The 130,394-nt window shown below is 39.6% G+C and overlaps 2 protein-coding genes across 3 annotated transcripts; both read right to left on the bottom strand.

The window, feature by feature from the left end:
• Positions 1-22,250: 22,250 nt before the first annotated feature.
• Positions 22,251-76,763, bottom strand: slc43a2.L (solute carrier family 43 (amino acid system L transporter), member 2 L homeolog). 2 transcript variants are annotated; one of them, XM_018245010.2, is made up of 15 exons: positions 76,591-76,763; positions 72,560-72,761; positions 53,997-54,201; positions 53,845-53,900; positions 52,564-52,640; positions 44,335-44,427; positions 37,812-37,945; positions 37,509-37,711; positions 32,416-32,562; positions 29,384-29,395; positions 27,797-27,935; positions 26,798-26,930; positions 26,541-26,614; positions 26,292-26,415; positions 22,251-24,439 (listed from the first exon to the last, which is right to left on the bottom strand). In XM_018245010.2, exons 2-15 carry the CDS (start codon positions 72,717-72,719, stop codon positions 24,278-24,280), a joined length of 1,719 nt encoding a protein of 572 aa, XP_018100499.1. In that variant the 5' UTR covers positions 72,720-72,761; positions 76,591-76,763; the 3' UTR covers positions 22,251-24,277.
• An 18,765-nt stretch (positions 76,764-95,528) lies between these two features.
• scarf1.L (scavenger receptor class F member 1 L homeolog) lies at positions 95,529-126,284 on the bottom strand. Its single transcript, XM_018246277.2, has 11 exons — positions 125,993-126,284; positions 119,118-119,179; positions 114,834-114,935; positions 112,058-112,583; positions 109,287-109,505; positions 107,304-107,432; positions 105,129-105,232; positions 99,681-99,795; positions 98,912-99,033; positions 98,092-98,229; positions 95,529-96,798 (listed from the first exon to the last, which is right to left on the bottom strand). The coding sequence occupies exons 1-11, from the start codon at positions 126,112-126,114 to the stop codon at positions 95,768-95,770; spliced, it is 2,670 nt and encodes an 889-aa protein (XP_018101766.1). The 5' UTR covers positions 126,115-126,284; the 3' UTR covers positions 95,529-95,767.
• Between the last annotated feature and the right edge of the window lie 4,110 nt (positions 126,285-130,394).

Here is a 130,394-nt window from a genome sequence, read left to right as displayed (position 1 = left end):
AACAGTAAAAATACTGCAGGCCACAAGTGAGTTGCCATAAGAATATCCAGACTGTGGCATTCTCTGCTCCCACTTGTACCTACCAGGGTGTATGTATCACAGTCTGGAAAAATCCCCTCTGCATTTAAAGGAATTGTATTATGATGTAGAGACTTTTTTTTAATATTTGTGTTTTTTGATTTATTTCACTTTTTATTCAGCACCTCTGAATAGGAGAGGGCTGAACAGAAAGATTAATAACATAAAGTAGCAATTGCAATCAATGTGTGTAGCCTAACAGAGCATTTGTTTTTTAGATGGGGTCAGGGACCCCCATTTGAAAACTAGAAACAGTTATAAACATTAAAAAAAATGATTGTTGCTTAGAATCAGCCATTCTATAACATACTAAAAGTTAACTGAAAGGTGAACCACCCCTTTAAAAGAACACAATGATATAATCTTCTGTATTTCAGTCAGTATTGCTTGTTTATTGGTAGCACTGCGGATATGTTAGAGGTCTCAGTGTTTAATAATAGATTTTCCAAACTAATATAAATATGAAATGGTTTGTGGTTACTACAGTAAATCTAGAGGAATGCAGAAAGGCCTGGAAAGTTACATCATAGTGCAGAAGGATAAACCCTCTAGTGCAGAGAGGATTTTTGGTGATGGATTTGGTGATGGATTATAAAGGGCAAGAGTTCAGAGTGATTATCTCATCTAATTTATAAGCAATTAACCAGTACAACCAGACAGGCAGTGGGACGTATCCAGGGTATTGAGCTGTATATGTACAGCCATCAGCATTAGAAGCACTGATCTTTTCATTCCACTCTGCAAATCTAGATTTAGACCCATTTAGAATATTGCACTAAATGCTGAAAGATAAATAAATAGTAGTGTTCAGAACATTTCTTATTGTTACAGGACAGTAGGAAAGGGAACCTATAGTTGATGTTAATGTTATCTATCATAAATAGAAAAATAGCCCAGCATTCCATTACTGTATGAAAAGGATATGTATGTGACAGCAGCAGAGAACATCATGTCCCTTCTTAAAGGAATTGTTTAGTGTTAAAAAAAATCTGGATACATTTTCAATATAGTTAGTGAGCCAAAAATGTCATCTATAAAGGCTGGAGTGACTGGATGTCTAACATAATAGCCAGAACACTACTTCCTGCTTTGCAGTACAGGTATGGGATCCATTATCCGCAAACCCATTATCTGGAAAGCTCCGAATTATGGAAAGGCTGTCTCTCATAGACTCTATTTTATCCAAATAATGCAAATTTTTTTTTAAAAAAAAAATCCTTTTTCTTTGTATTAATAAAACAGTACATTGTACTTGATCCCAACTAAGATATAATTAATCATTATTGGCACCAGAACCAGCCTATTGGGTTTATTTAATGCTCTTGTTATTTGGAAAGCCCTAGGTCCTGAGCATTCTGGATAACAGGTCCCATACCTGTATACAACTTTTTACGTAATTAAAATATTATTATTATTATATAATGTTCTGTACTGGTAAAACTGCCCCCATGACTGCACAGCAGCTTATTTATATAAACTATAGCAGTGATTCTGAATCAAACTCACAGCTTTTACTAGTGCATTTTAACAGTATATTATGTGTTAATTACTTTCAAACGCTTTAATTTTTTTGGTGTTACTGTTCCTTTAATACACCCCATTATTTTCCATGTTGATTGAAAGAAGTTAAGTACACCGCATACAAGGCATTTTATCACTGCCAAAGTTTATAAAATTAAACCACATCCTTTGCTAACTCTAAACCAAAATCAAAGTTAAACAACATAAACCAAAAACAATTGGAAAAGCTAAAACAACGTATATATTAATGGAACCTGGCATATAGCTGTTAAATATTGTTCTTAGAAACAGAATCACTTCTGCCATAACCTCCTTCATAGAAGCTCTTAATTCTGATTTGATTATTTTCACCTGCCCAAATGTGGGTGGCTAAACGTAGTATTCTTAATGACACTACTGCATTGTACATACCCCAGGTATAGGTACATGCCCAATTTCCTTGGTGCTAATGTAGATTGAGTTTCTCCATTTTTTTAGAACTAATAATTGCTCAAAACCAAAACATCCTGGTTTAAGTCTCCTATATGATAGCAAAAGGGTCTCCTGCTATCCTCTAACAGTATTAAGATTTTGTTAATAAAGGCCAATGAGGGATGATCTGTATGGATAATTGGTATCCTTAAATTATCTTTTGTATTTTCTTTCAGCAACTCTTGCTATCCTTCTGTCTTACCTCATTGACTTACTTGTATAATAGTTCTAAAGGGAAACCCCTCTCTACAAATTTACTGGTCATCTCCTGCAGCCTATTTTCTTTTTTCATGTTTTTCCACCATGACCATGTCATGTTTGTCCAACCATGGCATAGAGCTCTTTACACGTGAAGGAAGATGAACAATGCAAATCAATAACCAGATGTGCGTTTGTTGTCCTTTGTTTGTTGTTACGATCCCGAACCTAGAACAAACCCCTAGGTGCCAGTCACAGCTCAGTCTTCTGCATGTAGCAGCCACTTTTGGCTTTGGGAAGAGTTCTAGGCAAGCAAGGGAACCGCATGTTAAACTGACAGGGAGAACTAGAAATGTGTTGGGGTCACTGGCTGGGTCAATACACCAGATGATCTAAGCAGAACAATAGCAGTAAACGGTAGCGTAATTGGGGTCACAAGCCAAGTCAGGTACGAAACGGGCAGCACAATAAAAAACAGGAGTCAGAAGCGTAATCGGGTCACTGGCTGGGTCAAAACACCACAGGGGTTTCAGGATGGTTAGAATACAGGCAGGGGTCAACGACAGGCAGCAGACAGGACTTGGTCATAAACAGGCATGGTCAAACACCAATAGGAACACAGAGAATTGCACCCAGGAACTAATAAATAAAACTTTACATTTGGCAAAGAAAACTATACAGAGAGCCCTTTAAATATTTTGATTTTGTGCCGCCAATGCCCGAAAATATGTGCATTAAAGAAGATCGCGCCAACGAAGACAGACGAGCTGGGCGTCCCCGCCAAGGTTGCGACAGTCGTCCCCGTCGCACCCCCACTAGACCAACAGGGTGAGTCCTCACAAACTGATCCAGAAGTGTTTTTGATATGTTTGTGTGTTTTTGTTTTGCATGAGAATGCAAATCATACATGCTGGACTCCTAGTATTGCTGCCCCTTTTTTTCAGATGACTTCATTTACAGCATACCATCTAAAGTTCTGTTACTGAATAATGGATATTACTCAGTAAGATCCCTGCATTAGTTACAGTACAGCAGATGAACTGGAGGGATGCCGGAAGCTTCAAACTGGGAAGGTAAAGCTACTCCATGGTTGGTCTGTACGAGGTAGGTAATAGAATTCATTTCGGTTGAAAAAAGACAACATCCATCAAGTTTAATTCTGCCTCCACAGCACAAACACACATGTAGAAACCCTGAGGTTTTAGCTGTATTTCCCTCAGCCACTTTTCCCCTATAGTTTGGACACCTAAGGTGGTCTTCAGTAAGCCCTGGTTGATATTTTCCCTTTCCAGGGTCAAAGGGATGTAACTGCAATTCAGAGTTTTCCCAGTAGATGGTAGTGTGTAAGTAAATTAAAAAGGAAAGAACACATGCTCAGGACTGGATCCCACCTAGCAAGGAAGTGGGTACAAGATTGGGTCTGGGCAGGTTCCAGGTCTGAATAGGGAAAGTTAGCTCGGTTATAGTCACTCCAGGAGTGAATCACAGGCAGGATTCAGCTAGCCGAGCAGCTGACAAGGAGGAAAGTGGGGTTAGTACCTTCTGGTGATCAGACCTCCAGAATAGGGACCCAAATGCTTGATTTTCAGGGACACAGTGAGCAAGGGACCACGGTGGGACCAGACTACATTGGGGACTGGCACTAAGGCAGGCACCTACAGAGAGGACAGAACACAAGTGTGAGGCTAATTGTGAATTTATAAGCTGATTGAGAAAAAAGATACCTATGTTGTATTCATGTGCTACTCATTTATGAGCAAAGCTTTGATGTCACCAGAAGTAACATGCCTGGCATAAATAAAAAAGTTTGTTGGTTTACAAGAAAGATCTAGTCATCTACTTATTTGCCTATCAAATGGTAATCCATCAGAGTGAGAAGAACCACAGGTAATATATATATAATACACAAAAGCTATGAATATCTTGTAAATTATAGCCTTATAAACGGTGAGTTCTGATGTCATCAGTTATAAACTGTGAGTTCTGATGTCATTTCTGTCACATGACTCACTAAAACTTGTGTATTATATGGCCTTCGGCCTCGTGTTTTTATATGGTCATGAAACTCCTTGGTAACTTATAATATCCTTATAATTTACAAAAGGGGGTACTTTATTCACTATATATTGCTGGGAGTTGTCTCTTAATTACTGGGCTCATACGGGCACACAGTAAGCATCTTACACCTGTAATCACACTGTTACCACACTTCTATAGCACACCCGAGGGTGGGCAACACACATATATATATATATATATATATATATATATATGTTCACTTGGCTTTGTTACAGAGTATCACACAAAGATTTGTGAACGCCCACACTTCTCTGTTATTAATGACCACACGTATTTTAACACCTGCCCTAAGGAGAATAAGGACAGATGTGAAAACTTGTGTCGATGGAAGTTATTTTTAGTTAGAAAAGAGTGCAAGAAGTAAGAAGAGGTTGTTGCTAATGGTACTTTTGGCACCATCTGCAGCTGAAATTGTGTAATGCATCTGAAAAGAAGGTTACACATTACAGCAAAGACAGTTTTGCTGGGAGGCCAAAATGCTGAGCACCCAGAAAGGAGTTCTTTTTTAATCTGAAGTTTTAATGTTTATTATTTGCAAAACTGGTCATCCTCCCCATGGCTGCCTAAAAAGATTTTGCTGTGGTACCCTATAACTTCTAGTTATACAATTGCATGTAAATTATGCATAGATTTCAGTTTTACACAGAAGAATTGCAGCTACAGAGGGAGATCTTGCTGCAATTGTTCCAAATGAATGTAATTGCACACGTTTAAGGTAGTAAATATGATGAATGTGCACTGACATTTTTAGAGTGCTCTGTGTTAAAATGAGATTTGCATGTGATTCTTTTGGTGCAAACCTTCTGCACTGTTGATGCAACCTGCTGTGGAAACCCTATTACTAATGCCAGGTTTAGGGTGTAAAAAAAAAAGTAAAAGGTACATATTTGGACGCAAAAAATGGTGCCAATAAGCGCTGCATTTCCCATCATTTATGCACTACCGCATTTGCAGTTTCAAGATTTCGATTTTAAACTTATTTGGGCAGGGTCCTCTTTACCTCTTGGTTATTGTTTGTTTTTGTATGTAAATCTGTATCTTCAGTGTATTTACCCATTTATTGTACAGCCCTGCAGAATATGTTGGCGCTTAATAAATGTGTTGATACCCTGGCCTCTCCCATCAAAATCAAATACACTGGAACAGCTGGAATGTATTTGTGGCTCTTCTGTTTAGAACTAGCAGTACCATATACCATTTATTGTAAGCTCTTACACTTGCAAGTGAGACTGACATGTGAGGTGGGCCTTACAGTGTGACAAAAGCTGTTCTAATCTGAGTTTTTAGCAAATAATTTTAATTTTCAAAAATTATTTCCTTTTTCTGTAATAATAATTTTTCTGTGCATTTTAATTGATCCTAGCTAAAGGCGGCCATATACGAGCTAAGAAAAACTGCCGATGGTCAGATCAAGCAGGGCGAGGACAATCCTATTGGGTTTATTTAGTGTTTAAATTATCTTCAAATTATGGAAAGATCCCTTATCCTGAAAAGCCCAGGTCCCAAGCATTCCGGATAATAGATTTTATACCCACTTTTTTGGTTGATGGTGAATGATTTAGAGAACTACCACCAAAAACTTTGAAGCACACACTTGGAAATTCCCCTGGCACACTCTGTCGTAATATATATCACACAAGTGACACCAGAATAGGGAGATAATGCTTTTACTGTACAGTTATAGTTTACCATATTCCACACTTACTTTCCATTTTGGAATATCAAAAGTGTATTCACAGCAATTGCCATTGGCTAGGGGAGAAATAAGGTTTTTTGTGGACAGTAGAAAGGACATTTTCCCAGTGGGAATAATGCAGTCCTAAAAGCAGTGGGAGAAGAGTATTTAGCAATGGGGCAGAGCTAGTGATATCAAAAAGCTCTGGTATTGCAGATCCTTAAAGAGATACTGACAGAAAATAACCTTTTTTAATATCTATCATAACATAGTCTTTGAATGCTATTTATAATTTTGCCATAAAAATATGTTCCTGATGCTTTTACATTACCTTTCTTACCCCATTGTTCCTTTATGAGGGGACTGCCATATTTGTACAGCAGTTGTCCATTAGCATTAGAAATTCTAACTGACAGGGTAAGGATGGACAGTCAGGTTTAGGGACTTCAAGTAACAATTACTTACACAAGCAAAACTATCAATGAAAAATGATCAACATGACATATAGGTAACTTTTAATGTAAATTGATATTTTGAAAATGTTTTTTAGTGTTAGGGCTCTTACACAAGAGCGTTTTTACCTGCGCTCCCCTGCGTTCCGTTTTTCGGCGTTCAGCCGCAGGGGAGCGCAGGAATAGACGCATTTAATTATTTCAAATGGGGCTGTACTCACACAGGCGCATGTAGGCGTTGAACGCAGGAAAAATGCAGCATGTTGCGTCTCAACCTGCGTTCGGCGCCTACATGCGCCTGTGTGAGTACAGCCCCATTTGAAATAATTAAATGCGTCTATTCCTGCGCTCCCCTGCGGCTGAACGCCGAAAAACGGAATGCAGGGGAGCGCAGGTAAAAACGCTCATGTGTAAGAGCCCAAAGTATCACTGCCTCTCCTATTAATAGAAGACCTTTCACTAGCAGTAGACATTGTGTCTGAGCTCAGATCACCTACATAGCTTTCAACATATCCCTGTCTTCTCACCAACATGACACTCTTTTTGAGCTGTTCCCAAATCAATATTAACCCACCTACATGCTTCCAAGATATCCAGGCGGGGCAAAGGTAGCTCAGTTAAAATCACATGTTCCTCTACTATGATTCTTAAAAAGGCGATAGTAACCAAATTAATTAAAATCAGCAATAATAATAATTGTGATGGTATGTGGAGATTTGGGAGCTAACAATACAGACACTATTTTTTCCCTGTATGTTATTGGCCCATAGGCCAGGAATGTGGTGATAGGGTCTCAGACCGCTTCCTGTGACTGTGATAGGTTTACTATTTTACAATAGGTTTTAGAGCTTGCTGTTGAAGGGATGTTTGAGGTTTTCAGCACCTAATCTTGCAAGGTGGTCAAAAATGAATTCTTCTTTAATGAGGTCTTTAATGGTGGATGTGCCTTTAGCAAGACAGAATTTATTTACATAAAGTAGGATTGTCTGACCTATGGGCCTTTAGCTGAGAATAAGTCTTTAGGGCTCATTTATGTTATGCAGGAACACTAAAGGTGGCCATACACTATAAAAGATGCTTGATGGTGAGGTTGCCAAAAAAGCGGACCTTTCCCCAATATGCCCACCAAAGGCAGGGCCAAACGATTGCATTAGAACAATGGCAATGGAAACCGACAAGACAAGGAACAAATCAACTAGCCCTTGCGGCTCTCGATTGCAAGGGAAAATCAAACCTGCCTGATCGATATCTTGCCAATTTTTGGCCAGAATTGGTCTAAAGGACCAATATCGGCATCTTAAATCTGCCCGTGTATGGCAACCTTTAGGGGGGCACTTCACAACCAACTTGCAGTAGGGGCTGCACTATTCACCTCATACTGGAAAAAAAATACAGCGTAAAATTCAGAGCACTATGTTGCCTGCATTTGCCGCACTCTATTAACTGGGGCAATTGCAGGGCTCTGTCTCCTAAAACAGAGCTCAGACACTTGAGGCAATTCATCAAGAGAGAAAGGCAGGGTGCAAAGTTCATAAAATGGCAGATTGCACTCTATTTTTGCCCTTTGCTCCCTGCTGTCCAGTTCATAAAGGAACCCACCTTGGTTGGTTGGGAGTTTAACCTCAAAAGTAGCTGAAGGGTTGCTATTTGGGTGACGCTGATCTAAACTATTTTTTATGTTGTTGTCTAGCTCTACAGTTATTCCGATCTACAATTGCTGCTCTGCCGAACCCACTTTTATGTAGTGTAGCTGTTCCTATGTGCCCCCCTAAAGACAGTCCAAACCCCATGAAGTTGATAATCATGACTTTGTATATGAACTACTCAGAAATAAGCAGATTCTTTTGTCATTGCTCATTAATACTTGTACAAAAACCCAAACTGGTTAAATCACCGCCAAGATGCTGTTATGCACCAAGCAAACTGTGGCTTAGGGTTTCCCATTAATGAGAACTAATTACTGCTATTTCCTTGTAATTTAGTTTAAGGTTTAGGAAAACAAGATCCTCTAAACAAATGTGTTTTCTGTAGAAAACAATTTTCAAAATCTCTTTAGAAAGGTAAATCCGGAGCTTAAACACAAAGAAAACACAGTGCAGCCCTAAACTTTGGCTTGGAACTCACAGTACATGGTTGTTCCTTAAAGAGCTTAGTCTGGCCCCAAAAAAAGGAGAATATCATTTATAAATCTAATAATGATAATCGTTCTTATTTTGCTGAAAGATAATTGTTTTTCTTCGTGTTTGCATATCAGAGGCAAACAAATAACAATATTAAAGGTCCAATGTATTTTCTTATTACAGTGATATCAACTTGAAAGGTTTCACTTGCTAGGGATTATTTAATTCAGCGCTTTTTTCTGATTAACATTATTATTTCCTGGGTGTATTGAGACCCACCAGTGGTTGGGAAATTGTGAAAGGCTGTAGCTAATTCTGATCGATTTTATGGGACGCACTCCTGACCCTCAGGGGAGGTGGTTCCAGACTTATCAAGTTCAAGGATCCCTTGTCCTTTGTGAGGAACAACTTGGTGGATTTCGCTTATCTTGTAGCAAGATTTAAGATATATATATGAAAACTGTGGATGGCGGGTACCTGGGTCCACAGAACTCGGTAATGAGTTCCCGAATCCACAATTTATGCTTACGGTGCACCTAAAGGAACACGTAGAGCCCTAAACATAACTTCTAACTTCCTTGCAGTGGCGGATTAATGGCATATGGGGCCCTCAGATACATCCACACAGGCCGCCCTTCTAGGCTACTGCTAGGTCCAGATGTGTACAGATCCAGGCACATGTGCATTTGAACACTCTATATTCTGGATCTGCACATATCTGGGTGCAAGCATGCTGGGTTGGACTGGGGGGCCCGGGGCCCACCAGGGCCACTGCCCCAGGGCCCCCTCTGCCCCCCCTGCCACGCCGGTGATGTGCATCGCGCCTTTATGCATGCGCACAGCGCCGTGGCTCTGTGCACGCGCACACATAGTGCGCACAATTTTTTATTGCCGCAACCTCCGACAAAGGGGGTCGCAGAATTAAGAAGAAGATGTGGATGCGGACCTGGGCCAGCGGGGCCCACAAGAGTCAGGGCCCACCAGGTTTTTCCCCCGGTGCCCCGCCAGCCCAATCCGACCCTGCAAGCATGCACCTTTTTCTCCTAGCAGGTGTCTTTGGATCTTGCAGGGCAAAAAAAAAAAACTCTAGATCGCCCCCTGATCACACTGGGTCCCCTATAGTCTTGGGTTACCTGTGCATTAATCCACACCTTGTGATCAGTAGCAAGTCATCTAATTGCAGCCAATGGTGGTGCAGTGCAGTGACTTAAACACTTATGAGAGACAGCAGTGTAATGGCTATACCACTTTCATAAATGAGCCACAGCCTTTATAAGGACAACATTGTAAAGTAAAACTGAATATGTCTAAAAATGCCATTTTTTTTATATTCTGAACTTATTGCACCAGCCTGAAGTTTCAGCTTCTTAATAGCAGCAATGATCCAGGACTTCAAACTTGTCACAGGGGGTCACCATCTTGAAAGTGTCTGTGACACTCACATGCTCAGTGGGCTCCGAGCAGCTGAGCTTAACGTCGTAGCAAATCATCAAGTTGTCCTGTAATAGAAGCTGATGCTACAAAGCTGATTATTAAATTATGATGCTAGTTGAGCTGGTTTCTGTGCTGCCATTTAGTAAATTTCTGTATTAATTACTAATCAGCCTTATATTGTGACATTTCTATTCAGTGTACTGTATATTGTGAGTGGATACTAACTGACAGCAGCACAGATCATGTGCAGTGAATCAGCAGAAAAGAAGATGGGGAGCTACTGGGGAATCTCTGGAGACACAGATCTTCCCTGCTAAAGGGCTGTGGTTGCCTTGGGCTGGTACAGAATCCCAAAACATAATGTTCAACATTTCTAGCTACTTCTTTATTTAAGTTTAGTTCTCGTTTAATACTTGTTTGTGTGATGCAGTAGTGTGCATATATTTGTTTTAGTTGTGAAACCAGAGGATGTCAGCAATTTTAAATTCAGGATTTAAATGGTTTTCACTGGCATTGACACACTAAAACTGCTATATCATATAAAGTTACTTTTATAATGCAGAATATATACCATATTTTAAACACAAGGTCTCTCTCATCAAAATACATACGCCTATAATATTCACATTTAATTGTATTGATCATTATAATTTGATTTTACCTATTCACCAGGCCGAGAGGTTTTCTACAAAAAGGCTAAAAAAAAAAGACTCTGAGTTTAAAAAAAATGGTTGAAACCATTTTAATAACAAACTCAAAGAACAAACACAATAGCAATTCACATAGAAGACTATCCTATTGGCATTTATTATATTTTTAATGTGAAATTAAATTGTCATTTAAAGAATGCTATGTGTGCAAATAATGGCCTCTTGTTGCCATTAGAAAACTGTGTGTGTGCAGAAGTCTTAAAGTCAAAGCAGTTGCAAACGTTCTCTGTATATTATTATGCTGCACCATAAATTGTGTGCATGTCCATGATGATCACACAGTTTTAAGTATACATTAGTGGTGGTAGTGAAACTGGATGAAGGGGAAATGAGAGAAGCATAGAAAGAAAATAAGCAGGATAAATACATATCAGTGGTTTAAACTAGAGCAGAATGATACAAGAGGTTGTCATACCTCCCAACATTTTGGAAATAGGAATAGAAACAAAAAGATTTTCCGTGCTCCACGCTGCGTCATTTTTTGACCACACTCCATTCGTGGCCACACCCCTAATTACCATGTACATTTTACAAAATGTGCCAGGTTATGAAAGTTTGAACTTTGTGGTTTTTGTGTTATTACAGTTTTGCTAATGAAGGTGAATTGCCCTTTAATATGCAAGTCACCGTTTCCCCAACAGACCTGCTTATCTTAAATTGTTGCTTCTTTGCTTATCTTAAATCGTTACAAATGTATCTAAGTGCACCTGCTGCTTATTCTGGGCTCTCTGCCAAAAGCCAATTAAGTTAGAAATGTATCTTTTTCTGGCTGTTCAGTGCAAGAGATAAAAGAGAAAGTCAGGGCATTTCAGTAACAATCCGGGACTGCGGGTTGAGCTGTCAAGATCAGGACTGTCCCGCGAGAAACAGGACAGTTGGGAGGTATGGGTTGTTATTCATACTTCTGTTCTTCTGTAGTGGGGATGTTGCTATTTTTGTCATATGTTAAAATACAGTTAACTGGGCTTGGATTTACATATTTTTTGGTTATAAACACAAGTTTAGTGCACTGGATAGTAAGGATGCAGGAAAGATGTCAGGTAAACACAGATTGATGAAAGACAGAAATGTCAACAGGAAACCTTTACATGATCACAGTGTAAAATGTAGGGAAGTTGAAAATCAGAGTCAGTGGTGTAACTACCGGGGGAGCAGGGGGTGCGATTGGGCCAGGGCCCGCACCCCCTCAGGGCCCCCCCCCAGGCAGCTCACGCGCCACGATTCCGGCAGTTTCCGGGTGTACGGAGGGGGGCGGGGGGCCCGGCAGCGCGTCCCGCCCCCCTCTAGTTACGTCACTGATCAGAGTGAACTTTCAGGGACAAAGGAATGAAATAAGGAGCACGGTTTGGAGATAAAGTAAAAAAGGGCAACCCGCAGCATCTCTTGGTCTGCTATTCTGTGGGTATGGCTGGAGGGTACGTCACTACAGGAAAATGCTATGAGGGAAAATTGAGAGCACTGTCTCTTTGAGGATTAAAAGTGGTATAAATACATACTTTCTGCATCTGTGAACTTATTCCATAATGAGTGTGTTCTCTAGTAGAAAGAAAATGGAGTGAGCTGAAATTGAGACAAGATTTACTCAGCCATTACAGCTTTGGTAGCTATATTTATTTTTGGGTATGTATTCTGAACAGGGAAACTGTAACCCTGCTCAAAAAGCCTGTACTGATTACTCTCACTTTATGTCGTTCTTACAGTATATAATGTTTCCACTAAGGCAGTCCTAATCATTATCAGGGCCTCAGTCCTTGACTCTCTTCATATAACTTCATCATTTTACGACTTTGCACTGGGTCCTCCTCACAAAAATCTTCAAATTGCTGCAAGGAACCCACCCACCTTCCAGACCCCCCCCCCTGCTTCCATCTGTGTCTGTCCACAGAAAGCAGGCAGCATGTTTTCCTTAGATAGGGTGTCTATTGACAAAGCTGACCCTACGATCTGGGCCCCCCTGTCCTCTGCCCCCCTCCCCCACAAACACAGGGTCTGCTTCCTCTATAGTTACACCATTCCATTTTAGAGATGGAAACCAAAGAGATCTTCCCTCCCAACGGTCCCGTTTTTAGAGTGACAGTCCCTCTTTTAACAGCTCAACCCACAGTCCCTCATTTATACTGGAAAGTCCAGTTTTTCTCTGCACTGAACAGCCAGAAAAAGAAACACAGTTTCTAACTTAATTGGCTTTTGGCAGAGAGCCCAGAACAGCCAGAGCAGCTGATAACAATTTTTGTAACAATTTCTAGATAAGCAAATAAATAATTGTAAAAATATAAGATAACAGGTCCCTTTGGAAAAGTTAGACTCACAGCTTAAATGGCAATTCACCTTCATTAGCAAAACTGTGATAACATGGTAAGTAGGGGGTGTGGTCACAAAAACAGGCATGGTCTAAAATTGCCATGGTATGCCCGTCAGCTTTTTGGTCCCTCTTATATTTCCACAATGTTGGGAGGTATTCTTCCTTATCCTTATACAAAGAATGCACTTTATCGTGGGGTTATCCTAAATCTATTTACTTATAGGCAGTGGTGTAACTATAGAGAAAGCAGACCCTGCAGCCGCGGGGGGGCCTGGTGAACAAGGACAGCCAGAATCATGGGCTTCACTTTCTCTATAGTTCTGAAGAATCCCACCAGCTTGCATGCCTTGGAGCGGGGACTCTGAGGAGGAAGGCCCAGAGAGGTATCAGAATTGACAGGTGGGGGTGGGAGAGGGCTGATGGTCGCCAGGGAGTAGGTGGGCAGGGGTGGGAAGTTAGCAGACAGGGTGTGTAGGCATTGAGGAAGGGTTGCCACCTGGCCAGTATTTTACCGGCCTGACCAGTAAAAATTATGCTTGACCGCAATGTTATTAATAGGGAAAAAAATCTATATATACAGGAAGGCCGGTATTTTTTTTAAAAAAGGTGACAACCCTACATTGAGGTGTGCCGGGCCCCACCAATTACTTTTTTTACGGGGTAGTTGGGGCACACCAGGTACACCAATACTTACAGGCAAGCGCTAAATACAGGACTTCACTGTATCTTGTACCTGAATGTACCTTATACAGCAACCTAGGGAGCATCAAAAGGGACATCCATATCCCCCCATTCAACCCCTCATACAGAGGTGCTTAATCCAGGCAGTGGTGCTTAATCCATGGCAAACCAGTTGCTTTTTATGTTCAACTACAATGGCAATTGGCAAACACACAGAAAGATTATATATATTACGGGTCTAGTTTGCTTCTGCTCACTGTTCCATATCTCACCCCATTCTCTTACATACACAAACTTTATACTGTTTGGTGCAGGGATGTCTTCCTCATATTTTCTTACGAACTTCTAATAATTTTCTCCTAAAATTGTGTTTTACAGTAATGAAGGCAGCAATCTTTTCCCTTGTACTCTGAGGCAATCAAGTGACTTTTTCACACTGCAATTTTAATTTTGGCCTCCATAATGGAAATGATGGGCTTATTTAAAAAAAAAAGAAATTATCTAATAGTAATCTAAAAACCAATTTACTCAGTATTTCTTTGAGAATAAAGAAATGAATTATTCCTACATTCTCTGATTTTAAAAATAGTTTACTTCCAGTCAAGAGTATAAGGGCATAATTTAAAAATGATGTTCCCTAATTATGGGAAGGCCATACTCTATTTAATCAAATAATTCAGTTTTTTTTAAAAATAATTTCCTTTTTCTCTGTAATAATAAAACAGTACCTTGTACTTGATCTAAACTGAGATATAATGAATCCTTATTGGAAGCAAAACCGCCCTATTGGGTTTATTTAATGTTTGAGTAATTTTTTAATAGACAATGTTTGGAGATCCAAATTAAGAAAAGATCCCTTATCTGGAAAACCCCAGCCCCAGCATTCTGGATAACAGGTCCTTTACCTGTATATGTAAATATGCTAAAAATATATTTTGTGGAGGGGGGGGAATCCAAGTTGTAAACATAGTTATAAAGATTTTAGCAAACTGGAATCACAGTTTCCTTGAAATACCAAGGTCAGACCCTTGCCTGGTCCATGTAAACACTGCAGTGTATTATGCGCAGGGCAATCTAACCTCTTGTTTTTCCTTGTTTCAATTTAAATTTGTATCTCTACAAAGTTCCCATTCAAAGTGGTCGTGGCTGAAGAAAGGAAAACAAAAAAAATCCCTGAGCCATAGTGATATAGCTACTGGCATGTTTCCTCCAGTAGATGGCAGTAGAGAGCTACAGAGAACATTTATAGCAGGGGTTAGAAAAGATTTATGAGGTCATAGCTTTTGGCAGGGGCCAGACAATTTGCTGTTCTGTCCACAGTTAATGCTGTGATCAGCTTTTCTCGATGCTGAGACATAAAAATATGAAGGAAGCAGGAATTTATGGTCCATAAGAATTGCTATATCAAGTGTTACATCCCCTTTGCTCCATGACCTGACAATTGTAACTGCTGCGTATGTGTGAGTTGCAGTAATAGCAAACAAGGCTCATTCCTGGGGGCAGCTGTAACAAGTATCTTAAAAATGAGAATGCTTTCAGTTTAGAAGAGTTATGTAATGAGTAGGGATGCACCAAATCTACTATTTTGGATTTGGCCGAACCCCCGAATCCTTGGCGAAAGATTAGGTCGAATACAAAACCGAATCCGAATCCTAATTTGCATATTGCATATGCAAAAAATTGACTTCTTTTGCAAAAAGTCACGCGATTTCCCTCCGGTTCAGCCTGACAGAAGGATTTGGCCGAATCCTGCTGAAAAAGGCAGAGTCCTGGCCGAATCCCGAACTGAATCCTGGATTCGGTGCATCCCTAGTAGTGAGTGCCACATTCAGGCAGCTCTTGGCATGAGTGCAGTGCCCCGGCAAACAGAGCTTGCCAAAATACAATACTATTCCTTGCATCCAAATGAATATTAAGGATGTTCTGACCCACAATATGGCACGTACTGTGCTATTGCTTGTGTTCTAATAATACAGATTTCGCAATCTAGTGTTGTTTTATGTGCTAATAAGTAATGCAACATATCTCTGTGACACTGACCCTAAAAATCAATAGTATCAAGGCTGACTGTACCATTACACTTAGTCCTTTTTGTACTTACCACAACTCATCATTGCAGCAGATTTTGGGAAAGGAAAAGTACAGCTAAATCTCAATTATGTTGGTGTTATAAATGCAGTTTTCTATCATCCACTATATGACATCAGAGATGGGTGAGTCAGGTGTGGGACCAGTGTTGGACTGGGGGGTCTGGGCGCACTGGGGCTGCCACATCAGGGGCCTACACACCCCCTCTGCCAAGTTCAAGGCCCCCCTCACCAGCCATAACCCTCCTCCTTTTGCCAACACCGCCCCCCCATCTCCGAACAGCACGTACCTGCTTTTCTTCTTTCAATGTGGGCAGGAAGAGGTCAAGGAGCACAGAGTTTTAAGCAGGGTTTTTTCCCGGTGTCCCGCTGGCCCAGGCCGAACCTGCGGGGGTCTATAAATGGAGGTGCCGTCCAGGTTCAAGTCGGGTGTGGGTTGGGAGTGGGCAGGTTAGGGTTAGGTGTGGGTTGAATTTTTATCGACCTGCAAATCACTACAGGGATACCCTGTAAGTTAAGGAACCCAGCACTGAAACATATAACGACTTTGTTGTGTGGTCCTATAGTGGATACTGAAACCATTTCACGTCACTATACGGATAAACCTATCTTACAAATGAGGAAATGAATTGGTATAACTATATAGTGAGTTTTCTTTAAATTTAGTAGATAGTTTGTTATATCGGAAAGTTGCCAGGGATCTCTTGAAAGGGAAACTATACCCCCCATTTTGACACAATCTGGTTCAGCTGGGCTTAAGTAGAAAAGGGGAATAAACACAATCTGAACAGTCAAAAATAAATATAAATGTATTTTTTTTTATAAAGACATACCTCATTCCAGAGACTGAAAAGAAACTATGAGTGTCTATTCGCTTACTTGACAGAGTAATGCAACTCCTCCCTCACCTTGTTCTGTAGTAAAGTGGTGGATTCCGATACGAGACAACGTGAAGGAGGGGATTACTCTGTTAGCCTAAAGCAGGGATCCCCAACAAGTGGCTCAGGAGCAACATATTGCTCTCAAAGCTGGTGCTTATTTTTGAATTCCTGGTTTGGGGGCAAGTTTTGATTGTATAAAAACCAGGTGTCCACATAGGGGTTATCAAATAGCAAATCACCCCAAGGAGCATATTACATATTGCTCTCTTTTTACATCTGAATGTGGCTTACAGGTAAAAAAAAGATTGGGGACTCCTGGCCTAAGGGATATTGGGAAATTATTTATTGGAATATCTGTGAAATAAGTCATATTTGTGTACAAAAATACATTTAGGTAAATCATTTGACTAAAGTCAAGCTGATGCATAAAAGAGGTTGTTCACCTTTACATTAACTTTTAGTATGATGTAGAGACTGAGAGTGATATTCTGAGACAATTTACAATTGGTTTTCATTTTTTATTATTTGTGGTTTTTGAGTTATTTCAATTTTTATTTCAACAATCGGTTGCTAGGTTCAAAATGATGGCCAATTAAAGAGTAGATTACAATTTGCCATTTTATGACATACTTAAAGTTAACCTAAAGGTGAACCATCCATTTGAAACATAGCTATCGCACCCCAGAGTTTTGGTCCCTCACTACATGTTACTGGGGAGAGACCAAACATCCCACAGTGGAGATCTAAAAGACTCCTTGTATGGTCTGTATAGTCTAGATTTAACATTATGCCCAACCCTAAAACTTGGATGCTTGATTCCTCAATATACAGAAAAGAAAAATGTGTTTTTCTCCATTGAACATAGCTGTAATATCATCTTTCAGTGATTTTTCCAAAGTGACTTTGCCCTTGAGAGATAGTTTTCAATGGCAATGACATATTATTAGCAGAAAGCTTTATCTGGTCTTCTTATGTTTCCAGTTAAATGGATAATGACATGTGGATATCTCATGAGGTCATACAGCCTGTTCAAGGGGAGTACGGGACGTTAAGATTTGCTCTGTGTATTACGCCCAAAGTAAGAAATCTTGAAGGTCATGGCTGGTTGCAACATGGCAGCTGCTCTAATTCAAAACTACATGTGGTTAAATTGGACTTAAACTTGAAAGCAGAAGAGCTAGCAATTTCATGCCACTCACGGGATGCAAAGGTTATATCTGTAAAGTGCCCTAAAATGATGTAGTAGACAAAATTTACTGACAAATGAGACATCCTGGGTACAATGCTCAGTATACTTTGTATCAGTGGAACTGAAAGGCTTGTGATATTAAATGGAAGGCTGTTTTTTTTCTTTTCTAGGCCTGTGTTGCACTCAACAAAGTGTATTTGCTTTGCTCTGAAGACTAGGTGACAAAGCCATTTGAGGCTGTTGACAGAACAGTAACCCACTCATCAAAAGAGACATGGTATGTGGTCACTCAAGCAACAAGAACTACAACAAACTCTCTTCTAATTAGACTCTATGAACTCTGTTATAGAGACATATTCTAGGTACAGTGAAACATGTAATTACTTGCACCCTGTTTCCTTCTTTTGTTTAACAATACATTTGCTGTTTTGTGTTGAACATTCTAATGTGTGAGTCTTATTAACCCAAAACCACTCAGCATTCTTACAGCATTTTCAAAAAGACTTTTGAACTCATAGGCTGTGCCTGGCCCTTTAAAGAGACACTGAAACCAGAAAATAAACCTTTTTTTTTACATCTATCACAATATTGTCTTCACATGCTATTTATAATTTTGCCAAAAAAGTATTTACTGATGATTTTACGTTCTGATCCATCTGATCCCCCATGTTCCTTTCTGAGGGGGCTGCCATATTTGAGCTTCAGCAGTCCGTTAGCCTTAGAAACTGTAACTGACTGAGATGGGACAGTCAGGTTGGCAAAACAGTCAGGTTTTGGAATTTCAAGTAACAATTACTTTCAAAAGCAGCCCTATGAGTGAAAAATGATCAACATGAGCTATAAGTAACTTTTGATGTACATTAATATTTTGAATATTTTTAGTGTCAGTGCTGTTGTCCTTACTACTGTTGTTTCAGACAGAGGACCAGGTTATTTGCCTCGGAGACTAGTTTTATGGTAGGCCACAGTTGTAGTTAACACAAAAGAAGGGTAAGAGGCTGAACATCATTGATTTATGTTGAGTTTCTTCCTCTTCTCTGACTGAACCTTGGGCCATAGGATGTTCAGATGAGATTGTCCCACACCACCTACCATAGGAGGTCAGAGTGCTGTAGTGGACACATATGTAAGGTGGTATTATTCAGAGGCTGCCAGTAAATATTCCTTCTAATTGTAAAGTGCCAAGTGAGGCATTCAGCACAAAGAGGGGGATGAGGTACATTGTAATGAGATATAATGGACAGTAAGCTTTGCCCCCAACTTGAAGCCACTCAAGCCATGTTGCAGCCCTAAAAACCCTATTATAACTGACTGTGTATACTGCCCAGTGCCTGCCTCCAGCCTCATGACCTCCAACTGAATTTTCAGACTATGGATTTTCCCACAGGGGCAGCTGTAAAAAAAGGGTGGGTTAAAAACAAGTTAGAAAGAGGGATTGAGGCTGGTGCTGGTTATATGCCTGTGCCTCTTTCTTCACAGGCTCTATGCTATTTTATCTACCCCTTTGTCCACCAAATTCCAAGGCTAATTGGAGACAGCTTCCTCTGGGCCAACAAGAAACTATGGTGAAATGTTGAACTTGATTGATGTGTGTCTTTTCAAGCTCAACAACTATGCAAGTAATAAAACATCCGCATTCAGAGGCAACAACTTCATCACAAGTGGGGTAACTAATAGCTACCAGGACCCCATCCCTCCCATAAGGAGCTTTCAGAGCTTTGAGGTAATTCAGAGCTTTCAGGATAATGGGTTTCTGGATAACGGATCCTTTACCTGTATATATGTATATATATAAAATAAAGTGCCCCCTATTGTAAAATATAAGGATGACTTTGACGTAGCTTGAATATATTGTAATATATGGACAAACAATCCCTGTTTTGTTTAAAGGGTAATGCATTTTTAGTATCTTTAAGGGGTGGTTCACCTTTAAGTTAATTTTTAGTATGTTATAGAATGGCTAATTTTAAGCAACTTTTCAATTGGTCTTCATTATTTATTTATTTTTATAGTTTTTGTCTTTATTTGCCTTCTTCTGACATTTTTTTATTTATTTATTTATTTTTTAAACACCACTGGGCTCCTATACCCCTGGGCCCCCAGCAGCTGCTGGATCTGCTGTTATCCTGCTCTTGAAATTTATGTTTTTTAGACCTGAAGAGTTCTCTGCTGCTAGGTGATGCCTGCTTTGTGACAAAATGTTGTTTGAACAGCTCTGTTTGATGTGAAAGCCTTGTGAGATGCCAAGCTAATGCTGCAACTAGCCACGGGCATGTTATTAAAAGAATCCTCATCAGTACAGCCAAGTTTCTTATGCAGTCCAATGTTGATATGCTGTGTCTGCACAAACCTCAGAATTATTCCTTTCAAATGAAAAACCAACATCTTATTATAGGAAGGATTATGGTTTAATTTTCCTTTAAAGGGGATACAAGCCCAAAACAAAAAAAAATCATGTAAAAAGTCAGATTTTTTTTTTCTAACACTTTTGAAATTAAAATTCATTTTTTTTAAAATATATTACTTGTTCTACACTGCTAATATCATGCATTTGTCACAGCAGCTCTGATCTCCAATACTGGGCCAGCTGATCAGCAGAGGGTTAAATGACAGGTACAAGCAGTGTCTCCACACAATTCTCATCCTTTTTGGAGTTTAATTGCTTTAAAATCCAAACAAGAGGAAGGGAAGTGCACAGTGGCCTCTGGAGATGGTGCCTGTAGCTGGTTTTTAACCCTCTAGTGGTCCACCTGAAAAAAGCGGTTCAGAGCTGCTGTGACAAAAGCATTATATCTAGCAAACTTTTTTCAGTTTAGTCACCTTTGGAGTTCCAACTATTGGCCATTGTGCAACAGTCATTCAGATATAGTTCCATGAATATCTAGGATAACAAAATGAGTTATTACCCTTAATCTCACCTTAATTGTCCTTTAAAGGGGTTGTTCACCTTTAAATGTTTTTTAATACGATCAAGAGAGTGATATTCTGAGCCAATTTGCAATTGGTTTTAATTTTTTTATTATTTGTGGTTTTTGAGTTAATTAGCTTTTTATTCAGCAGCTTTCCAGTTTGCAATTTCAGCAATCTGGTTGCTAGGGTCCAAATTACCCTAGCAACTATTCATTGATTTGAATAAGAGACTGGAATATAAATAGGAGAGGCCCTGAATAGAAATATGAGTAATAAAAAGTAGCATTAACAATACATTTGTAGCCTTAGAGAGCATTTGTTTTTAGTTTGGGTTCATGACCCCCTTCTGAAAGCTGAAGGCAAATAATTTAAAAAAACTATAACAAAGAAAAAATAAAGATCAAAACATCATAATCAGGTTTACCTAGAATAGCAAATAAGCATTGTCTCCAAATCTCACTGTGATTGGCTTTCAGGCTGGCATTAGTGAGGCAGCCACACAGTTTGGGGAGCACTGTGCTGCACACATATTCTATGCTATGCAATCTGTACAGGTATGGGATCCATTATCCAGAAAGCTCAGAATTAAAGTTATAAAATATTTTGTTCTGGAGCAATTCATATCCAGTTTTATTCCAGATATCAACTTATGCATAAATTATTTTATTTCTCTCATTTCGTTTTTTATGGTTTTAGAACTGTTGCTTCTCTTTAGGCTTTATTTGTCCTTTAAAACAGTCACCTGAGTGCAAAACGTACGGAAGTGCCAGGGAGATATCCAGTCTGGAACACAAGAGAATCTATCAGTTGCTGAGCAGTGCAAATACTCGTGACCTCCAGTGAGGATATCCTGACAACAAGCTCAAGCATGTGTGGTTGGGGTTAATGGGTGCATTACTGGTTTCCAGCAAATGTGTTTTACTTCCTGTTTATGTGTAAAAGTAGAAATACATCACTTTATATTTTTATCAGAAAGTCTATTTTCTTACATATATTTTATATAATCTTTCCATAATTTGGATCTTCATACCATAAGTCTACTAGAAAATCATGTAAAGATTAAATAAACCCAATAGACTGAGTTTGCTTCGTATAAGGATTAATTATATCTTAGTTGGGATCAAGTACAATGTACTGTTTTACTAATACAGACAATAAGGAAATCCGTTTCCAAAAAGGGGATTATTTGGATAAAATGGAGTCTATGGGAGACAGTGCTAACAGTGGCTATATTTTCAAATTATTACCTTTAAAGAAAGCTTGTTTTAGAGGTGGGAGTGCCCTTGTTTTATTTAACAAGGAATCAAATATTTCTTATTCACACAATCCAGGTCAGCCCACATTTGAATTGGACATATTTTTTTCAACACATATAATCTTTGTTTCCCATCTCTTATAAGTGGAACAATAGTGGATAAGAACGAAAATCTACAAAAACATATCCATATCACAGTACAGATGGTAGTTTATGTAAAAAGGATTTATTCTCAGAAGTACCAACAATCACTGTATGAAGAATGTACAGGCAGACATTAAATTTCAACTCCAAAGAGCTTACAATCTGTTTGTACCTGAGGCACTGTGAAATACAGTGATGTGCTCAAGATTACACCGAGCTGGCACTACTCTTTATCACGGATACCTTATTCTGGTTATTCTTCCAAGCCAACGTCCCGTTAGACAAAACAAAGGAAACATTTATAATATATTTCTTTTTTTATATTGCTTTTGTGCTATAGATTTCCTCTTAATGCCTATTACCAGCAGAAGCTGCATTCTGCCATCACATAACCTGGGTTTACATGAAAACTGATCTCCCTCTCTCCTTTCAGCTAATATTCTGGCAGTTCCCATTCACTTCTCCGGAAGCTGCTTATTCTAGTCCCAAGGAGAATCGTGCAGAGGATTTGGCCATTTCCGAGTCAGATGATTGGTATGAAACATAAAGACAGTTACTGTTTTAAAGATAAATTGCTCCCAGCCTGGAAACAATTTTTCCAATGCGTATTTGTGGTTCTGCAGGCTGTGCCAGTGAGCGAATGCTTTTGTTATCCTGATGGCAGATGCATCTGAATGAGTTATGGAGGAAGTACACTTCCCAAAACATGTTAGATGCAATGAGGACTGATTCATGTTCCCGGATTTATCTCCAATCACACATAAGACTAACAGCAGGTCACCCAATCAGGTCACACACAGGTATGGGGCTTTGCCAGCGGTATACCTGTCTCACACCAGCAGGGCTACTAGATGGGGATGACGGGATTGAGGTATCATAAACCCCTAACTATAATAGCTTAAATAAGGGATAATATAATGAAGCAGCAGAAATGGAATATGACAGAATTAAATATAAGTGTAAAGTCACAAAAAAAGGAGAGTGAAGACTATAATGTTTGGAAAGAAAGCAAAGTGAAAAACGGCACTTGCAGAAGATGCTAAGAAAGAAAAAAATCTGAAAACTCCAAACCAAGAATGGGTGAAGGTACCTTGATGAACTTAACAGCTACCTGGTTTCACTGATTTTGTCCCAAAAAGGAGTTTCTCTGGCTCTGCCAAAAGCAAAGTCAACAGAAGAAAATAACATCCATATAAAAATACATCATCCAATCATGCAAAGAACAGAAAATATTGATGTTAGTTATATATCAAAAAACATTTCAAAACAAACTGGTATTGCTTAGAATCGCTATTTTAACATCTTGCATGGAGACTTTATGGCACAACAAGAATACGTGCACCTCACTGGGTTCTGCTGACTTACATAAAATCTATGTGGTGGTTATTCCCTTATATAGAATCAGAAATAACGGGATCTCTCAACTGTTTCATAAGAGAGCAGCATATCCCCTTCCATAAACAGGAAAGAGAGTGCTGGCACCAACTATGGTAATGAGAATATCCCTTGCTAGCTCTGCCTATTTATTACACTCCTTTCTAGCAAGAGAAGAAGAAAGTTCAGATAATTAACTGCTATGTTGGATCAAACGAAGTAAAGAGAACAAGGCCAAAGTCTGTTCATTTTATCATATGATATAACGGTGACCAAAAATCTTGACTTGCTATTTCTTTGCTTAGCACCCAGAGATATCAGCCCACACGGTTCTGTAGTAAAGTCCAGCTTTCCCACGTGATAATACAGTACAAAGCCTTTGCTTGTGTCCAAGGCTAACTGTTTCAATGTCCATCCTTTACTAAATGTCTAAAGAGAGAAAAACTTACAGGTCATGGAACCTATATATAGCATTTGGGCAGGTATCCATGACTACTGATAGTAGTCAGTGTTCGATTCCTCTGGTTCGGTGTTTCTCCCCAAGCTGAAGTGTGTTTGATTACACAGGGTAAATGACATACATTGCTAGAGAAGTATGGTGCAAGGATAGAACACTGACAGTTTGTTCTGAAATGGTGACTTGTTAAGCTGGAGCAATACCTTCCCAGAGTGCAAATGGAAAGGAGCAAAGTGATTTGGCCTTTGGTGGGTGTTATTTACACAAAGGCTTCATGATCAGGAGTGCCATTGATTTTCAAGTAAAGTTTAGAGTCTTCAATCTTCTGTTTTCTTTGCCGCTCAAGGCTTCGCTTGTAGAAGATGAGGTAGAGTGGGAGACAGAATCCAAACATGCTAACCCCCAATAAGCCAACATTTACCTATGGGAATAACAAAGGAAGAATTTGGTGTTGGAACTATTATGATACTTTCCCTTACACATATAGGATTGTGTTAACAAAAAGCAGTTTGTGCACCTTTAACAAATAAACAGAAAACCATATTAAAAGGGGACCTGACAGCCAAACATAAAAAGCTATAAAATAAAAGTCCACTTAAAATTAAACATGAAACTCAAATTCTTTTTTTTATTAAAACATCTCTACCTGTTGTATACTACCTGTTGTATACTTGTTTAAAACTCCCAGCTGTCAATCATATATTGCCTGCCCCTCCTCTAAACCTCAGACATTGAGGCGGGGCAGACAATTACTTTCACTTTGAATTCTGCACTTACTAGATGCACTGCACTCCTTACATTCCCGATCACCATCAAATTGTGTAGTTAGTGCATGGCATGGGCATCAGGTGCCCCATTCTGGTGCATAAACAAGATTTTGACATGATCTAAACCAGTGATCCCCAACCAGTAGCTTGTGAGCAACTTGTTGCTCTCCAACCCCTTGGATGTTGCTCCCAGTGGCCTCAAAGCAGGTGCTTATTTTTGAATTCCAGGCTTGGAGGCAAGTTTTAGTTGCACCAGGTGTACTACCAAACAGAGCCTCAATGTAGGTTGACAAGCCACATAGGGACTACTAAATGGCCAATCACAACCCTTATTTGGCACCCCAGGAACATTTTTCATGCTAGTGTTGCTCTCCAACTCCTTTTACTTTTGAATGTTGCTCACGGGTTCTAAAGGTTGGTGATCCCTGATCTAAAGCGTGCCTTAATAACAGTGTCCACAAAATGGCTGCTGCATGTTTCATACATTTACTTATTTTAATCACATAAAAGATGTATTTTTTTGGTTTTGTTTTTATTAAGCATAATAGGGAAAAATAACTACCAGAGCTCAGACAATCCCCCTGCACAAAAGGGGGTTTCCTTAAAGGTCATCTGTTGGGTAAAAATGTTATCCCCAACCAAAGGTGCTGGCTAATAGAGCCCACATTCCGGTTGGGGATAAAAGTAGTTTTTTTTAAAAAAAAAAAATGAGGGAGCTACCGGTACGAACATCCATGTCCAGTCACTTGCATGCACATAATGAAAAGCTGCCCCGAATCGCTCATCATGTGCTTGCGCGTGACATCACTTGCGCATTATGCTCATGCGTGTGACACAACATGGCTGCTCAGACCGTGTCGGCAGCTTATTGGCCGTGTGTGGGAATCTCCGACGTGCTTCCCTGATCGAGAGTTGGCGACATGTGGATCAAGCAGGGGTAAAAATCTCACAATTCAATTATCATTCAATTATCTTTCGATATCATTCGATTATCAAATGGTCAAATGATTTTTACTTCGAATCGTTTGAATTATTCGATTCAATCGAATTTTACCAATTCGATGGTCGAAGTACCCAAAAAATCACTTTGAAATTCGAATATTTTTGGATTCTAACTATTCACTCAAGCTTAGTAAATCTGCCCCTATGTGTATGGCCACCTTTAGCATGCATAAGTAAATCTGGCTAGTACCTAATGTGCAGTCCTGTAAGCCTTACTTGTGACACCCATTAAGTATAAGGTTCCATTAGGACACAGTGCCCTATTTTGGACAAATGTGCATTGAACAAATGGAAGACGCATGCAAAAATGATACGAATCTGGGCATAAAACCAGTAGATCTGGGTGAAAAAACATGAGCAATTTCACTTTAGTTTGGAACGTTCCACATTACTTGTTCTTAGTAAATAATGGCAAAAGTTTGATCTGTAGCAACATTAACAACAGGTTACTTAGCATGTCTAATAAGTTTACAGTCCTTGTGAATAAAATTAACCCTTTCTTACCCAAAGTGGATCTCCTTCTAAGGGTCCCATCATTGCCAAGAAGAGGGGCTGTTGTAATAATGCAAAAAGTGCGCTAATGAGAGACTGCAATCCAGTCAAACTGCCAAAATGTGTTGAAGGGTATCTGAAAAGAGAAAAGGCAGATTAAATGCTATCATATGACTTATAATTTATACTTTATTCTTTGTGTTGAACGAGCCAGAGTCAGCACTAAGACAGAGCTATGTCCTTTGTATCATGCATACTTACACAGCAGCATAGAGGCCTCCTACAGCTGAATGGATGAATCCTCTGACAATCGTATGCAAAATGAAGGACAGGATCTAAGAGAAGAGAAAAACATAATGTTTATTACTATTGCAATGGCCTTCAATTAGTTTTATTTGTGGTTAAAGAAAAAACACTATTAAAAAGAGCTGTAACTATTTCATGCATCACAAACAACATGGGTCTGCACTACAGATGTAATATGTGAAATCAAACTGCATGCATGTCTACCAACTTACCTGTAGGGGTAGGTTATTAATGAGACATGTCACTCCAAATCCCACCAGTAACACGTTTGTAAATGCAAAGGCCCTTGTGGCATTTGTAATCTTCTGGATCTGACGATCACGTTTCTTCTTTTTCTTTCCATCTCTTTAAAAAAAAGAACTTAGTTAATAACTTTGCATAAAATACAACTACATGATGCATACAATCCTATAATCAGAGGCCCATGAGAGCTGTCACTGAAACTGTATTTGGCATCCCTTGTCTTACAGCTTTACAGGTGATATTCAGTGCACAAGCTAGGGAAAAGTGGATGCCAGGCAAAGCAGGAGACTAGGGACTTGCTTTTGTTGAGAGAGAAATCCCAGCTCCCCTTCATGACCTTTGGTGCAAAATCACATCTCTTAGGGGGTTATTTATCAAAGGTCGAGTTTTAAAGGTTTGTGAGCTTTTTTTATACCTTGAAGGTGAGATATAAAATATTAGGGATACACCGAATACTGGATTCAGTCAGAATCCTACTGCCTGGCCGAACCAAATCCTAATTTGCTTATGCAGGGAAATTGTGTGACTTTTTGTCACAAAACAAGGAAGTAAAAAATGTTTTCCTCTTCCCACCCCTAATTTGCATATGCAAATTAGTATTAGATTCAGTATTCAGCCAAATCTTTGGCAAAGGATTCAGGGTTTGGCCGAATCCAAAATAGTGTATTGGGTGCATCCCTATAAAATATTTACATAAACTCCCATGTAACAATAGTGCAATAGAAATTTTGTATCCAGAATTTATGTACTAGGTGAATTCGGCATTACTTTACAAACCACATATTTATTTTTTATTCTCTGTGACTATTTGAAGCCAGTGCTAAAAATAAAAAATGCTAGATAAATGCATAACTATATCTGCAATGTGTATAATACTTCTTGTTTCAGAGTAACAGCAAGAGACTGTCAGGAACAACTTCCAAGATAAGATTTTAAAAAAAAAACAAAAAACACATAATATGACATACGGATTTGTATCCTTCTCGTCTGTGTCCTCATTTCCATCGTCACAGTCCTTCAGCTTCCAGTCCATAATGTATCCAATAACAGGAGCTGTGAGCAGGCAGAGAAGTTGCAGCACTCCAAAGATGGATGTATACAGACTGACTGTAGAGACGAAGGATAATAGGCAGAGTTATTTACGAAGTAGCATGTTTTACAGTACTACATGGGGTTAGTGCACAAGGTGAGCTCAGTATGCTAAAACAACATGATTTGGAATAAAAAACTGGTACAATGATAAATATTAACAAAAATAACATATAATGCTTACAGTGAAAGGATACTGCAAGTAAGCACGAAATAAAAAAATATGTACAGGCCAAATAAATGAAGGATATATACAGAAAGGAAACTGGAAGGCGATCACTATGGCACCAAAATTGCATGAAGGTAAAATGAAGCAGCCTATTTAGGCATAAGGCAAGTTGAGAAAATAGTAAATTTATCTTACATATAGTTTCCCTTTAATGAACTGTATATATGCTAATATAGATGCACAATACATATGAGGTGGGATGGTAATTAGTTTGAAAATTCTCTATATCCTGAAATAATGCTAGCATATGGTATAGAAGGAAAGTAGAGTTATTACATTTTCACATGGCTTATTTTGTGGCTCTGGGATATCTTGTGGTTGGCTGTATCACTTGGGACTGGCAATCCCCACAAACTCTGCATGTTTAATTAGTTATATTTCCCAAATACAGAAGTGTACTGAATGTGAAGCACATCCTATGTTCATTAGATAGTTAGTAAAATGTTTCCATATTTCATACCCACGATGTAATTTCCCCCCCCAAGGACATCAGGGTTATTGCGCATAATAAAAGTTGTGCCAAAATTTTGTGCATGCTGCTATGTGCCAGCTATGCAGCCACGCGGGCAAAATAATTGCTACTGATTTTAAATGTCTTATTTTATGGGCATCATGTGGGTGGGTCATGGGAGTATAAATTAACATGCCTCAATTAGGCTGAATTTCAAGGGCATAAAAAGGGCACACACCAGCCCAATAAGCACAGGTAACACCAGTACTTGCCTTCTGCTGATTGACTGGTTCTAAGTACAGGAATCCCTTGGGACTCTGCCAGAATAATTGGCACAATAGTTGCACTTGGTGCAAAGAACAGACACAAAAGCTTTTTGCACACATGGACTTGCACAAGATGCCTAGGGCTGAATACCCAGCAAGTATAGTATAGTAAGTATGCCCTCTGTGCAACTATAACTATACTGAAAGAAAATATCAGGAGCTGGTTTTTGGTTTTATGATCACTATTACTTTTATTGCTTGAAAGACATTTAAGTCTGGTGCCTACTGTAAGTTATGAAAACCCACCCATTGACACCCGTCAAACTAGATTCAGTGCGATTGAGCTGCACTGCTTTGTTTTACTTTTATTGGTGGCAAAAATATTTATGTATGTTTTTTTATGAGGATGTATAAATGAAACATGTAAACTATTTCCTCTTTCTAAGAAGGGAATTATTTGTCATTCTGATCAGCTGCTGTTGCAAAAAAACGCAGCAGTTACTGTATTACCCAGGCTTACCCGTGTGCATCACTGTGTTGGCCAAAAGTGGGGGCAGCATGTGATAGAGCAATACAAGAAAAGAGATTAGTTGGCATAAAACTGGCAATATAAGACAGCTCATATTCCTTGAAAATGTAGCAATGAGGATTACTCAATATAGTGAAAAGGAACTGGATAGAACTTCTTAGAGCAAGAAAGCAAGAAACAACTAGTGGACTTTTTGTCCCGTGCTTGGGTGAGCTGAATCAGCAACATTTCATAACTGGAAGTGAAACCCAATTTATATCAGCACAAATATAATGCTGGGCTGATAAGAAATTCACAGATCTGAGTATTGTTTGAAAGTGTGAAACTAAATCTGTATGCTTTGGGGCAATCAATACCATTGTTTTATTTACTAAATTAAACTTGTTCATTTTGGATACTGTTAATTGGCACAGTCCACATAATTAACAGGCACTAGAGCCAGAAGCTTTGTGGAGTTCTCTGTTCTGGAGACTGTAGGATTTTAATGTATCTTCACACATAGACCCAACGTCAATTCAGCTACAGGTTTCCCATAGACTTCAAAGGAGTTATTACTTGATATGTTCTTGTTCAACCATCGAACTGCATCAGTTTTATACTTCAAAGTGCAAAAGGACATCATTCTTATTAGACATTTTATATATTTAACTTTGCTGCAGATGTCCCATGACAGCTATCCTAAAAAAAAGACTATATTTCCATTAACTTTGCCCTTTGCAATCATCCTCTGTTTAGGTACATCTTTTATATAAAGTTCCTTTCTGCAGATTTACATAATTGGCTTAGAGTGAGGGGCACGCAACTACATAAACATATAATACAAGATCTAAACAATAGACTGATACAAATAATATTAATGCAACAGAATATTGCTTAGGACAAACATAGAGCTACATGGTGAAAACCCTGCTAATAAAACACTGTGAATGATTCTGTTTGCAGACTGTCCTAATGACTAGGCAGGGAGCTGAGGAAAAGCAAGTTAGGAGGATTCCACCTCATATTTCAGGTATGTGTAAATAAGCGTAGAGAATATACCATAAAAGCATGGAACAGTGACTCATGAAAGCAATGCTACAGAGCAGGTATTGCCTGATCCAGCAGCCACAGAGGGAAAAAAGCGGGAAAAACATACCATACAGTGTAATGATATATAACGTCATTAATAATCAGATAAAGGGCAACTATAGTAACATGCAGGTCCTGGGCTGAGATTCCAAACAGGTCCTGAAATTTCAGGTACACAGAGGCCCAAACAAACCCACGGCATCTTACAGCAACCCCTCTGGCATTTGTCAGAATCTACATTCCGGGGCTTGAACATCCATTCAACCTGTCACATAACAGCCAAGGACAAAAAAACAGTCCTGGGCCTATTTTTTTCAGTGACATGTTCCAGGTACAGGGTGTGCCTTGCCCCCTCCCCTACGCGTTCACGTGAGTTTATGAAAGTGGTTTCCTCGCTCTACGCCGCCCCCACACTTATAGTAATCAGTGAACTGAAATCTCGTAACATGCCTCTCTGCTCCCTAGTTGAACGCTCCCGATGAAGCAGGTTCAGACTGGATTATACTGATTGAACTTCTGCCACAAAGCATTTTGCAATGCAAGATGTTGGTAACTGAGGTAATCAGCATGTGAATTTTTTTTTCTACCTTGCTAAAAATAATTCCCACGTTTGGGGGCAGTGCAGACTCAAATGACAATTTGTGAAAAGATCCGCATAAACAAGTCATTCCATTCTGAGGTACAGTTAGAAAAAACGTGTTAGCTACAATCTCAGTGAAACTGTCAATGTGGTTTTTTCACATTCCTCAGTTATTAGGGGCTGTCGAAGAGGGGCCACAATGCTAGTGCAGTGAGCGATGTTGCGCTCGCTGCACTAGAAGAGCTGAATTTCCATTTTTAAAAAACAGAAATAAGGCTCATAAAGTTACCAGCGGTTGCTTTTTTGCCTCCCTTGGTAACTGGCCGATCCGTGCCGCCTGAGGCAAGATTCTCACCTTGCATCATGGCCGGAGTGGCCCTGATTAGGGTTGCCAACTGTCCGGTTTTGACCCGGACAGCCCGGTAAATTCAAGGGCTGCCCTGGTCAAAACTGCTCTACTGGTTTTCCAAATTAGGAAAAGCGGGCAGGATTTTGACATGGCGTTCGGGCAATCACCGCGTTAGTAGTCCCTACCCCAACATCATCATGGTCCGCCCCCTCCACATCACAGCCCGCCCCTCCAAGTCACAGCCCCACGCCCTCCACACCACAGCCCCGCCCCTTGCCTGGTCTCCACAAGGCTAAAAGTTGGCAACCATATATACAATTTTAATAAATATTGGGAAAAGAGGTCAACCCCTAGGCATTTTGGGGGCCTGAAAAATAATTTGCCATGGTGCCCAGTAATATCTAGTTATGCCACTGGCTGTATACTTTTTTTGCCCTAGAAAAGCCAGTTGAGGATTCTGAAATGAAATCCCTGCATCTCTGACCATGGATTCATCCTGTTATGTCAGGCTTTAGAGGATAGGCATCTGTCAGCTCTAAAGAGCAGTGAAGCAGTAGCAGCTGTGAGTATGTAGGGCAAGCGCACTAAAAGCTTTGACATAAAAAATCAACCAGAAGGGTCAATACTGCCTCCCAGAGTGACAATAACCAAAAACATGATATTTAAAATTATACATATACAGATATAGGATCTGATAGCCAGAAACCAGTTATCCAGAAGGTTCCGAATTACAGAAAGGCCATCTCTCATAGACTCCATTTTAATGAAATAATTCAGATTTGCAAAAAATAGTTTCCTGTTTCTTTGTAATAATAAAACAGTACCTTGTACTTGATCCTAACTAGGATATAATTGATCCTTATTGAAGGCAAAACAATGGGGATTTTTAATATTTCAATTATTTTTTAGTAAAGACTTAAGGTATGGAGATCCAAATTACAGAAAGACCCCTTATCCAGAAGACCCCAGGTCCCATACCTGTACTAGAAATGATCACATATCACAGCATTATGAAGAAGGACTTACCAGTGTCCATATCTCCTTCCACTAGAAACTCCAGGATATTGTTCATGGCTCCCATGTAAAAGATGAGACGGAGCTGGGTAACACACATAGTGATGAGACTGAGCAACAGGATTGGGCTGAACACACTCTTCATGAAAGGTGGAGTTGCTTTAAGGAAAAAAAAATTACTTAAATTGGTATTTTTTACAAAAGATGGCTTGACCAGATTAAAGATGGTACAATAGCATACATTATTGATCAATCGGGTGCACATAATGGCAATTACACAGGACTTGATTCAGTGAGAAAATGGTTGTGGCTAGATATGCTAGAACTAGATATACAGAGTAATGCGTTGTATTTACTGCACTCCTGCAATTCACTTCAGCTGCACTGGTGGTGCTGGTTCCAGGGCCGGATTTACATAGTGGGCGCCCCTAGGCCCACTACCGTTTTTCGCCCCTGTCCCCTCCAGGGGGACAGGAACAACGGGGATTGGCGCACTGGAAATTTAAGAAATTATTGTATCTCCAGCGCATCCCCAGTGTTTTTGAACCAATGTGGGTGTGGTTGGGCAGCATGCCGCCCCCCTAAAATCCTGCTGCCCTAGGCCCGGGCCTAGGTGGCCTTTCCACAAATCCAGGCCTGGCTGGTTCTCCGCTGATGCGGCAAGGTCCCTTAGCAACAGTGAATTTTGTATACGGATCCACACTCACTCAATTTTCTGCAGTTTTTTTATTATATTATCACCAAAAACAGTATGAACGTTTCGGGGGGTTTCACTCTCCCTTCGTCCTGATCCAAAAGCTTGGTTTTCAAACCATAAATACGTCTCTTCTAGCGCAGAGAGTGCAATTGCGCTAATCTGCGCTACCATAGTGGATCCCATTGGACTAACCCTGGACCCCCTTCCAAAAAGGTGAGTGTGTGTGTGGGAGGGGGAGGCAGCAGCAAGTCACTTCAGGCGGCAAAGGCGACAGGATCACATCCTCATACATCCATTCATTTAAAACTCTTAGTAATAGTTTACTAAGGAAAGTATCGCTCTCTGCCAGAAAAACCCAACATACTTTCAAAAGACACTGATAAGAACCAGTGGAGAGACTCGTGGTCACCTGCATTTCCCTCTGTTGAAGGTGGGAAGGCACACAAGTACACATTCCAGACATCTGATGTAAATGCCTGGCATATGAATAATCACTTCATGCTGCATCATCTATAGTTTTGCTATACTTTACATGCTTGCACATTAGTGGCGTAACAATAGAGGACCCCCCCCAACCCCCTGGTCGAAGGAAGGTCTGGACTGCGGGCTCTGCTATATAGAAATTCCCCCTCCCCAACTGCTCCTAATCCCCCCTCCCCGGCCTCCTGCAAACTAGCCACAGCGGGCAGGTGTTAGATAAGGCAAGAAATGCTGTACAGGTATCGGATCCGTTATCCAGAAACTCATTATGCAGAATGCTCAGAATTATTCAAAGGCCGTACTTGATCCAAACTAAAATATAATTAATCCTTATTGGAAGCAAAACAGCCTATTGGGTTTAGTTAATGTTTACATGATTTTTTTGTAGACAATTTACGGAAAGATCCGTTATCCGGAAAGCACCAGGTCCTGAGCATTCTGGATAACAGGTCCCACACCTGTATTTTATATTCTGAACTTTCTGTATCACCCTAGAGGTTCAGCAGCCCCATAACAGTAATAGAAAATAAGGTCTGAGGTTTGATGGTACTGGACTATTACATTTTGATGCACTGGTTTCTGAGCTGCCGCATTACGTAAGTCTGAATTAATTAGTACCTAGTCGTGCATCATGACGGTTCTATTTTATGTATAATGTATATTGTCATTCTCTCCCTACTCTCAGGTAACTGGCAACATCCCAGAACATGTGCTGTGACTCAGCAGAAAAGACGATGGTGAGGTACTTGGGGGTAGGGGGATCACTGCTAAAGGCAATGCCTAATACATAGTATGAGTCTTTTATGAACGCAAGAACAGTTGTGGTCACACTAAGTTGCTGCAGTCAGTTGCATGAAAAAAACATTTATAAAAAGTACTTGCATGAACATGCACTACTTGCACTTTATATTTAAGTTTGGTGCCTCTGCCTTCCTTCTGCCTCATGTTCTGAAATTTGTCAATTTGCACCTATTGACACACAGGAATCATGGAGTTACGGCCACCTCCGAGCTAGGTGGTAGCTCCAGGGTTCCCAAAGCTGTCTGCATCAATCTCCATAGCACAGATGTGTAGTTCCAAAACAACAGGGCTTACACATCACATGCCAAATAAAAATTACACCAACCAATTTTAAGCATAATTATGTCAAATTTGTGGTAAAACTAAATTGCATTAATTTTGCCGCAACTCCCCCTGGTGACCACACTGACAATGAAATTACGGGAACAAAAGGCTGCATTATGTGTACAAAAACATGACAAATTGCAAGTAAATTGTCCCTAATGTGTACCATTTGTAGCTTACCTTTTTGTTTAGTGTTAGTTTATATCTTGAGAGATTCTTAGCAGATGCTACTGTTTTGAAATGAAAGAGACTGCTCTCATTGGCCAATATCCTCTTTTGACATTTTGTGAATAACAGATTGGTTGTCATAAAATTACATCAAGTGGATCAATTATCTTTCAATTATACCATCATGCCATTATAAATGTATTTTAGTGTGTAGCTTTAAATGGATAATGCCCTCACACAATCCTTTCTTCCTAATTAATTTGTTATACAAATGTTATGTTTGCCATGGCACAATCACATACTAGTTCTGAATTTCATATATTTATGTATTCCTTTTTTTTGTTCAGTTTACAGTTAAATCATCTATGAGAACAGTAACATAGGACTACTACAATAAGTTTAAAGTTAAATGAACCCATCATAAATTTTGCTTCCATTTTAATACTAGAATCCACTCCCTGTGGGACGCTGGGAGTTGTGGATCAACAGCTGGAGGTCAACATACTGGACATCCCTGACTTAACAGCTCAACAAAAAAGTGTGCCCTGGAGTGCAGAAAGGATATAGACAAGAATGTCACAGATTATCACTGAACTAAAAATATAAGAAGGAAGAATGCTCCATAGAGGAAGGAAATATGTTTTTACAGAAACAGGAGGGGGTAACACAAGAGATCTAAAAGAATACTTTCAGAATACTCTTGAAATTAAAGTGCTCTAAACCTTTATTTCAGCTGTATTCATTGCTTGTTTCCTCTTTCCCACCTACTTATATAATCTTTAGAGGTTAAGCATAATATAAACGTTGGTAGACTAGGCCCTCATTGTGACTGGCCTTCCCTCACACCTACACTAGCTTTCCCTTGAATACAAGCATTAAAGCTGGCCATACATATGGATGGAATCGCTTGTTTCACGAGGTTGCCAAATGAGCAAGTCTCTCCCCAATATGCCCACCTTGAGGTGAGCCATATTGGGCTGATCTGATCGTGGGCCCTAGGGATGAATAGGGGCAGTTGGATCAAGGACTGCATCAACAAACAGATGCGGTCCTCGATCGGACAGGATTTTTAAACTTGCCCAATTGACATCTGGCCATCTGATAACGATCAAGGAAGCCCATCTCCCCATACACTGCGCAATAAGTTGCTGACTTAATCTGTCGGCAGTTTATATCTGCTTGTGTATGGGGACCTTAAAGGAGATGAATAGATTAGCCACAATAGTGCAAGCTATAACACTATATTTATTTTGAAGAATGCTTTACCATACCTGAGTAAACAGTTCTAGAAGCTCTCTGTTTGTTTAGGATAGCAACTGCCATATTAGCTTGGTGTGACACCACTTCCTGCCTGAGTCTGTCGCTGCTCACTCATAGCTCTGGGCTCAGATTACAGCAGGTAAATAGGAAAAGGGAGGGGGGAGGAGCAAACTGAGCATGCTCAAGCCCTAGCCCTGGAGGTTTAATCTGAAAACAGGAAGTCTGATACATAAGAAGGAAAGTAAGACAGTGTTTCTTTCGAAAGAGGACTCAGAGCAGCCTTACTTTGAGGGTTTACTGTTGTATTTATATAGACCTTTCTGATAAAGCTTACTTCATTTTAGCCTTTCCTTCTCCTTGAAGGGTGGTCAACTGGTAAAACGTGTGCCTGAATGTGATAGGGATCTTAGTTCCAGTTCCACTGGCGCAGGCACTGATGTGAACAATGTATTATCTTGTCTAATGTCTGTGAAATACTGACAAATATGTCAGAGCTATAAAAATAAAGGGTAATGATAATAATAATTTGAGTGCCAAGAGTATCATTGCTGACACTGCACTAAGACTATCAGTGATTTGCTGTATAGATAAGAACTGTGGTACAATTAAACTTGGGTGTGGTCAGTGTTCAGGGTTTGCCACATTTCAGGGCTGTACATTGAACAATTGTACATAATTGAACAAACTTTTCTGGCACTTGTGTTGAAGGAACAGTAACACCAAAAAATGAAAGTGTTTTAATGTAAATAAAATATCATGTAGCGTTGCCCTGCACTGGTAAAACAAATCTGTTTGTTTCAGAAATACTACTATAGTTTATATAAATAAGCTGCTGTGCAGCAATGGCAGAAACTGGAAAAAAAGGCTATATGGCACAGGTTAAATAGTGGATAACAGATAACACCATTAGACAGACAGAGCTTATCTGCTATCTGCTGTGTAACCTGAGCCTTTTCTCCTTTGAATGGCTGTCCCCGTTGCTACACAGCAGATTATTTATATAAACAATAGTATTTTTTCTGAAGCAAACACACCAGCTTTACCAGTATTTACTTGTATTAGTTTAAAACACTTTCATTGTTTGATGTTACTGCTCCATTAACTTACATAGCTGCATTGAGAGCATCAAGAAGTAAATGCAGCAAAATCAGCAGTAGCAGAGGGAACCTGCAACAGAATTAAGTCCCAGAGCACCAGTAAAGATAATTATTGGATAATGATAAAAATGTCTGTATATATTATGTACATAACATGACCAGCCTTACATACATACAGGTACATAGTTAACATATTCTAATTGTTAATTCACTGTTTGTAATGAAAAGGTGTAACTTCACACAGATCCAAAAACATGTTGAAAACAAAAAACATGTACCTGCATTGTCAGCCTGGCATTTAACCTCCAGATCCACTGTGGATAAACACAGCTTGTTTCCGTTCTGCAAGGCCGACAATTCTTTGGGATTTTTCATGGAGCCTCCAACACTAAGCCGGCGCCCCACAGTGGTTACTTGCTTGTAGAACTGTTTCCCTGTAATCTTGTGGTCAAAGCCAAGCCAGCTAAACTTAATCTTCACACTGGTAGAGATTAGGAAAGATATATAATTAGCATATTGTAGTTATTGTACCATTATTATTTCAAATGAGACTGTGTGGTTAAAAGAAATCAAGTTCTTACGTATAATCCATGTCTTCTGGTCCAGGAAATGGTTCCAGGGGCCAGTTGAAAAAGCAGTTGAAGAAAACAAGAACAGCACAAGCTGCCCAGACAATCAAGATTGTAACAAAACTCACACCAAGGTCATAAATAACCTGCAGGTGAAATAAAAAATGGAAAACAATCATGGAATTTCTGTAGGACTTATATTAGCAATTTCAGATAAAACTGAGGTTGTTTAAAATGAAAAAAAGCTGATTCCTTACTGAATATTCTTCAAATTAGTTTGACTACCATGTTTAAGAGATACTTACTGAAGCATAACCAATGCAGTTCTGTTAATTAAAGTGAAATGAATCGGTTTTGTAAATAGGGTATATAACTTTTTAAATCATGAAACTTGTAACTTTCATCCAATCCAAAAATATCTGCCTCCAATAATGCTCAGGAGGCTTTTGCAGGGGCAGGACAAAGGTACAGTATAATGCAAATATTGGAATGTCTGGAGCTCAAAGATTACTGTATATCATTCTAGTCTCAACATGTTTTTGTCAAAATGCAGCATTGTCCCCTAGAATGCCAAAATAATATTAGGCGTATGCACCAAGAAGATACAAAAAAACCCACAATTTTCTTCGTCAAACTTGCCACAATATGTCATATCCGGTACCAAGAAGTTTAGATTATCTTAGATGTCTGTAGTCCTTTCCTTTCTAGCCCCAAAAATCCATTCTCCTCCGGCTATATCTCAGCAAAAATGTTAAAAATTCAGGGAAGGATCCAGCGCTTATAGCTCAGGAAAAGACAAACAAATTAGAATATAGTGCAGTATTTCTCTTTCTAGTTATTGCTGCATTGTCTGTGGTACCATGCATATCCCCTTTAAGGGCATATTAACCCCCTTAATATACAGTGAGATATCACAGAAGGTGCAACAATAACTAGAAAGAAAAATACTGCACTATATTCCAATAGTCCTCAAGACAGGTGTTAATTTCATGGCACCTTGCCTCCATGAGCATCTTTGCACAGCACAAGTTCACAATGTCCACATGCATGTTGCATTTCATCTGCATATGGTGTTTCAGTGCACTCCTGTAGGTACAGCACCCATAGAGAAGCATGGGACACAATTGTGTTTATATTTAAACGAAATACAAGAGCTACTGGAAAAGACAGTGTGCGTATTTATACACAGCAGAAGAGCAACTGGAAACAGTTGTGTAGATTTAAATGCAAAGCAAGTGCAACTAGAAACAGTTGAGTGTATATTTAGATTTAAAAGGGCATTTGAAAACACTTGTGTACTGCACAAAAGACTAGCTTCTACTTTATGTTTAGATCAATTTAAATTCAGCTAAATAGTGTTTTTACCCAGAATAAAAAGCAGGAAAAAAAGGACCCATGTGACTTATCCCTTGGCTGAGTTTTGTTCTCTGCAGCCACAGGTTTCAGTAAAGATGTATCATCAATATTTAGATAAAAACTGCTTTCGTATAAACGTTGTAAAGTGCTGCATAATCCCCTGAGTTATATAAATAAACTTATAAGTACAGGTCCTTTTAAAACTAAGTCAAGCTAGAACACATATGCATGTTTTCAGTTTTTATCTCCAGTGTTACCAGTTGATGCAAATGTCTGCTTATCATACAAATGTATGCAGAAAAAAATCCACTTATCCAATGTGTATACACTAAACGTCCCATTAAGTGTTTATTAAAGGTATAAATTACTCTTACATAAAGGGGAAATCAAAAGGAACACAACCATTGTCTCATATTTTACAATATGTTAGGCTGCTGTGGGCTGACGGGAATTGCAATTCCTGAATTATAATTGTAAACCATGACTAGAAGTTGAACTGGACCTATGTGATTAAAGACAATGATATATGCTTCCTTCTCATATAGAAATACATGTATGGGACCTGTTATCCAGAATGCTTGGGACCCGTGGTTTCCAGAAAAGGGCCCATATTTGGATCTCCATACCTTAATTCTACTTAATTCTACTAAAACAATTTTAAAACGTTACTTAAACTGAATAGTATTGATTTATTATTACAAAAAAAAGGAAATAATTTTTAAAAACTTGAATTATTTGATTAAAATAGAGTCTATGGAAGACAACACTCCTGTAATTCAGAGCTTTCTGGATAACTGGTTTCTGGACAACTTATCCCATACCTGTATTTGCAAAAGGAGCTCTAATTAATATATATATATATATATATATATATATATATATATATATATATATATATATATATATATACACATTCAAAGTCCTAACGCACACCATCCATGAGAGACTCCAATGATTAGTCACATACCTGGGTGCTACGCTGAAAATAGCTGCATTATCCAATTTCCACTGACAAAGGTGCACACCAGGATTTTTCAGTTTAAAACTCCATATTTATTAAATAGATTTAAAACAGGAACCACCTTTGTCAGTGGAAATTATATATATATATATATATATATATATATATATATATATATATATATATATATATATATTTAGCATTATCTCATGAATGAATGTGATAAGTACAGCAGCTCTGTGGCCATGGCCTGAGTTAAATGATATCACTGTCCCACTGTCTTTACTCACTAACCCTTCCTTCAACAGCTTTGTTTCTGCCACTTGCTGAGAGCTGCATACCAACATTGGTCAAAGGAAGGGGGTTACAGATGAACAACTCCCAGGTGGTCTCAGCTATTTTTGCATCTGAGGTCCTGAGATGAAATAGCCAGGCTGACTCTTGCAGCCCCCTCAAACCTCTCCTCCATGTCACTTGTGTAAAGGGTGTCCCTTACTTCTACTCCTAACAAACAGCACGCTACCTTCCGCAAATGTATTTACTGAGTGGTGATTTGTTGTCCTCTAAGGGTAGTGGCAGAAGGGGAGATTAGTCGCACAAATACAAATCTCCCCTACTTCCGGCTACTAATCTCCCCAAATGCCTTTCCGCCGGCAAGAATACGAACCACCGGTGGGATGGCATACGTTTCCGAAGTCGCCTCTCGAGTAAACTCCGGGCGACTTTGGAAATTCGAAGCATTTGTATGCCATCCGGCCGGCGATTCATATTCTTGCCAGCGGGAAGGCACTTCAGGGAGATTAGTCGCCCGAAGAAGAGTCGCTGGGAAACTGATCTTCCCCAAATCTCTTAGGGTAGTGGCAGAGGGGAAATTAGTCGTCCTGCGACAAATCTTCTCTTCTTCGGGCGACTAATCTCCCTGGACTGCCTTCCTGCTGGCAAGAATACAAATTCGGGCAGTTCAGGGAGATTAGTCGCCCAAAGACAAAGAGTTGGCACTTTACCAGGGTAACTTAAAAGCAACATGTCGTGTTACTCGTTTAGCAATTCTACCACCCGTTACCCTGGTCTGTACGAAGGAAGTAAAAACAGCTGACCTGATGCCTCGCTACTAACCCTGTCCCAAAAGGGGACAATCAAAAGCCATACTGACTGATTGCACTATCACACCAGGAAGATATTACCCCACCCCTATGTCCCTTTAAACAGGATATAGAACCATGAATAAAAACATGGGGGGTTAATAGAGGAGCTCAGAAATAGTAAATATGCTGCCCATTTGCACCATATATATTTAATGAAAATTGATTATTACATTCCCGATATAGCGGTGCTGGACACTAGACCAGTGATTACATACACATTAATCAAAACCTTCATTCTGTATAGTTAATATTCAACAAACAGGGCCATTTCCATTACAGCATTTTCTTTTACCCTTGTTTGGTGTTCTCCACCTAAGCTCAGATACACTCTGGTTTTATTGGAATTTTTTCAGTCACCCAACTCATTTACTACTCTTTAAATAATCAGCACACCCAAATGACCCAGAAATCTTGTGACTCAGTGTTTACATATAACACGTGTATGTAGTACGTGTAAGCAGTACAAAGAGACCTTAAGGTACACATGATGCGTGAAGGGAGCTGGCTAAAGCAGGTTTGTGTTGTTTCCAGAGAAGAAGGGTCACATGAATAAGAGTAGTGTGGTCTATTACATATGAAACAACAGAATCTGTTAGTAGCTAGTTACCAGTTATTGTATACGTACAGGTTACCATGAACATAACACAAGGTACCGTAACCTGAGGTTCAACACCTTTTGCTAAATTACAACTGCTGAGAGGCAGAAGCACTGTAGCTCAGTATGAACTTGACTGTAAAGGGTATAAGACCCCAGTATATATAAATAATACAGAGACTTGTTTGGGGAAGTAGGTCTTTTATATTATGTATTATGGAAATATGGAATCTTGTATTTGTCTAACTGAAATGGAATGTATCATTGTTTTCAATTTGCTCTTCAACCCAAGCTTCTATAAAGGTATTACTGTCAAACTGAATACCTTGTCTTTGAAGTTAGCTGACCTCATGCTAACTCAACACCTCCCTTTGCCCTATAATCCTTTAATAAGAAATCAAAGAGTGGACTAGCAGCATAGGGGCATGGTCTAATATAATTAGAGGCATAGACAATAGACATAGAAAAGTGCCTGCAAACGGAATGCACTAAAGCAGAGACAATATCCTAGGTTCTCTCATAGAGCCATAAAGTGAGAGATACAGCAAACCATACACTTCTATGTTTATGTACAGTCCAACTATGTGTGGCCTTAAACTCTAGACAGAAGCAAAGACAACTGCCCACCCTCTGATCTAACAAAGGTATTTGACCAGTGAACAAAAAGTTGATATCAACAGATCACTCAGGGGCTGTGGCACATAGGTCTGTTTCAGACACTTTGAGCACAAGGTTCTAATTAGCCCAAAAACATGGCTCAAATCCACCTGAAATAACCACCAGTAAAATCACAAGACAGAACTCAGACTTGTGTCAAAGTGAGACTGGTTTAACAAGTTCTACAATATGGGCGAAACAAGCCTTGAGACACAGTTATAAATGCTTTTTTGAATAAAACTGCTGAATTTAAATCAATGTACTTTGTGTACATCATCCCCTTTGTTCTCTGCTAGGACATTTTAAAGGGGAACCAGGGGAACTATTGTGAAAATTTAATATAAGCTTCAGCATACTGAAATATGAAACTTAAATAGAAACAATTAAAAAATCTGTACCGTTTCTGAAATAATCAAGTTTATCTTCACTTCTCTCTCAGCATCTGTTTCTCTTCATTCTATCTTCACGACAGTTTGATTCAATGGGGGTTATGTAATAAAAGGGAATAATTTTGCCTAGGAGGTGAAATCCATTGAAACAAATCGGAAGGTATAATTTACTAGGCACCTGTTTTAAAGCAAAGATCCTATTGGTTCTTAAGGGAAACTGCTTCTGGGCATACTTATCACCTAAATATGGGAAATATTTTTTATAGGGGGGCTTCTTTTGCCTAGAAGATGTATTAGAGCTCACTCTTATAAAATCACAAGAAATCCTGTCTCTCTACATGTAGAATTTGTGCAAAAGGCAGTAATTTTGTTAGATTTAGTTTGTACTGAAATCAGTTATTTGAGTGAGCTCTTAATACATCAGCTATGAAAGGGATCCCCCCATAAGATATATTGGGTCTAACTGTCAATAAATATCTGACTCCTGCATGAAGACAGAATGAAGAGAAACAGATGCTTAGAGAGGGATAGTGAAGATAAACTTGATTATTAATATTATTTTAGATAATTATGCAGAATTTTTAATTGTTAGCATTTAGAAAGTTTCTTATTTCAGTATGATGAAGCTTATATTAAATTTTCATTTTCATGATAGTTGCCCTTTAAGGAAAGTGACACACAGGGAACTTGGTCTACAGATGCCATTTGGCAGAAAGGGGGATAGACAAAATTCCCCTGTTACTTCTGAAGGTATGTAAAGGTAGACCTTATCACCAAAACAGTTTGCCTGGCTCATGGATAGGCATGTTTTGTCTGCTGCTGACAGAGGCTGTTTCTGCAAGATGGTTGCAGTGGCAAAAACACCCCATGCGCCACTACTAGGGATGCACCGAATCCAGGATTCGGTTTGGGATTCGGCCTTTTTAGCAAGATTCGGATTCGTCCGAATCCTTGTGCCCGGCCGAACCTGCAAATGCAAAAAAAAAAAAATGTTTTCCCCTTCCCTCCCCTAATTTGCATATGCAAATTAGAAATCGGATTTGGTTCAGTATTTGGCCAAATCTTTCGCGAAAGATTCAGGGGTTTGGCCAAATCCAAAACAGTGGATTCGGTGCATCCCTAGCCACTACCCTAAGTAATGTTGCACAGACAGTGTTTCTGATGGCTCTCAGCAAGAATTGCAGCATTCAGAACATACTTTTTCCAGTATTTACAATGGGAGACAGTAATAGGTGAAGGAAGGCATTATATTATAACTGCTGTGGTCCTCCCTGAGGGTAACGTGGTGCTAAAAATACCATGTGTGCCATAGGCCTAGAATGCTGGAAAAAAAACTAAAAATGATCTAACAAGTATTATACAGTCAGTGGGAAGCATCTATTCAGCGGTGCTTGCTGTATAATTTAGCTTACGCCTGATAAGCAATACTCACCTTGATGAAAGGGAAGGTGACAGCAGAAGAAGCATACGATCCAATCATCAGAGCAATGAAGGTTGAACGCAGATCACCAAACATGTTGGGCAGCTACATATAAATATAAAAAAAGATGAGAATTCGAGAAGTTTAAAGAATGTACAGAAAGCAATTAATAGTGTCTTCACGCTGTTATATTATAAAAAATCCATGGTTTGGACCATAAGGGAAATGAAAAGATGTTATCCACTTCCCCATGAGAGACAGAACATTGTACTGGCAGTAGTTTACTGCTTTGTTTATTGTTCTCTGGTGTCAGGCACAGCTTGAACTAGCAACTGCTTCTAAATAGAGATTGCTAATATTTTCCTGTAAATGTGGCTGACTGCTTCTGTTCTGGCACACTGGTGTTTTCTCAGCCAGTGTATTTCAGTCAGAGGAGAAGTGTCTGGGGTGTCCGTACATACTAAAGGAAACTCATAGGGGACAGGAATACGCTGACATGTCGCCAGTGGGGAAGCCCTCACATAGTTCTCACATTATAATTTTAAGCCAGAAGCTAAATTAGAACAATATTGGTGTCTACATGAAAACAGGAAATGTAGTGCATTAAAATTAATTTAGCTAAGATGCCATTTCCAGCAAGCAGGCAGGAATGCCAGTATATCATTGTTATGCATATAATTAGATATTAGAGGACAAATTACACAGTAGAACTGTGCTATGATACACTTCATATCTCCAGTGTAGCCATGCTGAGAATCAGAGAAACAGAGCTATATGTAACTGTAACTACAGAGAAATGAAAGACATAACCCTCCAAAAGTTGTAAACACAACTGCCAGTATCTTTTTCCTGTAGTTGGTAGGATACTGAAAGGTGTAGCTCAGCAACACAAGATCCACAATTTGCCTATCTGTATTACAGCACCCTTTTAAATGGGTTGTTTACAAACACTTCTTCAGTTCAGTTGTGTTTAGAAAAGTTCACCAGAAATAAAGACTTTTTTCAGTGACTTTCTATTTTGAATTTGTGACTATTTTTCTTGTCTTTCTGAAGCAGCTCTGAGAGGGGCAAAATTGATACATTAGTTGATACATTTCTTATCTTTATTCCTGCTGAGCAGAGTCCCTGAGTTTCATTTAAAGACAGCTGTTAGAATTGATACAATAGTTGCTAATATTCCACAGATGCTGCTGAGAAATGTATAACTAAGCAATTACTGGGCTGCTCAGAGACAAAAACATTAATCTTTAAAGGGATACTGTCGCAGGAAAACGTTTTTTTTTTTAAAACGCACCAGTTCATAGTGCTGTTCCAGCAGAATTCTGCACTGAAATTTGTTTTTAAAAGAGCAAACAGATTTTCTTTTTATATTTAATTTTGGCTTAGAGCTAGACATATTGTCAGTTTCCTAGGAGCCTCAGGTCATGTGACTTGTGCTCTGATAAACTTCAGTCACTTTTTACTGCTACACTGCAAGTTGGAGTGATATTATCCTCTCCCTTAGCTCCCCAGCAGCCCATCAGCAGCCTTTGAACAGAACAATGGGCAGCTAACCAGACAGCAGCTGACACCTCTGCTGAAGGCTTTGTTTGCATTACTAAAATTGATCCCATGAGAATAGCACCAAAGCAGGAAAACACCCCACTTTTTTCCTGCTTGGGTGCTATTCTGATGTCTACCACCAGGAAACACTGCAAACATGACCCATGTTGTGGTATAATACAATATGAAGGGGAGAAACAATAGCTGTCTCAAAGCATTTTCCTCCTTCTCAAAGCTCAGGATCAGGCACATTGCACTGACATTGCTGCCTCCACACCAATATTACAACTAAAATAAAAAAACATTTGTTGCTTCAAGAATACAATTTTAAATAGTAGAATTAATTATTTGCAATGTAAACAGTATAATTTAGAAAAAAAAGTAAACCATAATAATCATGGCAGAATCCCTTTAAAACTATGAATTTGGAGAAAGAGTTAAAAATAAAATACGAAAAGCAACTGAACAGCAAAATGTTTGGAAGGTGAACAACCCCTTTAAAGGTTCCCATTAATTAATAATATAACAATTAACAATATTCTTTCACACAGGAGAAGTATGTCTTAAAATCATTAATTTGTATGGCAAGGTTAGACAAAAGGTGAAACAACAGGCTGCATTGCATGACCTTAAACACACACAGCATTCAAGAGAAAGATGTGGGCACTGTCATCGGCTGAATCCCATCCAGCAAATCACTTTGTGCTTAGAAAGCTGGTGCTGTCTGGGCAACCCTCGTGGAGGAGGGGTGTACTTGATATCCTCTGTTTTAGGACAGACAGAATGTGCTTGTTTATTATTACAAAGGGAAGGCAGAGAGATTTAGGGTCATGACTCAAAGAATGTGCCATGCAGACTAGGACAGGTCATGGACATCTGATAAAGCAGCATTGAAAGAGCAGGGGAGAGGCAGAGGTACTTGGCAGCTCAGGGATTAGGCATAGAGCCAGGCTTTCTTAAACCACTGTACCCAAGGGCGTTTAAACATGCACTTCCGTGTACCGCAGATTCTGTGGATGCAGATTCTGTGGATGTATCTCAGCATGATGAAAAATGACAGTTTTAGTTGTATAATGAAACACAATGTTCTGTCATTTATCTTTGGTTGTGTGTGCAAAAAAAAGGTTTTGGGTGCACACATTTAAACCACACACACACACCATGTACCTTTTATACTGAGATCCTTAGCATTAATTTCTTTTAGAGCAGTGATCCCCAACCAGTGATTCATGAGCAACACCCAGTGATGTTCCTCCCAGTGGCTTCAAAGCAGGCATTTATTTTTTAAATTCCAGGCAAGTTTTAGAGGCATAATCACACAAGTTTACTCCAATGGTAGCAGTCTACATGGGGCTGGAGTGTGGCTCACGTGTATAAAAGTTTGGGGACCCCTGCTTTTGAGCAATATAGGGAATTGCTGGGCAGATAAACTTCTGCTGCAGCTGCCAACATCCCTGTATCTGTTCTCTATTTTCTCACAGAGCCAGATATATTTTGTTCTGACAGCAGCTGGTTTGTGTCCATTGTCAGGCTTTTTTTATGGTGAATAGGGATGTAGCGAACGGCGGAAAAAATGTTCGTGAACATATTCGCGAACTTGCGTCAAAAATGCGAACGGTTCGCGAACGTCGCGAACCCCATAGACTTCAATGGGAAGGCGAATTTTAAAAGCTAGAAAAGATTGAAAAGATGATTTTAAAGTTGTTTAAAGGGTGCAACGACCTGGACAGTGGCATGCCAGAGGGGGATCAAGGGCAAAAATGTATCTGAAAAATACATTGTTGACACAGCGCTGCGTTTTGTGCTGTAAAGGGCAGAAATCACACTACGTCACTCAGGTGATGTTTCTGGACACGGAATGTGAAAAAGCTCACACAGCTAGGTGGCACTTGGTTAAAGACTGGGCAAACAATGCCTGCAAGGGCAACGTATACAGTAGTGGGTACAGAATATATTATTGCTGCTGTAAAACCATCACTCAGGTGATGTTTACGGACACGGAATTATTATTGTTATTTAGACAGAATGTGAAAAAGCTCACACAGCTAGGTGGCACTTGCATACCTCCCAACTGTCCCTCTTTTGACCACTCAACCCCCTGTCCCTCTTTTGTACTGGAAAGTCCCTCTTTTCTCTGAACTGAACAGCCAGAAAAAAAACAGTTTCTAACTTAATTAGCTTTTGGCAGAGAGCTCAGAACAGCTAACAGGTGCAAATAAGATACTTTGTAACAATTTTGACTCTGGTTGGTGCTGGGAGTGGTGAACTACTAGGAGGAGCAGCACACCAGTCCCTCTTTTCTCTGAACTGAACAGCCAGAAAAAAAACAGTTTCTAACTTAATTAGCTTTTGGCAGAGAGCTCAGAACAGCTAACAGGTGCAAATAAGATACTTTGTAACAATTTTGACTCTGGTTGGTGCTGGTAGTGGTGAACTACTAGGAGGAGCAGCACACCAGTCCCTCTTTTCTCTGAACTGAACAGCCAGAAAAAAAACAGTTTCTAACTTAATTAGCTTTTGGCAGAGAGCTCAGAACAGCTAACAGGTGCAAATAAGATACTTTGTAACAATTTTGACTCTGGTTGGTGCTGGTAGTGGTGAACTACTAGGAGGAGCAGCACACCAGTCCCACTCCCCAACACAGCTAGACTAATAGCACTGGGCTCTTATAGTAGCAAAGTAAAAAAACAAAAAAGAAAATAAAAGCAAGGACTATTGGGTTATTACAGCAGTCAGCAGATGAGATCAGAAGCAGTGCCCACAGCAGCTATATACAGAGCACTGCAGTAGAAGGTAGATTACTAGTCAGCAAAGCTAACTAACCTAAACTCACTGTCCCTCAAATCCCTGCAGAGTTCTGTCCCTACAATACAGAGCAGTATCAAGTAGATTACTAGCCAGCAAAGTTACTATCAACTGTCCCTCAAATCACTAAACAGCTCTCTCCCTACACTAGCTCTTCCAAGCACACACAGGCAGAATGAAAAAACGCTGCAGGGCTTCAGTTTATATATGGAAGGGGAGTGGTCCAGGGGGTGTGGGGGTGGTCCAGGAGGGAGAGCTTCCTGATTGGCTGCCATGTATCTGCTGCTCTGGGGTGAGAGGGCAAAAATAAGCGCCAGCTAAGGCGAACCCAAATTGGCGAACGTCGCGCGACGTTCGCGAACATTCGGCGGACGCGAACGGTCGATGTTCGCGCGAATTAGTTCGCGGGCGAACAGTCCGCGACATCCCTAATGGTGAATTATCATCCACGGCTTAAGTGTGCTTGAATTTAAATAAACTAGCAGGCAGGAAAACAGGGAACCTGAGCACTTCACACCTCGAAACACAAGTACATGAGTAAAAGCACCGGCAGACATACGTCAGCTCTATTCAATGTAAACAACACCTGTTCTGTTCTTTACCAAGAAAGCAATTCTATAGTCGGAATAGTAGCATTCCAAGCAATTATGTGCTTCCCTCAAACAGTCACATTGCTGGAGCTTGCTTACTGCTCTTCTTCACTAGTGATATATAATAAAATGTGGTTGCCTAGGATCATAGCTTCCCTTCTGATGACTTAGGGTCCATTGTTCAGCCTAACACGGCCAAACAACCTCATGGATCGCTCAACTTAGAGGCACGTGGGGCTGCAATGTGCAGACTGACTGTAGCTCATTTTTTAGTCCTCTTCAATTTCTTTTCTTTCAAAGTTGCAATTGTGCTTTGAAACCAACAGTTAAAGGGCAATTGAAGCCTAAACACAAGAAACTATTGGGTTTACCATATAAAGCAGCCTTATTCGACTATATTTGAACAGACTGCCATGTGAACTACAGTACCACATAAACCACAAAGGAAAGAGGGGCAGAATGAAACAAAGTCAAAAGAAGCTCCTCATCACTGATATGGCAAAATACAATTTGGTAAAAATTCAGATATCATATGTTTACTTGATTAACATATTTTAATATATATTTTGATGTATAACATCAAAATTAATATATTTTCCCTGGCATACATACTTTTTTTAAGCAGGAAAGGGTTAACCAATTTTGTGCCTTTATAAATCACTTTTACTGGGAATTCATGAGGGAACATATTTCATTTTCAGCATCTAACCCAGCGCTTGATTCTTATCCACAAATACAGATGTTTATTTCCTGCCAGTCTTTGTGAATGTGCTGCTGCTTCTTGGAAGTCCTGAAACAACTAAATGTTTCCAAGAGATCCTTGTCTAATTTCTACCCAATGTCCCAGGCTAGTGACGGTCTAAACTAAAAATTAAAATCAGAAATCTTAGTACAGAACATTAAGATATACATTAAAGGGCAGATTTATCAAGGGTCGAATTTCGAGTTCATGGGAGTTATTCAGAACTCCCATAAACTGCTATGAACTTGAAATTCAACCAATTGAAATTTATTTAAAAAAAAAAATCGAATTTTCAACAGTCAGGTGAATAGGATTGCCCCGCAAACTTGAATAGAATTCGAATTTTAAAAACTTGATTCGAGTTTTTTCTCAGAAAAAAAACTTGAATGTCAGGAAGGCTGCAAACAGCTCCAAATTGATCCCAGGACGTCTTTCATTGGTTAAAACAGCAATTCGCCAAGTTTAAGGTGGCAAATAGTTGGATTTGAGTTCTTAAAGGGCCAGTGTATGATAAATCTTGAAAATCGAATTTGAATTATTTTTTAAAAAACTCGAATCGAATTTTAATAATTCCCTACTCGAATTTGACAGTTTTGGCCATAAAAAAATTTGAAAATTCAAATTTTCACTTCAAACCTTGATAAATCTACCCTTAAGTCATTCATACATATCATGTTTCAGGGGAATATAGACATTTACAAATATGTTATAGAATATTCCAACATAAACACTTTTTATTACTATGATTCCCACCAAGAAATGCAGAGTGGTAGGTAGATGTAAACTTCAATCCAATCCCTATATTGCTCCTTCATTTGATGTACTACCATCAGAGTATAGTCACATTGGCCAGAGAATATTCATTGGACAAACAGTCATCAGCTGGAGTTTGAACAGAGTGAATGTAGCATATGTTCAGACTAAAGATGGTCTTACACTGGTCAATAAAAGGTGACAGTTCACCCCTGCAGACAGCACTGACAATTTATCAGCCCATGTACAAAGCACTTGAGTCCAAACTCCCACAATAAGACCTGATCCTTGGTCCCGGTCTCAACAAATGGATCTGCCCAATCTAGTCCAGTGCGCAGGTGGCCAAAATGGGCGGAGAACTGCTCATTTGGTGACCTAGGCTAATACTGAATAATGTTGGAAATAATTGCCTTGATTTATGGCAATTGAAAACATTAAGGTAGTCACTTATTTGTAATTATTGTCCTAAAGTGTGATTTCCATTGCTGCCATAAGAAGAAACAGAGCTATTTATTTGCAGGACTGTACCATACAAGAATCATTGAAATCGAACAAGGATAACCCTTGCCAATCACTTTCTTCTTTTGAATATGTGGAACATTCTGCTTAGGGCCTACATGTGCAGTTGTCCTCACTTTTTCAACAGTTTCTTCCATTAGCAAAACAATGGCAATAACTGTCAGTGGTTTCCCAGAGGAATAGCAGTTAAACATTCCCATGCAAAGACAGTTGATATCACTCCTATGTCCTTTTGCCTCACACATATTCCCTTTGGAAACTTTTGGACAGTAAAATTTCAGTTTTGTTGGACAATGATAGAAATAAGTCAAGCTAGTGAGCTTGAACGGAGGCTGGCCATGTCAGAGTACTTATCTTTATTACAAAAGTGCTGCCACTCGCTGCTATCCATCTGCTCTGCACATCTCCTTAAACAGTTCTAAAATTGCTTATGTTAAAACAAGAAAGGTAGTGGATTTTTAAGAGAACAAGCTGGGTTAATCCTCACTGAGGATGGGTGTACAAAGCCATATTAATCATAGATCTGCAAAAACCAACAGATGTGACCAAGCTACTGCTAGATTATGTTGTACTAGGCAGCAGCACTCTCACTCGTCACAGAAAACAGTAACAACAGCACCCCTAGTGGCCTAACACAGAAATCACAATTTCTTTCCATTAAATAAATAAAACCGCCTTATAAAAAGGACAATTTCCCTTTAACCTCTATCATGCAGTGTCAACTAACACAATTGAAGGATTAAAACAAGCCGTACAAAAAGGAAATATAAAAAAGGCAATCCTGTCCTAAAGGGATTAAGTCTGAGTGTAACATAAACATTTACTTATATTAACAAAAGACTTGCCGCATGAAAGCAAACATGGATCATACAGATGAACTGAGCCATTTATCAATTAGGGCAATGAGACAGAAGACACACTATGATAGCGCTCTGCTTTTGCACTCTAATCTGGCAAATGGGTTGAACACCCCACACTACCCAAGCACTTGCTTTCAAAAGTCTGCACAAGTTCATATTTTTAGATTCATCAGGTCGCTCGTATCCTATAAATAACTGTTAAGTGGCAACAGATTTCTTTGTTGCTTATATGCGGATGAATGAGCAGTTCAGTGACCCAAACATTCTTACTTAATTAGCTGAAGCTTACATCACACTCCAATGATTTGCTTCAAAATAAAAAAGTTATTTAATAGATAATCAGATCACATGCAACAGCATCTTCAGTGGATCAGCAAGTTTTAGTACCAGGCAGACAAAACAGAAGAGAAAGAGATCACTTCAGACTTACTGTGAGTGAAGTAAAAGTCATGCACATCCCACCAAAGCCATTTAAACACAGGGCTACAAAGATCAGCACTGACAGAGCTGCAATGAGAAGAAAAAGAAAACAGGCAGATTATAAATTTGGTCCGTGACTTGTAATCTGGGGTTAGTAACAAGATTCCCTCCTGGCTATTATTAATGGCACGTAGAAGGGGGCAAGGAAAGATTAAAGCTGCCCATATACAGACAGATTCACTTGTTCTGGGCCAAATTTGGCCACCCACATGCTGATCTGACAGATATCTGGCTGTTTTTTGACAAAATATCTGTGGGGGGCAGTCAAGGGGGGCAAATAAACTACTGACTTGGTTGGGACATATCGGCATCTTAAATCTGCCCATGAATGGGCGCTTTACTAAAGGGGTACAATTACAAAGCAAATATACTGTCTTTATCAGTAAGATTTTCATATGGTAAAATGTAAAGCTGGCTCATGCAACTGGAGGCATGTGATGTCCTTATGGTTTCCATAGACTTCTTTCTATCCAGAACATAGTGTCTGTTGGATAAACAGCCATCTACATTAATTAACTAAAGTTCTGATCAAACTAAAGCTTACAGTAATGTAATTTTTTTAAAGGAAAACACTGCCCTCCATGAAACTCTATTCACATAACTTGGCTATATTTATTGACTGACGTGCAGGATGTGATTAACCCGGGATGCCCAGGTACACACAGTTTATTGTCTGTTGATAAAACTGACAATAGTGTGCGTGTGTGTATGAATTTGATAGGGAGTGTGCTGTGAAATTTGTTGGAACAAAATAAATAAAGATAAGAATATTAATAATCCAGAAGTCAACAGAAATGAATATGAGAAGCACTATATAGCTGTTCTCTGCGCTTCTGGTTCTGATTCCTGAAACAATGCAGTAAAAGCAAGCTGATTAACAGACCAGGAGGAAAACGTACTTTGCTACATTGTTTCGAGTCAGAACCACAGACCAAAAAAAAATATATATATAAACGCTGCTTTCAGATGCAATTATAATAAAGTTTTAAAAACACTAGTTAACTGAAATGCATTAAATAGGTTACTAGGAAAGTTACTCTGAATTACATTTTCTTTTAATGCAAAAACACATATTTTGTGTGGAGATGCCCTTTAACTATGAGGCCATAGTTTATATTATGTAAAAAAAACCTTCCTTCTCTGCACATTTTAATTTATATATGTAAGATGTCATTATGCTTTGCTTGGCAGAGCTAATCTGCATGTACAGCACAGAAAAAGAGCTACTCACAGTTAGGATTACTTGCTCCATATGCTATCAATAGACAGGATACCCCAAAGCTGGCACTGTAAGAAAAATGTAATGTTACTTTTATTGAATATTCTGTCATACAGTGTTATGGAAAAGAGGCAAAAGAGGTGTAGAACAGGTAATGCACTGACCTTCCACTTAGCCTAAGCTTGCGGGGTCCATATTTGTCCATAATGATGCCCAAGGGGAGAGAAATGGCACTGAGTAGAAATGATCCAACTGTAAAGGCTAAATTTAACATTTCATCCTGTTCCTTACAAATGAGCCAGCCATTCATCTCCATAATTAGTTCCGTCTCATTTCCATAGAGAGTGCTGTTATCAATAGTTGTGTTATCTAAAATAAAACACAGGTCAAAAGACTATGTTAAAACATATTTATATAGTGAATAAAGTACCCCCTATTGTAAAATATAAGGATATTATAAGTCACAGAGGAGTTCCATGACCATATAAAAGTGCGAGGCCGAATACACACGTTTTAGTGAGTCATGTGACAAAAATGACATCACTACTCACCGTTTATAACTGATGATGTCACTAGTCACCATTTATAAGGATATATTTACAAGATATTCATGGCTTTTGTGTATTATATATAAATATATAAATATATACACACATACATACAGAGAGAGAAATGTAGAAAAAATACTATTCATCATTCCACTGGTGTCTGGGGGCTATCTTTAAAATATTTCCACAATCAAAGTGACCACAGCTGTTATTGAACTTATTGCATAACTAAAGGCAGTACTAAATCCCCTAAAGGGATGCTGGGAGTTGTACCTGTAGCAGAAGGACCACACATTGCACAGCCTGGTTTCCTTAAAGGGATCCTGTCATCGGAAAACATGTTTTTTCCAAAACGCATCAGTTAATAGTGCTACTCCAGCCGAATTCTGCACAGAAATCCATTTCTCAAAAGAGCAAACAGATTTTTTTATATTCAATTTTGAAATCTGACATGGGGCTAGACACTTTGTCAATTTCCCAGCTGCCCCCAGTCATGTGATTTGTGCCTGCACTTTAGGAGAGAAATGCTTTCTGTCAGGCTGCTGTTTTTCCTTCTCAATGTAACTGAATGTGTCTCAGTGAGACATGGGTTTTTATTATTGAGTGTTGTTCTTAGATCTACCAGGCAGCAGTTATCTTGTGTTAGGGAGCTGTTATCTGGTTACCTTCCCATTGTTCTTTTGTTTGGCTGCTGGGGGGGGGAAGGGAGGTGGGTGATATCACTCCAACTTGCAGTACAGCAGTAAAGAGTGATTGGAGTTTATCAGAGCACAAGTTACATGACTTGGGGCAGCTGGGAAATTGACAATATGTCTAGCCCCTTTGCAATCCCATGTGCAACTGAAATGATTGCTATAAGCCTAGCATTTCACATTGTGTTTAATAAGCCGGCAGAGAAGATGCAATTCACTGCCTTCAGTCCTGTCTTTATAATACACTGACAGGCGCAACATCTACCCGTCAAATGTGCATACCAGGGGTTGGATTCCGTCATGAAAACTGGAAAGTTTGCATTTTTGCAGCAAAAATCTGAGATTTCTGTTTTATTCACTGGCATATTTACAAAATGCAACATGTGACATTAGCTAAAGGCACTAGATGTAAGGAGGGATAGCAGGTAAAATTTTGCAGTATGGCCCAATAGCCTCAAGTTTTCTCACACAGAAAAAAATTCTAGAGCAAAAACATCAGTGTCTATGATGGTGATTTATTACTGTGATCGTGATCATCTGGGACATTATTTTCCCCTTTTGTTTGTTTTTATTTATATCAATCCTGTTACAGAAATATTACATATACTTTTTCACTGTTTTGTGTATGTCACAGACCCAAACTATTAACTTTGGGTATGTCACAGACCCACACTATTAACTAAATACTTCATAGCGACAGACTCTCTTTGACTAAAGTCTGCCATTTTGTGCATCAGTTACTTCCCATCCCCCTTTGGAGTGAACTCCCTTTGTGCCTTCCTTGTAGACACTGGGGAGGACTTTGGAAGAAACGGATAAGGTAACAGGAAACAGATGTGGGTGTAGGGATGTGGGTGAAGGGTCAAGAAGATAAACAAGCCTTGCTATGATTCTGGGAAACACAGGGCCAGTGTAAAATGGCTGAGCCATGCATGTATTCTGCACAAACAGCCTGCTGCTGCTGCTGCCATTATACAACTATACAAGGGGAATTATGAGTGTGAGCAAGGCAGTCCATAGAACAAATTGGTAAACAAGCTCTGTTTAAGCTCTGGAATGGAACAGTCTGTCTATATAAACAGGGCTTAGACACCATCCTCAACACTCAAGGACCTTGGCTTCATTCCCAGGGCAGAAATGGCTTGTTTGTCTTAGAGCATCTACAATTCATATTTAGAAGGACATCTTTGGGTACAAGCTGATGGATGGCTGTTTTGCTTCAGTAAATAGATGGAATCACTTACTATATATAGCATTGAAATATGTTCATTAGCACAATTAGGAGACAGAAAACACTTTCAAATCAAATGAAATCACATCTTCCATGATGAGACAAAACTGAGTATGGCATAAAGGGGATGTAACCCCCCCCCCCCCCAAAAAAGCCTAATGAATGAATTTTAAGCAACTTTCCAATATACAGTACATGAACTGCGGTCATTTTTTAAAAATGTGATGCTATAAAATCAAAATCTGTCCGTTTTTTCTAAACCTTTTTTTAACTCTGTTGAAACAAATGTAGCAGAAAGCAGCATGCAAGACTAATTTCTGCTAACACTGTTTCAAGAAACAGAAGCAGCAGTGCAGAAAGGGACAACAATATACTGCTGTCAAGTGCAATTAATAATGACTGCATATGGCAAGGTTGCTTAGCATTACATTTTCCTTAATCAGGAAAAATTGTACTTTCAGTTTACACCCCCTGATATTCAAAAGAAGTCAGTTATTGGATATTCGGTTATCAGTTCACAGGCTTGGCATTTAGGACAGATGCCTTGTAATGCAATATAGCTCATTTTGTCAGCTTCCAGATGAACTACATCTCCCAGCATCCCCAGACATTCTTCTATTGTTAGGGGACACTGGGAGTCAATACTACAAGGACAGCTGGCTTGCCACAACTGTAAAGTAAATCATTCAGCCTGCATGCTTATATGTCATTTCAGTGTTCTGCTCAAGTGGAAAGCAAAAAACTTTTAAATCGGGACTACATGCTTAGTGTAAGACGCGCCAGGAGATTTCCCTTGTCCCTTACCTCCCGTCACATCTTTTCTCGTCGCGCACTTCCGGTTTTAGGGGCAAGATGACGCTGGCACTTGACCCCGAGCGTCATAACGTCATCTTTTGCCGGCAGAATATGAATTTTTGGCGCCAAATTCTCTTTAAAAGACAAATTCTCCATTTTGACAGTGCCCAAGGTGGCTTCTGTTTACAGATCCTGCAGAAGCGTTGGAACTGTGTTTGAATTCCTGGTTTTTGACTCCTGCCTGACTTTTTGACACCGATTCCTGCTGCCTGCCTTGACATTTTCGCCTGATCTTCGACTATGTTCTTGCCTAATCCTTGCCGGTACCTTGTTTTGGACTTATTACTATTTTGCAGTATTCCTTGTAGGTTCTGCAGCAGAGAGCCCGGGGCCCCAAAAGGGCGTTGGTGAACACCGGAATCCACAGGGGTGCCCTGTGCAACTGGGTGTACCTGCTGTCTCTAGAGGTTCCAACTGACTAGTTTGTTACACTTAAGTTCTCTGCAAGTATTTTTGATCATGGCATATTACCAATATGGCCAAATGCTATTAAAGGGGTCGTTCACCTTTAAATGACATTTTAGTACAATATGGTGATAACTGGAGACAATCTGCAATTGTCCTCAGGAGAGGGCCTAAACAGAAACATGAGAAATCAAAATTAGCAATAGCAATACATTTGTAGTTTAATGGAGCATTTGTTTTTTTGGGGTCAGTGATCTCCATTTGAAGGCTGGAAAAAGTCAGAAGGAAAATAGTTTTAAAACTATAAAATAATAAATAATGAATAAATAATGAATTCGGCATTATGTAACATACTAAAAGTTTGTTTAAAGTTGGCCCACCCCTTTAAACAAAACAAATGATTGATATTGATTATATGATTATGCTGACATCAGTCAGCAATTGAGCCAGACCACTGTTAATGTGCAGTCGCCACTGTTAACAATGCTTTTAATTTAATTTAATAATGAATATTTTGCTGCAGATTAAAATTGACAGTATTGAGTGTCATTTATATGTTTTCCTGTATATTAGCTTCAAACATATATTGACTTATAGTCTATTATTAATGCAGACTCAAGAACAATGAGTGTTTTTTTAAGAAGACAGAGAATATATTCTGTGCATTTGTATGGCAGGATGACAAGCTCCAAGGCACAGTGTGCTACAAATACTACCGACATATTCCAAAATTTGAATTTCAGACTGGCAAGTGGATGGAATAGTAAAATCAGCAAAACTGATTTTGGGGCAAACTAAAATTGGTTTATATACAAGGGTACTGTCCAGCTGCTGATGAAAACTACTCCTAGACAATTGAGAGTACAGGGAGTGCTCTAGTTACATACACCTGCCTTACATACAACTCATACTTACATACAGAGGCTATTACAGTAATGTACTGTGGTTTGCTTAGTCTGTATTAGCATTTAGCTTTAATAAACTACCCGCCCCAATCCCCTCTAGCATGTGTTGTCTACTGCAGAGCACAGAAAGGTAAAATACATATGCATAGAAAGGTAAAAATAAATATTATGTAAAGACAAACATTTGTCTATGTTGCATTTAATAATTAAATGTATACTGTATGTTTCAACTTACATACAAATTCAACTTAAGAACAAACCTACAGACCCTATCTCGTACATAACCCAGGGACTGCCTGTATTTTAACAATTGAAATTACATATGTTGGGCTAACCTGTCATCATCTCACTCTGATGAACCTGCTACCCATAACCACAGTCCCTAACCAGAGGCCATATCTACCATCAATTGAAACATTTAAACATTTTATGCAACACCCCAATCTACCCATACAACACCCAGACACATCGAAAACCTTCCATTTTCTGTAACCTTGTCCACTTTGAGGTCCATCACCATCACATCCTATATTCCACTACTGTTACCTTGACTGCTACAGACAGCATCTCACAGTACTATATTTGCTATCCATTAACCCTTCCCAGAGGCTTCATTTTCTCCTGCTATACCTGCTATTCCACTGCAACAGTACCAGCCTAGAGGCTATTACCCCAACTGCTAGATATGCTATCTCATTCTGCTAAGCCTGGTGTTCCCAAGTCATTAGGTGCCATTTACTAAACCCCCTGTAGCAAGCACTAGAGCACTATTGGGGCACTTGCAACAGGGGATATCAGTGCAGCCTGTGCCTTGTGTTGAATTCAAGGTAAATCAATGAGGGTGCACAAGAGAATACTGGATCCTATTGCTTCCTTTGCCCACCAGCTCACCTCTTCCCAAAGGCTATTATCCACACTGCTACAATATTCTCACCCTTCTATACCTTCCATATAGCCAATATTTTTAGAGTAGCAGAGTAGCGGACCTAGGAGGAAGCACCAATTCAATAGTTCGAGGTACAGGCAAGGATATAGAAAGAGAGTGGTCGAAGTCCAGGCAATAAGGTCGGTTCAGGCAGCAAAGGTTCAGAATACGAAATCAGGCAAAGGTCAATACACAGGATCAGGAATGATAATCACAGGAAGCGCACCCAGGAACTCACGAGGAAGAACCTATAGTAGGGCACAGTCTGCAGTGCTTCAGCATCTTTTATAGGCCTCCTTTGGCGCCAAAACAGACGCAGTGGCGTCATGACGCTGGCGTCTTCACGCAGGCGTTTTGGCGCTGGCGTCTATTCTGACGCTGGCGCTTAGGCACCGGCGACGAATCTGATGCTGGCTGATATTCTGACGCTGGCGTGATGTCACAGAACTGCGACCAGAAGGAAGCACATGGAGAACGCCGCCATCTTGGACTCAGCCATCTTGGGACGCCAGGTAAGAACTCCTTACAGTTTTGTCCTGAGCACCGTCTACTTTCACTGCTGCTCTGTGGAGTCCCACTTTATTTGAGGCCCAGGTACTTATTTTAGACTCTCTAATGCTGATGGAACACAAGGTGTTTTCTTCACTGGCATATTTCAGATGATTAAGAAATGCCAAAACTGCCTTTGCCCCCACTCATTCACTTTAGAGGACAAAATATTATGAACTCCTTAGTGAATTCTTTGTGTTTGCTGTCTCTTCCAGGGGTTCCACAACAGTCAAGAGACTGAGAGAAAAAAAAATCAAATCAAAATACATTGGTATTAAGTTCTGCTCATCTAATAAGCTACAGTGCTTCATAATTTATTGGCACTGTATAAATACGTTAATAATAATAATAATAACCCAACAAATGCAGTATATTACTACACATTCTGACAAGTGATTGAACCAATAACCGATAAGTCTGAATCAGACTGGGAATAAGTTGGCATACTCTGTTTAGGATGCCACACCTTGCCTTAGTTATTTATTTAACCTGACTGCACACAATGAGCATTTTATTTCAACAGTCCTGCCGTCCTTTACTAGATATTCTGGATTACCTTTCTGGTAATAGTTAACAAAAAAGTAGTTTTGTTGTTTGAATGAAAAAGGCTAAACTCAATCAGGAAGTATAACCAAGATAGGCTTCCAAGCACAGAGTGCTTGCTGCTCACAGCCTAGATGGGCCTTTACTAGATGCATTGATATTGAGGCCAATGTCTGAGTAAAGAACTGAAGAGAGGTCTAATATCCTTTTTCATTCCCTATTTACTATGTTATTTCTGCTAATTAATAACAAACTCTTTCTTCTTTCCATTGTAGACTTTTCTTTAAAAATATTTCTTATCCTTTTTTCGTTTATGACTTTTAAGCGGGGCCCTCAAAGCCATGTTTTTTAGTGGGTTCCAGGTATTGAGGAACACAAAAATCACATACTAAACATGCAAAATCACATACTAAAAGTTTGCCCCAGTCCACTAACCAACAGCAAAAATAGCTACTTTCATTATTTAATCTGTCCATTAGGCTTGATTCACACGGGACTATTTGTCGCCCACGTTTTTAAAAAGTGAGTAGCGGCGACTAGTCGCTCGTTTTTTATTTACATAGAAAGTAAAGGAAATTGCCAGGTACTATTCACACAACGCTACTTAAGCGCCAGTAGCCTGAGAACAACTGAATAGCTGCTACAGGTAAAAAAAAAAAAAGTACAGGTACTAGAATCACAAAGATGATCTAAGGGCTGATCGAATTGCACCTGAGCAGGTGCAGGTGGACAGAGGTATTTTGACCACCGCTGTTTTGTGTTGGATGACGGTGGTGAAAATGTGGTATGCTATTAGATAAAAGCTTGAACTTATTTGATTTTTTTTTTTGAGATAACAAGTTTTGTGCTTACCCACAACCAGTGTTCCCTCTCAGCTGTGTGCGCAAAAAATTATTTTGTGCGCACATTTTAAACTTGTGTGCACAGTTTTTGAAAACTGTGTTCTCAGAAATAATACAACATTTTGTGTTTTCACACAAAATGCTTTGTGTAGGGATGCACCGAATCCACTATTTTGGATTCGGTCGAACCCCCGAATCCTTTGCGAAAGATTCAGCCGAATACGGACCGAATCCAACCCCTAATTTGCATATGCAAATTAGGGGTGGGAAGGGGAAAGCATTTTTTATTTCCTTGTTTTCCTGACAAAAAGTCACACAATTTCCCTCCCTGCCCCTAATTTGCATATTCAAATTAGTTTTCGGTTCGGCCGAGCAGAAAGATTCAGCCGAATCCAAATCCTGCTGAAAAAGGCAGAATCCTGAACCGAATTCTGGATTCGGCGCATCCCTAGCTTTCTGCACACCACAATTTGATGTGTGAGCTAGCACACCTTAGAGTGCACCTTAGAGGGAACATTGCCCCAACCCCCTCTCAAGCCACAGAAGGTATTCACGTTGTTCTGGGTTATTAACCTGGTATTTACTTGGAACTACATGGTGGTGTGTAGGTCATTGCAACTGTTCCATATTTTACTGCCTTTATTGTTATCTGAGTGCAAATTCCAGGAATGCTGCATACCTTGAAAGCCTTGACTCTAGCTCTGTTTGAGACACAATCAATGAGAATAATTGCATGTCTCTGTACTCTGGAAGAAAAAAAAAATATATATAGGTATGTCAATCAGGTTCTCACTGGGATTAAAACCAGTCCCCGACATTTAAAGAACACAGTGGTCCAAACAGCCCCCCCCCAAAATCCTCAATATATATTGCCTATCTATGGTAACTTACAGCAGCCCCTCTGACATTTGCCAGAATCACATATTATTTGACAATTTTTTCAAGGGAGCTTTGTCCCTGGAAACAGGCCCGGATTTGTGGAAAGGCCACCTAGGCCCCACTATGTAAATCCGGCCCTACCTGGAAATACCCCAGGCAGGGAGGTAAAGAACAAGGAAAGGATTACTGTGGGTGACCCTGCAGTAAATCTAGTAGCTTTCTTCCTATTCCCAGATAGCTGCTCTTCTCCAAAAAAAAGTACATCTGCTAAGGGTAACCGTATTTTCCGTTTCCCAGACATTTTCTGCCCCACCCTGGGCAAGAGAACATGCCAGTAATGCTCTTCTTCTCCACTTTTTGCACTGCATGTGCGCTCAGCTTCAACAATGTAGGGGATTCTTTCGACACAGGACTAAAATGCAGGGAAAGTATGCTAGGACGGAGCACAGGTGCAAGAAGAGGAGCACAGGTCCAGTGTAGAAAGTGTGCAACTAGAATCACTGAATCCGAGGGGGCAGCTGTGACTTGTCTAATCATTTAGGCTTTACAAAGGATAAATGCAATGTCCAAGATCCATAACTAGTATGTAGAGTGCAGACCACTGAAGCCTATTTTGATTTTGAAAGCCATCAACAGAAATGGCGCGCTAACACTAATGATAAAGAAAATGGAGGTGGCTTGTGAGGCAGTGATATGGCAGCACAGCTATCAATGCTATCAGTCATGCTGGAACATAAAATCCCCAGCAAGGGAGATGAATTGACAGAAGGAGATACTGAGTAATGCAAGATGGGAGGGATGGGCAATGAGATAGAAGAAACAGAGTTAGAAGCACACATACACAAACAGCACAGAGTTTTAGCCACAGTGGCTCTGAGAATATATCTGCAATATTCTTCCTTTGCCCTACAACTGACACTGCTAGCCTATTATACATTCACATATTCTCATTACACTCAGTCGGCAGTTAGCAATCATCAGCTGCTCTATTGTTACGGTCTAATTAGACTAAACACATTTTAATTTCTAATAATCTCCACTGCCTATCACAAAGATATCCAGGCACCTGCCTGTCCATCCATGTTTATTTATTTATATTTTTTGTTGCCAGTAAATAAATCTCCCGTCACGGATTTAGCACACCGCAAGTCATGCACACTGAGTGTTACTTCAGACTCACAGTAGAAGAGTAGAACAAATTTTGTTATGTTACTTTGCAGCCATCTGATCAGTATCTGATAAAAACTTCTTACTTTATAGATAGTTGTGTGAGTAGCTATTACCCCTAACCCAATCCCTTCTCATGCCATATCATGGTGGTAGCTATTGCCCCTAGAACAATCCCTTCTCTTGCCATATTATGGGGGTAGCTATTGCCCCCAGCCCAATCCATTCTCATGCCATATCATGTAGATAGCTATTGCCCCAAGCCCAATCCATTCTCTTGCCATATTATGGGGGTAGCTATTGCCCCCAGCCCAATCCTTCTCATGCCATATCATGTAGATAGCTATTGCCCCAAACCCAATCCATTCTCTTGCCATATTATGGGAGTAGCTATTGCCCCAGCCCAATCCCTTCTCATGTCATATCATGTAGATAGCTATTGCCCCAAGCCCAATCCCTTCTCTTGCCATATTATGGAGGTAGCTATTGCTCCCAGTCCAATCCCTTCTATTGACATATCATAGGGGTAGCTAGTGTCCCCCAGCCCAATCCCCTCTCTTACTTCCAGTTGCTCACCAACTCCTTGGATGTTGCTCCCATTGGCCTCAAAGCAGGTGCTTATTTTTGAATTCCTGGCAAGATGGAAGTTTTGGTTGCATAAAAACTAGATGTACTGCCAAACAGAGCCATATAGAGGCTACCAAACATCCAATCACAACCCTTTGGACTTTTTCTTGCTTGTGTTGCTCTCCAAGTCTTTTTACTTTTAAATGTGGCTGTGTGTGTGTATATATATATATATATATATATATATATATGTATATATATACACACAAACATGTATATATATTATCACCATCAGTTGCACAGAAGCATGTAAATCACTGTTTATTGCCTGTAACTTTGTGTCCAAACAGCAAGAAAATCAAACTATTGATTGTTCTTGTAGGCCTTATTTCTTCTACTTGCCTTCTAGTACAGTGTATAGGAATAAAACAAGAGAGCTGGAATATATCGGCCCAGACCCGCTCCCCACGACTGGTAGGGCCCCTTCCTAACTTCACCCCCCACACACACTGCATGAGGAAATAACGTGCATGAAGAAGTTATGTGCTGGAAGGGGGGCTGAAAGGGGAATTGTGGCATGGGGGTGGCCCAGGGGTTTGGGTGGCCCAGGGGGGTGTGCAGCCCTGGTGGGCCCAGACCCTCCCAGTCCGACACTGCCTTTGCACATTTTTAAATAGTTTATCTTTGTGGTGCTAGGATTCCCTGAACAGCTTGCTATGTATCACAATTCAACGTAATAGGAACACATCATATTTATTGATTGGACCCAGTGATGCAAAGCAAAATTTCAGGAAGAAAATCCCTCCTCTGCCACTGTTTGTCCAATAGTCAAAACTCTGCTACGGTCATTTAAACCGTCCAGCTTCATCTGATTCTGTTCAGGTTCTAGTGCCTGTGTGACCAAGACACTGTATGACAAAGCAAAATAAAAAAGCTTTCTCAGTGTCTTCATGTTGTCAAGTCTTTCCTACCATCAAGCCGTGCTGTCAACACAACCCAGCTATCAGCGACCCCTTGCAACTTCCAATCCACTGCCAGCGAATATGGCACAGATCCAGAGTGGTTCTGTATACCTGGCTCATTAAATTGGTGACAATGGTCCTATTGAGGGTTACCGCACACACAACAGCTTTACAACAAGAAGTTAGTATTACAAGAAATTATAAGAATTCAAAGGGAATTCTCCCTAGGAACAAATTTTTAAACAGCTTAAAATGCAACTTTGATCTCCCTGGAACTCTAGAAAATCTTCATATTCTTAAAACAAAGGGAAAGTAAATATGTATTATATTTTACTTGTTTGTTCATTAACGCGTACTCAAAATTGAAAAGAGCCTAAGTTAATTATGGTCTTTGTGACTGAAACATGAAGAAGATGGACAAAAAAGTCCAAAATTGTACTTTTACCACTTAGTACCAGGAATCCGGGCCCTCCTGCTTAGAAATCTTATCTCAATGTGCAAAGGTGGATACGGAGAAGCAATTACTATTCTGCATAAAGATATATTAGTCAGAATTATATGAAAGGGAGCTTAGTCCAGGCATACAAAGTTCAACTGGCACGATTCAACGTGCAATTGTTTAACCCTAATAGTCTGGCTGTATGAAGATTAACCAGAACATACACACTTTATGGAAACTCCAAGCTGGTCTTGATCAAACAAAGCCATAAAGAAATTGTTATCAACATAAATAGTGTATTCAAACAAAAGGAAATCAATAGCAATCATGCATTTTAACAGTTTTCAAATATTTGTCTTTTGTTGTTTTTTATCTGACAAAAATTAAATAGATCAATAAAGTGGCGTGGTTTCAATACCTAATAACAATGAGAGTGTCACAATAATTACATATTGTAGAGGTTCGCAACGTGGCTAGAGAGAGAAAACAACTGGTAGTCATACTGTTTAGGTTGGGTCACCATAACTTTCTTATAAAATCAAATGTTCTGCTACTGCAAAACAATTTATGTAAAAAACAGAATATGTAATAATAAAAGCACAGTTCCTAGTGGCTATGGATGGCTTATTTCTACTGCCATGGTCTTCCAACCGCAGCTGTTTGTCATTAATATGAATGGGAAAATATGCTGCTAATGCAAATGCTGCTGCTGTCTGGTTAGGATACATCAGTGCAAGATTTTATGCCCACAACCTTACTTTGAAAGCTAAGCAAGGAAGAGGAAACAACTTCAAAGCAGCTCAAATATACTGTATATTTCTATGAAATCTGGATAGTTTAAGGATCATGAATCTGCCCTGCATTATGAGAAGAGCTTGCAAAATGTCATGAAATATTTAGACACGTTTTAAAATTATGGAAACCCTTTGACATACTACAATACAAACCAGCATATTTCTACACTCATTGTACAAGTGTTCATATATGGTCTCTCAAATTTAAACACTAAAAAGAACAAGAAGAATTTTTCAGCCACTGGTTTAGCCTTATCAGTGCTGCAACTGCAATTTCAGTTCAATTTTGGGTGTGAACATTTACCCCAAAGCAACTGTCAATATCTCACACTGACACCTGCTTGAATAACGACATTAGAGTTTAAAGGGAAAATTAACCTTGATCTAAAGCATGCCTCTACAATATAAAATATAATTGCAGGTTAATGCGCAATCTGGATAATGATTTATTGCTGTGTGATGAGTTTTTATGGCACTAAATAAAAATTAATGAGGCTATAAACATGCCTTTACAGAAACTGGGTTGCAATTAAATTTTTCAGGGTTTATTTTAAATTCAGGAAAGGAGAAGAGATCATGGAAAGGTGAACAAAAACCACAAAAACATATAGATGCAAATATAAAAAATGTAATTTACTTCAAGTGTTCATGTCTGTGTTTTAGAGGAGACACCTCAAACCCTGAAACAAAACAACTGCTTGTCATACGGCTGCTGAATGTGTCCAGAGGTAATGTATGTATAACTTTGTTTGTAAAGCGCTGTTAAGGACCGCCGAACAATGCATAAAAGTACAATATGAATAAAAGTACTATATATAAAAGTACACACAGGAAAGACAAGTCAGACAATAAATACAATAAATATACACAGAGCTCAGAGCTTAAGTGCTACAGTATGTGGAAAAGGCACAGTAGGAAGGAGGCCCATGTCCTGTAGCGATTACAGTCTAAGTGGGTTGGTGGCTAAAATTCAAGCACAAATTGGAGGGGAAAAAGTGCATAAGGTAAAGGCATTGTTCAATAGGTACCAGGACTAGACTAATGTTCTAGTAGACTCTGTTTTTTCTTGAAGAGATTAAGAGAGCATGCCTTCCAGAGGAATTCATGGATGGAGCAGCAAGAAAGGAAGGTTTGAAACGAGAGGTGGCAATTGAAAAGAAGGTGGAAGGTTTGCTATCTGGGTCTGAATGTCAGTGGTTGGTGAAGTGGTGACTAAATATATCTGGATGTCATCGGCATACAAGTGATATTTAAGGCCAAATAAAGATATACGGTCTCCTAAAGATAGAGTGTACAAGGAGAACAACAGAGGACAGACCCCTGAGGTACCCCCACCCTAAGCTGAACAAGGGAAGAGAATTTCTTAGCAAGAATAACAGAGAAGGAACAGTCAGAAAGGTAGGAAAGGAACCAGAATGCAGCTCGTTCACAGATACCAATTGTATGGAGAATTTGCATTAGAACAAAATGGCCAACAGTATCAAAAGCAGAAGAATGAGAATAGAGTAATGTCCCATGGCCTTAGAGGTCTGAAGGTCATCAACAACTCTACATAGGACAGTCTCAGTGGAATGTGCAGGTTGATGTGCCAGATTGCATAGACTAGCAGATTATTGGTGCAGAGAAAGTTAGTAATACGGGAAAAGACCAGACATTCCAGAAGTTTAAAGGCTAGCGGTAAGAGAGAGACAGGGAGGTAGTTAGACAAACAGGATAGGTCCAGTGTAGCTTTTTTATAGAATGTGCTTGACACAGGCCTGTTCCAACAATGAGGGGAAAGTAACTAGCAGTAAGGGCTGCATGTACTGATCACGTGGTCACGAGTTACCCTTTAACGCAATATTTCAAAAAACAATTCTTTTCCTCCTTTTTTTCTATTTTTTTTTTATATTTGTTTGAGTTTAAGTTTGGCACGCAATATTTGACGACACAATATAGTGTTAATTGTGAAGCACGGTTGTTTTAAAGACACCAAGGGGGTCAGTGAGAAAGTGTTTAAAAATACTACACTATATAAAATGTATTTCTGTTATTCTCCCTCCCCAAATTTATTTGGAGGAATACAGCGGCTTTTCATTTGGAAGAATTTTCTAACAGGTGGAGGAGAACCTGAGTTGACGCTGGACTTTTGGGAGTGATCCAAGCTTCCTCGGAATCGAACTATATTTGGACAATGAGGGGAAAGTACCAGAAGTTAGAGAGGGATGGAATACACACAGTTTATGTAGAGGTGATATGATCAAGTGAGCAAGTTGTTGATGGAGAGCACATGAGAAGTTTTGAGACTTAAGAATAGGAAGAGTGAGAATATTGGTATCTGGAGGGTGGGAAAAGCTGACTGAGAGATCGGCAATCTCTGTGTAATTGAGCGCATGCGCAGTTGTCGCATACCAGCAAACTGTTCCAACTGCGCACACGCAGAAATACCGGTCTCCCAGTCAGCTTACAGAGTACACGGAAGATGGATGCGTGGAACTCCGCTGGAAGAATCTGCGCCGAGGGGTAAGTATGGAATATGGGGCATTTCCCCGGGGGGGGGGGGGGGGTAGTTATCCTGGGGGGGGAGGGAGGGTGGTTCTACCTGGGGTGGGGGGTACGGGTTTTTTCCCCACAGGTTGAATTTTTCTGTAAAGAAGGAAAGCCCTGGGGGGTATGTTCAGATGCTACTATTTCATTTGTAGAGGGATGGAGCGGTGAGTTGAATATGGAAAGTGTTGTGGGTTGGATTTTGTATTTATGAGTGTACTAGTATTCTTTAGCCTGAGAAATATATAGTGGAGGAAGACCACTTTTGTAAGGGATTTCCTCAACATCTCTGCTGTTTGCTTACAGGAACGCAGAAATCGCTTCTGAGAGTTCATCCAGGGATGAGGATTGCAGGCCCAATAACCTCATCCACAAATGTCTCCATATCTCTGCTCTACTGCTTCTTTGCTGAGCCCCTTTGTTTATAATGTGAAGAGTATTGGGCAGACATATATGTCAACTGGGCACTGGCATCAGCCATAGAAAGGTAATATGTGCATGGTCTAAAACACCAGGCATATCTAGCAGACCTAGGACAGGTGTTAAAACTGGTTTTGTTGCTCTTTAAGGAAAAGCAATACAATTACAAACAAATGTTGATTCTAGCAAATACCTGGACTGACAAGAGATGGGACACTAATTTGTGCACCTTTCAAGTAGACAGCTACTGTTTCGATTGTGGCTAACAGTGTGACAATAAGCATGCAATGTATGTGTGGTTTGCACATTTTAAAGTCTTTGTATGTAAGCAATACAAAGAAAACCGACAACCATTTGAATGTTGTTGAGCTACAACTTCCTGTAGCCTGTCATGAGGTGCAGGTGAAAATTATATTTTAGTGACATTTAGAGGGCCACTGTCTGCCCATTCCTGATTGGACAAATGTGGTGTACATAATAGATCAGATCCAATGTTTGTTGATGGCAGGAAAAGCTCACTAAGCAAATTTCATGTTCCCCTTAGGAATTTGTGATGACTTAGGCTAGACAGGATTCTCTTCTCTTACCAAAGTTCAGCAAGACATTCAGCAATTCTGGAAGTTGCTTGGATAGGCAGCTGAGGTTTACCTAACAGTTCAAAGTGCAGTGCTGTACTGCTGAGATGCTGTTTCTGGACAGATTAAAGATATGAGAAGTATAACCAAAGTTGATGTCAATGTGCACTGATATTTTACTTGTGACCGCCCATGACTGTTTACATTATTTTTGATGACCTGCCACACTTTTGTGATGTACATTTGGCATTTGTTTGTGAAACAATAAAAATATTGTTGAAAAAAAAAAGATATGAGAAGTACATGCAGAGGTGATCAGAGTCCTCTTTTCATATCACATATTTTATGCTACGTCTACTCAATTTCTTGCCTGTTGCAGCACTTTCTGGAGTAAATGACTTATAAGGTGCTGTCTGTGCTGCTAAACCATCAAACAATGTTTTGCCCTCTGCCCCTTTGTTAATGTAATATTAAGCAATAAATTTAAGGCTGCCTGACTCTCCACTGTTCTGTAGCAACCCATTCTGTGGATTTAATCAATCCCCAGTTCCACCCTTACCCCAGTATTATTATAGTATTGAATGATGCTGAGCTGCATGTGTCCATCTGAAATATCTGCTCGCTTGAAAAGGTGGCAAATTCTCTCCAGTAATGAATGATGCCAAGTTCTGTGTCCAGCCTTAAACTAGCAGCAGTGCACTGGAAAATCTGTTCAATTGGTGAGGTCACCAAATAAGTGTATCTTTGCCTGATTCTGTACCATACACAGGCCAACAAACTGGCAACATTTGGAGAGGCTAAGTTGGCAGGTAATATTGGCTGGTGGATGACCACCTTTAGGAGGCAGAACTGTGAGCACACAGAAAGAGCTGGCCAGTAGACACTTGTCTATTTAATGCATGCAGGAATGCTCTGTGTTGCCCTTTCTTCAGTTAACATATATTTAAGTTCCCCACCCTTCTGATGTGTCTATTTAGAAAAAGTAGAGGATGACTGGTTTAGAACCGGTTCTGTGACTCAGGTGACTTAAGAAGCATGAGTAAATTCTGACATAAAGCAGCATGGAACACACTTTAGTAATTTTAGGTGTACTGGCCTAATAATAGTTAATCTGCGATAACTGATTTACAAGGCCTCAGTCTGCTGACTGAATTTATTAGCCACAGTCTTCCACCTTGAACTGACATAGAGTAGGCATGAACTATTTTGAAGTGCAATTGCTCCATACACATGAGATCAGAAAACATGAATTAGCCACAAAGATGAGATGCATTCTAAGATTAGTGCTCCCTGCCCTACATAGCAGAGATGCATCTGTTCTGTTTACAATTACAGCTGGCTTACATGAGCAATTTAATTAGTCAGGTTTTGTTAGATATCCAATCCTTTTGGTGTGTGCTTCATTTTAATCTGCTATTTAACTAAATTACATCTAATGCAGAATCAGTTCTTAAAAGTTGCCCCAAAACCTGTTGCTTTATCCATCACATGATCCAAGATCTGTCCCTTTACCTCTCAAGCAACTTTTAAAACAATCACTCCCCCCCTTAGCCTACCCTTCCTACACTACTACAACTAACTACTATCCCAAACTCACAAATCACCCGGCTTCTGTCTTTTTCAAGATCTGCTGCTAGAATGCTTCTGAACTGACCTGAAAGAGAACCTGCTCCTACATTGTTAAAACCTTACAATGTTGTCACCTCCTCTGTTCTTCTCAAAGCAACTGCTGTTTCACACCACCGTCATCCAGTCATCTCCAGCCTTAAACTTTTTCTGTTGTTATTCTTACATCTGAATTAAATTCTTCCCCTGAATTCTTCCATAAAGAACTCACACCATATCCTTAGGAGCACTAGTCCATATAAATAGCAGCACTTATTGCTTAAGATAACTACCCACTTAGACTAGACTGTAAGCTGTGGGGCATGGATCTCCTTCCTTCTATGTCTCATAATATGCTTGTAATAATTAATGAATGAATGAATTAATTATTGCAAAGTCCGTTCCTTCATCTGATACTATATATGTAATGTAAACATGTACAGTGGTGTGTAAAAAACTCACAAACATACATCATTTGCTTGCTGTAGGTGTACCCGTATTCTACAAATTGTATAAAAGTTTGGACAGATAGTGGAATACATGATAACCAGGTAGTAGACAAAAAAAAAAGTTGAGTTAAAGGAACATTACAATCACCCAATATGAATTCAGAAAAGCAAAGTGTGTTTTGTGTGACTTTTCTTGCTGATTAAAACATTGGTACTCGTATCTGACAGATACTACATTAACATATAAATAAATTATAATACCTGGCAGAAACTGATGCTTATTTTTTTATAGTGCACAAGGGCATTAATGACTACTAACAAAAGTACCATAAACATCTTAAGCATATCTGTAGTCAATCTCAGCAAAAACAGAGTAAGAAAACAAAGCAATTAAAGATTTATGACTGAGCATAAAAATTCTGCTCAAGAGAATCTCATTGATTAAGGCTTTAGGTGAGTTTATCTGTTCCTTGGTAATGCACTTCTAATTCCTGGGAGGAGAATTTACTGTTTTTCATAAATACAAGTGCCAGTATGAAAATATCATGTGGAATATGATTAGGTTAGGTTAAAGCCAACAAAATGTGGCTGGGTCTTCCTCCATAAAGGTTTAGTGTTGCTACTTATTAAGGGCACTGCAACTAAAAGAAAATGAAATTACAATACGTATATGATATAAATACTATCAGATTCACCCAGTCAGTGGCTGACATCTGCCTATTATGTCAGCACATGTAGGGCCAAATAGTCAGGTGACCAGAGTGAAAGCAACTATATGTTCCCAACAAGATAGATCATTAAATGTCCCTACAGATAAACATTTTATTTGCAAGCTGAGACCCTTCTTACCTGGGTAGTGACATAAATAGGAATAGAATCCCTCTGACTTCAGCATAATGAGGAGAGAACCCCATCCTAGGAGCACAGCTGAAAAGAAAAGGTTCTCCACTACAGCAGTGCATGCCATCCACCAACGGCGCCGGTGTGCTGTTGCCAAAGTGGGCGCCATGTCTTCAGTTATATAAATCGAATGCCTTTGTTGATATCAAATCTGCAGAACAAGAAATGAAAAAATAATTGCTGCTATATAGTTATAAAAACAATTTTCACCAAGACAGTTCATTAGGTTTTAGAGTTCATTCTTATCAATTAAAAGATATCAAAGGGACAAAGCTCTAGCGGATTAACATCTCAGTAAAGTAGCAAGATTACAGGGGGAAATTGACATAGAGATAATTGAAGCACTCCATAAACAGATAAGACCCTTTCCATCAGCTCCATGCCAATTACTTCCCACTGAAATGTGTTTATTGCTTTGCAAACATTTCCAGCTACAAGGTGAAAGATTTTAACTCAGCAACCCCTTTGTCAACACCAGGTACTAAAGTACAGCCATGAAATAATTTCCTTAGAAAAACAAAGGAATATGAAACAGTGGCCTGCAGATAAGGTGAACAGACAATGTTAAATGGCAGGTTGTTTTTTTCATTAATTACATGTTTTTTAAGGCGCCAACATATTACTTAGCTCTGCTCTGTACAATTAAACATCAATGATACCAAAAAATTAGCATGCTCAATAAAGTTTACAGAAAAAGGGTGTATAGGACACAAGGTGTGAGGATGGACATTATTAAGAGAGATGTGGCATTGAGCCACCGATGTAGCACTTAGCCGGTGCCATTGGCATGCAGTGTATACTGATGGAATGGACAATTGCATTTGCAACTGATCTGTATTGAAACATATCCAATAAGACACAAATGTTCTAGCTCCCCATAATCCCGTCACCCAGGTGCTCAGTCCTCAGTGTCTCCACTGTATAATAGTAATTGTGTTGAAACATACACACAAATGTGCAAATCCATAAAATGCAAATTGCACCAGGCACTTTGCCACCTCACTGTCGCTATTACTCTGAAACTGTGGTGGAAAAAACATTGCATTGTGGGTGAATTATATGGCAACTTGAGCCCAAGATTGCATTTTGCACACTGGACCTTGGTGAGTAAATGGCCTCTTATGTATGTGTAACAACTTGCTGCAAGTACTTGAACCTAGATGAGGAAGTAAGAATAAAAAAATAAAAAAGTATATGTACAGATAGGATTCTACCAAAACCTGTTACATACAGACCTAATGTTTTATGTTTGATTCCAACCAGGACCCTATCTGCAAAGGCTATTTTCTCCCCTCAAGCTTGTATGGATTGCCTCTGGGTTCCCATACTCCAAAAACATAGGAGAAGAATAAAACTGACCATAGTATATGTGATAGGAACCTTACATCATTGGCTCATTTGGGTAGGGGCTGGTGAGATGAATTATGTATAATCTGTGTATCAGAATTACCAGATCACATGAAAATCTGGAGACACATGAAATAGGGCTAGAAGGACTGCACTGATTGCAATTTAAAGATTTTTTAAAAAAAAAAAATTATTAAGGAAAGGAGATCAGTGACAGGTACGAGTGACAGGACTCAGAGGGAAAGTCTTTCTCTATTTGTGTCAGTCTTTTATTGTTCCCCCATCTTCTCTGTCCTCGCAGCCTCTTCTCCGGAGCCAGATACTTTGCAATACACGGTGCATAGTATTTCACGGAAGCTGGCTGTCTCTGCTGAGGCTATAGCAGGAGGAGGCTTCTGGCTGGATAGGCGACGGGGTTTCACCGCCCCAATCTTGCCTGCAATGCAGAGCGCACCAGACATAGAGCAGCCACGAGAGATAGCCAGGGAGAAGAAATCAACTGCTGCAGGATGGATGGTCGCCCTGTTGCCTTTTCTGAAGAGGAGCGGAAGTGGAGTTTCAGTAAGTTATTTTTTAATAAAGGCTTTGCAATTTAAAAGTTTAATTTGTGTTGGTGTTTATTTTTTGATGTATACTAACAAATTTTTAAAAAAATGTTTTTAATGTTACTGGTCCTTTAAATAAAAACTCATCGATTGTATTTACTGGTACGTAGGGTTGCCACCTGGCCGGTATTTCACCAGCCTGACCAGTAAAAATGATGCTTGAAGCCAATGTTATTAATAGGAAAAAATGGCAAGAATATAGGAAGGCCGGTATTTTTTTCCAGAAAAGGTGTCAACCCTACTGTCATGGGATCTATTTATAAACTGTACAAGTAATAATGTTTTCTTTTAAACTCAAGTCAAGGTTTTTATTGATGGGTGTTTGCTACGAGATCTGCTGAATTCATATAGTTCTGTTGTCTTAACAACAACCCCCAATCCACATACATTTCCGGGTGTTACTGCGCCTTTAAGACACATCAGTTTTTGAGGAGCTGGTGCTACGTGTAACAGAAAATGCAATGACTTTGTTTTTGTTATTCTTTTAATGATCAAATGGAGCTATTTCTGCTGTAAAATGACAGGCCAAGAAAAACAAACATAAAAATCGATATATTGACAGCCGGCAGCCTCTGTTTTCAACCAGATCGTCAATAAGCGCGTTCCTAGAGTAAATGCCCCGCCTATCTAGTCTCTGATAGGCCGTAAGATGTCCCAGCACTCGCGCTCTATTGGCTAAAGGATCAGTCTGAGAGAGCGATGAAATCAGATGTCAGGAGAAAGCCGGTTTGAACCAGCAGGCGCGAGGATGCGACTCTTGTGGCTCATACGCGCGTGAAGGTGCCGGAAGAAGCGCGAGCCCAGCGGGCGGAGGAGGAGGGAGACGGGGCAGCGCAGTGCGGGGGCTGGGGGTGAGGGAGGAAGAAGAGGGCTGAGTAGTTATTAGAGCCGTCACACGGGCTGAGTGTATGTAGCGCTCATGTAATTGCCCCCGGCACAAACTCACCTCCGGTTGCTGTCAGGGACAGACGGAGCAATGCTCGGAAGTGGGGCAGTAATAAAGGCACAACTGACGGGCAATGGCGACGTGAGGTGGGGGATATGGATGTGCCCGCGCAAAGGGAGCGTTACATTGCTTATAAGTGCGCTGTCTATACCAGCTCACCCGAGGCCCATTATCTCTGGCACTGCACTTTCACTGCACGGTGGGAGCTGCCAGCGGTGAATAAACTCACAACTCCTGGAACACAGAATTGACTACAGCGACTGCTCGTTTGTCCATAACATCTCAGTGTCACAATACAGTCAATACAATGTACTGAACGACCTGTGCTCAACTACAGCTATCAGCCCGGCCGCTAGTAGGACTCGCTGGATGTTCTGCATGACGTGCTTTTCTATAGTCACCCCGGGCACCACATCAAATAAATGGGTCTTGTCACAATGCGCTTGGTAATCCTGCCAATGCCACACGTATTGTATCCCTGAATCTAATGGAAATTGCACCATCACTAACACCGGCATGAGCCATAATAACTGCCCCAATCACTAACACTGGCATGAGATACCACAACTGCCCCAATCACTAACACCGACATGAGATACCACAACTGCCCCAACCACTAACACAAATATCACATCTATTTGCACTGAAATTCACCCTCCATCATGAGAAAGTGCAACAGGGCCAGTGAAAGCCCAGCTTCCCCCAGTGCTGACACAAAACACAACAGCTGCTCCCAGTCTGTAGAGTGCAGCATTACCCTGGCAGCTGTTAAACTACAAATCCCAGATTCCCCTGGAAGACAAAGAGCTGTATATGCTGTGAAGGCTGAACAATAGCAAGTGGCCAGGGCAAGTATGAAGCTTAGTGTAGGTACTGGGCTAGTTGTGCTCAAGCCACAGCAGCGAGTAGTAAAGTAAGGGGCAGTAGCTGAACAGCTGTGTCTGTAGAAAGGAGACACTTCCCCAGCTAATTCCCGTAGGCTCATTAATAGCCCGTCCATCCCGTATGGATCATTGCACCGCTGCTCCCCATGCTCAGCATCATCATCATCCCCCTACCTTGCCGGCTCCCTTATTATTTACCTGATGACACTTCCTCCGGACCGACGTTTTGCTGCTTCTAGTTTGGCTTCTTGCTAACCGGGTCCCAGGGAGGCTGCCTGATGTTGGGTTTAAGTTGGCACGGGTCAGTCCCGGTGCCGCAGCCTCTTCTTCCTCTAGGGCCAGTCCAACTTGCTTTCTCATGGCTTTATTCAGGTCCTTTTTATTGTGGGGCAGCGCTGAAAAACAGTGCCGCCCGCTGATTGGCCGCGACAGGGATAGAGACAGATTTGAACCAATAGGGTAACGAGTTGATAGAGATGGGGAAATCGACGGATACTAAAGATTAATAAAACCATGTTAGTAGGCTTCCTTCCTTCAGATCTTGCTACACGCTGTGCTAGTGAGGAGCTGTGACATTTCTGGCTGATTGCGAGGATACTACATCGAACGAAGAACTGCGAGGAATAAAGATGGCAAGCGTTACGCCACATACAAGTAGAACACAAAGAAATGACTCTCTAGCCATCTACACACTTTCACTCGCCTGCTGCAGTCTTACCAGCCTTGTCTTAAAGGGCTAGTTCAAGCTAACTTTTAATGATATAGAATGGCAACTTTTCAATTGGTTTTTATTGTTTCTGTTTTATAGTTTTTTTTTAATCATTTGCTTTTTTTCTTCTGACTCTTTCCAGCTTTCAAAAAGGGGTTACTGACCCCATCTAAAAACAAATGCTCTTTAAGGCTACAAATTGTCATTGCTACTTTTTATAACCTGTCTTTCTACTCCGATCCCCTCCTATTCCAGTCTCTTATTTAAATCACTGCATGGTTGCTAGGGTAATTAGGACCCTAGCAACAAGACTGCTCAAATTGCAAACTGGAGAGCTGCTGAATAAAAAGCTAAATAACTCAAAAACCACAAATAATAAAAAATGAAAACCAATTGCAAATTGTCTCAGAATATCAGTCTCTACGTCATACTAAAAGTTAAGTCAAAGCTGAACAACCCCTTTAAAGGAACAATAAACCTCAGCACAAAGCCGATTCTGTATAAAATATCAGATTATGAGTTTGTTTAGTTATGTTATGTGCCATGTAGTATAATTGTCATGCTGAATTGGGACTATTTTATAACTCAAGGCAGCCGTGTGCGGAAATGCCGCCTTGCAACTGCCACGATCAGTTGTTTCCCCCAGTCAGGTGTGAACTCTTTTATGTATTAATATATTAGCAAATTCACTTTAAAGAGCAAATAAACTACTCATGAAATATCATCTACATTTTATGAACCTGAATCATAAGACTATAACCTGGTGACACTAGTGTAGCAAAACGGAGATGATGATTAAAGGGATGGTTCACCTTTAGTTCACTTTTAGTATATTATATAATGGGCCATTTTAAGCAACTTTTCTTTTGGTCTTTATTATTTTTTTTTTATAGTTTTATCATTATTTGCCTTCTTTGTCTGACTCTTTCCAGCTTTCAAATGGGGGTCACTGACCTCATCTTAAAAAAAAAAAGTTATTGCTACTTTTAATTATTCGTCTTTCTATTCAGGTCCTCTCCTATATATATTCCTCTTATTGAAATCAATGCATGGTTGATAGGGTAATTTGGACCCTAGCAACCAGATTGCTGAAATTGCAAACTGGAGAGCTGCTGAATAAAAAGCTAAACAACTCAAAAACACAAATAATAAAAAATGAAAACCAATTGCAAATTGTTTTAGAATGCCACTCTATATAATGGTAGAAGTTAACTCAAAGGTGAACAATCCCTTTAATGAAGGCTTTAGTTAAATTAAATTGGTGGTTTACCTTCACAAAATAACTGCCCATTTAAAGATTTTGAGCTCTTTAAAGCTAGTATAAACCCTTTTAACTGGATGTCTTCATTAGAAATGTGATCAGAAACTTGTTTTTTTCATTGGATTTTCTAAAACAGTAATTACAATAACCTCTAATTCAACTGCATTTGGGAAATGGGTAACCAGCCAATAAAAGACAAAATAAATATATGTATAGATGTATATTTTTACTTATATAGTGCTAGGTGTATTCTCATTACTGTACATGAAACTATATATCTAATAGAACAGGGAAGGAGCAATAGAATAAATATACACAATAATTAATGAATTAATAATTAATTGCTGAATGCAAAAAAGAAGAGGAAGGAGGTCCTTGCCCTGTAGAGCTTACAGTATCATGGGTTACTGTCATTTCCAATGTTCTCAGCAACATGTGGGTGTGGGATGGAAGGAGTCTCTGGGGTGCATGGAAGATGTTGTTCCAGAAGGTACAGAAGGGCCCAAACTCGCAGAGGTTTATAGATTTTATAGATTGTACCAAATATACAAACTCAGAGTGCAAATATATGTGGACTGATGGGCATTCTCATAGGCTTGACCCAGTAGAGGACCCTCTTGTTCTCTGGTAGGCAAGTTAGATACTGCTGTTGAGAGGCATGCCTTTTTTATTCAAACTTAAAATATGTCTTGCTGGGAGTATATGCTATCCGTTTAGTTTTTTGGACAACATTATGCTGTTAGCTCTAGTAAGAGAATAAACTCAATTAAAGCTTTTTGCATTAACCATTAAAAAGCTTTACTATTTATAACTAGGCAAAAACCTGGTTTGGCAAGCACAACTTGTAATTGTTTTTTCACAATTTCCCAAGCTTAAGAGGAGCAAAAGACTACAGGGTTGTCCCCTAGAATTACAATGAATTGATTAAGTGGGGGAGGAACCTGAAAACTGTCTGACCTTAAAAGTTGAAACCCTGGCCTGTCTGGAAAATAAGAAGGTATCAAATGACAGGTAATACATTTACTGACAGATGTCTGCATGGCAAGACTAAGCCATACCTTTTTCTTCCCATGTTTTTATTTAGAGAATAATTTCTTATTAAATTGTATCTGTGTATCTATCTTCTTACTGTACTAGCTGAGAGATTTAACAGTCTTAAAAAGGATAAGGAAAAAGCAAGTTGGCAAGGCCTCCTTGATAAGATTATTATTTTATTATTATGTAGCGCCAATATATTATGCAGCTCTGTAAAATAAATGTGTTTATACAAACAAATCACATATATTACATACATAGAACATACAGAGTTACATACAGAACGACCAGCGCCGGTACAAAAGGTAAGGAAGGCCCAGTGCAAAAGAGCTTACAATGTAAAAGGGGAAGGGAATGAGACACAAGATGTGGGAGTGGGCAAGATCAGAAATAAGCATTTGGTAGCTAAACAGAGTGAGGGTAGGCTTCAAGTGTTTTTGAGATAAATCAAATAGAAGATTGGCAGGTTTAAAAATCCAGTTAGGGTGAGGGCAACATCCGTTTGTTGATGCAGTTCTTTCCCAGTGGTCATAGAATTGGAAGCTACAGGGCTGAATGCACTGGATTCTGGGCTGCCATGTGATGCAAATCTGGATTTCTTACTAATTAGCCTTGTGTTCTATGATGTGTTTATTTACTGTAACTGCAAAGTATGATGATTCTTTATAAACAAAAGGTTAATGTCGGAATTATTCATAACGACACCCCTTTTTGCTATTATTCAGCTTCCTCACCTAACCTTGGTTTTAATATACACCTTATGTTCATTTCGTTTCACATTAATTTTAGGATGTGATTAATAAAAGTTACGTTTTACTTTTTTGCTTTGGGAATCCAGCTAATCAGTGTGGGAAGGTGCAACTATATGGGTCATACTTTCTCTTTTTTCTGTACTATTCAGGGTAACCACAGCCAAAGCTGTAGTGCTCATCCAAGTGTGAGTGAGGACACAGAAGAGAAAAACAACAGCAACTCTGTAGCCCAGGCCCGGACTGGCAATCTGTGGGTTCTGGCAAATGCCAGAGGGGCTGCTATAAGGTGCCATATAAAGTCAGTATTTAGTGGGCTGGTGGGGCCTCTGTGTGGGCTTATTGGGCCTCTGTGTACCTGAAATGCCAGGACCTATTTTAATTCTCAGTCCGGACCTGCTGTAGCCTTCAGCTCTCATGTGTCTGGCTGTGCAAAGCAATGTGCAAGCATCTGGATGAGATCAGGATAACCTCAGATCTAATACAGTTAAAATACATTTCATTTCAACATTTTTCATCTAAAAAAAACATTCATCCAACAGGAGTGGTATTATGTTTACAATACATAATGCACACTCTCTGCATTTGCCATACTTTACAATTATGACCCAGGTGATAGGTTATGCCTTCTTTTCATGAAAATGTGCAATTAAAGAATTTGGAAGAACCACAAACCTTTGTCAACTATGTTGGCAGCAGTGGCATGTCTATCTGTCCATCCCTTGCACAGATTTCAGATTATCATGGCTCCTTTAGAAAAGCAAAGACCCATTTCATATATTCTGCGTAGCTGTAGCTGCCTAGCACCACCTGGTGGCCATCTGATTACTTTATATTCTCAGTTTTTACTACATTTTAAGGGGTGGTTCACCTTGAAAGTATACTTTTAGTATGTTATAGAATGGTCAATTCTAAGCAACTTTTCAACATTTATTTATTCTTTTTTATAGTTTTTTTTTATAGTTTTTTTAAAATTATTTGTCAACTCTTTCCAGCTTTCAAATGGGGGTCACTGACCCCATCTAAAAAACAAATGCTCTGTAAGGCTACAAATGTATTGATATTGCTACTTTTTATTACTCATCTTTCTATTGAGGCCTCTCCTATTCATATTCCAGTCTCTTATTCAAATCAATGCATGGTTGCTAGGGTAATTTGAACCCTAGAAACCAGATATTGCAAACCAGAGATATACTGAATAAAAAGCTACATAACTCAAAAAAACACAAATAATATAAAATGAAAACCAGTTGCAAATTGTCTCAGAATATAACTGTATAAATCCCCCCTTTTTGGCATGAGCTTGTTTAGTTGGGTTTACATAAAAAAGGTGTGTACACACTTTATAAACTTACAGAAATTAGTATATTTTTTTTACTCTACTACTCTGATTAGTCTGTCTTATAGAAGCCATATCTCAACTTTCATTCAGTTCCTTTAGTTTCCAGCATATATGGACACCACCATTTGGGGAAAGCATAGGGACTACAAGTCCCAGAATCCATCACTTGATAATGGGAAAAGGCTAGGTAGGAGTTGAAGGACTCTGTGAGCCTAAGGGGGTTAGGAAATGTTTCATACAAGATTGAATATCATGGTTTTCATGGTCTGTGGAATTGGGTATACCTGTGCAAAAATGTTATTTGTTTGGCAGCTCAGTTAGTGTTTATGTACCTTTTACATCAAAAAAACAAGAAAATAGACCGCTCCAGCTCGCCGATCTTCCCTTCATCCAGGTGCTCCATCAACAGTGTCCCCACTGTAAGTATAGCAAAAACTCCACAGACTGACGGCACTTCTGGATACATTTATATAAAAAGAGTATTTAAATGGAAAATCAGAGAGGGTAGTGTGAGCAGGGTTAAGAGGCACCAAAAAGAAAGAAGAAGAAAAAAGAAGTATTCTCTTGCAAGGGGAAGAGAAGTAAGGACTTCCAAGAAATGGACATAACCAAGGTCATAGACCTAAACAATCACCAAACAATAAAGTTACCAATCACCACAAAACCTCTATGCATCTCTCAGTCCTTTTTTACTATATGTCATGATGGTTCTGATTTTTCTGATCAATGTCACAAGCCAGTTTACCTGACCCATGAATAGTTATCCACTATTTAACCTGTGCCATATAGCCTTTTTTCAATATCCGCCATTGCTACACAGCAGCTTGTTTATATGAACTATAGTAGTGTTTCTGAAGCAAACACATATGTTTTACCAGTGCAGGGCAACACTACATGATATTTTCATTATTTTAAAACACTTTCATTTTATGGTGTTACTGTTCCTTTAATCTCAATTTTGATCAATTTTGAAGCTTACACAAACGTAAGCAGCCAGACTTTAATGGAGGGCCACACCAGGGAAGGCCGCCATTTGGACAGGTTTGATCTAAGTAATCAGGCCCCAGGCTTATAAACAGACCACACAGATATGTGCTGTGCAGTAAGCCATAGACTGGGCTGATCGCTGTACCAATAGTAATAAGGAAAAATTGGCATGTTGGCTCCATACACAGGTGACTGCCAGAGCATGTGCTTTCCCTCATTTATCTGGATGGAGAGTAATTTAGTTTCATGAAATAGCAGACAATGTTCTTGGATTGTGAATGCCTTTGCACATGCAGTGATACAGCTGTCTCCATTTGTCCTGCATGTGTCTTTTGGGCCTACTTTCCTTGTTCTACAATACATCTGAGAGTGTTTAGGAGTAGTAGTGATGTTATGCAGTGCAGGGTGCTGCCATAAGTATCATAGGCCTCTGCTTTTTCCAGTCAGTATAATCTTGCATAACAACATTGCACACTCAGTGTACATGGGCTTTTGTTTGTGTCTTTATGTTTCCATGTACACTGTTTCTGCCAATGTAGCAAGCAGTCTGCTGATGGTTTTTGGGGTTGCTGCCTATATCGTGAGCTCAGCCATTATTATTATCATTTCTATTATGTATTTCGCATATTTAGCAGTCCCGTAAAATAAATTTGTTGAACATACAGAATGACATACATAGAAAACAGTAACCAATGCAAAGGAGAAAACCCCAGTGCTAAGGATCTTATAATCTAAAAGGGGAAGAGATTGAGACACAAGGTGTGGGAGCGGGCACAATCCGAAATAAGTAAGGTCAGAGATGTAGCATATGGTATTGCATTTGGTGGCTAAGCCAAATGAGGGTAGGCTTGTCTAAATAAGTACAAAAATGGAGTTTTGTTCAAACGATCTCCACCCGTGTTACTGCTCACTCTCCTACTAAGGCCACACCAGCCAGGCCAAACTTGTACTCATGCAATAATGTAGGATAGGAAGGAGCTGACAATCCGCAGACTTAGCTGCAAAATTCCTTCATTACCACAACATGTTTCGGATCATCATGGATCCTTTTTCAAGTGAAAAACTTGAAAAAGGATCCATGATGAACCGAAACATGTTGTGGTAATAAAGGAATTTTGCAGCTAAGTCTGCGGATTGTCAGCTCCTTCCTATCCTACATTATTGTCTAAATAAGTGTTTTTCAAGAGATCTTTTGAATGCAGAAAGGCTGGGAGAAGTTGAACAGACTAGCTGTACTTCTCTAAGCTGAGCCAATACTATATTTTCTTAGAAGTTACTGTATTATGGGCTAGTCTTAAGGGGTCATATGTATGTATATTTTTATTTATATAGCACTACTTGAAAATGCAGCACTGTACAACAGAACAAACAATTAATAGAACAAACAAGGGGTCATTGCAATCATAAATACAAATAAGTACAAAGTACAATAAATATACAGTACAGTTACAACAAAGATTAAGCACTTTGTGTCAGTGAGTCAAGAGGATGAAGGTCCCTGCTCCGTAGAGCTTACAATCTAAATGAAAGGGTAACTTAGAGACACAAATAGGAAGATATTAAGTGCTATAGGTTATAGTGGGTTACACTGCCATGTAAGTGTCAGCTCCAGTTCAATCCTATTTGAGTCTCCTAAGCCCGGCTGTTTATGGCTCTTTAGTAGTCCAGGTAACACCCACCTATAATAAACCAGCTAATAAATACAGTCAAACACATACTCAACTTCAAGCTCTGCTTCTTGACTAGACATGAATCAGTATCTTCTCTTAAACAGATATTTGGCCTCTGAATTAGTTAACTTCCGATAAGGGAAGAGGAATACAGCAAGTTCCATAAAGTTGAAAATTCTTGAACTGAAGGCACACGGTGTTGTCTTTGCAGGAGGATCACATTATTACATTGTGTAAAGCTCAGCAGACTGTGCAGAAAGTTTGTAAAACAAGAGATAAATAAAAGATATTGTAAGAATTGGGTAGAACCAAAAGGGGGAGTACATAGAGACAGGATGCATCTACTGTGTCCTATTTAAGAAAATACATGACACAGGCCTGTTGAAATCAAGAGGGGGAGTTCTTAAAGCTAGGTATGCATTGCATATATGTGTAGGCAGGCCCGGACTGGCAATCTGTGGGTTCTGGCAAAAGCCAGAGGGGCTGCTGTAAGTTGCCATAGAAGGTCACTGTATATTGGGCTGGTGGGAGGCTGTTTGGGCCTCTGTGTACCTGAAATGCCAGGGCCTATTTTGATTCTCAGTCCAGGCCTGTGTGTAGGAGTTGAATCAAGGACAGTACCTCAGTGTTTAAACAAAAACAGGGCATAGAATCAAGGGAGCAAGTTCAAAAGTGACAAGACAAGCTGAGATCCAAGGTACAATATCAAAATAATTGAAGAAGCAGGAGAGAAGCTTAGGAGGAGTGAGATAGCTGATATCCAGACTGAGGTGTCTGGACCCACTGGAGCTGCCACATCAGGGGCCCGCCCCCCCCCCCCAGCTACAAGCCCCCTTCTCCACCTTCACTGGCAGCATGTACCTTATCTTTTTGTGCAGTCACAATCAGGGCAGGGGAAGTCAGGGAGTAGCTCAGAAGGCCATGGGGAGCAGGTCTTGGACCAACTGGGATGTATTGTACCAGTATATTGAATATGAAATATAAGCATTGTGGTTTGGATTTGCCTTTAATGTGTATAATAGTAAGGTTGCTTGACTTGGGAGAGGGCAGAATAGACGCTCAACAGGATGTAGAAATGAAGCTTTTATACAAGATTTCCACCACATGCGTGCCAGAGTTAAGCCTTTAAAAAACTGCCCACTGATCTTAAGGATCAGAGAAAAACCTGAGGGAGAAGAGAGTGGTACTGAAAGGGTACAACTATATGGGTCATTTCCCCGCGATTGTGTCGGATCTGCGACAAAACTCAGGCGTCAAGTCGAATGCAATGGAAAACAAGGTAAGCAACAGGAACGTCGGATGGTGTTGCAGCGCTTATCTGACGTGACACGACTGTCGGATGCAGACGCTGCATGCTGTGTCTGCATCCGACAGTTGTGTCGCGTCGGATGAACTCTGCGACACCAACCGACATTTGAATACCTTACCTTGTTTTCCGTCACATCCAATTTGATGCCTGCGTTTTGGCGCAGAGCATCAGATTCGGCACAATTGTGGGGAAATCAACTGCAAAAGATCACATGAGGAGGTTAGAAGGAGAAAGTGAGACGGTAAAGACTGAGAAGGGTATTTGTTGTAACAGTTATCGGTTAAATGGGAAGAGTCACAATTAAAAAATCAGCTATGGGGATGTTCAATGAATCTGTTTCACAAATAGTTTTTTAATTTTTCCTTCCAGTTGTTTATATATTTAATGATTTACCTGGCAGTTCTTTATTTGCAAATACAACCAACCAGATGTCATTTACTCTGGCTGACTCCTGCATCATGCATGCAATTTCATTTGCAGCAGGAAAAAAAATCTGATTGAGCAATGATTGAGCAATCACATTTACAGTATAAACCATCTGTAATTTAAAATGAAAGAAAAAAAAATATTTGTGAAAATGTTTTTTTAATATATTTTTAACAAAGGTTCTACTTTAAATAATATTCAGCAGCTCTCCAGTTTGCAATTTCAAAAATCTGGTTGCTAGGGCCAAAATTACCCTAGCAACCACGCACTGATTTGAATGAGAGACTGGAATATGATTATGAGAGGGCCTGAATAGAATGATGAATAAAAAAAAAATAACAATAATAATAAATGTGCAGCCTTACAGTGCGTTTATTATTAGATGGGATCGCTGACCCCCATTTGAAAGCTGGAAAGAATTAAAAGAAGTCAAATAATTCAGAAACTATAAAACAATAAATAATAAAGACCAATTGAAAACTTGCTTAGAACTGGCCATTCTACAACATACTAAAAGTTAACTTAGGCTAGGGGCACACGGCGCGATTTCGCCGCGATTCTGCGCTGGGCGAGTTGTCGCTGCGTTTTTTAAGCCGAAATAGCTTTGCTAACTTTGGCGCTGGCGTCAATGCAAATCGCGGCGAAATCGCTGCGCTAATTCACACGCGGCGATTCTTTTTCTACTGTCGCCCGGAAACGCCCAGCGAGGCAATTTCGGACGACAATAGAAAACGAATCGCCGCGTGTGAATTAGCGCAGCGATTTCGCCGCGATTTGCATTGACGCCAGCGCCAAAGTTAGCAAAGCTATTTCGGCTTAAAAAACGCAGCGACAACTCACTTAGCGCAGAATCGCGGCGAAATCGCGCCGTGTGCCCCTACCCTTAACTGTGAACTTTAGCTAACAAAGGATTGATGCAGCTTTGACATTGAATGAAAGAAGTGCAAGATTATAGACGCTTGTGAGTTCTGATTGTAATTAGTAAAAACTCATCCACGTTCTGTTTATTCCTAAGGGATTTTTAGAATCATACTTATCAATGGGTGAAAGTTAGAACATACCATTTGATAAATACTCTCCCAAAAATCCCATAGGAATAAATAGAACACGGATGAGTTTTTATTTATTGAACTCTTAACTCACATTTTGATAAATCTTCCCCTTAGTGTCAAAGTGGACTCTTCCATTCTATCCTACTTTCTTTAATTCCTTTCTCCTCTGATATAAATAGATGCATAGAAGGCCACACAAGAGCATTCATGAGCAATGTTGTCAGTTTACACAATCATTGGCTAGAAGTCATGGGACAGCATGTTTGTGGAACATACGCACAATATTTGGGATCTTGTTGACAATAACAAAATCAAATTATAAGCAGCACTGGAGATTATTTCTGTCTACAATCTGTCAGTCATTCCCTTGGCAAAACACAAGCACCGAGCACTGTGTTGTAAATGATCATTACTTTTTTACAGTTTATTACCATTCACAGGAAATTATCACTGGTTTTCCTCTAGTGCAATGTGTTTTTAAGAATATTTTTACCAGGCAATTCATTGTTTATTGCAAATACCTGTTTTGATGATGTAAATTTTGCACACACGTGTGACTGATATATTCTGATTGTTGAGAAGTTTCTGCATTTATTTGTAATACTTTCTTGGCACAATCTTCGAGGCCAGGATTACACTATGAATACAAGGGTTATCTTGATAATGGGGATCATGTAAATTTGCACACATCCTGTGGTGATCTCCTCCTTTCCATACCCTCGAATTATTATGTGCACTGAGCTGGAGAGAGGGAGGGTGGCAGGGGGAGGTTTGTGGTGGGATCCATAGCACTGGTTTGGAGGGTATCAGGGGTGCAGGGCCCATACATACATAGCTACCACCTAATGGATTCTAAGTTGTGGTGTGCAGGTCAGGAAAAACTCAACCCCCATCCTTACCTGCACCCGACCCTAACCCGCAAGATGATGCCATTGCACGACCAGCACCCAACCCATACGTGCGTCTTCTAACTCTGTATGCTACCTCTGTGCGCTCCTCTGGTTCCAAGACAAGGAATCTTCAGGAAGTGGAGGAATGTAATACACCAGTCTGATCCGCATGCAACCAAAAGGGTAATGGTATGCCAAATTCTAAGTAGAATCATCCCAATTGGTGGTCAACCAGCAGGTCAGCGCGGGAGTCAGGGCAAGTTCCAAGGGATACAACTCTGAATCCCTCGCAAGGCATATCAGGACTGAAATTCATAATAGGCACTGGAATTTCAAATAACTAAAGGCCTAAAAAAACCCCACACAGGCTCAATATAATGTACCAGTTTGTGGCATCTTATAGCAGCAAATGTGTCTGTCAAAATTGCCTGCCTGGGCCTTCTGCTAAAAAATTATAATACTACACAAAGATATAGAGTAAACCCTGTATATGAACAATACTTGCACATATGGGCAGGTGGTTACTAACAATTCATAGGCTAACTCACTAAGGGCTCTTACAGACGAGCGTTTTTACCTGCGCTCCCCTGCATTCCGTTTTTCTGCATTAGCGCAGGAATAGACGCATTCATTTTTTCCAATGGGGCTGTGATCACACAGGCACGTGTGGGCGATGACCGCTGGAAAAATGCAGCATGTTGCGTCTCAACCTGCGTTTAGCGCCTACACGCACCTGTGTGAGTACAGCCCCATTGGAAAAAATGTAATGCGTCTATTCCTGCGCTCCCCTGCGGCTGAACGCAGAAAAACGGAACGCAGGGGAGCGCAGGTAAAAACGCTCGTCTGTAAGTGCCGTAATGGCTGTTACACCGCCGTTTTTTCTGCGCTCCCCTGAGTAGCACTTTCTTCCGTTCAGCCGAAGGGGAGCGCAAGAGTAAACACACTCAATTATTGTAAAGGGGGCTGTACTCACACAGACGCATGTAAGCGGCAAACGCAGGCGGGACACAGCATGTTGCATTTCACCTGCGTTCGATGCATATCTGCGTCTGTGTGAGTACAGCCCTTTTCACAATAATTGAGTGCATCTACTCTTGCGCTCCCCTTCGGCTGAACGGAAGAAAGCGCAACTAAGGGGAGTGCAGAAAGTGGGAGGGCTGCTAGGAGGGGTGGGGGTTAAATCCCTTTGACCTCCTACACAAACGTGTAACAGATAGTTTATAATATCAGTGCTCAAGTTTTGCCTGCAGGTGGGCTCGCTGCAGCGAGACCAAATGATGAAATAGGACGGTAATACATGCCTTGTTGAAACTCATTGGGACATGAGTATATATACATACATTTACCTATTATGTATCATTATATCATATATAGCATGCACATTTGTATGTATGTGTTTATATTTATATCCAGTGCATCACTAAAATACTGCATGTTAAATGCATTAGGAATGCAGAAATAGATGAAGAAAGTCTGCAGTTTGTATCTAATGCACTTTATATGCACTTATACCAATTGTGGATTATTTTAAAAATGCTTGATTTTTCAAATTTAAATATACTTTACTCCTGTATGTTTAGGGCTTTTTGGCTTAGGCATTATCCAAAGTTCTGATGAAAGCAAAGGACTGAAGAATGAAAGGGAGCCCAAGTGTTAATACAGCAGATAGAGGAAGTCTGTCACTAGGGAGCAGGTAGGAAAATACAAAAGACAAAGGATTTCTTAGACATTTGAGACGTTCCCATATTTAATCAATGCAATTTGTTCAATAAAAGAAACCAAATGGTGACCAATTAGCCTCAATGTTGTCAACAATATTCACACATTTTCAGCTTAGGTTAATAGTTTGAAGAGCAAAATCAGCATATAATATATATTAAATATTGTTTGGCCATTGCATATCTCTTGTTACTAAAGAGTTGCACAAGTTCAGCAGCACCTGAGCACCTTGGGTGTCAGTGGAGTTCACAACTGGAGGGCTGCCGACAACATTCACTTGTGCATTCAGGAATTTTCTCCTTTTGACAGTCTCATACTATCAGAGAACATTTAAAAATCACACAGCAGTCTGAAACCAACTTGGTCAGTGTTTTGGATAGCACAGTTTCAAATTTAAAACGGAATAAATCATGCTTTTTGGGCATAGTCTAATAGCTGGGAAGCTGCAGCCTGTTGCATTGGCCTGGGTGCAAGAACTCCAGCAGTGATTATAATCTCTTACCTTAGACTTCAGGCTGATACTTCTGTTTGCTTTGATCTTTGCTGTGGTCCAGGGCTGGATGTGCATGCACATTATGATATTATGAACTCATCCAAGCCCCTCTTAAAGGCATTAACAGAATGAGCCATCACAACATCACCTGGCAGTGCATTCCACAACCTCACTGTGAAGAACCACCTACGTTGCTTCAATTGAACGTTCTGTTGCTCTAGTGTAAAGGTGTGGCCTCAGGTGCAGTGATGTTCTTTATGGGAAAACAGTTCCCCTGCCATCTGTCTATAATGTCGTCTAATGTACAGAGTAATCATATTGCTTCACAAGGGTTTTCCAAAAAGAACAACCCCAACCTTGTTATAGAACACCCTGTTACGTAGCTACTGTAAAATATGTTCTGCATTCCATTAACGGAACAGTTCAGTGTAAACATAAAAACTGGGTAAATAGACAGGCTGTGCAAAATAAAAATTATTTCTAATATAGTTAGTTAGCCAAAAATGTAATCCACAAAGGCTGGAGTGACCGGATATCTAACATAATAGCCAGAACACTACTTCCTGCTTTTCAGCTCTCTAACTCTGAGTTAGTCAGCGACTTGAAGGGGGGGCCACATGGGACTAAACTGTTCAGTGAGTTTGCAATTGATCCTCAGCATTCAGCTCAGATTCAAAAGCAAACATGTGCCCCCCTCAAGTCACTGATTGGTTATTGCCTGGTAACCAATCAGTGGAAACCAAGAGAGCTGAAAAGCAGGAAGTAGTATTCTGGCTATTATGTTAGACATCCAGTCACCTTTATACATTACATTTTTGGCTAACTAACTATATTAGAAACATTTTTTATTTCGCACATCCTATCTATTTATCCAGTTTTTATTTTTACACTGAACTGTTCCTTTAAAAAAACACCAGAGCATACTGAGTATTATTTTATCTTAGCATGACAATTATATCTGTTAAATTTATTCCATTAAATTAAGAGTTGTGTTTTAGTAATGTTAGTGTAGAGCAGTGCAGCTTTCACCTGTAATCATTCTGACAATTATCTAAGTTCTTTAGCCCCAACATATTCTCCCTTCATTATACATCATTCACCTCAGTCCCTATCCCAGTGGAGCTTATGATCTATGACAATGCAACACTGTCATTCACACAAGGCTTGGGATGTTGGTTCACACTGATCTAGGGTAATCCCTTGGTTTGCACGCTGTACTTGAAGGCTTCAGTTCTCAATTAGTAGAAGACAGATCAGGAAAACTGATATTGATGTTTTTGTCACAGTTTGTCCGAGTGGAGAAATTCATTCTCTTGCAATAAAGACCCATTCTTTAAAAAGAAAAGAGGTTAGGGTAATTCTATCCCATTCTTTCTGTTAATCTCTTGCTTAATAGCACAAATATCTGCTTACCTACAGTGTCTGTTAAAGTTCTATTTGTACAGTTATCTCTTATTGAGGTTCATCAGGCTATTTTTGCCTGAGGAAGGATTTTCTTCATTCAATCCTGATCCAGTTCCTGTGAACAGGCGCAAACATGAATAAAATAGCTTTAGATTTCCCGTTGGGCCCCAAACTGGAACTCACAATCCTAATAGACCAGCTATTCCTTCTTTCTCCCCTAAGACCTTAAAGGAGAACTAAACCCTAAAAATGAATATGGCTAAAAATGCAATATTTCATATAATGAATTTATTGCACTGGACTATGATCCAGGACTTCAAACTTGTCATCGGGGGTCTCCATCTTGGAAAATTTCTGCAACATTACATGCTCAGTGGGCTCTGAGCAGCTGTTGAGAAGCTAACCTTAGGGGTTGTTGCAAATTATTAAGCAGAAAATGAGATTGGCCTGTAATATAAGCTGATGCTACAAGGCTGATTATTAAATTCTAATGCTAGTTGCATTGGTTTCTGTGCTTCCATGTAGTAATTATCTGTATTAATTACTAATCCACCTTATATTTTGACATTTACAGTATATTGTGATTCAGTTCCTAGCCCAGTAAGTGACCGCAGCACAGAGCATGTGCAGTGAATCAATAGAAAAGAAGATGGGGAGCTACTGGGGCATCTTTACTGCTAAAGGGCTGAGGTTGCCTTGGGCTGGTACAGAAGTCCAACACATAATGTACAACATTTCTAGCTACTTCTTTAGTTATGCTTTAGTTATGCTTTAAGGACCCGGTTTGTTTTAGTATTTTCAGCCCATAATAATTTATGGGTAGGGTTGCCACCTGGCCGGTATTTCACCGGCCTAGCCAGTAAAACACCAGCCAAGGCGGTACTACAAATTTACCGGCAATATAGCTGCCGGTATATTTATGATCACCAGTCAAACTGCTCCTGGCCTGCCTTCGATGGACACTCATGCCTCAGCCCACCCCTTCATCCCTTTATAGCTACAATACTTACCGATTCCACACTCCACGACTCAGGTCCGCCCCTCGACATCATGACCCTGCTCATTTACATAATGATCCTTCACCTTGTGGACCCGCCCCATTCCCTGGCCAGTAAAGCTTTCTCAAAAAGATGGCAACGCTATTTATGGGTGGGCTCTGAATGTTAGGTCATCTACCTAGCCATCTGTCTCAGTTTGGGGCCACATATGAAAATTCACATAACTTTAAAGGGACAGTATACACCCCTTTTCAACATGAGCTAAATATGCCAACATGACATTTCAATTATGAAATATCTATTGTTTCTATATTTCTAGCTCTAAACAAGAATATGAAACCAGTTTCACTTACTGTCACAGGGGCTGATACAACTAATTACCAGTCCACTGAGAAGCCCCTGATAAGGAGCTGCTCAATGACTGTCACTTAAAGAAGGGAAGGGTTTCAGTAGGGAGTGCTTAACAAAATGCCCTGTTTATAAAGGAAAGGTGGGGTAAGTACAGTGAAAATAGGCAAACTTCTTGATCAGTGCTTTATAATGGCAACAAAATAGGAAATATGGACTTTTTAATTAAACCAATAGGCATAATGTGATTTCAACACAAGTCCTATTTATTATGTTTAATTTATCAAAGGTGTTTTAGGTGCATACTGTTCTTTTAAAGGCAATTTTTATTAAAATCAACAGTATACATCTGCCATTATGTGCTATACTGGTGATGCGCCATCTCAATGCACAGTAATCCTTGCAAAGAAGGACATGCAAATATATCATCACCCACAACTTCTGCAAGGCCAATTACAACATATAAGGAACTACATGTAAAGCTGCAGCCAGAAATCATCAGCGGGAAACAGATAGGCAGTTTTGAAAGACCAGATTATCTCAAATTGCTGCTGGTCTGTCTCCCCAACACCTTGATGGGGCAATGGCAGACCAGGAAGATAGTCCAAGTAAAAGTTTCTGAGGAGGTGGACTGGCTGCATGGCCAACACAACAGAAAAGTATAGTTTGCTATTCCTGATGAGTTGAATAAAACTTATTCCTGATGAGTTGAATAAAACTTTTTTTCAGAACTACTGTTAACTACAGGAGAGAAAAGTACCACGTGGTATATAAAGAATTGCTATTATGCTCATTTAAATAACGCAAACACAGAGAAGCACAAAGGGTTAGATTTAGGAAGATTGGGTTTTCTACCCATTTCTTGCCAGTTCAAATTATATACATTTTTTTAACCTGTTCCCGGCATTCTGGAATTTTGTTTTGCTTGTTTATCTGTCATTTTCTCCTTTGCCCCTTTGATATGTTCTCAGAAATTGTTCTCTATCATTGTTTAGTGGAATTCCATTTTCATGTGGGCTAAAATCTTTCAAGTCTGCTCAAAATTATAGCACTAAGCACATTTGTAAAGGCCTAAAAGTGCTAATTTTAACATAATTCATGGGAGTGAAGCATTTGCACAAACTGGTTCAAAGAAGTTTCTTAACTGATACAATAAAATGACACAATAGACTTTTGGACTGATCTGTTTTTTATAGCTGTATGGTATCTGTTATTCAGAAAGCTCAGAGTTACCGAAAGGCCAATTTCCAAATTGAATCCAAAATTTAAAAAATTATTTCCTTTTTCATTGTAATAATAAACCTTGTAGTTGATCTGAACTAAGATATAATTACTCCTTATTGGAAGAAAAATCAGCCTATCGGGTTTACTGCCATCCAGTATATTGTGTTGAGGAAAATATTCAATGTAATATAAATGTTGGTTTACGACTAATGCTGTTTACCAATGAACCATGTTTACATAACCAACCATGGGTGAACGTTCCTAGACAGAAGATCATTGAGAATAATACTTTGAACTCCACTACAGGCATGTTTCTAAGAAGCCTGGGTCACTTCTAATATCCAAGCCTCAAAGAAACCATGGAAACCTTGTTTGGAATCCTGATATGTTCCTGAAAGATCGAAAAGATTAGTCGCTCACTTTTGAAAGTTTTCTTTTGTTATTACTATGCCCATTGTGTATCCTTAAATAATTGCAAAGATATTATCAAGAAATGAAATCATTAAAATGTTTATATAGCTTTCTTTTGAAAAAAACTACTTATATTAGGTTGCATTGGTGAATATTGTTGCATTCAGGTCCGAAATGCTTATTTAAAGGGATTTTTATTCAAAAATGCATCAGTTAATAGTGCTCTAGTAGACCTGCACTGAAATCCGTTTTTCAAAAGAGCAAACAGATTTTTTTATATTTAATTTTGAAATCTGAAATGGGGCTAGACATGTTGTCAGTTTCCCAGGTGCTCTCAGACATGTGACTTGTGCTCTGATAAACTTCAGTGTCCCTTTCTTGCTCCCTGACACAAGATGACAGCTCCTTTGTAGATATGAGACTAGCACTAGTAAAAATCCAAGTCCCACTGTGACTCCTTCAGTTACATTAACAAGGAGAAACAATAGCTTATCTGAAAGCAGTTCCATTATGAAGTGCTGGCTCTTTCTCAAAGCACATGATCAGGCACAATGACCTGAGATGGCTGCCTACACACCAATATTACAACAACAACAAAAAATCACACTTATTGGTTCAGGAATACAATTTTATATGGTAGAGTGAATTATGGTCATGGTCTAAGCCAGTGTTGTCCAACTGGTGGCCTATGACCCCCCCCCCTTGTAGGGCTCCCTACATGAAAGTCTGCCTGCTGTGTCTGCTTACCTTGTGTAAACTTTAAAAAGTATCAGTACTGAGATTAACTAGCCCCTGCATGGTTTTCATCTTAGTGTAGTCCTGAGTTTCTCCTGCTGTATTCTGCCATCCCTATAATCCCTGTGTGTGCCATACTCTGTCTGCCCTATGCTCCCAGTGTGTGCCATACACTGCCTGCCCTATGCTCCCAGTGTGTGCCATACTCTGCCTGTGCTGTGGGGCTGTGTTATCTACAGGGGAGGAGGCGGCATATGGATTTAAGGTTATGGTTTAATATGATTTAAATTTTTCACGTATGAATGATATCCCTGCAGTTTTTTGGTGTGTTACCACCATTAATGTGGACATGGTCTTAAAAGTTCTTGTGGTAACATGGGTGTGGTTTAAAGTAGGTGTGGTTTAAAAACAGGGAGTTGTCAAAACTGGCTCCCATTATCGGCCCTCCGCCACGTAGGTCAGAAAAAATCCGGCCCTCGGTACTACAGAAGTCGGACAGCACAATAAAAGTCTAAACAGCAGTCACTCTGCTCTGGCGTGTGTTTCCCAACCTCATAACTTGTTCAAGAAGTTGGACAGCACTGGTCTAAACCATGTTTTGTTGACTGATGCTCTATGCGTCTTCATATAGACTAGATGCCTCTAAATCATTAATCTTGTTGCATTTTGCAACAGATATATTTTCATACTTTGGTTCTGAGTCTGTATTCTCTGTAGTATGATAAAAATGCTCTGCATATTCGGCTTGTTCCAGTAGTGCCACAGGTTCAGTCAAATTGGAATACATATTCTCAAGCTTATCAGAAGTGTGCACACATTCTGTCCCCTCCTCAGCTCTGGTAGGTATTTTCTTAAGGATAGAAGATGTTGACATAACGTTTTTCATTGCTTGATTGTCCTGAAATTTTGCACTTGGAGAGATTGGGGTTTTGTTGTCTATTGTAAAACCTTCTTCCTCACATATCTTCGATGGTGTAATTTTAGTATTGGATGTCTGTAAATTTTTTCTAACAGGTTTTGGAATCCCTTTCTGAAAGCTGCCCAAACGTTTTAATACAGCCTGCACAGCTCCATCAATATTACCTTCGGATCTTCTACGAGGTTTGTAAATCTTTTTTGGAGGTCCAACGCTCAAATAAACGGTGGTAACACCAGTGCTTTTACGTTTCGTATCATAAACATTTTCTATTACACTAGATTCTGCTACTTCTGATTTCAGTGTTACCTTCTGAGCATTAGACATAGTCCTCCTGCGGCCAACAGGCACATTTCTGTGCAGTCTAGGATGATCTTCTGGCTCCTGGTTAATACAAACTTTTTCATAAAAATCATTGGCTTGCTCACTGTGAGTCGGATCATCACCATTTATGGGCTGTGACTGAATAGAAGGCAATTTTGGAAGACTTAAAGCAAGTTTTGGTTTCCGTGCAAGATTGGGTGTCTCAGTAGCTGATGCCCTTCTACTGCCAAATTTAGTTCCCTCAGCAAATGACACAGACGGTCGTTTAGCTTTGGCAATGCTAGATGTCCTGGGAATAGAAAATGGCTGGGAGACATCATCTGCGTTGAAAGCCAAAGAATCTGGAAAAACATTACATTTTGAACTAATTTCCTGAAATCCATCCAGATCAGCGATGGATATTCCTGCAATTGTAAAGAAAATGGATATTTGTAATAACTGGCTATGTTCAGAATTATAAATATATTATAATTATGCATTTTTCAAAAATGGCATTGATAATTATTCCAGCCTCACTTATTCATACAAGCCTTTATGTACACTGGGAACTGGTGCACGTAGAGGGGTTCAAACTCTTACAGGCAGATAGGTTCAACGTTGACCCTTTTTGCCCCTTTTATATAATTATCTCTACCTTTAATATAATTGTCTTGTATCTCCCTAAAATCCAACACTTGGGAAACTATAGAACAGTGAATTTAGCCAGGGAAGCTTCAAGAAGACAAAATGAGAACAGGACCGGCACATTAATTTCTGCTCATCATACAGGCATGCTACTGGTTTGACCAGTTTGTAAACATGCCTAAAGGCCCCCATACACGGGCCGATAAAAGCAGCCGACAGACCGAGCTCAATATCTGGCCGCAAGTTGGACAGATCTAAATCGGGCATCTAAATCCTGTCGGATCGCGGCGGCATCTGTGCGTGTATGCGGTCCCGCGATCCGACCACCCGTTTCGGATGCATTATGATCCGTTCGTTGATCAGCCCGATATTGCCCACTTACTAGAACATATAAAAGCCAAATACAATGTACGATACTGAAGCTTATTTGGAAATATTGGGAGTATTTGGACACATTTTACAACCATTCCACACTCCATACTCTTAGAGAACTGATCTCTAGGAGATTTCATTCCTAAAGCCATTTATGTGGACGCATGTCCAAATGCTCTTTGAAGCCCAACCTGAAGATCAGTTAGGGTGAGACTTAAACAGACACTACCATCGTAAATATATTTTACAATGATATATGATAAAGTAATGTTTTGTTATTTATTTAACACTGTTCATGGGTCCCTGAGCAAATGCTGGAGATCAATATGGGTCATGAAGTCTAAAAATCACTGCCTTAAATATTGTCATCTCCTGGATGCACAGCTTGAAGCCAAGTCAGGTTGAGATATGGGATGATACTATTTCCTCGCACCAGCTATACATTCAACAATGGATGATTGGGTTATATCATCACATATCTGTACTTATTAGGGCCGCCTGAACAAATATTGGACCTTAAAGGGGTGCATTAAGAAATGGGGTGGGGGGTTCAGACAAAACCTCAGTGTACACCTATATTTACCAATGCTGTTGGAGTAAAAAAAGCTTTTTGGTGTTTTAGGACAATATAGTATCATGTACTCAGTCACAGGACATTATTTAAAATGCCAACAAAACTTAACAATATCTACTGTTAATACCTTCTCTTGGAGGAACACAGTAGACTGGACCACCTTCATCTGATTCAAATGAAGAAAAAGAGTTCTCAGACATCCAGCCAGTTGAAGGCGACTCAATGAAACTATGATTAAAAGGAAGCTCTGCATCGTGGTGAGACACTAGAAAACAAAATGATTGTATTATTTTTAATAACTGTAATATAACATAACATTGTAATGCATTTGAACCACAAAAAAATTTAGGGCTCATTTACTATCCACGGGGCAGGGTGCAAAGTGCATAAAATCAGAGCAAGCGACCCTTTTGTTTGCACTTGGCACCTTGAATTTGGGCTCAAGTTACAAGAATGTTACGTTATAATCTGTGCTTCCTTCATGAATACAGTACTGCCTGCTTTCAGAACAGCTATATTTGTCAGGGAGGGAGGCATGTGAGGAAAGTGCGGACATTAGTCCTTGTTTATTGTGATTTTGCACCCTGTAGTGCTCTATCACTTGCACCCACCATCATCATAACTTACCCCACCTGTAAGCACCCAAAGGTGCAAACACTCGCACATCCCAAATGAATACATTGCTGCCTGTACTTAGCACACCTGTGCTTTAACTTATGCTTCTTCTGTCGTGCAAGTGAGGGTGCACCTGTAGCATTGGGTGCAAAGGAGCCTTGTAACTTACACATGTCCTATGGCCTTGTGCCCACCAGCATTGGTTTGAGATGGAGAGGGCTGCAATATCTCTGGCATAATTGCTCATCTATAAAACAAAGGGGCACAATTTTGCTCCCCTTGGTCCTCTAGCACTAATGTCTGGGGTCTTCATAAATGAATCTGAATCTTACCAGTTACCCAGGAGAGTTTAGTATTGCCAACAGAGCAACAGGGCAACAGTGAACTTATGTTAGCCAAGGTCCCTTGAAAATTGTGCTTCATTCTAGAACATGAGCCTCCTTCTTGGGATACCCTGTATAAGAAAAGATATTTCAATTTCAATATGTTCTTTTATGGTTATTACCATTTTAAATGCACTCAAATAACTTCCAGTAAAGTAAAGTAATTTGGATTTTGCAAACCCTTTGTTTTAGTGACAACACTTATTTGTGATGCTGACACCGATTATGAGTAAGCTGTGAACGACTTTTCCATCCCTTGCTAATAGTATAGAATAAAGAAACACATGCCATACCATTACAGAACACCATTCTAAAAATACCCGAGTGCCGATTTAGCAAAGGTGAAAAAAAACAACTTCACTTTACTTTGTAAGGGTTGTTTACATATTCTATCATATTTTCTTTTCTTGTTGTTGGTGAGAACTCAAACCAGCTGAGATCCTTTTATACCGATTGGCACATAATTGTTTGTTAGAATGAAATCTTTCTAAACTATCACTTTGCTCATTTTATCATTAAAGTCTATGGGAACCTTGTGCAATGCTAGCAAAATGTTTTCTCACTTGAGAAAATTCAAGGTACATAACACCTGACCAGGAATATAGGTGAGAAACAATTTGTAACATTTCTCACATGTCAAATTCAGCAAAAAATATTAAAAATAATTACAGTTACAGTACAGTACTGCTAGTATGCTGCGGCTGATATGTGTCCATACCTGTCTTTTGAATCAGACTGGTCAGTTCCACAACAGCAGCAACAGCACAGCAGGAAAAGGAAGCACAACACAGGCACAAGGATTCCTGCAATCAGAGCTCCTTTTTGATTGGATGCTGCAAAAAAAATGGAAATCTATTAGGGCACAACCCAGCATTAGGCACAATAATTTACACTCAAGAAAACCATGACCTGTGCCACTGAAGTGGCATCTAGAAAGTATGCACTGCTGTTGGTATAGAAGATTAGGTTTCAGATGTGTTTGGGTTTACAAAAGAGCATTTTCAAGGTGATGGGCAACATAAAGAACCAGAGGTGCAATTTACTATAGGCAGCAAAAACGTACTCCTTACTCCTAGTTACTCCTAGTAACTTTAAGAGCCTAAATTCAGATCTTTTTATCATATTTTCAGGTCTTCTAGTGGAGTGCAACTGCCCCCCTCAACCCACGACAAAGCCCCTGGAGGTAAGTGGGGGGGGGGGCTTTGCAGCAAAGGGAAGGCTGTCTCATGGCCGCATGGAGTATAAAACCACCTCTGTAGAGAACATACAAAAATAATTGGTTAAAGGTCTTGTTACTAAGAGCTTGCAAACGCTGAAAAACGCTGAAAAAAGAATGCAACTTATTGTTGGAAAACTACAAAACCTTTTGGTCAATGAAACAGATTTATCTATAAGGATATATATTTTAATGTAAAAATGTGCAGTTGGTCTTTCAGCTTTTAAATGTGGGTGCTGACTGCTACTTTTAACTACAGTACAGGATCATTATCCAGAAACCCATTATCAAGAAAGCTCCAAATTACGGAAATACCTTCTCACATAGACTCCATTTTATCCAAATAATCCTTTTTCTCTGTAATGATAAAACAGTACCTTGTACTCAGTCCCATCTAAGATATAATTAATCCTTATGGGAAGTAAAACCAGCCTATTCGGTTTATTTAATGTTTACATGATTTTCTAGTAGATTTAAGGTATGAAGATCCAAATTATGGAAAGAAAACCCCAGGTCCCGAGCATTCTGGATAACAGATTCCATACCTGTACTATTATTTTGATATTTTATGCAGGCTTTCTCCTATTTTTCAGTTTCTAATTTAAAGTGCTGCCTGCTAACTAGGTGAACTACACCCTAGCAATAAGATGCTAAAATTCCAAACTGGAGATCTGCAGAATAAAGATCTATATTTAAAAAAACCAATGAATATAAAAAAAATAAAGGTTGAGTTGAGTTTGTGAAGGTGAATTACCCCTCTAAGGTGGCTTCATAGGAAAATCCACCCATTTGACCCAACAACTGAACAGGTAGTTTATAAGCACACTTGAAAGGTTTGTTTCTCCTTTAAGTTAAATTCATTATAGAATGCCTAATTCTAAACAACTTTTCAACTGGACATGTTTTATTATGTATAGTTTTTTAATTATTTGCCTTCTTCTTCTGAATCTTACCTGCATTCAAATGTGGATCAAATGCTCTGTAAGGCTACTCATCTTTCTATTCAGACCCCCTCTATTCATATTCCAGTCTCTTATTTAAATAAATGCATGATTGCTAGGGTAATTCTGTAGCAGTCAATGGGAGGTATATTTTCATTATTTAAGCTATTTATAATTAAAGTTCAAGTCAAATATTTAAAATTAATGTTATTACATTGCAGTTATGGTTTTTTTTCACGACTTAACATGATTTGAGCTTTGTAGGTTTGAGTTTTTTCATAAATTTGCTCGAGAAATTGTGATTTTTTTAAATTGATATTTTGAAAATGTATGAGCATAAATGAAGAAGGGAAGTATATATGAACTGTATGTTGTTATAAGGGTTAGATATTTTCAGTATTTACCTATCCATCTGTATGAATTCAACCCCTGGCACACACTGGAGCTGGAGGGTCACAAGTTTGATCTCACTAAAACCAACATACATGTTTCCCCTTAAATGAGCCCCCAAGTTCCTGACTTACCCAGGCCCCTCTCTTCATTTATGTACAAATTAGATTTTGCTCATGTTTGCATTCTCCCATCCAGATTCAGCTATCTGACCTCTCACCAGACTGCACTGCACTGATATGTCAAGGACGAACATAAACAACACAGATCTGTGCAAACTGACAGAAAATAATCTTTGGATTTGTCTATGGTGAGCCTGTGTTTTGGAAACTTTCAGTTAATCTTTAACTTTGCTCATATATAACACACATAAAATGGTGTAGTAGAATCAACATAGTGGGGGAGATCAATCATCAGTGACTTGAGCAATCTGTTACTGATGCACATTATTAGCCAAGCACTTAGGGAAAATATAATATGGAACTGTTAATATAAATAATGCACCAAAATAAAAAAAATGATTTGTGCTATTCACATAAATAATTTAACTGGCAGCTACACAGCAAAATATTTTCTCTTGGAGAGTAAAGATGGCCATACATGGGCAGATTTTAAGCTGGCCATACACAGGCCAATAAACGTTACCAACAGACGGCATCTTATTGGCCCGTGTGTGGGGCCCTCCAACGGGCTTCCCTGATCGATATATGGCCGAAAGTCAGCCAGATGTCAATCTGGCAGGGTTAAAAATCCAGTCAGATCATGTCCGCATCTGTGTATTGATGCGGTCCTGCGATCTGACCGTCCGCTTTCCCTTCGTTATGATCCGATCGTTGGGCCCTAGGTCTAGGGTTGCCATCTTTTCTGGAAACAAATACCGGCCTTCCTATATATTTATCTTTTTTCCCTATTAATAACATGGGGATCAACCATTATTTTTACCGGACAGGCCGGTAAAATACCGGCCAGGTGGCAACCCTAGCTAGGGCCCAAGTTCAGATCAGCCCGATATCGCTCATCGAGTGACATCGCTAAACGAGTGGATCTCTCAGTGTATGGCCGCCTTAAGCTGCAGATTTGGCCCCTCCAGACTGAGTTGGCAGCTTATCTGCCTATGTATGGGCCCTCCCTGACTGCTTCCCATACAGATATCTGGCTGAAAATCAGGCATATATCTAGGGCAAGGACTGCATCAATGGATTGATGTGGTCCTCTACATAAGGATCTGGACATAATTGTTGGCCCAGGAGCTGAACAACTGGATCAACTTGAATTGACCCTGCATGTAATTGCATCAGTCTAAGATTCACTTATTTGGCAAACTTGCAAAATAAGATGATCTTTGTGTGTATGGCCAACTTAAGAAAGTCAGACAGTAAAATAGCTTATTTAATAACACTGGCCAAACTTGAAGCTCTGTAGTAACCTATGGCAGCCAACAAATGTTTGCTTTTCATTATTTGTGACTGCCCTCGTATAAATTTGCCCAGTGTTGGCAAATAAGCCAATATCAACTATCAATCATTAAGTCTGTGTGTAGTGAATATACCCTGCTGTTGTGCAGAAAAGTAAACAATATGCCACAAATCTAAAGTAAACAATAGACCCGCAAAGCTATTTTACGGCAAGGTGCACCCCAGGTAATGATGGCATCAGTGAGGTTGTTTTTATATATGTACAGTGGACCTAAAATTATATAACCCAATTAACAGTCAAAACCATAATGATTGATTAATTTAGGGAAATGATCCAATGTTACATATTTGTCTGTGGCAAAAGTATGTGAACTTTTGCTTATAGTAACTGGTGCACCCCTCTTGGGCAGCAATAATTGCAACTAAACATTTCCATCAGCTGTTAGTCAGTCTTGTCCTTACAGAACAGCTTCAATCAAGAATGTTGGTGGTTTCCAAACATGCACCACCCACTTCACTTGCACAACAATTCTATTGCTTTTGACTTCACTTGCACAACAATTCTATTGCCATTCCAAAGCATTTTAAAAATTCACTTTGGTAGATCGATTTGTTTGTTTAGGCTGTATGACCCACTTTCTCTTGCGCTATAGTCTATGGGCACATGCCTAACATTTTCCTGCAGAGTTTTCTGGTACAGTCCAGAATTCATAATTCCATCAATGATAGTAAACTGTCCTCTTCAAGACGCAGCAAAGCAGGCAGCACAAACCAGGATACTGGCACAACCCTGTTTCACAGATGGGATAAGGTTCTTGTGATGAAATGCAGAGTTTGTTTTTCATTCAAACCAAAAAGTTGTACTCTGGTCTCACCCATGCATAGAGCGTTCTTCCAACAACCTTCTGACTTTTCCATGTGGTTTTGCATCCCCTCAATCCACATGATTGTTGTTCAGTGGAGTCATTCACCAATGCAAAAGATATGTTAGCCTGGAGTTCTTTGACATATCCCGGAGTATTAGACATCTTGCGCTTCTTGTGAGGGGATGATATCACTCCAACTTGCAGTACAGCAGTAAAAAGTGATTGAAGTTTATCAGAGCACAAGTCACATGACTTGGGGCAGCTGGGAAATTGACAATATGTCTAGCCCCATGTATATAAATTGAATATAAAAAATCTGTTTGCTCTTTTGAGAAATGGATTTCAGCGCAGAATTCTGCTGGAGCAGCACTATTAACTGATTACCTAGAATGGTATTTGTTATTTATGCCATGATAAGGATTATGTATATATTGGAGGCATGACACACTTAGGAAAATACATAAAAATATTCCTAGTTGAAGCCCCCCACTTGCGATATCAGCTTGGGATGAGGCTACTGGGTTACGTGGAACATTGGGCAGAGTATGGGAGTTCCATAAACAAACAGATTTCCATGACAGTAGTTACTTCCGGCACAGGAATGGAAAAGGGCCCTTATATGCAGACACAGCGGTGTGGAAAAATTGTGTTGGAATGCACATTGCTACAGACTGAGCTTGGTGTTGGATTGGAGCATGTCAAAGACGATTTATCTGGTTGTGAGGTGGATTCACCCTAGAATTAGAGTTCAGCTAAGTAACATTTACTTGGAATGTTTTTATACCTAACATTTTGGCTTGGAGTATAGAGACACTGTAAAGGATATATCTAATAACACATCGTATAGACTGATTTTGCTGCTTTTTTGATGAAGTACAATACATGATATATTATTCACCTGAGGGGCCACTCCAAGTGCTGTGCTATGTTTGTTTGTTTTTATGGGATAGAGTATTTTAACCTATGTGGATGATAAATAAAAAATATTTTTAATATATTTTTGTTGCACATAGCAAATCATTATGCTGGGATATTTGGTTTGAGTTGGTAAATGCTGAAAACACCTTTCTTGCTGTTTTTAAGGGTCCAATGCCAGATGTGGGAGAGCTGAACATGCAAACAGTCAATCTCTGCCAGAGAAGTTAGGTTGCGGTCAGGCAGGAATTTGGGAATTACTACTAAGGATGAAAATACTGATGGCAGGTACCCTGTCCTGGTTGGCCTTGGACAAATGCCTCTTTTTACAATTTATTAAATCGGCCCTGTGGATATTTGCATTATCTTATGCTTCATAATCTATCAAGGCAGTCATGTCCTCTGAATTATTGGCTAACTTACTCCACTGGCATGTTCCATATACTGGGCTGCAGGGACCCCCGCCACATTCGCAGGTGCTTGAGCAGTTTGATCCAAAATAGCCATGAGGGCATGTCTCATTGCAACTGAAAGAAAACAGGGAATATTTACTTTAGAGGTTTCTCATTGATGTGTTTACAAGAGTGATAGAATTGTAATAAATAATAACTTGTGGGTGTATATTGACTACTAATCATTGCTTTGCAAAATGTTCATCCTTGACTTCACTTAGTGCTATAGATGGCAAAAATCAACAGCTATTCTGTTCACGTCTAGATTTTTCGAAAATATTTGCTTTGAAGCAAAGGTTGTTTGCTCTCTAGTTTTGGACATCTTTGTACACATAACCCCAGAGCTTAGGTATCAATATCATATAACCATGATCTAGGCCAGTGATCCCCAACTAGTGGCTTTTGATTGCTCACAAGCCCCCTTGGATGTCTCTACCACTGGCCTCAAAGTAGGTGCTTATTTTTTATTTCCTGGCTTTGAGGCAAGCTTTAGTTGCAAAAAAAAAACCAGGTGTACTGCTAAACAGAGGCTCTTGCAGGCTACCAATTCAGGGACTACTAAATAGCCAATCACAGCCCTTATTTTTTCTTTTTACATTTGAATTTGGCTCAAGGGTAAAAAGGTAGGGGTCCGACAATATATGCCAAGAAGTCCTAAAAAAGGACAACAAAAGTATATGATCTCTATCTATTCCCTTAGAAGTAAAAGCATAATTGTCCTTTTAAGGGTCAGGGCACACAGGCAGATTCGGGGAGATTAGTCGCCCGGCGACAAATCTCCTCTTCTTCGGGTGACCAATCTCCTCGAACCGCATCCCCTGCCTTTCCGCCGGCTAAAATGTGGATGGCAATTGGACGATTCGTTTTCCGAAGTCGCCCAAAATTGCCTCGCGAGAAAACTTCGGGCGACTTCGGAAAACGAATCACTCTGAGTGCCATCCCGCTGGCGAATTTCATTTTAGCCGATGGGAAGGCAGGGGAGGTAGTTCAGGGAGATTAGTTGCCCCAAAGAAGAGAAGATTTGTCGCTGGGTGGCTAATCTTCCCGAATCTGCCTGTGTGTCCTGACCCTTAGGTGAACAGCCGTTTTTTTCAAATCTGAAAATGGGGTATGAAATGAATCATTGCGTATTTAAAGACAATTACAAATTATAGAAGTGACGGTATTAATTGCAAGGTTAAACCAATATAAGCCAATTATTAATACACCTGATGCATTGTTTAGTGAATATTGTTGTCTATATTCACTAAATATAGACCCCTCTTCAATACAGTGCTGTCGCACACTTTGGGGCAGCTACAGGTATGATCAGACTGAGAGACTCAAACCTTAAGGGGCCACTCCTACCACAGTGGCAAACTCCCCACCTGCCTAACGCCTATCCAATGCGCCGCCCGCCCACTCCCAATGTAGCCACCACCCTCCCCCCCAGTGTACCACCCACCAGCCTCTTCATAGCTTGTACTTCTCCTCCTAAAAACTTTCGGGCACTCATTCTGGCGGGGGGGACGACCTGGATTGGTGGGGCCCACTAGGTTTTCTCCTGCTGCCCCACCAGCTCAGTCCGACCCTGGGAACAGGAATGAATGCAGAGGCCGCAGCAATTCTGCAAAAGCGGAAAGTCATGTGCAAAGTGCAAAAAAAAAAACAGTTGAATGCAGCATACTGCCTTAGAGGTCATAACTGATCCCTTATCATTTCTGCTTTAAAGAATGGCACAGCATTCTGAGAAAGCCCAGGCGATATCCAGATAGTTGATGTTCCATAATAGCAGAGTTAAAGTCCACAAGCATCATGTGAACAATCTGGAACAAATATTTGTGAGTAAATGGGCCACAAGTGCTGCTTAGCACCTTGGGTCATTTGCTGCCCCCTAGTGTAAAGAATACCAGAACTAGTAGCTGAAAATTGGGAATCTAATATCTCAGGTTTTTGCAGCCTCTAGTAAATACTGAAGCACAAAAGCTGGTAAATACTTACCCCAATACTAATATGCAATACTAATATTACTGCAAAACGGTGTCCCTACAAAATTTTAAAATGTGGGGACCATGTATTTCAGTGTCTGATTTGTTATTCAGACAAATAAGGGAATAGGCTATGGGTGTGAATACTTTTCCATTTTCATAGTTGATGCTGAGTTTACCTGTGTTTCCAATATCCAGTGTCACAGATACACTCTCCAGTTTTGGGGTCACAGGTTCCATGAATACAGACAGGACACAGATATTGGCATCTTTCTCCGTAGCTTTCGGGTGGGCATTTCGAATCACATCTTAAAAGAAAAATGTGCAGTAATTACTATTTTCTGACAGTCACAGTACAAAAAAAGCACATACTTAGGTGAAAGGCATCAATGGCAAATAAGTTCATTGTTATTACTCAGAGAGTATTGCGAGACAATGACATGGCTCAATTGTGCCACAGGAAGTGTGTTTTTTTCTGCCAGACAATGAAGCAGTTATCCAGAGGATGTGCCCCTTGCATTCAGGATGAATTAATGTCGTTCATCCTTTTCTTTATAAAACTTCTCTTATTTCCTGTTTGTCTGTGTTCCCACACACCATAATAGGACTCTTTTTCTGCCTTTAAAACACTTCAAATGGAGTGGAGTTATAATAATATGTGTACACTTACTGCCCGTTACAGACATGAATGGAGCTGCAGCTCTTCTTCACTTCCTCATCTGCTGATTCATCACACACTGACTAACATGGTACATTGCCCAATTAAATATCAAATCCAATTCTTGAATTGACCAATATTCATAATGCATGGATATTGGACAGACCAGTGGGCCACCATGCACACAGATGTTTTTTTCAAAATGCTTCAGATAATACTGCTGCTCCAGAAGACTTCTGCACTGAAATCCATTTTCCAAAAGAGCAAACAGGTGCCCCCAGTCATGTGTCTTGTGCTATGATAAACTGCAGTCACTCTTTACTGCTGTACTTCAAATTTGAGTGATATCACCTCCCTCTCTTTCCCGCCCACCAGTCTAACAACAGAACAATGGGAAGGTAACTAGATAACAGCTCCCTGGTAGATATAAGAACAGCACTCAATAGTAAAAATCCATGTCCCATTGTGACACCTTCAGTTATAGTGAGTAAGAAAAACAATAGCCTGCCAGAAAGCAGTTCCATAGTGCAGCACTTTCTGAAAGCACATGACCAGACAAAATGACCTGAGATGGCTGCCTACACACCAATATTACAACTAAAAAAATACACTTGTTGGTTTAGGAATGGCATTTTAGATGGTAGAGTAAATTGTTTGCAGTGTAAACAGTGTAATTTAGAAGTAAAAAGGACACCATAAAATCATGACAGAATCACTTTTAACTTCTTTTGCACTCCTACAGGAGTGTCCTGGGGCCACATCGCTAGTATAGAGAGCACAATTGAGTTCCCTGCACTAGAAGAGTTGAATTTCCAGTTTAAAAAAAAATCTAGAATCTTTTTGCTGCTCCTATTAACCTAAGGGGCACTGCTGCCTGAGGGGTGCAAAGAGCACCCCTGCATACACGTACCAATAATTATACAAATTCAATATCATTGGCAAATGAATGAACCAGCTTTAGTGTTCTGGTTGTTTGTAAAACATCTGGTACAGTTTATTGGATCTTTTATAATGGGATGCAGAATGCTTGAGTCTAGAGGCTTTCCTGTCATTTGGATCATCATACACTAAGCTCTGTTAGGAACTTTCTGGACAGCTGGGTTCTGGGTTTCTATGGAAAATTAATAATCAGCATATTAACCCTACATAATTAACCTTAGATGTGTCGTCGAATTCCTACAAAAATAATCAGCATATTAATCCGAGATGTGTCAGTATAATTGCTACAGAAAATATTAACCACACACATGCCATTAATTTTGCTGTAGAAATGGTCAATAAGCACTCCTTATGACCAATGTTTGAGAAAGGCTAGGGACCTAGCCGAAAGGGAAAGGTCCCCATGTGGGACCGAAACGTCGGATGAGATGTGTGAATAAACCAACACTTGTTTTCACCTGAAATTATACAGAGTGTGCTGACTCTTCTTCTAATATATATATATATATATATATATATATATATATATAATTGCACACATTTTTAGAAATATATAAATTCTTACCTAGGCCCCAGTGTTCCAGCATCACAATGTGCGCATGTCCCAGTTTCCCTGTTGCATTCCTCCGTTCCACGACATTTTGGGCATCTTTGCTCACAGTTTTCTCCATGATATCCTGGTAGACATGGCTGGTTGCAACGGGTCCCGTTATAGCCTGGGTCACAGGACAGACAAAGGCCATCCACTGGGGAACAAATCTGTCCCTGCTTGCAGTGCCCACATCTGGCAAGGTGCAATATAATGTTACTGGCAATGCAAAGATCATAAATAAACCACACATGCAAAAGGTCTCTAGTTTTTGTGTTTAGAGGCTGGTGATATTAAACTGAAAGGAAAAGCTGTCAATGCAACTATCCAGAGTGACACACACCAGGCCATGCCCCTCACATACAGAACTGATGAATATTTAAATAACAGAGACCTATGAAGCCTCAGCAGCTGTTTTAGAATTGAAACTATCATCACCCTGGCAGACTGGAATTGTACTTCTATATACAGATGAGGGCCTAGGTGTAGGTGCCTAGCTGCATTGCATCTCATACATCTCATAATAAAGTAAATAATTATTGAAAAACTGGTTAACATTATATTAGCTGAAGTGCTACTTTTCTATCACATTCTGAAACTGAAATTTCCTGCAGGTACAGTCCAACGACAGAAAAGAATGAATGCAGATGGAATTAATAATAATTAATAATATTAAATAATAATATACACCTGCCTAAAGTACGTACCTCGACTTTTCCATTAATAGAATAGTGCCGTTTAAAACGATTCTTGACCATGGCTTTGTACTCCTCACCAATGCAATGCATAATGCTGCCCCTACACAGCTTCTGACATTTATGTCTTATGATGATTGTGCTGAGCAGTTGATTAAATGAAATGTGCCTACTGTCTATAGATCTGCTTGTTTGAACTGTGGGTTAGACAGTGGGATTTCTAAAGATGTGTAGTTTTATCTATTTCCAGGTTGGCCTTCAAAAATATAGTATAGACATCCGTCAAAAGACACAACTATACATACATACATACAATCTAGGAGAAACAAACAACCAAACCATTTGTGATAAATCTAGTGATGATAAAATGGGGTTGAAAAGGATCTGTCCAGCTGGGAAAACTCTAGGGAAATCCCAGACTACCTGATCACATTCCAGCTTTTAAACAGCTCAAGATTGAAATACAGGTATGAGACCTGTTATCTAGAATGCTCGGGACCTGGGGCTTTCTGGATAACAGATCTTTCCATAATTTGGATCTTCATACCTTAAGTCTACTAGAAAATCATGTAAACATTAAATAAACCCAATAGGCTGGTTTTGCTTCCAAAAAGGCTTAATTATATATTAGTTTAACAAGGTACTATTTTGTTAACAGAGAAAAAAAAAATAATTTTTAAAAATGTGAATTATTTGGTTAAAATGAAGTCTATGGGAGACAGTCTTTCTGTAAGTCAGAGCTTTCTGGATAATGGGTTTCCGGATAACGGATCCCATACCTGTATAATCTTGGTAGACTACAAGTGAGTTTTTATCGATATGGACTTTTGCAAAGTTGTCTTTTACCGATTTGGAATTATACATGCCTCATCTCATAATGAACTAAGATTCTGTGCTTTTTATGTGTATCTAAGGCTTAAAGGGGACCTGTTAAGAAATAATTCCAAATCCTATTTTGTGATGTTAGTCAAGCAAAATACATTTCACTTACACTATAAAAATTATTGAAATCTTGTGTTTACAATCTCAGTAGACAGGCAGGTGCCACTTTGTGGACACTGTTATTAAGGCAAGCTCTGCATAATCCCAAAATCTTGTTTATGTGCCAGAATGGGACACCTGATACCAGGTCTGGACTGAGAATTAAAACAGTCCCTCACATTTCAGGTACACAGAGGTCCAAACAGCCCCCAACAGCCCAATAAATACTGAATTTATATGGCACCTTATAGCAGCCCCTCTGGAATTTGCCAGAACCCAGAGATTGCCAGTCCGGACTATGCACTGGCTACACATACGCTTAGATAGTTAGGAGGGCAGGGGAATGTGGGGAGTGCAGTGAAACCTAGGAAGTGCAGAATGGAAAGTCATTGCCTGCCTCGCCCCTTTGCCTAAGGCATAGATAGGGTTGCCACCCGGCCAGTATTTTACCAGCATAGCCGGTAGAAAACATGACAAGGCCGGGGCCGGTATTACAAATTTACCGGCAGTGTAGCTGCCAGTAAATTTGTAATACCCCTAAAAAGGCCCTTGGCCAGCAACCAATCTGATCAAAACGTACCTTTTTCGCTGCCTTCTGGCCATCACGTACCGTGTCTCCACCCCTTTGACATCACAGCCTGCCTCTTTTGTTTCCACCCCCACCACTGGCCCATCAGTGCCGTGGCCCCACCCCCTTTGACATCACAGCCCGCGCCTTTTATTCCCGCCCCCACCACTGGCTGGTGAAAATTTTGCAAAAAGGTGGCAACCCTAGGCATAGAGGAAGTGAAGGTAATATATGATTGACAGCTGAGACTTTTAAAAGAGTTTATAACTGGAATGGGTGTTTAAATAACAAAAATAATTTGGGTTCATGTTTAATTCGAAAAGGACTTTTATTATACAGCTTTTTAAGTCTGGATGACAGGTCCCCTTCAAACCATTAAATGGAGTAGCACTAAAATAAGTACAATCACTCCAAAGTACACATTCTTTATTGTTCCCTGTGGATAAATGTATATTTGGCAGAAACATATTATATGTAACAGTACTCGGCAATAGCAAGCTCACCTGTTTTTGCAGTTGGTTCCGTATGTTCCAGGTGCACAAAGATCTGCACAGCTTGGCCCTTGATATCCTACATTACAGTCACACTTTCCATTCAGGGGGTTACATTTGCCATGGAGGCAATCACACTGGTGCTCACAGGACTCCCCCCACCAGCCTTCTTGACATTTGCACTTGCCATTGGTCTGAAGGCAGGGTGAGTTGTTGCAGTTGCATCTCACACTGCATTTTAGACCCCACCACCCTGTGTCACAGATGCACTGGCCAGTAGCTTGGCTACAGCGTGAAGTCTGTAGGTTACAATGGCACGGTTTGCTGCAGTAGGGTGTCCACCATCCATGCTCACAGTGACATGTGCCAGTAAGAGGGTCACAGGTTCCATGTTTGAAGCAGGGGCAGGGATGCTGGCAGTTAGGTCCCCAGCGATTTGGATTGCAGGTGCATTGCCCATTCACGGGGTCACACTTCCCATTAGGAAAGCAAGAGCAGCTTTGCTTGCAGTCTGATCCCCAATACTGGTCAGGGCATCCTAACACACAAATGAATAGTTATAAAGCTGAATTTCTGGCATTCTGAAAAGTGCATCAACATTTTGCTTATATGCTACATAATGTGGTTTATAGCAAGGGAATGGATGATAAAAGAACATAATTTTACATTGTGTAATTCCTTTTCAATATCTCAAACATGGCTGTCTAACTGAATTTCCCAGCATACCATCAATAGCTAAGAGACTATAGCTTGGCCATCCTTTTGTTAGGTACAGTTCTAAGGCCTCCAGAATTGCTAGGGTCCCATCTTCTTTAACTGCAGCCCTGCACTGTTACCTTTACTTAGTCTAGTTTGCAAGTAACAGTGTGTGGTACCATGTTTATTTTACAATTGGGGAAGTTAGCATTGGACCTAAGATGTAGCCTTCTGCAGCTGTGATTAAATCCACATTAGTCGAAAGGCCCCCATACACGGCCCCATACACGGCCCCCATACACGGCCCAATTGGGCCCTAGGGTCCACGAACAGATCAACCAGATATCGCCCACCTCAATGTGGACATATCGGGGAGAGATCCGCTCATTTAGCTACATCATGGACACAGCGGATCTCTACGTCTATGGCCACCTTAAGTCTAAGCTAATTGTGAATGTAACCATGCTAGCAGGCCTTGGAGAAACCAGGGATCTTTCCCTTAAAGAAAAAAATCAAAACCACAATGTCAGTGGACATAATCTCCCCGAATCAAGCGACTAAATCTCCCAGAATCTGCTTGTGTGGACTAACCCTAAGGGCTCAAATTTAGGCTTAGATCCAGTCTTATCAGTTGCCCACATGATTGCAGCTGTGACTATATACATACTATTGATGTGTGGGTCGAGTTTCCATTGACTTACACCCAACCCTAACCCAACCCAACCTGAACCCAGCCCACTCTGTCCCCTCTATTTATATTCCCGAGCCCACCCGGGTGTCATGAAAGGGACAGGGAAGGTGTGAGTTTATAAATTCAGGAAACAGAAGCCGGCAGTGTGAGCGACCCAAAGATTTTTTGCTATAGCCGGCCTGAACCCGTCCGACCCATGGGTCCCGGTCGGCTCGCTGATTACTAATGCATACTTCCTATCCACTGACCCTGGGCCTTAGTGACCCTTTAAATCTGACCACCAGAGGTTCAGTATGCACTTAGTCAAACTGTCTCAAAGTTTACAGAATTGCCAGCTTTAGGGCAGGGGTCTCCAACCTTTTTTAGATGTAGAAAGTGATATTCTGTAATTGGTTGTCATTTTGTTATTTGTGTTTTTTTCAGTTATTTAGCAGCTCTCCAATTTGCAATTTCAGGAATCTGGTTGCTATGGTCCAAATCACCCTAGCAACCATACATAGATTTTAATAAGAGACTGGAATATGAATAGGATAGGTCCTAATAGAACAATGCGTAATAAAAATTAAGACGAACAATAAATTTGGAAGCTTACAGAGCATTTGTTTTTTTAGATGGGGTCAGTGACACCCATTCCAAAGCTAGAAAGAGTCAGAAGAAGAATGCAAATTATGAAAAAACTATAAAAAAAAAAGAGAAATAATGAAGACCAATTTAAAAGTTTAATGGAATTGGCCATTCTATAAGTTAACCTAAAGGTGAACCACCCCTTTAAGCTCCCAATATTAATAATTAGGTAAAGTAAATTGTGCCCATGTAGCCAATTCAATATTAGTTATGCTTAATGGAACTGTTCAGTATAAAATTAAAAACTAGGTAAATAGGCTGTGCAAAATAAAAAATGTTTCTAGTACAGTTAGTTAGCCAAAAATGTAATGTATAAAGGCTGGAGTGACTGGCCAGAACACTACTTCCTGCTTTTCAGCTCTCTAACTCTGAGTTAGTCAGTGACTTGGAGGGAGGCCACATAGGACATAACTGTTGAGTGAGTTTACTATTGATCCTCAGCATTCAGCTCAGATTCAAAAGCAACAGTTATGACCCATGTACCTCCCCTAAGTCACTGATTGGTCACTGCCTGGTAACCAATCAGTGGAAACCAATTGAGCTGCAAAGCAGGATGTTGTGTTCTGTTAGACATCCAATCACTCCAGCCTTTATACATTACATTTTTGTCTATATTAGAAACATTTTTTATTTTGCACAGGCTATCTTTTTACCCAGTTTTTATTTTTACATTGAATAATTCCTTTAATACACAAATCTAGACCAAACTTATTTTCAAATAATAAAATGTAATTTTCAGCTATATAAAGGTCACAGAAAAGAAGTTCCTGTACTCACGTGAGTTACAGCTGGCTCCAAAGTACCCAGGTTTGCAGCGACACACTCCAGGCCTAATACAGACTTCATCTGTCTGGCAGGTGTCTTCTCCTTTACAGATTGCTATAGGAATAAATAAGGGGGGAAGGGCCAACTTGAGTGTGGTTCCCTCACATTTACAGTATGAGCAAATATAAACTTATTGGCTTATTATGCATTTCTATGAATGAGAAGGTATCTAATTCTCTGTGTGCAAGTTAACTGCTAGCCTGTGTATGATATACCCATGCATGGGAATCTGAGCTTGAAGAACATGTAGTATACTAGTACACAGGGCAGCCATAAAGGGGGGACAGGGGGTACAACTTTCCCGGATGGTTTGAGGTGTTAAGGGGGGACCCGGACGTGCTGAACTTTCTTGGATACCAGTGCCCCACTATCAGTGAGCTTCAGAAGGGAGGGCAGGCAGGAGCTCCGGCGCCTAAATCTTTTTTTCTAACAAATTCTGAGCTCCTATTTAACAGTGAAGTGTTTGTCCCAGTAAAGCTGCATTGGGATGGGATGGGTGAAATCTGAACCTCCCCTTCACTTTATTCAATCCTCGTTCGGCTTTACCGCGACTTGCACTTCACTGGCAAATCAAGAGCACAAGAAAGCAAAGATGCAAGTACCTGAGCCCCCAAACTCTGCAACTCACTCACAGCAAGGAGCCCAACTGAAGTAAGTGCAACCAATGTTCTTTTTTTTTTATAACTGGTAGGCGCCCTGGCACCAATGTTCTTTTTTTAATAACTTGTAGGCGCCCTGGCACCAATGTTCCTTTTTTAATTACTTCTAGGGGCCCGGTCACTAATGTTCTTTTTTTTAATAACTTGTAGGGGCCCTGGCACCCATGTTCTTTTTTTAATAACTTGTAGGCGCCCTGGCACCAATGCTCCTTTTTTAATAACTTGTAGGCGCCCTGGCACCAATGTTCCTTTTTTAATAACTTGTAGGCGCCCTGGCACCAATGCTCCTTTTTTAATAACTTGTAGGCGCCCTGGCACCAATGTTCCTTTTTTAATAACTTGTAGGTGCACTGGCACCAATGTTCCTTTTTTAATTACTTCCAGGGGCCCTGGTCACTAATGTTCTGTTTTTTAAATAACTTGTAGGGGCCCTGGCACATATGTTCTTTTTTTAATAACTTGTAGGGGCCCTGGCCACCAATGTTCCTTTTTTAATTACTTCTAGGGGCCCTGGTCACTAATGTTCTTTTTTTTTTTTTAATAACTTGTAGGGGCCCAGGCACCCATGTTCTTTTTTTCTTAACTTGTAGGGGCCCTGGCCACCAATGTTCCTTTTTTGATTACTTGTAGGGGCCCTGGTCACTAATGTTCTTTTTTTTTTTTTAATAACTTGTAGGGGCCCAGGCACCCATGTTCTGTTTTTCTTAACTTGTAGGGGCCCTGGCCACCAATGTTCCTTTTTTGATTACTTGTAGGGGCCCTGGTCACTAATCTTCCTTGTGCTGGGCCCTGTGATTTCTGATGGCAGCTCTGCTAGTGCAAGAGCTAAACATGCATTGTATCATTAGCCTATTTTTTTAAGCTTATAGCATATTTGCTCTGGGTTTTAGGGACAAACAATATCAGTACAACTAAAGTATTGATACAACACGGTGTGGTCATTAGCAAATTAGTACAAATAAATACATTACTTTAGGCATTGACAGGAAAGGAAAATATCCCCTAATAATCAATCTGTGTTCCATATTTAGCTTCAATAAGTCATGAGGTTTAGTGGTATAAACACAGCTCTTATGCACAGCTGAAGTAATTGCTTCATGGTACTATTTAAGGAACATCACCATCTAGTGGTAAACTTCTTAAAATGCTTATTGTTAGATCTGTAATGTTAATAAATTAAATGATGACCCCATACCCCTAATAAATATATGGCATGTAAGTATTCAGATATTCTGTTCCCAGCTTTATTTTCGTTCATTTTCTAGTTCTTGAACAGACTTTAATTAAATTTTTTGCTAACTGCTTTTTCAAAAGCCCAAATGAAAAAGTTTTTACTGATTTCTTTTTCTGCAAATGTATAAATGTATAAAATATTGTTGACTTGAGGTTTATGATCTGTTAATAAATGACTATTTTCCTCTAGTCTCACAACAGTGGATTTTTCCATTATCTTGTGTTCATTAAGGATAATCAATCATGTAATGTAGCGTTGAGATATTGTAACTAAGCTACCACTGGGAAGCAGTTCTGTGATGTCAGTGGAATATTAAAGGGCTGCCACAACTTTCCTTAAAATTTACAGATGTATTCGGATGTTCAGTGTGCAGGTGTACCAGGGTATTTTAACCTTTTCTTAGAGAGCGCAAAATAATTCAAGGTATATGTTTTGTGACCCAAAAATTGGTTTCACTTCAGTTTATGAGTTACATTACTATTTGCCAATATAGGAATATAATTTACAGTATAAAAAGTTATCGTGGAGACCACAGGCCATTAAAAGCATAGAGACCCATCTTTGGTTACCAACCCATAGATCATGAATTCCAGGGCGAAACACTGATTTCTCTACACATGCATTTTTTTTCCAGTTGGACCTAAGTCAATCTCACATATGAATGAGTTACTGGTAATGTCTATGATTGTGAAGGGTTTTTGCTGTTGACAGCCAACCATAACCCTGAACTGCTCAGTAGCTGCCTGACAATTCAGCCATTGTAAAGCATTCCTGTACAAAAAAAGAAAGGGGGTAATTTATAGACCTCGGATGCAAATGTAAAAGCAGTAAGGAGGAATGCATTAGAGCACCTGCATCTTGGGTATAGCTGCACTTTGCAAACGGCTCCCCATATGGATAGATGTTGCTTGCTTAAGTGCTGACCGATAGCAAAGGGGCACCTTTTTATTGCATTAAGCCCTTTGCTGAATTTTCAAACGCAAAGCATTAGGAATACATGCAAACTACATTTATGAAAAAAACTGTACATATGCTTTTAGTTAGAACTAAAAAATAACACTGTTAGTAACTTCTTGCCTGGAAGAGTTCATTATTATGCACAGTAGCGTAACTATAGAGGACCTAGACCCTGTGGTCGTGAGGGATCTCGGGGGGAAAGGGGACCCGTATTGCAGGGTCTGCTTTCTCTATAGCAGCTGTCTTGCCTGGAAACTAACGGGCCCCTGCAGCAAGCAGATGTACGCCCGCAATCAGCACGCTCATGTGCATGGGGCCAGAAAAGTTGCTGCACGTGTGACCCCCTCTGAAGTTTGTGTGTGTGGGGGTGCCAGCTTGGTACACCGCTGATTATGTGGCTAGACCAAATTCATCCTTGGCTGCCATTATATATTGTCTTGCATCAGGGATCAGTGGCACATAACTATCCAGTTAATGCTGCAGTAGCCAATAGCATTTGAGGGCTGCTGGAATTTGTAGTTCTGCAATAGTTGTTGCATACCCATCGTAACAGACTCTATATGCAGACTTAAATGTGTGAAATAGGAGTACCTTTTATCTCATAGAAATACACAGATATACATTAATACACATTAGGGCTCACCTCTGCCCACAAGTGTAGAACACAATTTGCATATTTTTTTTAACCACAGTGCAGCATTTTCCTCACTTTTCCAGCGTAATCGTGGCCCGTGGTGCAAATGTTCCCATCGATTTAAAATATGTGCGTAAATAGGTGCACTGTATGCGTCTATTAGATAAACTGGGTAGAAACAATGGGGCTTAGTACATGCAAGTGCAAGAAGTGTGTTTAGGCTCAAATACCTTATGGATTCTGAGCCGATACACTTGCAGCTACAGTTGTAAATGATCCCTATTGTTTACTCACACCCAAGCACTCCTACAGCCACACATTGCCACTTTCCTTTACATGCACATTCTCTCAAATACTCTCACGCACATATTCACTGTACACACTAAACACCACCCAGACATGGATAGACTATTTACACTTGCATAATCAAGCATTCCTACTTGCATATTCTTCATATGTTATCATACATGTACATTCCTCACAATCAATCTCTCTCTCCAAAGACCTCCTGAGAGGAGCAGCCAATTTGATAGTATGATTTCTTTGAGAAGGGTGTGTAGAATCGTTCTCCTCACAGATGTCAAACATCAAACAATAAAAGTGAAGAGCATGAGGGGCAGCCCTTCAATAGGGGTCACTGAAAGTGATTTCTCAGCAAGTTCTCTCATTGTGTTCATGTGAAGTGCAGGCTTTATCTGCTCAAGAGCATATTACTGTTATTGTCATTTGCAAGGATTTATGTTGTCACTTACCAACTGTACACGCTCGCCCTTCCTGTCTCCACCCCGGGCAGCACACAAGCCCCTTGGTGACACTGGAGGAAGGGAAAAGCAGGAAGTAGATTAATTCTGCCATTTTGTATTGATCATATCCTGTAATTCAGGGCTAAACTGAACTCTTGCGCTTGTCTTAAAGACATCCTGAACTTTATGTATGTACACATAATATGTAACATATACTCAATTTAGTCCATTTCTTTCACCAAGCTCTTCTTACATAGATAACAGTATATATATACTCTGATGAAAAAATCTCTGATTTATTAAAGCATGGTGATGCTATATTTATATGTTGTTTTACTTTTCCCTGAAAATACTAATCAACACCAATGTCTCAGGTTATGGAAGAGAACTTATATTCATTATATATTGCATAAAAATATTACTAGGAGCCGATCTGTGCCTCAAAGACATTAAAATATGAGCGGCACGCGGCTTTATTTAAATATTATCTAAATATTGGGATTTCTAAATTGGTAAATAATAAACGAAAAATAAATTTAAAAAGATAGAAAGATATTCAACATTAGCTAAATGGATTCTGTAGAGAAATGTGTCCTGCTAATTTTTTTTATTAAATAAATAATATTTAATTTATTTCCATTATAAAGCATTAATGGGTAATTTTATAAACTATTAATGGGTAATTTTAAAAAGCATTAATGCCCGATTTTTGTGATCTAACCCAAGTTACCCCCCTTTCCACCCCCCAAAACCAGAAGAATTTAATAAAGAAAGATAAGATAATATAATAAATAAGCCACTATTTCCCACAGCTGCTGCCTCTGTCTCGGGTTTACAGAAAAGGAAGTGTTTCTTACACAGGGGGTTGTAAACAGCAAAAGACTTTCCCTCCTTGCACAATAACGTTAAAGAACCAAGGGTGGCCAGATAAATTTCAAACTAAAAATGGTTTCAGTTTCATTGCTCTGCATGGTCTATTGCAAGAAATAACAAAAGTCATCTATATCCAAGACAAGCCTCAAAGTTGAATAGCTCCCTTTTACATTTGAGACTGTATAAAGTATGTGTCAACTTTAGAAATTATCTCTGTCACTATTATTTAACTTACTATTTTGATTTCTAACTTGATCTGATATTGGAACTGCAGACTGCCTCCTCAGGGACTCAATAATTAGGCCCTTAAACGTGCAGTATATTAAGGGGCTGGTTTACTAAAACTCAAATTAATCTCAGTTTTTTATGAAAACTAAGTCAACCAAACTCCCTTCCAAGAATTAAACTCATTTATCAATAATTTTTCTCGAAAAAATAAAATGTCAAGACAAAATCGAGAGTCAATTGGAATCATGCGATTGACGTTCCGGAAAAATAGATTTTATCGAATTTTTGCTGCAACTTTCGAATTATCGGACAAAAACCCCTACTTTTATGAATTATCGAGCGCAGATCACAATGTCAAGAAACAACTTCAGGGACATCTGCTATTGACTTTTACATGAACTCAACAGGTTTAAAATGGAGTATTTTTGGATTAGGATTTTTATCAGTTTGGGGAATGATAAATCTCTAGAAATTTGAATATTAATTTTTCCACCAAAAAAATTACTTTTCCCCCTAAAAACCTCAACCAAAAAATACCCCAGAGATTTAATACATGGGCCCCTACATGTAAGCAAACTATATGGAAAATAATAGCCATATTAATACCCATGCTGCAATATAAATCATTATCAGCTTGAAAACAATTAATACATTTGTATAGATCTATTTATTGACTTCTAGTAAGGTGTTTTCTATTTTTCTCATGTCCAAGGAAACATCTGGACCACACAATATCAGCCAAAAATAATGTACCACATGCATAAGGCCTGATATAGGTAAGATTTTTGTCTGCATTGTTGTACAGGTATGGGATCCATAACAACACAACGGATAGGACCTTGATCACAAAAATAAAAAGTTATGGGTTGTATCTGTAGCATTTTCTATACTATACGGTTGCTGTACCTCTGAGCTGCCACCAGTGCATAATATCTAGCCCAATACTTGTCAGGATTTCACAAAAGTCTAAATAAAGAACAACATCATGAATCCAGTCTCCTCTGTGTTATTTTCATTAGCATGTAGAAATAAGTATCTAAATAGCCATTAAACACGGTTTCAGATCCGCTGGATGTATCAGTATCATCAGTAATGTGGCTCAATAAACACTTTAGGAAAGGCATAAACAGATGAAGCAGTAGATCTGTTAAAAGGATATGACCTTGGGTTAGGCACAAACTACATACAGAATCCTAACATACAGAGAAGTGAAATGTTTACTAGTACATTGTAGATCCAGGTTAATCACACAATTGCTATTTATTGTGATTTTCTACCTACCACATGTTAGAAGACACAAGAAATGGACTGTTTTTGCCGGTGTGTCTGCGGTGTATACATTAAACTAGAGTTGTTGTACCACAATGAGAGCCATGACACTTTCTAGTTTCCTTGCAACCTTTCCAAACACCATCTAATTTAATATATTGCCTTATGTCCAGTGTTTCTCAGCAATAAATCCAGCAATTTAAAACCTGTTGGGCTGATAAATGCCATCCATCCATCAGAGTACTAAGGAGTTTTATATATATATATATAACATTTATACTGTTGCCAGGGAGAGCTGTAACTATGTTCACTAAGTTGTCTACATTATTTACTATTGACCATGCCACTTATAAAGTAATAACGATTTAGCATGACAGAAATAGAAAGTAACAGGACCCACTGGCATCTACAAGAAAATAATCTGCTTAGCTAAAAGGGGCAATACACTCCTAAATACAGCTTTGCTCAACATGACAACAATAAACAGAACTGGTCTTGGAAATGCCTATACTTTTAATATAGAAAAAAATCTGTATTTCCCTATTTTTTTTTTTTTTGCAGTTATAAAGCAATAATGGGTTTTTGCCCCCTGAACTCACCCTGTAAACAGGGTCATATATTAAATGGAGATAATAAGCTGTTTAAACTAGGCATGCACCGAATCCAGGATTTGGTTCGGGATTCGGCCTTTTTCAGCAGGATTTAACCGAATCCTTTTGCCAGGCCGAACGGAATCCGAACGGAGTCTGAACTTAGGGGCGGGGAGGGAAATCACGCGACTTTTTGTCAGAAAACAAGGAAGTAAAACATTTTTCCCCTTCCCACCCCTAATTTGCATATTAGGGTTCGGATTCGGTATTCGTCCGAATCTTTCACGAAGGATTCGGGGTTTCGGCCGAATCCAAAATAGTGGATTCGGTGCATCCCTAGTTTAAACAATCCCCTTATGCTAAGATGCAGCCTTTGGTAGGCTTTGAAATAAGGAGTGGCTCATTATACACAGGGTTTAACAATAAACTGGTTGTTTGGTTGACTACCAAATCCTCCTCAAACAGTGAAACAGAATAGGTGGAGGGGATGAATCTGTGTATTGCAGTGTTGGCAGGGCTGAGCACCAGATACATTTCCAAGGGCGGCAAAAAGCGTGCTCCTGTACTTTCAAGAGCCGAATTTCCCGGTTTTGAAAACGGAAATTCGCTTTACTAGTGCGAGAGAGTGCAGTTGCGCTCTCGGCACTAGTGTTTCTGCCTCGGATGCCTCCCCACCCGATGGGTAAGCTGGCAAGGGGGGGCGGCATTTTGAGGAGCCGGCACAGACGGCTTCTTCACCAGAATCGCCGCTGAGTATTGGCAATTAGGGTCCCTGCTGAGTAACACTTTAATATTACTTTACTACAGGCGTCTCCAACCTTTTTTAACCATGAGCAACATTAAAATATAAAAAAAAGTTTGGGAACACCACAAGCATAAAAAAGTTCCTGAGGTGTCAATAAGGGTGGTGATTGGCTATTGGTATGCCCTATGTGGACTGGCAGTCTACAGGAGACTCTATTTGGCAATACATAAGGTTTTTATGCAACCAAAACTTGCCTCCAAGCCAGGAATTAAAAAATAAGCACCTGCTTTGAGGCAACTGGAAGCAACATCCAATGGGTTGGTAAGAAGCCATTGGTTGGGGATCACTGATTTACTAAGACCTATGGCAGGAGTGCCTGGGTCTACACTGCATATTACTGCAGATAACAAATCCAGCATGAAGTGCTGAGCAACGTTTCAGCAGACACACAGCCCTGTACTTACCCCCTGCTATAGAGAAGTACATAGCCCCGTCGCAGCCTGTGCCTGCCACCACTCCTGAACTTGCATGTCAAGTTAGGGGATGGGAGGAGGGATGTACTGTATACAGTGTATATGCTGTATCCATTGGGCGTGGTGCTCCAAAATAGAGTGCAGAGACCTGCTGCAGTTTGTGTAGGGAGGTAGGAAGGGTGTAATGTACCAAAGAAAATGGTGGATTTTGCAGTTTTTAGCACTTTGCACCCTTGAAGTTCGTAAATGACCCCTTAGATGTAATGTTCTGCAGCTACATGGATAAATGTTGTGCTTAGGCAACACTGGGGTTTTGTGGCTGTGCTGGAGGACACTGGAGTACTAGATTTGTTTATTTCAGCTTGGCTGGTACGTTTTGGGCAGGTAGAAGTGTAATCAATGCCCCAGATATTCTTGGAACTGTAACTAAATAACTAATACACCAATGTTTTCCTATAGTTGTAGCCCACCACCTGACTCTTTGAATTATAAAAGCCAGACAACTGTTTACTCCAAAGTAGAGCAAAGGGGATCTGGCAGTTTAGCCGTTTACATATCCAAGGCCAGATTTGACGAAGCGGCGCCCCAAGGCCACATGGTCCCAGCGCCGGGCACTTCTGCTCGCACTGCCCGCCCCCCGTGGCTGCAGGGTCCTAGCGCCGGCCGGCGCTCTCAGGCACGGAAGCTCAGGGGAGTTTTGAATCCTTCAGGACATTCAGGACTCAAGTAAACAAATTAATCTGCGAACATCTGATTTTAGTGCCTAAAGGTTACACTCTAGACCTGAGCCAGAACTAGGGGTAGGCAGAATAGGCCTAGGGGGCAACAATGGGGGGGAGGGTTGTCCTAACTCAGATGTGTGCAAGTCCATGTGCACAAAGAGGGGGAGGCGAGGTAGCCGGCCAGCTTGCCAAGGGCGCCCAGTCAGCTTGGCCCGCCTCTGATCTTGACACAGCAGGAGTTTTTTCTAGTTGTGACAAATTTATTGCCACCCAACACCCCACTTGCTGTACTGCACCCTTACAATTTTATTTCCAGATGAGTGCTATCAACATTAAGGGGCTGAGTTAACAGCGAAAACTTTCGAAACGTTTTTGTTGCACGTCGTTTTTGTAGCAACTACATTAAAGTCTAGGGGTGTTTTTTCGTGGCACCTTGTTTCTGCTTTAGGAGGGCAAAATCACATGAATGTTTTACTCAGTATACTGCTACACACATGGCCAACATTGTTAGAGCACCTACTGCTACAACTGTTTTTGTCAATAGAAAAAAGGGCTCCCATGTTGTCAATTTCTTAAAAACATGTCTGTGATATTTACATTACCTTTGGTCAACTGGTAATGATATCTACTACTACACTATATTGCTTAGCAAAAATATAATTATTCATTTAAGTTTATTGAAGTGCAGGTATGGGATCATTTATCAGGAAACCTGTTTTTTTAGAAAGCTCCAAATTATGGGAAGGCTCTTTCTCATATACTCTGTTTTATCCAAATTTTTAAAAATGTTTTCCCCTTTCTCTGTAATAATAAAACAATGGCTTGTACTTGATCCCAACTAAGATATAATTAATCCTTATTGGAAGCAAAACCAGCCTATTGGGTTTATTTCATGTTTAAATGCTTTTCTAGTAGGCTTAACATATAAAGATCCAAATTACAGATCTGGTATCCGGGAAACCCCAGGTCCCATACCTGTAGAAATGAAATTGAATATTACCCAAATTAGAATTTTGTTAAATAGGCCTCCCTGTATTTTGTACTGCTTGTGTTTTTGTGCATTAAAAGAATTAAAGTTTGAAGACTTCGCGGATACAGTCATTTTGCAAAGGTAAATGGATTTCAAATATCCAATATTTTGTATTTTGTAAGAGGTAATTGCTAAGATAAGATACACGTGTTTAAATACACATGCGTTTTGGTTTGGGCACTAGCCTGCAGGGTTACCAAGCAAACTTACAGACCAATTGTTTTCTAAATAACTACGAGACTCACTATCTGTTCTCCAAATAGTTTCAATCAACATTATTGAACCTCTATAGCAAACCCTCTGCTGGATGCTTTTGCTCAGAAACAGTTGGTTGGAGGAAACCTGGTTTCCCAGTGACAGAATCACAAGCATTTGACCCTCAGCACTAATGCTCAAAATGGTACGGTGCCAGGCATTTATCACAATGTAAGGCAATGCCTCTTTTTTCAGAGTAGGATGTTACTCAGTACCATGGCGCCGCTTTTTCTGAATGGGTATTACTCATCTGCAAATGATATTGTCATTAGGTAGTAGCCATTGTGGTGCTGCTGTACAGTACATGCAAAAAACACTTCTATGCTGTCTAATTAAACAAGACTTGCTTTCTGGTACAGATAGACTATAATGCCCACAATGCAGTGGAGGAGACATTTTTGCTTTGAGGTGCCTTACATGGAACAGAATATGTTACAAATAAAAAGAAGATACATATTAAGATTGGAGCCCTGATAACTTTTGATTGAGGTCTCATCTAGTTGTCATCAACGTACCAAATACAATAGAATAATGTACAGGTATTTATAGAGATAATAGTGGTTTCAATTGATAAAAGTATACAGCTAGACATTTTAGTACATTTAAAGTGAATAAAATATTAATAATAATTAGTCTCTGTGAAAACTGAATGGACGTTGTAAAAAAAAAAAAGGAAAAAAAATAAAACAATCTTCTTACCTTTCTGATTTACAAACATTAGCCCCCTTGGGATCCAGATCCTGCATAGAGCACATTGCTTGAAGCCAACACCAAAGGCAAATAATGGCCCGCAGTCTCTGTCTCCCCCCTGGCATCCCCATTGCCCACAGTTTAACCAACCCAGTGTCAAAATGGTAGCATTACAGCAGACTGGGGGGTTAACGAAATGGACCAGAAGTGATATTGAAGCAGTTCCACCATATCCAGATGGTTGGTAGTCCTTTCCTCACAGCATCCCCATGTGAAAGCCCTCGCTCCAGGATCAAGCTCTTTCTTGATTTTTTCTTTTTCCTGAGGAAGTAAAGGAGGTGGATGTAGAATTCCTGCCATTCAATATGAGCAGTGGGAGGAGGGGAACAATGACACATAGGATCTAAAGTGAAATCAAGAATCCTGGCCCTGATAGTTAAACTAAACTAGATAGACTAAATATCAGGACTCAATAAAACACAGTAGTACAATATTAGTTATACTTTACAGACATTTTAGTTATAGCTTGTCCTTGTGGCAGAACCACAGAATCTAAAAAGAAAGATCTTTACACTAGTTTTTTTTTTATTTAAATGACAATTACCTTTTTATGAAAACATATGGAGCAAATTTACTAAAGGGCGAAGTGACTAACGTGGGCGATAATTCGCCAGCGTGATGTCATTTCGGTACTTCTTACCTTACCTAGGCCGATTTACTTACGGTCACTGGCATAACTTCGCTAGTGAAGGAGATAGATTCTAGTCGTACTTCGCTCCCTAGCGCCTGGCGAATTTGCGCTATGGTGAATGGACGTAACTAAGCAAATTCACTGAGATGCAGATTTTAATGAACGTTGCCTCTTGCGCCAGACTTGCCTTCGCCACCTTAGACCAGACGAAGTGCAATCGAGTAGATAGGACTTCCCCAAATTTAGTTTAAAAATGTTCTATCTCCCAAAAAACGCTGGCGTCTTTTCATTTTTTCAGGGTGATAGGCTGCAAAAGATCGTAACTTTTTTTTGGGGTAACCTGCTTCTCCCCTACATTTCCTAACATTTGGCACATAAACTATACACTGGGCTCATGTGTAGGGCAATATAACAATATATAACAATATATAACAATATATAACAATATATAACAATATATATATATATATATATATATATATATATATATATATATATATATATATATATATATATATATATACACTGTATATGGCTTCTGTAGTGTAATGTATTTGCTGCAACATATACGCCCATTCAACTTTAACTTACCATATGCAAATTAGCCAACGCTAGTTCCTTTGCTTCACTTGACGCAGTAACGCTAGCGCAACTTCTCCAGCGTTCAGCACCCTGGACGCAACTTTAAATTTTAGTGAATTAGCGTTGTCCTGGCAAATCTACGCCTGGCGAAGTGTTGCGCTGTGAGCGAAGCCGTCGCTGGCGAATTTTTTATTTTAAGGGGAACAAGTGATCTTCAATAGATCTTAATTAAAATATTTACCAGCAATGGCAGACTCCTCATTAAAGTTGTCTAGATATGCTCTACATATTTAAGGGATACTATTAAAGTATACTACTGTATCTCGATAGAGGGGGTGACCCTGTGGCTGAGACCTGAAGGATATTTGGCCCAGTAATATCCAGAAATAGCATTTTCCCTATACCATAGGTTGTAAAAACATGCAGGGGAATAATGTACTGAGGAATCTGTGGGTGGGAGCAGATTGGCATTTTCTGGTGTGGCACCAGCCTAAATGTTAGTTATTGATATATTGCTATTTGCATGAGAGAAGCTTTCCCGCAGCAGGGATGCTAATCTAAAAGCAAGGATTTTTGATTGATAAAAAACTAGACTAGAAATTCAACCTTTTTGGGACTTTGTAAATATTGTTGAAAGGTGCTGTGTCTGGAGCAGCAGAACTCAAAACAGATTCTGACCTTTGTATAAACAGAACAAAACTTTATTTTCACCTTCTACATTAACAACTCTACATTCATGTCTTTGACACACACACTCCTGGAAAACCTTCATTTTATTGTGTTTACATGTTAGATGTATAGACACAAAGAAACAAAGTATAAGGGTCAGTACAGGGGTGGTTCACCTTTAAGATGTAGTATCTCATAGAATGGCCAATTCTATTGGTCTTCATTTTTTAGCCTTCTGACTCTTTTCAGCTTGGGGGTCACTGACCTTGTCTAAAATCAAATGCTCTGTAAGGCTACACATTTATTGTTATTGCTAATACCTGTATTTATTATTCATCTTTCTATTCAGGCCTCTCCTATTCATATCCCAGTCTCTTATTCAAATCAACGCATGGTTGCTAGGGTGATTTGGACCCTAGCAACCAGATTGCTGAAATTGCAAGCTGAAGAGCTGCTGAATAAAAAGCTAAACAACCTAATAAACACCAATAACAAAAAAATTTAAAACAATTTGCAATTTGTCTCAGAATATTCCTCTCTACATCATACTAAAAGTTAACATAAAGGTGAACAACCCCATTAACTAACAGTGCAGTGTGCAAAGTGCAATTGTCAGACAGAAAATCAACAATCTTTTAATCTTTTTAATAATGCAGCGTTGCAATCCAGCATTACTGCAGCTGCAAGCTGATTTGCACCAGTTGCAATTGTGCCAAGTGTATTAAAAAAGATGCAACACAGGTGTGCATTTTTGTAAATCAGGCACAAAATTGCAGAGAAGTGAAGATGGCATTGGTTGAGGAGTATGGCATTAAAATGGCAATAAGTCACAAGACTATGGCGCCTATTAATGTTATGGAAGCCCTGGAATTACCCTGCTTTAGCAGTAGCACCACTGTTCCCCAGTGTCAATAGGCACACTTACAAATGTGTTATCAGAGCAGAATGGATAGGTGCAATGTAGCTGAATACAACTGTAGGGAAACACAAGTGCATTTACACACAAGTACCTTTAATGAACAGCATCAATATATGCAATATTTGTGTCCTTTTAAGAATGCAACTGCATGCTCATGAGGCTTTGCATTTTCTGTTTTGTAAAAATTAAAAATACCAAAAGAATCCCAAACCAAATACTGTATATCCCAAGCCCAGCAACCTATCAGGTTCTCTTCTGCCTTCAACACAGTTCCAATTCTAATAAAGGTCACTGTATCCCTTAAAAGGATATGGGGAAAAAACAGAAAGAAAGAACAAAATATAGTGTAGCGTTCCTAAATTAATCGCACACCTTGGGGCACGTTTACTAAGGGTCGAATCTTTGAAATTCGACCATCGAATTGTAGAAATTCAATAGTCAAAGTTTTTTTTTTGGATTAAATTTAGCCAAATCGAACGAATACTGGCTATAGGTTCTAGGAGGTCCCCATAGTTTAACATAGCAATTCGGCAGGTTTAAGGTGGCAAAGTCGAAGTTTTTTTTAAAGAGACAGTACTTCGATTTTCGAATGGTCGAATATTCTAATTTTTTTCAAATCTAATTTTGGCCTATTCGATGGTCGAAGTACCCAAAAATTACTTCGAAATTGAAAGTTTTCGAATTCGAAGATTCACTTCAAATTCACTTAAAGGAAAACTATATCCCCCAAACAATGTAGGTCTCTATTAAAAGATACTGAGTAAAACAGTTCATGTGTAAAACCCTGCTTCATGTAAATGAACCATTATCATAATAATATACTTTTTTAGTAGTATGTGCCATTGGGTAATCATAAATAGAAAATTGCCATTTTAAAAAATAAGGGCCGCCCCCTGAGATCGTACGATTCACTGTGCACACATACAAACCACATGTAAGGTCACATGAGCCAATTAACAGACAGAGTTCTGCCTTTTGCTTCCTCACTTCTTCCTGTTACAGTTAGTGTTGTAGTATTTCTGGTCAGGTGATCTCTGAGGCAGCACAGATAGAGTCACGAAATGGTGGTTCAAGGCAAGGGATGTAAAAGGGCAATATTTATGTAAATATATATTCCAGTTTGGTAAGATTCTTTAATATGTCATTCAATTTGATATAAACTATCTTTTGCTTAAGTATTGATTTTGGGGGTATAGTTTTCCTTTAATAAATGGGCCCCCTTGTGTTTTGATATATAGAGAATCAGTGTTAAAGAAGAGACTTACACTGTTCTACTGTTTTTGTGCACTGTTTTGAGTGCAATTTTATTATTTATTAAAGCGTAGAAACATTTCTGCACGTCTTTCTATATTGTCCACAAAGGAGGAAAGAGTATTGGAAGTTGGCAGTTAACAACTTCTGCCCTGTGACGTGCAAGCAATTTTTTTTTATGTTTGTGAGTTAAATATACCACCAGAACTTTTGTGATTCAAAGTGTGGGTATTAATAGTAATATAATAGTAAAGTCATACCTTCTGGTTAATCACTAGTAATTGGATGTTTAATAAGAG

Source organism: Xenopus laevis, chromosome 2L (assembly GCF_017654675.1).
Source record: "Xenopus laevis strain J_2021 chromosome 2L, Xenopus_laevis_v10.1, whole genome shotgun sequence".
Lineage (NCBI taxonomy): Eukaryota > Metazoa > Chordata > Amphibia > Anura > Pipidae > Xenopus > Xenopus laevis.
The sequence above is the reverse complement of the archived record's forward strand: the minus strand, read 5'-3'. Positions and strand labels throughout refer to the sequence as shown.

Bases quoted from the DNA above. Each gene is read 5' to 3' on its own strand.
- scarf1.L (XM_018246277.2), bottom strand. From the start codon at position 126,114: ATGGGGATGCCAGGGGGGAGACAGAGACTGCGGGCCATTATTTGCCTT. The intron at 119,180-125,992 runs GTAAGAAGATTG...CCCTTCCTCCAG, and splicing joins AATGTTTGTAAATCAGAAAG to TGTCACCAAGGGGCTTGTGT. The intron at 112,584-114,833 runs GTGAGTACAGGA...TTTGTGTGTTAG, and splicing joins TGGAGCCAGCTGTAACTCAC to GATGCCCTGACCAGTATTGG.
- slc43a2.L (XM_018245010.2), bottom strand. From the start codon at position 72,719: ATGGCGCCCACTTTGGCAACAGCACACCGGCGCCGTTGGTGGATGGCA. The intron at 32,563-37,508 runs GTACATGTTTTT...TTTTCCTTAAAG, and splicing joins ATGCCAGGCTGACAATGCAG to CAACTCCACCTTTCATGAAG. The intron at 26,615-26,797 runs GTAAGTTGGTAG...CTCTTCTCTTAG, and splicing joins TTAATAACCTACCCCTACAG to ATCCTGTCCTTCATTTTGCA.